The sequence below is a fragment of the Nicotiana tabacum genome, chromosome 22 (assembly GCF_000715075.1).
Source record: "Nicotiana tabacum cultivar K326 chromosome 22, ASM71507v2, whole genome shotgun sequence".
Taxonomy (NCBI): domain Eukaryota; kingdom Viridiplantae; phylum Streptophyta; class Magnoliopsida; order Solanales; family Solanaceae; genus Nicotiana; species Nicotiana tabacum.
In genome coordinates, this window is record NC_134101.1 from 31,328,503 (window position 1) to 31,472,681 (window position 144,179).

The 144,179-nt window shown below is 37.5% G+C and overlaps 9 protein-coding genes, 1 non-coding gene and 1 pseudogene across 11 annotated transcripts; 6 read left to right on the forward strand and 5 right to left on the reverse strand.

The window, feature by feature from the left end:
* Positions 1–11,076: 11,076 nt before the first annotated feature.
* Positions 11,077–12,754, forward strand: LOC107797506 (uncharacterized). The gene is made up of 2 exons (XM_016620405.1): positions 11,077–11,193; positions 11,564–12,754. Exons 1-2 carry the CDS (start codon positions 11,077–11,079, stop codon positions 12,752–12,754), a joined length of 1,308 nt encoding a protein of 435 aa, XP_016475891.1.
* Positions 12,755–30,738: 17,984 nt separating this feature from the next.
* Positions 30,739–30,845, reverse strand: LOC142176821 (small nucleolar RNA R71). Its single transcript, XR_012705628.1, has one exon. It is a non-coding gene; the product is annotated as a small nucleolar RNA R71 (small nucleolar RNA).
* An 890-nt stretch (positions 30,846–31,735) lies between these two features.
* Positions 31,736–35,629, forward strand: LOC107769662 (uncharacterized). The gene is made up of 8 exons (XM_016588899.2): positions 31,736–32,264; positions 32,385–32,756; positions 33,348–33,396; positions 33,637–33,782; positions 33,888–33,999; positions 34,111–34,595; positions 34,766–35,147; positions 35,566–35,629. The coding sequence occupies exons 1-8, from the start codon at positions 31,736–31,738 to the stop codon at positions 35,627–35,629; spliced, it is 2,139 nt and encodes a 712-aa protein (XP_016444385.2).
* An 8,793-nt stretch (positions 35,630–44,422) lies between these two features.
* On the forward strand, positions 44,423–44,893 carry LOC107769661 (uncharacterized). The gene has a single exon (XM_016588898.1). It carries the CDS (start codon positions 44,423–44,425, stop codon positions 44,891–44,893), a length of 471 nt encoding a protein of 156 aa, XP_016444384.1.
* An 8,144-nt stretch (positions 44,894–53,037) lies between these two features.
* Positions 53,038–53,710, forward strand: LOC107817871 (uncharacterized). The gene is made up of 2 exons (XM_016643760.2): positions 53,038–53,370; positions 53,429–53,710. Exons 1-2 carry the CDS (start codon positions 53,038–53,040, stop codon positions 53,708–53,710), a joined length of 615 nt encoding a protein of 204 aa, XP_016499246.2.
* A 13,188-nt stretch (positions 53,711–66,898) lies between these two features.
* On the forward strand, positions 66,899–70,933 carry LOC107831153 (uncharacterized). The gene is made up of 5 exons (XM_016658887.2): positions 66,899–67,202; positions 68,424–68,675; positions 69,850–69,981; positions 70,088–70,204; positions 70,303–70,933. Exons 2-5 carry the CDS (start codon positions 68,424–68,426, stop codon positions 70,630–70,632), a joined length of 831 nt encoding a protein of 276 aa, XP_016514373.1. The 5' UTR covers positions 66,899–67,202; the 3' UTR covers positions 70,633–70,933.
* A 3,369-nt stretch (positions 70,934–74,302) lies between these two features.
* On the reverse strand, positions 74,303–76,962 carry LOC107831154 (omega-amidase, chloroplastic). 2 transcript variants are annotated; one of them, XM_016658888.2, is made up of 10 exons: positions 76,808–76,962; positions 76,478–76,597; positions 75,930–76,151; positions 75,672–75,771; positions 75,492–75,566; positions 75,330–75,408; positions 75,121–75,136; positions 74,959–75,039; positions 74,771–74,853; positions 74,303–74,689 (listed from the first exon to the last, which is right to left on the reverse strand). In XM_016658888.2, the coding sequence occupies exons 1-10, from the start codon at positions 76,886–76,888 to the stop codon at positions 74,614–74,616; spliced, it is 933 nt and encodes a 310-aa protein (XP_016514374.2). In that variant the 5' UTR covers positions 76,889–76,962; the 3' UTR covers positions 74,303–74,613. The 2 variants fall into 2 exon arrangements, with proteins under 2 accessions (XP_016514374.2, XP_016514375.2); XM_016658889.2 differs by having other exon boundaries at positions 76,478–76,594; positions 76,808–76,961.
* Positions 76,963–80,541: 3,579 nt separating this feature from the next.
* LOC107831155 (putative methylesterase 12, chloroplastic) lies at positions 80,542–86,577 on the reverse strand. Its single transcript, XM_016658892.2, has 6 exons — positions 86,265–86,577; positions 85,822–86,150; positions 83,623–83,865; positions 83,376–83,519; positions 82,063–82,197; positions 80,542–81,194 (listed from the first exon to the last, which is right to left on the reverse strand). The coding sequence occupies exons 2-6, from the start codon at positions 86,089–86,091 to the stop codon at positions 80,922–80,924; spliced, it is 1,065 nt and encodes a 354-aa protein (XP_016514378.1). The 5' UTR covers positions 86,092–86,150; positions 86,265–86,577; the 3' UTR covers positions 80,542–80,921.
* A 2,977-nt stretch (positions 86,578–89,554) lies between these two features.
* Positions 89,555–108,762, reverse strand: LOC107831150 (immune-associated nucleotide-binding protein 9-like; annotated as a pseudogene).
* An 11,565-nt stretch (positions 108,763–120,327) lies between these two features.
* On the forward strand, positions 120,328–124,091 carry LOC107831151 (immune-associated nucleotide-binding protein 9-like). The gene is made up of 7 exons (XM_075244653.1): positions 120,328–120,579; positions 121,180–121,451; positions 121,770–121,934; positions 122,044–122,175; positions 122,443–122,584; positions 123,563–123,609; positions 123,734–124,091. Exons 1-7 carry the CDS (start codon positions 120,354–120,356, stop codon positions 123,974–123,976), a joined length of 1,227 nt encoding a protein of 408 aa, XP_075100754.1. The 5' UTR covers positions 120,328–120,353; the 3' UTR covers positions 123,977–124,091.
* Positions 124,092–125,687: 1,596 nt separating this feature from the next.
* LOC107831152 (agamous-like MADS-box protein AGL11) lies at positions 125,688–142,326 on the reverse strand. The gene is made up of 8 exons (XM_075242771.1): positions 142,256–142,326; positions 141,652–141,730; positions 127,927–127,988; positions 127,693–127,792; positions 127,304–127,345; positions 127,049–127,090; positions 126,911–126,956; positions 125,688–125,818 (listed from the first exon to the last, which is right to left on the reverse strand). The coding sequence occupies exons 1-8, from the start codon at positions 142,324–142,326 to the stop codon at positions 125,688–125,690; spliced, it is 573 nt and encodes a 190-aa protein (XP_075098872.1).
* Positions 142,327–144,179: the final 1,853 nt, after the last annotated feature.

Genomic DNA, 144,179 nt, shown 5'->3' on the forward strand with positions numbered 1-144,179 from the left:
AAGTAAAGTAGATGGGGACTTCAGAACTACGGACGCTGTGCAGTTATAGCTCAAGTCTCCTATGTGTAGCTAAAATCCGAGCAAGTCTATGGTACGCCGCTGGGACCAACTCCAAAATCTGCACAAGAAGTGCAGAGTGTAGTATCAGTACAACCGACCCCATGTACTGGTAAGTGCCAAGCCTAACCTCGATGAAGTAGTGACGAGGCTAAGGTCGGTCATTCACATTAACCTGTTTGGCATCACTGTGCCCCACCATATCCTTAAGGACAAGTAAATGAGGATCATTATATTGCCGCCCTCTGATGCACTCATATAAAGAAAACCGAGCGACTGTGCAAGCTAAAACCCGACTGGGCTCTAAAACATCTAACCTCACAAACTGATTAGCCAAAGTCTGAACATCTGCAGCTAACAGCCTCTCACCTACCGGAATATACGCAAGACTGCCCATACTCACAGCCTTTCTACTCAAAGAATCGGCCACCACAATGGCCTTTCCGTGGGGATACAAAATGATGACATCATAGTCTTTCAACATTTCCAACCATCTTCTCTGCCTCAAATTAAGATATACTGAAGGCTACGATGATCAGTAAATACCTCACACGAAAATCAGTAATGCCTCCAAATCTTCAGCGCATGAACAATGGCTGCCAATTCTAAGTCATAAACAGGATAATTTTTCTCGTGAACTTTCAATTTTCGCGACGCATATTCAATCACCCTACCATCTTGCATTAATACTGCACCAAGCCCAATGTGAGATGCATCACAATATTCCGTCTACCTGTGGGTAATACCAACACTGGCATCGTAGTCAAAGAGGTCTTGAGCTTCTAAAAGCTCAACTCACACTCGTCTAACCATCTGAATGGGACACCTTTCTGGGTCAGTCTGGTCAATGGGCTTGCTATAGATGAAAACCCTTCCACAAACCGACAATAGTAACCTGCTAAACCAAGGAAACTCTGGATCTCTGTAACTAAAGTAGGTCTAGGCCAATTCTGAACAGCCTCAATCTTCTTAAGATCCACCTTTATGCCTTCTACCGATACAACATGCCCCAAAAAGGCAACTGAGTCTAACCAAAACTCACATTTTGAAAATTTGGCATATAACTGATTATTCTTCAAAGTATGAAGCACACTCCGAAGATGCTGCTCATGTTCCTCTCGACTGCTGGAGTAAATCAAGATATCATCAATGAATACAACCACAAAAGAATCCAAATAGGGCTTGAACACTCGATTCATCAAATCCATAAATGTTGCTGGAGCATTTTTAAACCCAAATGACATCACTAGGAATTCGTAATGCCCATACCGAGTCCGAAAAGCTGTCTTAGGGACATCAAATGCACTAATCTTCAACTGATAGTAATCAGACCTCATAATTATTTATCCGACTTAACGAGTCACATTTAATCCCACCTGGGCGGGCACCTATATCATAGGTTAAAACTCAATAATTACAATACAAATTTGGCAAGTATGCACAGAGAATTTCATACAAGAATTTTCAATTAGGCCTAACAGGCATGACTCCCTATTATTGCTATAGTACAACTCTAATTTCACAAGGGAGAACTTAAACACAAGAATTTTCCTCACAAGGATCGCGTTCTTATATAACTTCCACTGCAGCTCGTAGCCCGGTTTAAACATATCAATTTATGTTAAAGTGTGAGGATCTCATCCTCAGTTTCGAATCATAAATAATATGCACATCGTGCCAATCAAAAATTTCCATCTTCTTCTTTTAAATAATTTCAGTTACACCAAATCAAAACACATAATGAACCCTATACCGGTAGGGCATATAATTCACAATTTGTAATTGATTATCCAGAAATTACATCAAAACTTACCGAAATGAGTACCAGAAAGCCATATTTAGCCTCACAGCTCTTATTAGAGTCCAACATAGAATGATAGGCATAGTTATCTCCATAGAACCTACCAACACGAGTAAACACATAAGTAGATTATAGAATTACGAAGCTCACTCATAAGTGAAGCCTAATATGAGGATTCGTCTTGATAGTCAGAATCGAACCAAGTTAAGGAAATTATTCCTTTATATTAAATCGAGGTCGTGCCTGTAACGACACCATCTAATGTAACGACCTCCGCCATACCATACAACAATTATATCAACGGCTGGGTCTCCACCTCTAGGACGCCTTCTACCCACTTGTCCTCCATCCCTAACTGGTCATGTGGGTGGTGTAGTAACTACAATGGGGCACGTAGCCTGAGTGCTTTGATGAAATGTCTCACCCAAGTTTGGGACAAATTTCTCATGATGTGCCTAGTATCACCGTATTCATAACAACCCCTTTTGCGGGTTTGGCTGCTCATATTGAGTCTATGCCAGATAACTAGAATAACCATTGCAGTAAACTCATGTCGGTGGTGCATTAAAAGAATTTACTGGAGCACCACGAGTAATCCGATATGCGAACTAGGCTGGCCGACTGCCCGAGCCCCCGCCATAATGATTTATACTCGTAGAGTAGAATCCACTGAATCCCCCAAAACCTCGAGATGTCTTTGTCTCCTTAGTTTCCTTTTTCCTCACCCGAACACGTTCTAATATCTTGGAAATTTCTACCACTAGTGAAAATTAAGTATCAGCCTGTAGCTCCTAAGTCGTACAAAATTTTGCGATCATAATTGAGTCCTTTAATGAGTCTGTGGACTCGCTCCCTGGATATAGGAAGCAAAGTATGAATATGACGGGCTAACTTATTGAACCTGATGGCATATTCTGACACTGTCATGGTGACCTGACGCAACCGTTCGAACCATATGCGCCACGCATTACAGAGAATTCGGGAACAAACTTTTTCAAAAGCATTTCTGAGAATTGAGCCAAGTGGGCGGTGTTTCATTGGCTGGTCTGCCCCTCTTCATAGGCTTGCCACGGACACCAATGGAGAATTATCTCTCCCAAGGCCAATTTCTTCTTTTGTTATGCTGACTCAACACTGTTGAGCTGACCCATTTCTTAACATACTCTTCGATTCTTCTTAGAGGTAACCCTTACCCCTATTTATACACAACGATCACAAAAGTAGAGCTCCATACAGAAAAATCTTGGCACGAACCACATAGTCCAGAATCTCGTCAACCAATGTTCTTCCTCCGAAGCACCCAAAAATCTGCAACTATGACGTCCACGCTGAGTAGACCTTATCTAAATTTAAAGTTGTTTCTCCAACTCCTTTGGTACTAAAGTATAGGATTATTAAAGTAGGTGGACATACCGCAAATCCCAACCTTATCTTCTACAAAATCCCAGGCCTTAAACATGTGTTAAATTATGGGGAACCTTTCAGTACCACAAATATACATTTTAGGCCAAAACTATTATAACACATGACCCCGCAATACATCCATTGATAGTGGACTTCCCCCACTCGGTGCGAAGTCATAGTTCACCACGTCCGATGATCCATAATATTAATCTTCACAGCTCGTATAAAACAACCAGATGCCAAGGTCTATTGCACACCCCCCCCCCACATGATTCACTGGGTGGTCTCTCAATGCGTCCACATCTTCAGTCGGAACCACACGTTGAGGCAATGTTTGAGCATCTCTGGCTCCCTCATAGTCCATCTGCGGCATCACGAACCATCGACGCACAACTGATACCGAGTGCGCAATGTCATACACGAGTGGGTACAAAGGAATACGAGATATATGTTTCAAGCTAAATCAATGCCGCACGATAAGGAATGAAAAAAGTGATATTGTTCCTAAACTTCATAGCCACTGAGAGATAAGTACAGACGTCTCTGTACCGATCCTTCAGACTCAACTAAGCTTGCTCGTGACTCGTGTGACCTATGTAACCTAGTGCTCTGATACCAACTGTCACGACCCGAAATTCCCACCTTCGGACCATGATGGCGCCTAACATTTCACTTGCTAGGCAAGCCAAGGTTAGAATAATATTATCCATTTTAAAATAATTTTTAATTTTATTAATAACAAAGAACCAAATGCGGAAGAAAAGTCCGAAATGTAGTGAATAATCCATAAAAATAACGGTGTCTAAATACCATCTCAGAATTGGTGTCACAAGTGCACGAGCTTCTAGAATAATACAAATAAAGGTCTGAATAAAATAAAGTTGTCTGAAAACAAACACACTACTAAAGTAAAGTAGATGGGGACTTAAGAACTGCGGACGTCGTGCAGTTATATGTCAAGTCTCCTATGGATAGCTGAAATCCGAGCACGTCTATGGTACGTCGCAGGGACCAACTCCAAAATCTGCACATGAAGTGCAGAGTGTAGTATCAGTATAACCGACCCCACATACTGGTAAGTGCCGAGCCTAACCTCGACGAAGTAGCGACGAGGCTAAGGCAGGTCACTTACAATAACCTATACGCAATAATAGTAATAACAACAATAATATAAGTAAATTAGGTAACTCATTTTTAACAGTGGAAGCCAATTCGGAAGTCATAACATATTATTATTTCAATCAATTTTCGTTGCACCGTGCAACCCGTTCCCACAATATATTCATTTTCAACCCTCCAATATATTTATTTTAATCAAGTATATATATATAGACTGTTAAATAGGTCTATTGCAGCGTGCAATCCGATCCCCCAATATGGACTTTTTAATAAGTCTGTTGCGGCGTGCAATCTGATCCCCCAATATAGACTTTTAAATAAGTCTGTTGTGGCGTGCAATCCGATTCCCCAATATGGACTTTTTAAGTCTGTTGCGGCGAGTAACCCGATCCCCCAATATGGACTTTTAAACAAGTCAGTTGCGGTGTGCAACCCGATCCCCCAATATGGACTTTTAATAAGTGTGTTGCGGCGTGCAAACCGATCCCCCAATATGGACTTTTTAATAAGTCTGTTGCGGCGAGCAACCCGACCCCCCAATATGGACTTTTAAACAAGTCTGTTGCGGCGTGCAACCCGATCCCCCAATATGGACTTTTAATAAGTTTGTTGCAGCATGCAACCCGAACCCCTAATATGTTCATTTCAATCAATTCTGTTTGCAGCGTGCAACCCGCTCCTCCAATATATTCATTTACTAATTCTTATAAAAGAAATTGCCCCAATAAATGCAACAATTAATATGAAATTATAAGACAACAAGCATACAATAATTATGATTTATTTATGAAACAAATAATGACAAATAACAATTTATTATGGAAATCAAGGAGAACATATGCAGTTTAGTATTTAATATGCAAAATGTCAAGTAGCAATTAAAACACATAAATCAAATCAACATGTAACAATTATTGCAAGAATTAAAGAATTAATATTTGACAAAGAATAGGAGAGAAACAATTATTATAACAATCAATTCATATCTTAAAACAATTTAAGATGTTTAAATAAATAAGCAACCAATTAAATTGACAAAGTATAGGCACTCGTCACCTTGCTTATACATCGTTGCACATGAAATTCACATAGTCAAATAATTCGGGGGTTCTATTCCCTCAAGTCAAGGTTAGCCACGACACTTACGTCGCTTTGCAATTTCAATAAATTAGTCGACCACAGCTTTTCCTTTTAAATCTGTCTCCAAAAGCTTCAAATCTATTCACAAACAATTTGATATACTCAATACGAATCATAGGAATTAATTCCATATGAATTTATTAATTTTCCGTATAAAATCCGAAATTCACTTTAAAAATTGACAGTGGGGCCCACATCTCGAATTTCAGAAAAACTTATGAAATCTGAACACCCATTCCGATGTCAAATGGATCTTCAAATCATAAATTTTTATTTTTGAAAAGTTTTACAAAAAATCCAATTTCTTCCATCTAAATCCGAAATAAATGATGAATATAGACATAGATTTATGAAATATAATCACTTTTGGTTATAAAACACTTACCCAATTCAAAGTCGTGAAAAATCGCTTTGGAATCGCCAAAATCCGAGACTCAAAAGTCAAAACATTGAGTAAAAATGGCTAAAACCCGATTTTATGTGTTCTGTCTAGCATTTCTGCTTCTGCGGAAAATTGTCCGTAGGTGCGATTACACCAGAAGGCCAAAATTTCAGATTTTTCCTTAAGTCCAAATTTTGATCCTGTAACCATCCGGAATCCACCCGAGCCCCCCGGACCTCAACCAATTATACCAACAAGTTGTAAAACATCATATGAACTTAGTCGAGTCCTCAAATCACAACGCTAAAAATTACAATTCACACCTCGATTCGAACTTTGAGTTTTAAACTTTTTAATTTGCAAATGTCGTGCCGAAACATGTTAAATGAATCCGGAATGACTCCAAATTTGGCACACAAGTCATAAATGACATAATGGAGTTATTCCAATTTCCAGAATCGGATTCCAGCCCCGATATCAAAAAGTCAACTCCGTGGTCAAACCTGGAAATCTTTAGCCTTTAAATTTTTAGTTTCTGTTAAATGGTCATAACTTGAGCTAGGGACCTCCAAATTAAATTTCGGGCATACGCCGAAGTCTCAAATCACAATACGGACCTATCGGAACTGTTAAAACACCAATCCGGGTCTGTTTACTCAAAATGTTGACCAAAGTCAACTCAGTTAAATTTTAAGGCTCTATTTCATATTTTAATCCATTTTTCACATAAACATTTTCCGAAAACTTATACGGACTGCGCATGCATGTCGAGGAATGATAAATAGTGCTTTTCGAGGTCTTAGAATAATCCATTTTTCACATAAACATTTTCCGAAAACTTATACGGACTGCGCATGCATGTCGAGGAATGATAAATAGTGCTTTTCGAGGTCTTAGAACACAGAATTACTTATCAAATTTAAAGATGATCTTTTGGGTCATCACAACAAGTTGAAGTCACAAATAGAGAGATAAAGCAGATCCTGGAGAAGACGGTTAGTCCAAGTAGGAAAGATTGGGCTGCAAAGCTTGATGATGCTTTATGGGCATACCGGACTTCCTACAAAACTCAAATCGAAACCTCCCCTTACAAGCTAGTTATGGGAAGGCATGCCATTTACCGGTGAAACTTGAGCACAAGGCCTATTGGGCGATAAAGAAGCTGAACTTTGATGCATAATTAGTGGGTAGAAAGCGGGTGATGAAATTGAAAGAGCTTGATGAGTTTTGCTTGCATGCGTATGAGAATGGCAAGTTATATAAATAAAATACCAAGCGCTAGCATGATAAGCATATCCACCATCGCGAGTTCGAACTGGGCCAGTTGGTTCTCTTGTTCAATTCGAGGTTAAGACTATTTCCGGGGAAGTTCAAATCGAGATGCTCAGGCCCGTTTGAGGTAGTGAGAGTCACTCCACATGGTGCAACTGAGCTGCGCGTCTTAGGTGGCGAGAGAACATTCTTATTGAACGGACAAAGAGTAAAGCACTATTATGGAGGTGACTTTGATCGTCAGAAGTCGAAGGTGTTACTTGCCAATGATTAGACGAGATTCTGTGTCGTGCCACGACGTTAAATCAGACGCTTGTTGGGAGGCAACCCATCTTTACTGCTTTATTTTATTTTTATTTTTTATCTTATTATTGCTGTAGTATTTGTTTATGTTTTGCAGGATTATAAGCATAGGAGGCTAAGCCATTGGAAGTGTGAAAAATCGAGTTAGATGGTGAGAACTAAGTGTGGGGTGCCCACACAAAGGACCATGCATGGGGGAAGTCTGAGTACCCCGTGAGCCGCTATTGCTTCGGTCTTTGGCCTTTCAAGGAGTTTCTTGTCCACCCTCTTTATTTTTTTGATTTATTTGCGCATTGGGGACACTGCACTCTTTTAAGTGTGGGGTGGGAGAATTCTCTAGATAATTAGTAGTAGGATGTTAGAAAAATGTTAACTTCTTATTTTTGTTTTTGTAGTTGTGTAGTGTTTTAGTTTTTATTAGCTATGAAAAAAATTGAAAAAAAACAAGTAGAAAAATTGGACTTTTCCAGACGATGGATCTCCTAGACAGTTTTCTTGAGGGATTTAAGTCTAAGGAAAAAGGACAAAAAGATTTTCTTTGTATGTAGTGTAGTAATTCCCCCTTGGTTTTTCTTTGTGCCGCGTTTCTTTTCTAAGGATTTTGTTTGAACCGGGTGCAGTTAGTTTTATTTTCTTTAGGAGTATGAGCCATTATGAGATGAATTGAATTGAAGCAATATCTCTTGACTTTGTTATGCCTTGAGAATAGTGAGTACTTTGGTTGTGACGCTTAGGCTCAGTTTTTGACTCTTGTATAAGTACCTTAAATTGTATGATCTAAAATTTGCTTAACTGCTTTGACTAGAGTGTCTTGATGAGTCCGATCCTGAGTGAGTTATGTGTCAGGTGTGTGTGAGGTTTGTGTATTATTCTGTGCATTGCATTTGATGTCTAGAACTTGCCCCGTGTGTTTGCAAAGCGAAATAGTAGTTTTGTTCAGTCTTGGAAGTGATATAGGCATTTCTTTATTGAGCCAGATATATGTAGTTTACTCACCTAATTGTTATGTATCGTAGTTAACCCCTTTGAGCCTGTAATCCTGTTTCTTTGGCAACCACATTACAAGCCTTACCCATTTGTTTGAATTAACCATCTATTTGAACATTTTAACCTCTCATGAGCACTTGAATTGCAGTGAACTTTGTAAAAGTTAAAGTGTGGGGTGGTTGGTTTGGCTTTTGAGTGGAACAAATGAAATAAGGAGAGAGGTGCACTGTTTTGAAAAATTAAGAGCCACGTGAATTGAAAAACAAAGAAAAAAAATATATATAGTTGTATTGATGTGAAAAATATTCCTTGATAGTGGTGACTCTTGATGTAATTGTGCTTAAAAGAAGTATGGAGTAATATACATAGATGTGAAGGTGGAGTTTGGTTTGACATAAGTATGGGGTTTGAATGTTAAAGTATTTGTATTAAAGTGCTTAGGGAGGTGTAGTCACTCTTATAGCCAAATGTATCTTACCCGACCTGCAACCTACATTACAAACAATTAAAGTCATACTTGATCCTAGACTGAATGAGCTCGATTAGTAGAGTGGTACACTACGGGCAAGCCTATGGTGCATCTTTTGTGGCATATGAATGTTATTTCTAAGAGTGAGTGAATTCTTCCTATCTTGAGTTAATAATTGTTCTTAAATTTTAATGTGTGTGGAACTACTCTCTTTTGTTGTGTGAGGGCACTTGATTCATGAAGGAAAGGTAATAATGTCATTTACCTCTATGTTAGAGTAAGTGAGTGAGTAGTGAATAATGAATGGTACTTGTGAGCCAAATCTTGAGGTGAAGATGTTACACCCTTGTGCTTAGTCTATTTTAAAGACTCTTGGTGTGATGAGTTAGGAGAATTGTTTAAAAAGGTCATGTCTATATAAAGGGTAGTTTTATTGCTCGAGGACGAGCAACATTTAAGTGTGGGGTAGTGATGTTTGGCTATAATTCCATATTTTTAGTGCATTACTTACCTTACATTTTGGGGCTTTAATGCTAAACTATACTATATTTGTGCTTAATTGAGTTTATTTTATGTGTAGGTACGTTGAAGACGAAATTGGGAGCAAAGTAGAGATTTTATGTGTATTTTATGCACTACAAGAATGGAGTTATGATTATTTAATTAGTGGATATATTGGTATTAAAGTTTAACATTATAAAGGAAGACAAAAGAGACAAATCAAAAGAAGTCAAAAATAACAATTGAAAAAAGAAAAAAAAACGTGAATTGGAAATGTTAGGCAACAAAATTGAATCGAAGCAGCAGCAGGCGTAGCGAGCTACTTTGCTCGCGTTAGAGCAGGCGAGGCGAGGATTCAAGAGCACGACAGAGCTTGCGTCGCATGGGCTACAGCGAGATGAAGCTCGCGTTTTGCCTCGCGCCGTGAGGCTTGTAGCGAGGGTGTTCCGGGTTTTAAAGCCTACTTTGTATCCTTTTTGGTTTTGGACTTGGTTATTTCGTCTAGTTTTTTTTCCCTACACATATAAATAATCGTTAAACAACATTTTTAGAGGTGTTTTTGCGACCGGAGGCAAGAACATCACGTGGAACAACTTTCGGAGGAGAAAATCAGCGAGTTCTTCATTCATTTATCTTTTCTTTGTAAGTTGTTTATGCAAAATACTTAGAAAATTGTTACTAAGAACATGAGTGGCTAAGCACATCTTCGTTAATTCGGATTATCATATTGTGGTTGTTTCTTTAATTCTAGTTTTAACGTGTGAATTGTTGTAGCTACCAATTCACCCTACTATCTATGCTATGCTTGGGGAAAGCTGTGTTTAGATTAGAATAGAATTAGAGAGAGCTTGTTTCTGAACCCGTGGCTCGGGGGACGATTTCGCGGTTAGGATAAGAATATACCTAACAGTGTTGCTTAATTGAATACCGTATTATATTCGTTCATGATAGACTCAATACCATAGGAATATATGATTGATATTTTGTGAGCAGGCGAGTAGTATTGTTGGAACATGCTATTCATATAAACGATCCGGTTAATTAGCAACCATAGATAATTTGGATTAACGAGTGTGATTATGGAACTTAATAGGATTGATAAACCAACCACAATCCTTGAATTTTCACCTCCTCTGAATTAAAATCTCATCATAAACATTTGCATTCTTGATAAATTAGTTGTTACTTGTTTAATTTCCGCAATTATAGATTAATAGAAAAACATCACTCTTAAATATCTTGGACTTTTAATTATTTTTTGTTTGCTTAGTTGACAATTGATCTAAGTCTCTTTGGGTTCGACATCCGACTTTCGAGTCACTTTATTACTTGACAGCCACGTATACTTGTGTGTACTTGGGGAACCAACAAGTTTTTGGCGCCGTTTCCGGGGACTTAGTTATTGATTGTTTATCTAAGTTAAGCTTTTATTCGTTATTTGTTCAAGGTTTAATTTTTAGTTTGCTTTATTTGTGATAACGCATGCTCTTCTGTTGAATGCGGAGTAGTGGAAGCGAAAACAATATCCTTCCGCTTTATCCTGAGATCGAACGAACACTTCATAAAGTGAGGAGGGAAGTTGAAGCTAGAACTAGAATTGAAAGAGAGTTGGACATCGTAGTTCAACCACAACCAATAGAGATGGCAGGTAATGAAGGGCGTCCGGTGATAAAAGCTGCAAGGCACAATCTTGCTAATATGACACAGGCAATTGTGAAGCCTGAGATAACTGGTCACTTTGAACTCAAACAATACATGGTACATCCGATTCAGTCCACAGGGCAATATGTGGGTCTATCTCATGAAGACTCGTAGAGGCACAATGAGAACTTTCTTGAAATTACAGACACTTACAATTATCCGAACATTTTTAAGGACTATGTCAGGATGACACTGTTTCCCTTTTCACTGCTAAGGGAAGCTAAGGAATGGTTGCAAAAGGAGCCCGCGAACTCAATCCACAATTGGGATGATCTAGCAAGGAAATTCTTAATCAAGTTTTTCCCCTTAGAAGACAGAGTCGCTGAGGAGCCAGATTCTTGGGTTTCAACAACGAGACGGCGAGACTCTTCGTCAAGCTTGGGAAAGATACAAGAAGCTACTCAGACACTGCCCACATCATTGTCAGACTGATGAGGTGTTGTGTCACACTTTAGTTGATAGGTTGGACGAGGAATCAAAGATGAATCTTGACTTAGCATGTGGGGGTAGTTGCATGGGAAGACCGTATAGTGAGATCCAGATCCTGCTAAACAATTTCACTGCTAATGATAATAATTGGCATGAAGATGGGAAACCACGAAGAGCGCTTAAACAAAAGGCAGCAGGTGTGATCGAGCTTGATGATTTCTCAGCCTTGAGGGAAGATATAGCGAGATTAAAAAATCAGATGAATAAGATGACAATGCACCAAGCACAACAGATGCAGCGTGTGCAACAGATGTCTACTTGCTGCGAGTTTTGCGGTGAAGGTCACACAAGTGACATATGCCCCGTGAATCCTGAATCCATCTACTACGTGGGGCAACAAGCTAGAGGGCCGATGAATCAAAATTCTCAATATAGTACCACATACAATCTGAACTGGAGGAATCATCCTAACTTCTCTTGGGGTGGAAATCAAAACATCAGGCCTCAAGCGAATTATAATCATCCACCTCAACCTCTACAGCAATCAGAAGAGAGTTTGACTGACATGATTAAAAAGCTCTTGATAGACAATCAGAAAGTTATGGCTGAGAATCAACAATTGCGCACAGAGTTCAGAAATCTAGAGAGGCAGTTTGGGCAAATAGCTAACAATCAGAATATTAGACCTGTTGGAGCTCCCTCAAGTGATACAGAGAAAAATCCTAAAGTCAATACAGTGACGTTGAGAAATGGGAGAGAGTTAGTAGAAGTGCCTAAGAAGAAAAAGGAGCAGTTTGGGCTCGAAGAAGAAAGAGTGCCAAAAAATATAGAGGTAGATAAGAGAAACAAAATAAAGTCTGAGCAAATATCAGGAAGGGTGCCTCCTCCTTTTCCTCAAAGACTGAGAAAGAAGAATGATGACAATATGTTTCACAAATTTTTAGATATGCTAAAGCAGATACACTTGAGCATCCCTTTGGTGGACATGCTCTGTGAGGTCCCAAAATATGCAAAGTATATTAAGGATATAGTGGCAAATAAGAGGAGGTTAACTGAATTTAAGACCGGCGTACTTACTGAGGAGTGCACTTCCAGGATTAAACATAAGCTTCCACAAAAGCTTAAGGATCCGGGTAGTTTTACCATCCCCGTGAGGATTGGTGAAATTGATGTGGGTAGCCTTGTGTGATTTGGGTGCAAGTATCAATCTGATGTCGTTGTCAGTGTTCAAACAATTGGGATTAGGAGCTCCGAGACCCACCACGGTGCTACTACAGTTAGCTGACAGATCTTATGTTTATCCTAGGAGGGTTATTGAGGACGTCTTGCTGCAGATTGTGAAGTTTGTTTTCCCTGCAGATTTTGTCATCCTGGACTACGAGGCTGATGAGTTAGTTCCTATCATCTTGGGACGACCTCTTTTGACCACTGGAGATGCCATTATCATAGTCCGAGAAGGTAAGATGATCCTGAGGGTGGACAATGAAGAAGCGGTCTTTAATGTATATCGAGCCATTCAGTTGCCTCATCATTACGAGAGGACCTGTCCATGATTTCTGTAATGAAGATAAATGAACCAGCCGGAGCCAAGTGCATTTAAAGAAGATGCACTAGAAAAGACATTGATGTTGTTCAATTACTTGGAACTGGAACAAGAGGTTGTGGAGATATTGCAAATTTTGGATGGATCTTGTGAATGCATAAGAGAAAGATCACAGTTTGAGCCTATGGATAGGCCAATCGGCCTGCCCCCTAGACCCTCAGTTGAGAAGGCTCCAAAACTGGAACTTAAACCCTTGCCATCTCATCTTCATTATGCATATTTGGGTAGTTCTAACACTTTGCCTGTGATTGTTTCTTCTCATTTGTCTAAATTGCAGGAAGAAAAGCTCTTAAGGGTGCGGAGGGAGCACAATCATGCCATTGGTTGGACAATATGTGACATAAAGGGTATTAGCCCTGCATTCTGCATGCACAAAATACTCATAGAGGAGGGGACACAAGCCTAGCGTGGATCATCAACGCCGCCTAATTCCAATCATGAAAGAGGTGGTAAGAAAAGAAGTGATTAAGTGGCTCGACACAGGTATAGTATTTCCCATCTCCGATAGTAAGTGGGTAAGCCATGTTCAATGTGTACCTAAAAAGGGGGTTATGACTGTTGTAGTGAATGAACAAAATAAATTAATCCCAACTAGAACTGTGATTGGTTGGCGAATATGCATAGATTATAGGAGGTTGAATAATGCTACATGAAAAGATTACTTCCCCCTCCCCTTCATTGATCAAATGCTTGACAGGTTAGCCAGACAGGAATACTATTATTTCCTTGATGGCTATTTGGGGTATAATCAGATATCTATTGCCCTGGAAGATCAAGAAAAGACCACTTTTACATGCCCTTATGGCTCTTATGCATTTAAGAGAATGTCATTCGGGTTGTGTAATGCACCTCCGACTTTTCAAAGGTGTATGATGGCTATTTTCACCGATATAGTGGAACGGTTTGTAGAGGTTTTTATGGATGATTTTTCTATGTTTGGTCCTTTTTTTGATGAATGCTTGACCAATCTTGCTAAAGTGCTTGCCAGGTGTGAGGAGACTAATCTGATACTGAATTGGGAAGAGCGCCATTTTATGGCACGTGAAGGTATAGTGTTGGGGAACAAGGTGTCCAAAGATGGATTGAAAGTTGACAAAGCTAAGGTGGAAGCAATTGAAAAGTTGCCACCACCGATTTCCGTGAAAAGAGTTAGGTGTTTTCTGGGACATGCAGGTTTTTATCGCCGATTTATAAAGGATTTCTCAATAATTTCTTCTCATTTGTGCAGGTTGTTAGAGAAGTATGTGCCATTCAAGTTTGACAATGCTTGTCTAAAAGCATTCGAGGAGATGAAAAAGAAGTTAGTGAGTGCACCAATCATAGTGGCTCCTGACTTGAAAGAGCCATTTGAGCTGATGTGTGACGCTAGTGATGGTGCAGTTGGGGCTGTGTTGGGCCAGAGGAGGAGAAAATCTTTTCATTCCATTTACTGCACAAGCAAGACTATTACTCCTGCTCAAATAAAGTATACTGTGACAGAAAAGGGGTTGCTTGTTGTAGTATTGGCGTTCGATAAATTTCGGGCCTATTTGATAGGAACGAAAGTCATCGTCTACACAGACCATGCAATCTTCAAGTATTTGTTCGGAAAAAAGATGCTAAACCAAGGCTAATCAGTTGGGTTTTACTCTTGCAGGAATTTGATTTGGAGATCCGAGATCGTAAAGGAATAGAGAATTATGTGGCTGATCACTTATCTAGGTTAGAAACTCGGAATCATGTAGGTGAGGGAGATTTCGTCAAGAAAACATTCCCGGATGAGCAATTGTTGGCCATTACTGCTGGGGAGGTTCCATGGTATGCAAATTTTGTGAACTATCTGGCAAGTGAGAGATGCTGCCTGATCTTGAACCTTATGCTAAAAAGAAGTTCTTGCGAGATGTGAGGTCATATGTGTGGGATGAGCCATTTCTGTTCAAATCTTGTACCGATTAGTTAATGAGAAGATATGTGCCTGATTCTAAAATAAATACTATCTTACATGATGGTCATGCGTCGTCTTAGTGTGGTCATTATGCGGGTGACAAAACGGCAACTAAGGTGTTGCAATCGGGTTTTTATTGGCCTAGGGTGCTTAAAGATGCCCATGTGTTCGAGTGGAGGTATGATAGGTTCCAGAGAACAGGAACAATCACGAAAAGGCATGAGATGCCATTGCACGGTATTATGGAGGTTGAAATTTATGATGTGTGGGGAATTGATTTTATGGGTCCGTTTCCCTTGTCCAGTGGGTGTAACCACATTTTTGTAGCCCTTGACTATGTGTCGAAGTGGGTGGAGGCCATTGCTCTTCCTACCAATGATGCCAAGGTAGTGGTCAACTTTGTGAAAAAGCATATCTTTAAAAGGTTCGGCACTCCGAGAGTGATGATTAGTGATGGGGGCACCCATTTCTGTAACAAGCTCTTGGACAATGTCTTAGCGCAATATGAGGTCAAACATAAGGTTGCAACCGCTTACCATCCTCAGACAAGTGGGCAAGTTGAAGTCTCAAATAGAGAGATAAAGCAGATCCTGGAGAAGACGGTTAGTGCAAGTAGGAAAGATTGGGCTGCAAAGCTTGAAGATGCTCTATTGGCATACCGGACTGCCTAAAAAGCTCCAATCGGAACCTCCCCTTACAAGTTAGTTTATGGGAAGGCATGCTATTTATCGGTGGAACTTGAGCACAAGGCCTATTGGGTGATAAAGAAGCTGAACTTTGATGTAGAATTAGTGGGTGAAAAGCGGGTGATGCAATTGAACGAGCTTGATGAGTTTTGCTTGCCCCGTGAGCCGCTATTGCTTCGGCCTTTGGCCTTTCAGGGAGTTTTTTGTCCACCCTCATTATTATTTTGCTTTATTTGTGCATTGGGGGCACTGCACTCTTTTAAGTGTGGGGTGGGAGAATTCTATAGATAATTAGTAGTAGGATTTTAGAAAAATGTTAACTTCTTATTTTTGTTTTCGTAGTTGTGTAGTGTTTTAGTATTTTAGTAGCTATGAAAAAAATTGAAAACAAAAAGTAGAAAAATTGGACTTTTCCCAACGATAAATCTCCTAGACAGTTTTCTTGAGAGATTTAAGTCTAAGAAAAAAGGACAAAAACATTTTCTTTGTATGTAGTGTAGTAATTCCCCCTTGGTTTTTCTTTGTGTCGCGGTTCTTTTCCAAGGGTTTTGTTTGAATCAGGTGTTGTAAGTTTTTTTTTTTTAGGAGTAGGAGCCATTGTGAGATGAATTGAATTGAAGCAATATCTCTTAACTTTGTTATGCCTTAAGAATAGTGAGTACTTTGGTTGTGACGCTTAGGCTCAGTTTTTGACTCTTGTATAAGTACCTTCGTTACCATCTCATCTTCATTATGAATATTTGGGTAGTTCTAAATCTTTTCCAGTGATTGTTTCTTCTTATTTGTCTAAATTGCAGGAAGAAAAGCTCTTAAGGGTGCTGAGGAAGCACAACCATGCCATTGGTTGGACAATGTCTGACATAAAGGGTATTAGCCCTGCATTCTGCATGTACAAAATACTCATAGAGGAGGGACACAAGCCTAGAGTGGATCATCAATGCCGCCTAAATCCAATCATGAAAGAGGTGGTAAGAAAAGAAGTGACTTAGTGGCTCGACATAGGTATAGTATTTCCCATCTCCGATAGTAAGTGGGTAAGCCATGTTCAATGTTTACCTAAAAAATGGGGTATGACTGTTGTAGTGAATGAACAAAATGAATTAATCCCAACTAGGACTGTGACTGGTTGGCGAATATGCATAGATTATAGGAATTTGAATAATGCTACACGAAAAGATCACTTCCCCCTCCCCTTCATTGATCAAATGCTAGACAGGTTAGCCGGACAGGAATACTATTGTTTCCTTTACGGCTATTCGGGGTATAATCAGATTGTTATTGCCCTAGAAGATCAAGAAAATACCACTTTTACATGCCCTTATGGCACTTATGCATTTAAGAGAATGCCATTCGGGTTGTGTAATGCACCTGCGATATTTCAAAGGTGTATGATGGCTATTTTCACCGATATGGTGGAATGGTTTGTGGAGGTTTTTATGGATGATTTTTCTTTGTTTGGTCCTTCTTTTGATGAATGCTTGACCGATCTTGCTAAAGTGCTTGCTAGGTGTAAGAAGACTAATCTGGTACTGAATTGGAAAAAGTACCATTTTATGGTACGTGAAGGTATAGTGTTGGGGCACAAGATGTCCAAAGATGGATTGGAAGTTGACAAAGCTAAGGTGGAAGCAATTGAAAAGTTGCCACCACCGATTTCTATGAAAGGAATTAGGAGTTTTCTGGGACATGCAGGTTTTTTTCGCCGATTTATAAAGGATTTCTCAAACATTTCTTCTCCTTTGTGCAAGTTATTAGAAAAGGATGTGCCGTTCAAGTTTGACGATGCTTGTCTGAAAGAATTCGAGGAGCTGAAAAAGATGTTAGTGAGTGCACCAATCATAGTGGCTCGTGACTGGAAAGAGCCATTTGAGCTGATGTGTGATGCTAGTGATGGTGTAATTGGGGCCGTGTTGGGCCAGAGGAGGAGCATAATTTTTCACTCCATTTACTACGCAAGCAAGAATCTTACTCCTGCATAAATAAATTATACTGTGACAGAAAAGAAGTTGCTTGTTGTAGTATGGGCATTCGATAAATTTCGGGCCTATTTGGTTGGCACCAAATTCATCGTCTACACATACCATGCATCCATCAGGTATTTGTTCGAAAAGAATGATGCTAAACCAAGGATAATCTGTTGGGTTTTACTCTTTTGCAGGAATTTGATTTTTGAGATCCGAGACCGTAAAGAAATAGAGAATCAAGTGGCTGATCACTCATCCAGGTTAGAAACTCGGAATCATGTAGCTGGGGGAGATGTCATCAAGGAAACATTCCCGGATGAGCAATTGTTGGCCATTACTGTTGGGGAGGTGCCATGGTATGAAGATTTTGTGAACTATCTGGAAAGTGGAGAGATGCCGCCTAATCTTGAACCTTATGCTAAAAAGAAGTTCTTGGGAGATGTGAGGTCATATGTGTGGGATGAGCCATTTCTGTTCAAATCTTGTACCGATCAGTTAATGAGAAGTTGTGTGCCCGAATCTGAAATAAATGTTATCTTACATGACTGTCATGCGTCACCTTATGGTGATCATTATGCGGGTGAGAAAACGGCAGCTAAGGTGTTGCAATCAGGTTTTTATTGGCCTAGCATTTTTAAAGACTCCCATGAGTTCGTGAGGAGGTGTGATAGTTGCCAGAGAATACGAACAATCACGAAAAGGCATGAGATGCCATTGCACGGTATTATGGAGGTTGAAATTTTTGATGTGTGGGGAATCGATTTTATGGGTCCGTTTCCCTTGTCCAGTGGGTGTAACCATATTTTGGTGGCCATTGACTATGTGTCGAAGTGGGTGGAGGCCATTGCTCTTCTCACCAATGATCCCAATGTTGTGGTCAACTTTGTGAAAAAGCATATCTTTACAAGGTTCGGTACTCCGAGAGTGATGATTAGTGATGGGGGCACCCAATTCTGTAACAAGCTCTTGGACAATGTCTTAGCGCAATATGGGGTCAAACATAAGGTTGCAACCGCTTACCATCCTCAGACTAGTGGGAAAGTTGAAGTCTCAAATAGAGAGATAAAGTAGATCCTAGTGAAGACGGTTAGTGCAAGTAGGAATGATTGGGCTGCAAAGCTTGATGATGATCTATGGGCATACCGGACTGCCTACAAAACTCCAATCGGAACCCCCCCTTACAAGCTAGTTTATGGGAAGGCATGCCATTTACCGGTGGAACTTGAGAACAAGGCGTATTGGGCGATAAGGAAGCTGAACTTTGATGCAGAATTTGTGGGTAGAAAGCGGGTGATGCAATTGAACGAGCTTGATGAGTTTCACTTGCATGCGTATGAGAATGCAAAGTTATATAAAGAAAAGACCAAGGGCTGGCATGATAAGCATATCCACTATTGCGAGTTCGTACCAGGCCAATTGGTTCTCCTGTTCAATTCGAGGTTAAAACTCTTTCCGAGGATGCTCAAAACGAGATAGTCGGGCTCGTTTGAGGTAGTGGGAGTCACTCCACATGGTGCAATTGAGCTGCACATCTTAGGTGGCTAGAGAACGTTCTTAGTGAACGGACATAGAGTAAAGCACTATTATGGAGGTGACTTTCAAATCTTAAATTTTTGTTTTTGGAAGATGTTATAAAAATCTGATTTTTCTTCCATAAATTCACGGATTCATGATATAAACGAGTATGGAATAATGAAATATAATCAATATAGGATAAGGAATACTTACCCCAATGTTTTTCTGTGAAAAGCGCCCAAGAATTGCCTTACCCGAGCTCAAAAATGGAAAAGGGTTGAAAATGGGACGAATCCCATTTTCCAGAACTTAAGTTCTGTTTCTGGAACTTTTACCCTTCGCGAACGCGGTCAGTGCCTCGCGTTCGCAAAGCACATTTTTGTGCTGCCAAACTTTGCTCTTTGCAAACTCGAAGGCAATGTCGTGAACGTGAGGCCTTGCCAAATTTGGCATTCGCGAACGCGATACACCCTACGCGAACGCGAAGCTTTAACGCTTGGTGCCCGGCCAGGCCTTGTTCCCTTCGCGAACGCGGCCCCCTCTTCGCAAACATGAAGAGTAATTTTCACCTGCCTCCAGTTTCTTCTTCGTGAATGCGAGCCCCCTCTCGCGAACGCGAAGAAGGATACCAGAAGCAGATTTCTGCAGTTTTTCCCAAGTCCAAAAATGGTCCGTTAATTACCCGAAACCAACCCGAGCCCTCGGGGCTCCAAACCAAACATGCACCCAAGTCCTAAAATATTGTACAAACTTTCTCGCTCGATCAAATCGCCAAAATAACATCAAGAACTACGAATCGGACACCAAATCAAAGGAAATTTTCAGGAAAACTTTAAAACTTATATTTTTACAACCGGACGTCTGAATCACGTCAAATCAACTTCGATTCTCACCAAATTCGGCAGACAAGTCTTAAATATTATAGTGGACCTATACCGGGCTCCAAAACCAAAATGGGGACTCGGGGTAAATAAATCCAACATCAGTAATTTCTTAAAATCATTAAGCTTTCAAGCTTTTGATTTTTCATCAAAATTCCATATCTCGGGCTAGAGACCTCGGAATTCGATTCCGGGCACATGCCCAAGTCCCAAATCATGATACGGACCTACCGGAATTGTCAAAATACTGATCCGGGTCTGTTTGCTCAAAATGTTGACCAAAGTCAACTCAGTTGAGTTTTAAAGCTCTATTTCACATTTTAATCCATTTTTCACATAAACACTTTCTGAAAAATTATACGGACGGCGCACGTAAGTCGATGAATGATAAATGGTGCTTTTAAAAGTCTTATAATACATAATTACTTATTAAATTTAAAGATGGCATTTTGGGTCATCACAAAGTTGAAAGAAGAACTGGTTGGGAAAACTTGAAAAAATATATGTGAAAGCCTATTGAAGTATAACAAAGAGTATTTGTGCAAAGATTTTTTCTTGAACACTTCAAATGTGATATTGTATAAAATAATATGTGTGAGACCTTTAATTCTTGGATATTGGCACCTAGGCACCAGTTTATTATTAGTATGTTAGAGGACATTAGATATAAAGTAGTTAGGAGACATGTTGATATAATAAAGTTTGCAGAGATTTGGATTACATATATTTCTCCTATGGCAAGGGTGATTCTAGAAGAAAATAAGGAGTTTTCTAGGAAATGCAAAGTTTTGTGGTTTGGAACTGATGGGCTTGAGGTTGATGAGTATGAATACATATATATAGTGAACTTGAGGAGAAGAACATGCACTTGTAGATCCTGGCAGTTAAGAGGGATCTCTTGTGCACATGCAATATGTGAAATCTGTCACCAAGAAGAAGAACCATATAATTATGTGGATAACTGGCATAGAAAGGAGACATTTCTCAAGGCATATCAATACTTTCTTGAATAAATCCCTAACATGAAGATGTGTGTAACGACCCGGCCGGTCGTTTTGAGTATTACAACCCCCGTTTACTACTCAAATTGTACTTCACAGTTGTTGTGTGAATTGCCAGGATAAATAGTTCAGGTCCGGTGAGGTTTTGGAATAAATTGGACCATTTAGTTCCAAGGTTTAAAGCTTAAGTTAAAATAGTGATCGGATGTCGACGTATGCATAAATGACCCCCGAATGGAGTTTTAATGATTCCAATAGCTCTGTACGGTGATTTTGGACTTAGGAACGTTTCCGAAAAATTATTTGGAGGTCCGTAGTGGAATTAGGCTTGAAATGCCGAAAGTTGAATTTTTGGGAAGTTTGACCGGGGGTTGACTTTTTAATATCAGGGTCGGAATCCGATTCTGGAAATTTGAATAGGTCCGTAATGTGAAATGTGACTTGTGAGCAAAATTTGAAGTCAATCGGACGTGATTTGATAGGTTTCGGCGTCGTTTGTAGAATTTGGAAATTTCAAAATTTATTAGGCTTGAATCCGTGGGTAGTTCGTATTTTGAGGTTGTTTAATGTGATTTGGGGCCTTGAGTAGGTCTGTGGTGTGTGTTAGGACTTGTTGGTGTATTTGGACGGGGTCCCGAGTGGCACGGGTGAGTTTCGGATGGTTAACGGATCAAATTCAACTTGAAACACTTTTGGAACTGCTGCCTACTGGTGTGATTGCATCTGCGAAGCTTTTGATCACAGGTGCGAAGCCGCATGTGCGCGAAATCAATCGTAGAAGCAGCCAAGTGTGGAACTGGGCAGTGCTCGCAGGTGCGGGGAATTTGCCGCATCTGCGAGGCCGCAGGTGCGAAGGTGTTGGCGCAGATGCGGACTGGGGCTGGCATGGGGTGAACACATGTGCGAAGGGGAATGCCCATCTGCAAGCCCGCAGATGCGAGATTTGAGAAGGCCGGCTGTTTCCGCAGGCGCGCAATTTTGTCCGCAGATGCGGAAATCGCTGGGACAGAACTTTAAATTCGAGGGTTTGACATTTTCACTCATTTTCGGATTTTGGAGCTCGGGTTGGGCGATTTTGGAGAGAAACTTTTCCACACAACTTGGGGTAAGTGTTCTTAACTCTCTTGTGATTATATTCCATGAATTAATCTTCATTTTTGGTGCAAGATTATTGAATCTTCAAGAGAAATAGAAGGAAATTTCTATAATGTCACAAAACGAATATTTTAAGTTTGAATACCGATTTGGAGTCGGAATTGAGTGAAATTAGTATGTTAAACTTGTAATTGGATGGGTTGTCGTATTTTGTGAGTTTCGTCGGATTTTGATATGTGGGCCCCACGGGTATTTTTGGGGGCGTAATCTCGGATTTTGTGGAAAATATTAGCATTTGGCTATGGAATTAATTCCTATAAATTGTGTGGACTGAATAAAATTAAATGTGGTAGATTCGAGTCGTTCGGGAGATGATACGCGCATAATGGAATTTCTGGAGCATTGTTTAGCTTGCTAGACATTGGATTCGACTTGTTCGAGGTAAGTAACTCTTCTAATCTTGGAGTTGAGGATATGAACCCTGAATATATGTATTTCGTGAATTGTTGGGAGGTGACGCACATGCTAGGTGACGGGCGTGTGGGCGTGCACTATAGAAATTGTGACATAATTGTTTCTGTGGAATTTTGTAGTTAAATGATCTTGGCATTTTCCATGCGGTTTTATGAGTTAAAGAAATTAAGCTGAAAAGTATATTAAAAATCATGTTTAGGCTATGTACCAGTATTATTAGGACCCACACAGGTCATATTGCTGTGAATTATTTGTTTTAAATTAAAAATTCATACTGAGTCATATTCATTTCATTGCATATCATATCTCAGCCTCTGTTATTATTTATTGATACATCATATCATCATTTTTGGGCTATTTTCATGACATTGTAAGCCCGAGAGACTGGAGAGATTGATGACCGAGAGAGGCCGAGGGCCTGATTGTGAGGATTATTATGTGGATCGGGGCTGCCCGCCTGCAGCATGCTTTATATACTTTATATTATAGCATATGAGTTGTCCGTGCAGCACGTGAGTTGTCTGTGCAGATTATAGCGCTTAGGTTGAAGGAGCCCATCCGGAGTCTGTACACACCCCCAATGAGCGCAGGTACCTACTGAGTGCGAGTGCCGAGTGCCGAGTGCTGAGTGACTGGGAGGCATAAGTGACTGTGAGGTATGCCCGAGTGGCATGAGTGATTGTGAGGTATGCCCGAGTGGCATGAGTGAATGTAAGGTATGCCCGAGAGGCATGAGTGACTGTGAGGTTTGCCAGAGGGGTTGTATATGAGTGATGTTCTGCCTGAGGGGCTGTTTATGATTTTATCATTGAGTTGCATTGCATTGGTATGCACACAGGACATACATGCATAGAGATGTATTTTTCTCATGCTGTAGTGCATCACATCATTCATGATTTTCACACATTTTTAACAGATGGGCATAGTGATGCATTTGTTTTTACACGGGTTATCTAGATGGAAAAGGAAACATCTTATTTACTACTGAAAGGATTTTTGGGAAAAATTATTATTTTCAAACTTATTCATATTTTCGGCAACTTCGGTAAACGATTTGGGTTTTCACTGATGTACTTGAAAGGAAGAACTATTATTTTTGAAATCATGATTTAGCTGAGCATCTTGTCACGGAGTTACTTCTGGTATTATTTGCTTTATGTTGTTATGGACTGTTGTGGACTATTGGTTTTGGACCCGACCTTGGTTGAAGCTCGTTACTACTTTCAACCTAAGGCTAGGTTTGTTACTTACTCAGTACATGGGGTCGGTTGTACTGATACTACACTTCTGCACATTGCGTGCAGATATTGGTTGTTGTTGTTGCTGTGCTCGATGGTTGCCGGATTTGAAGATGTACCTGCGTTCCTGTTGTAGTTGCCTCTTGTTCATGGTAGCCTTAGATTTATAAAAGCTCTGTTTATGTACTATTCAAACAGACTATGTATTTATTTCATTTTCGCTTTGTATACTCTATTCTTAGAAGCTCATGATTTGTACTACCAGTTCTTGGGGATTGTATAAGATTAAGATCTTTATTCACTTAAATTGCTTTAATAATTATTATTGGAATTGGATAATTGAAAGTTGGCTTACCTAGCGGGTTGGGTTAGGTGCCATCACGACTAGTTGGATTTTGGGTCATGACAAGGTGGTATCAGAGCCCTAGGTTCATAGGTTCTACAAGTCATGAGCAAGTGTCTAGTAGAGTCTTGCGGATCGGTATGATGACGTCCATACTTATCTTCGAGAGGCTACAGGGCATTTAGGATATATACTTCCCATCTTTCTTTCCTTATCGTGCGAGATTGATTCAGCTTGAGACATAACTCTTTGAATTCCTTTCACATATTCGTATGCGCACATGAGCGCTCAGTATCAGCTGTGCATGGCCGGCTTGTGATTCTATGAATGAGGTTCGAGGCGAGTATCCTGTGTTTTGGTGATGGGCCAGTCTGGAGGACTTGAGGCCACAGTTGAACTTAGCTTGAGCTCGGTAGCTTCAGTTGTAACTAGTACAATTGGACTTATATGTCCGGTAATGACCATACAGTGGAATTTGTGGCTCGATGAGCGGTGGAATGGTTGTGTGATGGGTATGATGTAACCGCGGGATGTGTTAAGACGATTGGAATATGAAGAGAAGTGTTTCCTTGAAATGTAAAGGAAAGGCCATTGGGTGCTTGATTTTCGATTTGATGTGACGAACAGTCTCGAGTAATGAATGTTTTGAAGGATCTTTCACATTGTTAAATTTTGGGATAGACCAAACTCTCATGTTTGGTTAATGAGTTTGGACTCAGATAGACTAAGTGATTGCATAGTAATTGTGACTGCGAAAGGGTATAACAAGATACCAGTTTGAGGCTAAGCAGGCGGGTTATCCCCTGCAGAGTAATCTACGTAGGTAGATTCCTTATGATGTGAGTAGAGAGTTTCTTTTCTGCCGACGGGGTGTATGGGTGGAGATTTGAATCTGAATCTGGTTGAGAAAGTTGACTTGTGTGTTAAGAGGATGAATACGAGCTTAGCGGATGATTGAGGTATTTTTATGGTTGGCATTGTATGAACTTGGGAAGAAGTTTCGTTGGACTGACTGTGGCATTATGGCAGTAAGAGAGTATTGGTATTGTGAGTTAGGGAATATTTTAATCTATGGCTTTGAGCCAAGTGGGGCAGTCTGCTATTGACAATTTGATTTCATGGTTAGGTGTTAAATTTTAATTTTGGTCTGAGGCATACTTGTGGGTTAACTATGACTTGCAGAAGTTGAGATCGAGGATGACTCGAATAAGAAAATTCCTGGTTAAGGATTATATTGCACGTATGAGTATATGAAATTCGTGGGATGAGTGAGTTGTTATTGGTGAAATGTAGTGCGCACGGAGTATGCATTTGATATGTGGTGTTAAAGTAGAGTTACTTCTTTGAGTGTTGTGGTGCTAATGGGGCACGTGTCTTTTGGCCCATTTGGGTGGTGCAATTAGATTTGAGCAAAGTGGGTGACTCCCGAAAAAATTCCAGTGGGTTTGAGAATTATATATAGCAATTGAGAATGTTTCCGGACTTGTGTATGGATAAAATTCGAGATTTGCATTTGATGGTGCCTGGACTTGCGGAAATTCGATATGACTATAGATTCTACATTTTTTTATAAGGAAGGTAAGAAGAACAATTTCAAATTCACATAAGGTATTCTCAGAGTGAGTGTTATAGTTGTGGTATTTTTGAAGGTGCTTAAGAAGAATACAATTACTTATGGGTCGTAGGGCGTTGTGGTTCTATGCTAGTTTTGTAGGGTGAGATGTGGCTATTGTGGCATTTTAGCAAGGAGAAGTATTAATCTGAAGACAGATTCGGAAGAAACTCGGACAAAATAAGACAAACGGGTAGTAGGTCGGATCAGTATGGTAATGGATATGATCAGTTCTTTGGGTGCTTATGATGTGGGGGTTTTTCTACAGGTGCTTTGTGGCAGTATACCTAGGTTTGGTGACCTGCGTGGCTTGGTTGATCTAGAGAGATTCAACTCTGATGGCTTCATTATGTGCAAATGGATTCCAAAGCATTCTCGAGGTTTTCTACCACGGTTTGAGATGGGTATTTTCCTACCGGCCTGAGGAGCATGTTGAGTATTGGGATTTTTGTTTTTACAGGATGGGATCAAATGTAAGGCTTCTGGCTGATCAGATATGTATTTTAATTGTGACTCGGGATGATTATGAGGTTCTCGTATTTTTAAATTGATGGCATGATAGATGTGTTGTGTGGTGTGGGATTAAGGTTGGCGTGTGCAAGGTCATGGTTTATCTTTGAAAGGGAGGTCATAAATTCTTAGAGGGCATGAACAGTTTTCGATGTTTAGCTGAATGCTATAACTATTTGGTATTGCGTGAGTAGAGTGTACATTTCAGAAGGCGCACTATATTTTGAATTATGGATATCTCATAGGTAGTGCGGCATTTTCCTGGTTGATCGACTGCTGATATTCAAATTTTGTCAAGTGGCACGGAAGAACTTTTAAAGTATTTCTCGTGGGATGATCGTGTATGAGAGAGGTGTTAGGTATTCGGGCGGTGGAGATGGAATCAAATATGATGATTCGCGTGTTCTATGGATTTGGAGATTGGGAGTTCTCAGGAGCAGATTGTTTCATGGTTGTGGACTGTGAAGTTGTGGCCGGAGCTAGCCAGATGATAAAATGTGTTATGATTCAGTCATTATGGATTTTCAGAGGGATTTTTATCTATTTGTGGGTAACCCGGGTTGATTTGGGGGTCCATAGGTAGGCCCAATTAAGATGTGTATTCTACACCGAGCCGAAATGGTTGGCTCCATACTGCTATTATTGAGGGATGTGTCATTCAGTTGATGTTGAACTTATTCATGTTCTGAAATGATCTGTGAGTTACTCCTTTATGCTACGAGGAGTTGTGATTCATTGGTTATGTGCACAGATGGTGCGGTTCTATTTGAACTTTATAGCGGAATTTGAGTGTGATGAGTACTTGGGTATTGCATGATCGATTGCGTAATGGTTATGTTCTTTCAGGTTTTGTGTGGCATTTTTGTCATTTGCCTCTCTGTGGTTATTGATTTTGAGTGGGGTGGCTCGAGGTATATATTATGGGCCAGCGTTTGGATGGGGTCACGCACTGCAGCGGAGTTATGTTAAGGTATGAACCTTGTGTTAGGATCGGGTGATGGTTCTACGGCGTGTGATGAATTTTCAGCATTTCGTTGTGGCGGTACTTGTTAATCTGGTGGGGCAGTTCTCTCATCTGAGTCATTTATTTTCTTGACTGAGTACATTTGAATGGTTGCGTATTGATGCACGGGTGGCACGGGTTGTCGCTCCAAGTTATATTGGTGCGGTATGTCTGTGGAACAGTTATATTTAGTAATATAAGGTCATTGGACCTGGAATGGGTACTATCAAGTTTAATTTCGGTATATTTGGGAGTATAATATTGAAAGTCGGCTCAGAAAGTGATTACGATTCTAGTTGGGGCGAGAGAGCTCCGTGACTTGTTTATCTGGTGAGTAGTCATGAAATTTCGCATGTTTCTTTTATTATCAACATTGTACAAAGGTTTTGGGATGCGGTTTGGTTCGATATGGGTTTAATAATAGTATGTGGTTGGTTTTGGAGTAGTCACTGTGATCAGGAATGGTGTGCTACGAGCATGCGAGTTGTGTATTATGTTAGGTGATTATGTCTGTGGTTATAGTCATGGTTATGGCTTGATATAGCTTGTTCAAACTCATACAGTGTGTAAATGTAAGATTCGTGTCTTTAAAGAAATTCTAAAGGTTGGAAATTACACTCCAAAGTTTATGTGCTAAGGTTAAATTAATGATTTTCAGTTGTATTGTGTTGTCAAGCTTACATGGAATAGGGTGACGTGGGTTCACCCCCAGGTACGTGTGTGGTAAGATGGAACAGTGATTTGATGGCTTGGAAACAACTCTTGGCACGTTCGAGGACGAACGTATGTTTAAGTGGGGGAGAATGTAATGACCCGGCCGGTCGTTTTGAGTATTACAACCCCGTTTACTGCTCAAATTGTACTTCACAGTTGTTGTGTGAATTGTCGGGGTAAATGGTTCAGATCCGGTGAAGTTTTGGAATGAATTGGACTATTTAGTTCCAAGGTTTAAAGCTTAAGTTAAAATAGTGACCGAATGTCGACTTATGTGTAAACGACCCCGGAATGGAGTTTTGATGATTCCAAAAGCTCCGTAGGGTGATTTTGGACTTAGGAGCGTGTCCGGAATATTATTTGGAGGTCCGTAGTGGAATTAGGTTTGAAATGCCGAAAGTTGAATTTTTGGGAAGATTGATCGGGGGGTTGACTTTTTGATATCGGGGTCGGAATCCGATTCAAGAAATTTGAATATGTCCATAATGTGAAATGTGATTTGTGTGCAAAATTTGAGGTCAATCGGACGTGATTTGATAGGTTTCGGCATCGTTTGTAGAATTTGGAAATTTCGAAATTTATTAGGCTTGAATCCGTGTGTAGTTTGTATTTTGAGGTTGTTTGATGTGATTTGAGTCCTTGAGTACGTCCGTGGTGTGTTTTAGGACTTGTTGGTGTATTTGGATGGGGTCCCGAGTGGCTCGGGTAAGTTTCGGATGGTTAACGGAACAAATTCAACTTGAAACACTTCTGGAACTGCTGCCTACTGGTGTGATCGCACCTGCGAAGCTTTTGATCACATGTGCGAAGCCGCATGTCCGCAAAATCAGTCGCAGAAGCGTCCAAGTGTGGAACTAGGTAGAGCTCGCAGGTGCGAGGAATTCGACGCATCTACGAGGCCGCATGTGTGAAGGTGTTAGCGCATGCAGACTAGGGCCGGCGTGGGGCGAACGTAGGTACGAAGGGGAATGCTCATCTGCGAGCCCGCAGATGCGAGAAGGCGCCGCAGATGCGAGATTTGAGAAGGCCGGTTGTTTCCGCAGGCGAGCAATTTTGTCCGCAGAAGAGAGAGTTGCAGGTGCGACCCCTTGTCCGCAGATGCGGAAATCGATGGGACAGAACCTTAAATTCGAGAGTTCAACATTTTTACCCATTTTCGGATTTTGGAGCTCGGGTTGGATGATTTTCGAGAGGAACTTTTCCACACAACTTGGGGTAAGTGTTCTTAACTCCCTTGTGATTATATTCCATGAATTAATCTTCATTTTTGGTGTAAGATTATTGAATCTTCAAGAGAAATAGAAGGAAATTTCTATAATGTCACAAAACGAATTTTTCAAGTTTGAATACCGAATTGGAGTTGGATTAGAGTGAAATTAGTATGGTTGAACTTGTAATTGGATGGGTTGCCGTATTTTGTGAGTTTCGTCGGATTTTGAGATGTGGGCCCTACGGGTGATATTTTGGGGCGTAATTTCGGATTTTGTAGAAAATATTAGCATTTGGATATGGAATTAATTCCTATAAATTGTGTGGACTGAATCAAATTAAATGTGGTAGATTTGAGCCGTTCGGGAGTTGATACGAGCATAATGGAATTTCCAGAGCATTGCTTAGCTTGCTCGACATTGGATTTGGCTTGTTCGAGGTAAGTAACTCTTCTAATCTTGGAGTTGAGGGTATGAACCCTGAATATATGTATTTCATGAATTGTTGGGAGGTGACGCACATGCTAGGTGACGGGCGTGTGGGCGTGCACTATAGAAATTGTGACATAATTGTTTCTGTGGAATTTTTTAGTTAAATGATCTTGGCATTTTCCATGCGGTTTTATGAGTTAAAGAAATTGATGTGAAAAGCATATTAAAAATCATGTTGAGGTTATGTGCCAGTATTATTGGGACCCACAGAGGTCATATTGCTGTGAATTATTTGTTTTAAATTAAAAATTCATACTCATTCATATTCATTTCATTGCATATCATATCTCAGTCTCTGTTATTATTTATTGATACATCATATCATCATGTTTGGGCTATTTTCATGACATTGTGAGCCCGAGAGACTGGAGAGATTGATGACCGAGGGAGGCCGAGGGCCTGATTGTGAGGAATATTATGTGGATCGGGGTTGCCCGCCTACAGCATGCTTTATATACTTTATTATTATAGCACGTGAGTTGTCCGTGCAGCATATGAGTTGCCCGTGCAGATTATAGCGCTTGGGCTGAAGGAGCCCCTCCGGAGTCTGTACACACCCCCAGTGAGTGCAGGTACCTACTGAGTGCAAGTGCCGAGTGCTGAGTGACCGGGAGGCATGAGCGATTGTGAGGTATGCTCGAGTGGCATGAGTGATTGTGAGTCCACATGGAAATATGTGGGTCTATCTCATGAAGACCCGTAGAGGCACATTCAGAACTTCCTGGAAATTACAGACACTTACAATTATCCGAACATTTCCAAGGACTATGTCAGGCTGACACTGTTTCCCTTTTCACTGCTAGGTGAAGCTAAGGAATGGTTGCAAAAGGAGCCCGCGAACTCAATCCACAATTGGGATGATCTAGCAAGGAAATTCTTAATCAAGTTTTTTCCTACTAAAAAGACAAAGTCGCTAAGGAGCCAGATTCTTGGGTTCCAACAACGGGATGGTGAAACTCTTCATCAAGCTTGGGAAAGATACAAGAAGCTACTCAGAGACTGCCCACATCATTGTCATACTGATGAGGTATTGGGTCACACTTTCGTTGATGGGTTAGACGAGACATCAAAGATGAATCTTGATTCAGCTTGTGGGGTAGTTGCATGGCAAGGCCGTATAGTGAAATCCAAATCCCGCTGAACAATTTCACTGCTAATGATAATAATTGGCAAGGAGATGGGGAACCACGAAGAGCACTTAAATAAAAGGCAGTATGTGTAATCGAGCTTGATGATTTCTCAGCCATGAGGGCAGATATAGCGAGATTAGCAAATCAGATGAATAAGATGACAATGCACCAAGGACAACAGTTGCAGCATGTGCAATAGATGTCTACTTGCTGTGAGTTATGTGGTGAAGGTCACACAAGTGACATATGCCCCGTGAATCCTGAATCCATCTACTACGTGGGGCAACAAGCTAGAGGGCCGATGAATCAAAATGCTCAATATGGTAACACATACAATCCGGACTGGAGGAATCATCCTAACTTCTCTTGAGGTGGAAATTAGAACATCATGCCTTAAGCGAATTATAATCATCCACCTCAACCTCCACAATAATTAGAAGAGATTTTGACTGACATGATGAAAAAGCTCTTGCTAGACAATCAGAAAGTTATGGCTGAAAATCAACAATTGTGCACAAAGTTCATAAATTTAGAGAGGCAGTTTGGGCAAGTGGCTAACAATCAGAATATTATACATGTTGGAGCTCTCCCAAGTGATACAGAGAAAAATTCTCAAGTCCATGCAGTGACGTTGAGAAATGGGAGAGAGTTAGTAGAAGTGCCAAGAAGGAAAAGAAGAAGTCTGGGCTCGAAGAAGAAAGAGTGCCAAAACCTGTAGAGATAGATAAGAGAAACAAAATAGAGTTTGAGAGGGTGCCACATCCTTTTCCTCAAAGAATGAGAAAGAAGAATGATGACCACATGTTTCACAAATTCTTTTATATGCTGAAGCAGATACACTTGAACATACCTTTGGTGGACATGCTCCGTGAGGTCCCAAAATATGCAAAATATATTGAGGATATAGTGGCAAATAAGAGGAGGTTAACTAAATTTGAGACCGGAGCACTTACCGAGGAGTGCACTTCCAGGATTCAACATAAGCTTCCACAAAAGCTTAAGATTTTGGGTAGTTTTACCATCCCCGTGGGGATTGGTGAAATTGATATGGGTAGAGCCTTGTGTGATTTGGGTGCAAGTATCAATTTGATGACGTTGTCAGTGTTCAAACAATTGGGATTAGGAGCTCCGAGACCCACCACGGTCCTGCTAAAGTTAGCTGATAGATCTTATGTTTATCCTGAGGGGGTAATTGAGGACGTCTTGCTGCACATAGGGAAGTTTATTTTCCCTGCAGATTTTATCATCCTGGACTACGAGGCTGATGAGTTAGTTCCTGGAGATGCCATTATCAAAGTCCGAGAAGGTAAGATGATCCTGAGGGTAGACAATTAAGAAGCGGTCTTCAATGTATATCGATCCATTCAGTTGCCTCGTCATTACAAGGACCTGGCCATGATTTCTTTGGTGAAGATAAATGAACCAGTTGTAGAGCCAAGTGCATTTAAAGAAGATGCACTAGAAAAGGCATTGATGTTGTTCAATCACTTGGAACTGGAAGAAGAGGATGAGGAGATGTTGCAAATTTTGAATGCATCTTGTGAATACATAAGAGAAAGATACCAGTTTGAGCCTCTAGATAGGCCAATCGGCCTTCCCCCTAGACCCTCAGTTGAGGAGGCTCCAAAACTGGAACTTAAACCCTTACAATCTCATCTTCATTATGCATATTTTGGTAGTTCTAACACTTTACCTGTGATTGTTTCTTCTCATTTGTCTAAATTGCAAGAAGAAAAGCTCTTAAGGGTGCTGAGGGAGCACAAACATACCATTGGTTGGACAATGTCTAACATAAAAGGTATTAGCCCTGCATTCTTCATGCACAAAATACTCATGGAGTAAGGACACAAGCCTAGCGTAGAACATCAACGCCGCCTAAATCCAATCATGAAAGAGGTGGTAAGAAAAGAATTGATTAAGTGGCTCGACACAAGTATCGTATTTCCCATCTCCGATAGTAAGTGGGTAAGCCCTGTTCAATGTGTACCTAAAAAGGGGGGTATGACTATTGTAATGAATGAGCAAAATGAATTAATCCCAACTAGGACTGTGACTGGTTGGAGAATATGCATAAATTATAGGAAGTTAAATAATGCTACACGAAAAGATCACGTCCCCCTCCCCTTCATTGATCAAATGCTTGACAGGTTAGCCAGACAGGAATACTATTGTTTCCTTGACAGCTATTCGGGGTATAATAAGATTGCTATTGCCCCGGAAGATTAAGAAAATACCACTTTTACATGCCCTTATGGCACTTATGCATTTAAGAGAATGTCATTCGGGTTGTGTAATGCACCTGCGATTTTTCAAAGGTGTATGATGGCTATTTTCACCGATATGGTGGAATGGTTTGTGGAGGTTTTTATGGATGATTTTTCTGTGTTAGGTCCTTCTTTTGATGAATGCTTGACCAATCTTGCTAAAGTGCTTGCCAGGTGTGAGGAGACTAATATGGTACTGAATTGGGAAAAGTGTCATTTTATGGTACGTGAAGGTATAGTGCTGGGGCACAAGGTGTCCAAAGATGGACTGGAAGTTGAAAAACCTAAGGTGGAAGCAATTGAAAAGTTGCCACCACCGATTTCAGTGAAAGGAGTTAGGAGTTTTCTGGGACATGCAGGTTTTTATCGCCGATTTATAAAGGATTTCTCAAACATTTCTTCTCCTTGGTGTAGGTTATTAGAGAAGGATATGCCATTCAAGTTTGACGATGCTTGTCTGAAAGCATTCGAGGAGCTAAAAAAGAAATTAGTGAGTGCACCAATCATAGTGGTTCCTGACTGGAAAGAGCCATTTGAGCTGATGTGTGACGCTATTGATGGTGCAATTGGGGCCATGTTGGGCCAGAGGAGGAGCAATATTTTTCACTCCATTTACTATGCAATCAAGACTCTTACTCCTGCTTAAATAAATTATACTGTGACAGAAAAGGAGTTGCTTGCTGTAGTGTGGGCGTTCGATAAATTTCGGGGCTATTTGGTTGGCACCAAAGTAATCGTCTACACAGACCATGCAATCATTAGGTATTTGTTCGAAAAGTAAGATGCTAAACCAAGGCTAATCTGTTGGGTTTTACTCATGCAGGAATTTGATTTGGAGATCCGAGACCATTAAGGAACAGAGAATCAAGTGGCTGATCAATTATCCAGGTTAGAAACTCAGAATCATGTAGCTGAGGGAGATGTCATTAAGGAAACATTTCCGGATGAGAAACTGTTGGCCATTAATGCTGGGGAGGTTCCATGGTATGCAGATTTTATGAACTATCTGGCAAGTGGAGAGATGCCGCCTGATCTTGAAACTTATGCTAAAAAGAAGTTCTTGCGAGATGTGAGGTCATATGTGTGGGATGAGTCATTTCTGTTTAAATCTTCTACCGATCAGTTAATGAGAAGATGTGTGCCCGAATCTGAAATAAATGCTATCTTACATGACTGCCATGCGTTGCCTTATGGTGGTCATTATTCTAGGGTGTTTAAAGACGCCCATGAGTTCGTGAGGAGGTGTGATAGGTGCCAGAGAACAGGAACAATCACGAAAAGGCATGAGATGCCATTGCACGGTATTATGGAGGTTGAAATTTTTGATGTGTGGGGAATTGATTTTATGGGTCCATTTCCCTTGTCTAGTGGGTGTAAGTACATTTTAGTGGCCGTTGACTATGTGTAGAAGTGGGTGGAGGCCATTGCTCTTCCTACCAATGATGCCAAGGTTGTGGTCAACTTTGTGAAAAAGCATATCTTTACAAGGTTCGGCACTCCGAGAGTGATGATTAGTGATGGGGGAACCCATTTCTGTAACAAGCTCTTGGACAGTGTCTTAGCGCAATATGGGTCAAACATAAGTTTGCAACTGCTTACCATCCTCAGACTAGTGGGAAAGTTGAAGTCTCAAATAGAGAGATAAAGCAGATCCCGGAGAAGACGGTTAGTGCAAGTAGGAAAGATTGGACTTCAAAGCTTGATGATGCTCTATGGGCATACCGGACTGCCTACAAAACTCCAATTGGATTCTCCCCTTACAAGCTAGATTATGGGAAGGCATGCCATTTACCTGTGGAACTTGAGCACAAGGCCTATTGGGCGATAAAGAAGCTGAACTTTGATGCAGAATTAGTGGGTAGAAAGCGGGTGATGCAATTGAACGAGCTTGATAAGTTTCGCTTGCATGTGTTTGAGAATGCCAAGTTATATAAAGAAAAGACCAAGCGATGGCATGATAAGCATATATACCATCGCGAGTGCAAACCGGGCCAATTGGTTCTCTTGTTCAATTCGAGGTTAAGACTCTTTCCGGGGAAGCTCAAATCGAGATGGTCGGGCCCGTTTGAGGTAGTGAGAGTCACTCCACATGGTGTAATTGAGCTACGTGTCATATGTGGCAAGAGAACATTCTTAGTGAACGGACAAAGAGTAAAGCACTATTATGGAGGTGACTTTGATCGTCAAAAGTCGAAGGTGTTACTTGCCAATGATTAGACGAGGTTATGTCTCGTGCCGCGACGTTAAACCAGGCGCTTGTTGGGAGGCAACCCATCTTTACTGCTTTCTTTTATTTTTATTTTTTATCTTAATATTGCTGTAGTGTTTGTTTTTGTTTTGCAGGATTATAAGCATAGGAGGCAAAGCCATTGGAAGTGTGCAAAAGCGAGTAGATGGTGGGAACTAAGTGTGGGGTGCCCACACAAAGGACCATACCTGGGGGAAGTCTGAGTACCCCGTGAGCCGCTATTGCTTCGGCCTTAGGCCTTTCAGGGAGTTTCTTGTCCACCCTCGTTATTGTTTTGCTTTATTTGTGCATTGGGGACACTGTACTCTTTTAAGTGTAGGGTAGGAGAATTCTCTAGATAATTAGTAGTAGGATGTTAGAAAAATGTTAACTTCTTATTTTTGTTTTTGTAGTTGTGTAGTGTTTTAGTATTTTAGTAGCTATGAAAACAATTGAAAAAAAAGTAGAAAAATTGGACTTTTCCCGACGATGGATCTCCTAGACAGTTTCTTGAGGGATTTAAGTCTAAGGAAAAAGGACAAAAAGATTTTCTTTGTATGTAGTGTAGTAATTCCCCCTTGGTGTTTCTTTGTGCCACGGTTCTTTTTCAAGGGTTTTGTTTGAACCGGGTGTAGTTAGTTTTATTTTTTTAGGAGTAGGAGCCATTGTGAGATGAATTGAATTGAAGCAATATCTCTTGACTTTGTTATGCCTTGAGAATAGTGAATAGTTTGGTTATGACGCTTAGGCTCAGTTTTTGACTCTTGTATAAGTACCTTAAATTGTATGATCTTAAATTTGCTTAACTGCTTTGACTAGAGTGTCTTGATGAGTCCGATCCTGAGTGAGTTATGTGCCATGTGTGTATGAGACTTGTGTGTTATTTTGTCCATTGCATTTGATGTCTAGAACTTGCCCCGTGTGTTTGCAAAGCAAAATAGTATTTTGTTCAGTCTTGGAAGTGATATAGGCGTTTCTTTGTTGAGCCAGATATATATAGTTTACCCGCCTAATTGTTATGTATCGTAGTTAATCCATTTGAGCCTCTAATCATGTTTCTTTGGCAACCACATTACAAGCCTTACCCATTTGTTTGAATTAACCATCTATTTGAACCTTTTAACCTCTCATGAGCACTTGAATTGTAATGAACTTTGTAAAAGTTAAAGTGTGGGGTCGTTGGTTTGACTTTTGAGTGGAACTAATGAAATAAGGAGAAAGGTGCATTGTTTTGAAAAAGTAAGAGCCACGTGAATTGAAAAAGAAAAAAATATATATATATATAGTTGTATTGCTGTGAAAAATATTCCTTGATAGTGGTGACTCTTGATGTAATTGTGCTTAAAAGAAGTATGGAGTAATATACATTGATGTGAAGGTGGAGTTTAGTTTGACATATGTATGGGATTTGAATGTTAAAGTATATGTATTAAAGTGCTTAGGGAGGTGTAGTCACTCTTATATCCAAATGTATCCTAACCGACCCGCAACCTACATTACAACTAATTAAAGTCATACTTGATCCTAGATTGAATGAGCTCAATTAGTAGAGTAGTATACTACGGGCAAGCTTATGATGCATCTTTTGTGGCATATGAATGCTATTTCTGAGAGTGAGTGAATTCTTCCTATCTTGAGTTCCTAATTGTTCTTTAATTTTAATGTGTGTGGAACTACTCTCTTTTGTTGTGTGAGGGCACTTTATTCATGAAGGAAAGGTAATAATATCATTGACCTCTATGTTAGAGTAAGTGAGTGAGTGGTGAATAATGCATGGTACTTGTGAGTCAAATCTTGAGGTGAAGATGTTACATCTTTGTGCTTAGTCTATTTTAAAGATTCTTGGTGTGATGAGTTAGGAGAATTGTTTTAAAAGGTCGTGTCTATATAAAGTGTAGTTTGATTACTCGAGGACGAGCAATGTTTAAGTGTGGGGTAGTGATGTTTGGCTATAATTATATATTTTAGTGCATTATTTACCTTACATTTCGGGGCTTTAATGCTAAACTATACTATATTTGTGCTTAATGGAGTTTATTTTATGTGTAGGTACGTTGAAGACGAAATTGAGAGCAAAGTAAAACTTTTATGTTTATTTTATACACTACAAGAATGGAGTTATGATTATTTAATTAGTGGATATATAAGGATTAAAGTTTAACATTACAAAGGAAGACAAAATCGACAAATCAAAAGAAGACAAAAAGAACAATTGAAAAAAGAAACAAAAATGTGAATTAGAAATGTTAGGCAACAAAATTGAATCAAAGCAGCAGCAGGCGTACTTTGCTCGCGTTAGAGCAGGCGAGGCGAGGATTAAAGCGCGCGATAGAGCTTGCGTCGCATGGGCTACAGCGAGATGAAGCTCGCGTTTTGCCTCGCGCCACGAGGCCTGTAGCGAGGGTGTTCTGGGTTTTAAAGCCTATTTTGTCTCCTTTTTGATTTTGGACTTGGTTATTTCGTTTAGACTTTTTCCCTACACATATAAATAGTCATTAAACATCATTTTTAAAGGAGTTTTTGCGACCGGAGACAAGAACATCACATGGAACAACTTTTGGAGGAGAAAGTCATCGAGTTCTTCATTCATTTATTTTTTCTTTGTAATTTGTTTATGCAAAATACTTGAAACATTGTTACTACGAACATGAGTGGCTAAGCACTCTAGTTCTAGGGTTGTGGTTGATATGATTATTAACATTTATTAATTACATCTTCGTTAATTGGATTATCATCTTGTGTTATTTCTTTAATTCTAGTTTTAACTTATGAATTGTTGTAGCTACCAATTCACCCTACTATCTACGCTATGCTTGAAAAAGCTGTATTTAGATTAGAGTAGAATTAGAGCTTGTTTCTGAACCCGTGGCTCGGCCGACGATTTTGCGGTTAGGATAGGAATATACCTAACAGTCTTGCTTAATTGAATACCGTATTATATTCGTTCATGATAAACTCAATACCAAGGAATATAGGATTGATATATTGTGGGAGGCGAGTAGTATTGTGGGAACATGTTATTCATATAAACGACCCGGTTAATTATCAACCATAGATAATCTGGATTAACGAGTGTGATTATTGAACTTAATAGGAATGATAAACCAACCACAACCCTGAAATTTTCACCTCCTCTGAATTAAAATCTCATCATACACATTTGCATTCTTGATAAATTAGTTGTTACTTGTTTAATTTACGCAATAGTAGATTAATAGAAAAATATCATTCTTAAATATCTTGGACAATTAATTGATTTTAGTTTGCTTAGTTGACAATTGATCTAAGTCTCTGTGGGTTCGACATCCGATTTTCGAGTGACTTTATTACTTGACGGCCATGTATACTTGCGTGTACTTGGGGAACCAACAATTTCTCATTTACGAAGGCAAACTTGATCATTAAAGAAAATGCTGATCTATTGCGACAACTAGAGATCCGTTATCTAGTTTCTTTATATCCCATTGCATGGGATGTGATAGACAATGAGTCAAAAAATCTTGGAGTTGGTTTATATACAACTTAATATCTGATTTGGAGTTAGGAGATGAAGCTGGATTAACAGTTATGTTTGATACGCAAAAGGTATTTTACCAAAACTTTCAGGCTTAAATTTCTACTTCATGTGTTATTATTTTGTTTTATTCAGCTCTATTTTGTAGGGTTTTGTTTGATTCATTTATATTTTGTAGGGATTGGTACCAAGCATTCCTGAATTACTACCAAATTTTGAGCATCGAATGTGTGCTAGGCACATATGGTCTAACTTGTCAAAAACTTGGAGAGGTGAGGAGATGAGAAAGCAATTTTGGAGGTATTCTAAGGCTAGTTTTGAGGTGAAGTTGAAAGAAGAACTGGTTGGGAAAACATGAAAAAATATATGTGAAAGCCCATTGAAGTATAACAAAGAGTATTGATGCAGAGCTTTTTTTCTTGAGCACTTCAAATGTGATATTGTAGAAAATAATATGTGTGAGACCTTTAATTCTTGGATATTGGCACCTAGGCACCAGTCTATTATTAGCATGTTAGATGACATTAGATATAAAGTAGTTAGGAGACATGTTGATATGATAAAGTTTGCAAAGATTTGGATTACAGATATTTCTCCTACGGCAAGGGTGATTCTAGAAGAAAATAAGGAGTTTTCTAGGAAATGCAAAGTTTTGTGGTTTGGAACTGATGGGTTTGAGGTTGATGAGTATGAATACATATATATAGTGAACTTGAGGAGAAGAACATGCACTTGTAAATCCTGGCAGTTAAGAGGGATCTCTTGTGCACATGCAATATGTGCAATCTATCACCAAGCTAAGAAGAAGAACCATATAAATATGTGGATAACTGGCATAGAAAAGAGACATTTCTCAAGGCATATCAATACTTTCTTGAACAAATCCCTAACATGAAGATGTGGCCTGACACTAATAACATGGTAATTGAGCCTCCAGCACCAATGCCAATGTTAGGCAGACCCCCAAAAAAAAGAAGAAAGGCCAAGAATGAGCCTTAAAAAAAGAAGTATGGCAAGCTCTTTAATGCCTGCGATGGATGTTTGTTAAGTACTTATCAGTTGAGTTCAATTACAACTTCAACATGTTAGCACTTCGAATTCCATATTTGAACCAGTACATAAAACAAATGGCAGAAAATTTCTTCAGTTCATTGAAATAAGGCCACAGACTACAATTACATTCACACAAACTACCAGTTAAGACACATTCAAAATATATCAACCACCATTACAAACACAAAATACAAGAGCTAAGACATAGATGACATAATGTCATCAAAACTCTTCTACTCCAACCATGTGTAGAACTACAACAACTTCAACGATCGAAGGCACAATAGCAAACCCAGATAATTAGCACTATTACTATAACAGAAGCCAATTTCTTCCTCCATATTCTTGCTCGATTCCTTTCTTCTTCAAAAGCTTTGACCCTGTTCAATAAACCCCAAATAGCCCTATTCGTTTTTCTAGGAAACTCGTCATTAACCTACCTAAAATAGTTACATCCACCTTTGTCCTTCAAAAAAAAAAAGAAATTGATTCAAACTAAAATCGGGGACAACATAGTAAAAATAATTAATTGTAGTTAATTAACACTTACCTTTTAAATTTTGCATCCATAGAACCTCCTTCAAGGATTAGATGGAGACCATGAAGTTTTTAATTGACATTCATGATCACACCGACATGAATCGATTCTTGGTGTGAGAGACATTATCCACAAAATTGAGAGATTAAGCAAAAATCTGAACACTCGGGCGAGACTACTTTCAATTTGGAGAGAAGACTAGAATTTTTAAACCAAAAAATCAAGAAAAGGGTGAAGAAATATGGCTAGATTTAAGAGACAAAGTAAAAAGGGACAAGGGTTTATATAATAGGGAAGGGGTATATTTTTACTGTTGAAATAGTTTTTGTCAACATATTTTTAATATTCACGTGCTCAACAACAGTGATGCTCACGTTACTTGCCATGTCAGTCGGACGTGTTAAAATGGTACGGTACAGTAAAGATAGAGTTAAAGTGTTCCGTTGGCAATTGCTTCAATGATTTGTCCTTTCACGTTTTGAAGAATTAATTCAATGATTTGTCCTTCCATGGACTAGGCGGAACGTTAATAAAGCGGCTCTCTCTCTTGCTCGTATAGTTTTATCGTATGTAACTCGTGTAACTTGGGATTTCTATACTTCATGTTTAGCTTTTATTTTTTGTTTTGATGCTTCTCATTTAAAGAACAAGGATTTTCCATAATGTAACTCTGATTTGACTTGGTTGTTTAATAAATATTTATTGCTTAAAGAAAAAATCTGCTAAGTTCCCATATATTAACACTTTTCTTTTATTTACTACGAACAATTTCTACATATTAACAATTTCTGTTACGTTTTAAAATGAAATATAAACATTAAATTCTATAAAAATAAAAAAACTCAAGAATACACAAAAATAACATATATTTCACGGTAATATTGACAAAAATATATTAATATTGAAATTCTTTTAACTCTGTTGTTTCTTTGAAAGATTACTACATGCTAAATGAATAAATAGTGTACATTGTTTTTATTATTTAACTCCCATGTTTCCATATATTAACAGTTCCTTTTTTAAAAATATTTTACAACGAACAATTTCGACAAATCATAAGAAGACAAAAAGAACAATTGAAAAAAGAAACAAAAACGTGAATTGGAAATGTTAGGCAACAAAATTGAATCGAAGCAGCAGCAGGCGTACTTTGCTCGCGTTAGAGCAGGCGAGGCGAGCATTAAAGCGAGTGACAAGGCTTGCATCACATGGGCTACAGCGAGATGAAGCTCACGTTTTGCCTCACGCCGCGAGGCCTGTAGCGAGGGTTTTTCGGATTTTAAAGCCTATTTTGTCTCTTTTTTGGTTTTGGACTTGGTTATTTCATCTAGGCTTTTTTCCTACACATATAAATAGTCATTAAACACCATTGTTAGAGGAGTTTTTGCGACCTGAGGCAAGAACAACACGTGGAACAATTTTTGGAGGAGAAAATCATCGAGTTCTTCATTCATTTGTCTTTTCTTTGTAATTTGTTTATGCAAAATACCTGAAAAATTGTTACTACGAACATGAGTGGCTAAGCACTCTAGTTCTAGGATTGTGGTTGACATTATTATTAACGTTTATTAATTACATCTTCGTTAATTCGGATTATCATCTTGTGGTTGTTTCTTTAATTCTAGTTTTAACTTGTGAATTGTTGTAGCTACCAATTCACCCTACTATCTATGCTATGCTTGGGGAAAGTCGTGTTTAGATTAGAGTAGAATTAGAGAGAGCTTGTTTCTGAACCCATGGCTCGGGTGACGATTTCGCGGTTAGGATAGGAATATACCTAACATTCTTGCTTAATTGAATACCGTATTATATTCATTCATGATAGACTCAATACCATAGGAATATAGGATTGATATATTATGAGCAGGCGAGTAGTATTGTAGGAACATGCTATTCATATAAACGATCCGGTTAATTAGCAACCATAGATAATCTAGATTAACGAGTGTGATTATTGAACTTAATAGGATTGATAACCAACCAGAACCCTGGAACTTTCACCTCCTCTGAATTAAAATCTCATCATACACATTTACATTCTTGATAAATTAGTTGTTACTTGTTTAATTTTCGCAATAGTAGATTAATAGAAAAATATCACTCTTAAATATCTTGGACAATTAATTGATTTTAGTTTGCTTAGTTGACAATTGATCTAAGTCTCTATGGGTTCGACATTCGACTTTCGAGTCACTTTATTACTTGATGGCCACGTATACTTGGGTGTACTTGGGGAACCAACAAGTTTTTGGCGTTGTTGTCGGGGACTTAGTTATTGATTGTTTATATAAGTTAAGCTTTTAATCATTATTTGTTCAAGTTTTAAATTTTAGTTTGCTTTATTTGTGATAACGCAGGCTCTTCTCTTGAATGCGGAGGAGTAGAAGCGCAAACAATATCCTTCCTCTTGATCCTGAGATCGAACGAACACTTCATAGAGTGAGGAGGGAAGTTGAAGCTAGAACTAGAATTGAAAGAGAGTTGGACATCATAGTTCAACCACAGCCAATAGAGATGGCAGGTAATGAATGGTGTCCGGTGATAGAAGCTGCAAGGCCCAATCTTGCTAATATGACTCAGGCAATTGTGAAGCCTGAGATCACGGGTCACTTTGAACTCAAACAATACATGGTATAGCTGATTCAGTCCACAGGGCAATATGTGGGTCTATCTCATGAAGACCCGCAGAGGCACATTCAGAACATCCTGGAAATTACAGGCACTTACAATTATCCAAACGTTTCCAAGGACTATGTCAGGCTGACATTATTTCCCTTTTCACTGCTGGGGGAAGCTAAGGAATGGTTGCAAAAGGAGCCCGCAAACTCAATCCACAATTGGGATGATCTAGCAAGGAAATTCTTAATCAAGTTTTTTCCCACTAAGAAGACAAAGTCGCTGAGGAGCCAGATTCTTGGGTTTCAACAACGAGATGGCAAGACTCTTCATCAAGCTTGGGAAAGATACAAGACGCTACTCAGAGACTGCCCACATCATTGTCTGACTGATGAGGTGTTGGGTCACACTTTCGTTGATGGGTTAGACGAGGCATCAAAGATGAATCTTGACTCAGCATGTGGGGGTAGTTGCATGGCAAGACCGTATAGTGAGATCCAGATCCTACTAAATAATTTCACTGCTAATGATAATAATTGGCAAATAGATGAGGGAACCACGAAGAGCACTTAAACAAAAGGCAGCATGTGTGATCGAGCTTGATGATTTCTCAGCCACGAGGGCAGATATAGCGAGATTAGCAAATCAGATGAATAAGATGACAATGCACCAAGCACAACAGATGCGGCATGTGCAACAGATGTCTACTTGCCCCGTGAAACCTGAATCAATCTACTATGTGGGGAAACAAGCTAGAGGGCCGATGAATCAAAATGCTCAATATGATAACACATACAATCCGAAATGGAGGAATCATCCTAACTTCTCTTGGGGTGGAAATCAGAACATCAGGCCTCAAGCGAATTATAATCGTCCACCTCAACCTCCACAGCACTCAGAAGAGAGTTTGACTAACATGATGAAAAATCTCTTCCTAGACAATTAGAAAGTTATGGCTAAGAATCAACAATTGCGCACAGAGTTCAAAAATCTAGAGAGGCAGTTTGGGAAAATGGCTAACAATTAGAATATTAGACCTGTTGGAGCTCTCCCAAGTAATACAGAGAAAAATCCTCAAGTCAATACAGTGATGTTGAAAAATGGGAGAGAGTTAGTCGAAGTGCCTAAGAAGAAAATGGAGCAGTCTGGGCTCGAAGAAGAAAGAGTGCCAAAAAGGTAGATAAGAGAAACAAAACAGAGTTTGAGCAAATATCAGAGTGGGTGCCACCACATGTTACACAAATATTTAGATATGCTAAAGCAGATATACTTGAACATCCCTTTGGTGGACATGATCCGTGAGGTCCCAAAATATGCAAAATATATTAAGGATATATTGGCAAATAAGAGGAGGTTAACTGAATTTGAGACCGGCGCACTTATTCAGGAGTGCACTTCCAGGATTCAACATAAGCTTCCACAAAAGCTTAAGGATCCGGGTAGTTTTACTATCCCCCAGAGGATTGGTAAAATTGATGTGGGAAGAGCCTTGTGTGATTTGGGTGAAAGTATCAATCTGATGGTGTTGTCAGTGTTCAAACAATTGGGATTAGGAGCTCCGAGACCCACCACGGTGCTGCTACAGTTAGCTGACAGATCTTCAATTTATCCTAAGGGGGTAATTGAGGACGTCTTGCTGCAGATTGGGAAGTTTATTTTCCCTGCAGATTTTATCATCCTGGACTACGAGGCTGATGAGTTAGTTCCTATCATCTTGGGATGACCTCTTTTGGCCACTGGAGATGCCATTATCAAAGTCCGAGAAGGTAAGATGATCCTGAGGGTGGACAATAAAGAAGCGGCCTTCAATGTATATCGAGCCATTTAGTTGCCTCATCATTACGAGGACCTGGCCATGATTTCTGTGGTGAAGATAAATGAACCAGTTGTAGATCCAAGTGCATTTGAAGAATATGAACTAGAAAAGGCATTGATGTTGTTCAATCACTTGGAATTGGAAGAAGAGGTTAAAGAGATGTTGCAAATTTTGGATGCATCTTGTGAATACATAAGAGAAAGATCCCAGTTTGAGCCTCTAGATAGGCCAATCGACCTGCCCCTAGACCCTCAGTTGAGGAGGCTCCAAAACTGGAACTTAAACCCTTACCATCTCATCTTCATTATGCATATTTGAGCAGTTCTAACACTTCACATGTGATTGTTTCTTCTCATTTGTCTTAATTGCAGGAAGAAATGCTCTTAAGGGTGCGGAGGGAGCAAAAGCATGCCATTGCTTGGACAATGTCTAACATAAAGGGTATTAGCCCTGCATTTTGCATGCACAAAATACTCATGGAGGAGGGACACCAGCCTAGCGTTGAACATCAACGCCGCCTAAATCCAATCATGAAAGAGGTGGTAAGAAAAGAAGTGATTAAGTGTCTCTATACAGGTATAGTATTCCCCATCTCCAATAATAAGTGGGTAAGCCTTGTTCAATATGTACATAAAAAGGGGGTATGACTGTTGTAGTGAATGAACAAAATGAATTAATCCCTGCTAGGACTGTGACTGGTTGGCGAATATGCATAGATTATAGGAAGTTGAATAACGCTACACGAAAAGATCACTTCCCCTTCCCCTTCATTGATCAAATGCTTGACAGGTTAGCCGGACAGAAATACTATTGGGTCCTTGACGGCTATTCGTGGTATAATTAGATTGTTATTGCCCCGAAAGATCAAGAAAAGACAACTTTTACATGCCCTTATGGCAATTTTGCATTTAAGAGAATGCCACTCAGGTTGTGTAATGCACCTACGACTTTTCAAAGGTGTATGATGCCTATTTTAACCGATATGGTGGAATGGTTTGTGGAGGTTTTTATGGATGATTTTTCTGTGTTTTGTGCTTCTTTTGATGAATTCTTGACCAATCTTGCTAAAGTGCTTGCAAGTTATGAGGAGACTAATCTGGTACTGAATTGGAAAAAGTGCTATTTTATGGTACGTGAAGGTATAGTATTGGGGCACAAGGTATCCAAAGATGGACTGGAAGTAGACAAAGCTAAGGTGGAAGCAATTGAAAAGTTGCCACCACCAATTTCAGTGAAAAGAGTTGGGAGTTTTTTGGGACATTTAGGTTTTTATCGCCGATTTATAAAGGATTTCTCAAAAATTTCTTCTCTTTTGTGCAGGTTGTTATAGAAGGATGTGCCGTTCAAGTTTGACGATGCTTGTCTGAAAGCATTCGAGGAGCTGAAAAAAGAAGTTAGTGAGTGCACCAATCATAGTGGCTCCAGACTGGAAAGAGCCATTTGAGCTGATGTGTTATGCTAGTGATGGTGCAATTGGGGCCGTGTTGGGACAGAGGAGGAGAAAAAAACTTCACTCCATTTACTACGCAAGCAAGACTCTTTCTCCTGCTTAAATAAATTATACTATGACAGAAAAGGAGTTGCTTGCTGTAGTGTGGGCGTTCGATAACTTTCGGGCCTATTTGGTTGGCACCAAAGTCATCGTCTACATAGACCATGCAGCCATCAGGTATTTGTTCGAAAAGAAAGATGCTACACCAAGTCTAATCCGTTGGGTTTTACTTTTTTGCAGGGATTTGATTTGGAGATCTGAGACCGTAAAGGAACAGAGAATCAAGTGGCTGATCACCTATCCAAGTTAGAAACTCAGAATCATGTAGCTGAGGGAGATGTCATCAAGGAAACATTCCCGGATGAGCAATTGTTGGCCATTACTGCTGGGGAGGTGCCATGGAATGCAGATTTTATGAACTATCTGGCAAGTGGATAGAGCCTGATCTTGAACCTTATGCTAAAAAGACGTTCTTACGATATGTGAGGTCATATGTGTGGGATGATCCATTTCTGTTCAAATCTTGTACCGATCAGTTAATGAGAAGATGTGTGCTCGGAATTTGAAATAAATGCTATCTTACATGACTGTCATGCGTCACCCTATGGTGGTCATTATGCGGGTGACAAAACGGCAGCTAAGGTGTTTAAATATGCCCATGAGTTCGTGAGGAGGTGTGATAGGTGCCAGAGAACAGGAACAATCACTAAAAGGCATGAGATGCCATTGCACGATATTATGGAGGTTGAAATTTTTGATGTGTGGGGAATTGATTTTATGGGTCTGTTTCCCTTGTCCAGTGGGTGTAAGTACATTTTGGTGGCCGTTGACTAAGTGTCGAAGTGGGTGGAGGACATTTCTCTTCCTGCCAATGATGCCAAGGTTGTAGTAAATTCCGATAGTGATGATTAGTGATGGGGGCACCCATTTCTGTAACAAGCTCTTGGACAATGCCTTAGTGCAATATGGGGTCAAACATAAGGTTGCAATCGCTTACCATCCTGAGACTAGTGGGTAAGTTAAAGTCTCAAATAGAGAGATAAAGAAGATCCTCGAGAAGACAGTTAGTGCAAGTAGGAAAGATTGGGCTGCAAAGCTTGATGATGCTCTATGGGCATACTGGACTGGCTAAAAAACTCCAATCGGAACCTCCCCTTACAAGCTAGTTTATGGGAAGGCATGCCATTTACCGGTGGAACTTGAGCACAAGGCCTATTGGGCGATAAAGAAGCTGATTTGATGCAGAATTAGTAGGTAGAAAGCGGGTAATGCAATTGAACGAGCTTGATGAGTTTCGCTTGCATGCGTATGAGAATGCCAAGTTATATAAAGAAAAGACCAAGCGCTGGCATGATAAGCATATCCACCATCGCAAGTTCGAACCGGGCCAATTGGTTCTCTTGTTCAATTCAAGGTTAAGACTCTTTCCGGGGAAGCTCAAATCGAGATGGTCGGGCCCGTTTGAGGTAGTGAGAGTCACTCCACATGGTGTTATTGAGTTGCGCATCTTAGGTGGCGAGAGAACGTTCTTAGTGAACGGACAAAGAGTAAAGCACTAATATAGAGGTGACTTTGATCGTTAGAAGTCGAAGGTGTTACTTGTCAATGATTAGACGAGATTTTGTGTCGTGCCGCGATGTTAAATCAGGCGCTTGTTGGGAGGCAACCCATCTCTACTGCTTTTTTTATTTTTATTTTTTATCTTATTATTGTTGTAGTGTTTGTTTTTGTTTTGCAGGATTATAAGCATAGGAGGCAAAGCCATTGGAAGTATGCAAAATCAAGTTAGATGGTGAGAACTAAGTATGGGGTGCTCACACAAAGGACCATGCCTGGGGAAGTCTAAGTACCCCGTAAGCCGCTATTGCTTTGGCCTTTGGCCTTTTCGGGAGTTTCTTGTCCACCCTCGTTAGTGTTTTTCTTTATTTGTGCATTAGGGACACTGCACTCTTTTAAGTGTGGGGTGAGAGAATTATCTAAATAATTAGTAGTAGGATGTTAGAAAAATGTTAACTTCTTATTTTTGTTTTCGTAATTATGTAGTGTTTTAGTATTTTAGTAGCTATGAAAACAATTGAAAAAAAAGTAGAAAATTGGACTTTTCCCGAAGATGGATCTCCTAGACAGTTTTCTTGAGGGATTTAAGTCTAAGAAAAAAGGACAAAAGGATTTTCTTGGTATGTAGTGTCGCAATTCTCCGTTGGTTTTCTTTGTGCCGCGGTTCTTTTCCAAGAATTTTGTTTGAACCGGGTGAAGTTAGTTTTATTTTTTTTAGAAGTAGGAGCCATTGTAAGATGAATTGAATTGAAGCAATATCTCTTGACTTTGTTATGCCTTGAGAATAGTGAGTACTTTGGTTGTGACGCTTAGGCTTAGTTTTTGACTCTTGTATAAGTACCTTAAATTGTATGATCTTAAATTTGCTTAACTGCTTTGACTAGAGTGTCTTGATGAGTCCGATCCTGAGTGAGTTATGTGCCATGTGTGTATGAGACTTGTGTGTTATTTTGTCCATTGCATTTGATGTCTAGAACTTGCCCCGTGTGTTTGCAAAGCAAAATAGTATTTTGTTCAGTCTTGGAAGTGATATAGGCGTTTCTTTGTTGAGCCAGATATATATATAGTTTCCCGCCTAATTGTTATGTATCGTAGTAAACCCCTTTGAGCCTGTAATCTTGTTTATTTGGCAACAACATTACAAGCCTTACCCATTTGTTTGAATTAACCATCTATTTGAACCTTTTAACCTCTCATGAGCACTTGAATTTGTAATGAACTTTGTAAAAGTTAAAGTGTGGGGTGGTTGGTTTGGCTTTTGAGTGAAACTAATGAAATAAGGAGAAAGGTGCATTGTTTGGAAAAAGTAAGAGACACGTGAATTGAAAAAGAAAGAAAAAAAAATATATATATATATATATATATATATATAGTTGTATTGCTGTGAAAACTATTCCTTGATAGTAGTGACTCTTGATGTAATTATGCTTAAAAGAAGTATGGACTAATATACATTGATGCGAAGATGGAGTTTGGTTTGACATGAGTATGGGGTTTAAATGTTAAAGTATATGTAATTAAGTGCTTAGGGAGGTGTAGTCACTCTTATATCCAAATGTATCTTACTCGACCCGCAGTCTACATTACAACCAAATAAAGTCCTACTTGATCCTAGACTGAATGAGCTCGATTAGTAGAGTAGTACACTATGGGCAAGCCTATGGTGCATCTTTTGTGGCATATGAATGTTATTTCTGAGAGTGAGTGAATTCTTCCTATCTTGAGTTCCTAATTATTCTTAAATTTTAAAGTGTGTGAAACTACTCTCTTTTGTTGTGTGAGGGCACTTGATTCATGAAGGAAAGGTAATAATGTCATTGACCTCTATGTTAGAGAAAGTGAGTGAGTGGTGAATAATATATGGTACTTGAGAGTCAAATCTTGAGGTGAAGATGTTACACCCTTGTGCTTAGTCTATTTTAAAGATTCTTGGTGTGATGAATTAGGAGAATTGTTTAAAAAGGTCGTATCTATATAAAGTGTAGTTTGATTGCTCGAGGACGAGCAACGTTCTTGCATGGGGTATTGATGTTTGGCTATAATTCCATATTTTTAGTGTATTACTTACCTTACATTTTGGGGCTTTAATACTAAACTATACTATATTTGTGCTTAATTGAGTTTATTTTATGTGTAGGTACGTTGAAGACGAAATTGGGAGCAAAGTAGAGATTTTATGTGTATTTTATACACTACAAGAATGGAGTTATGATTATTTAATCAGTGGATATATAAGGATTAAAGTTTAACATTAAAAGGAAGACAAAAGAAACAAATCAAAAGAAGACAAAAAGAACAATTGAAAAAAGAAACAAAAACGTGAATTGGAAATGCTAGGCAACAAAATTGAATCGATGCAGCAGCAGGCGTAGCAAACTACTTTGCTCGTGTTAGAGAAGGCGAGGTGAGGAGAGGATTAAAGCACGCGGCAGAGCTTGCATCGTACGGGCTACAGTGAGATGAAGCTCGCGTTTTGCCTCGCGCCACGAGGCCTGTAGCGAGGGTGTTTCGAGTTTTTAAGCCTATTTTGTCTCGTTTTTGGTTTTGGACTTGGTTATTTTGTTTAGAATTTTTCCTACACATATAAATAGTCATTAAACATCATTTTTAGAGGAGTTTTTGCGACCGGAGGCAAGAACATCACGTGGAACAACTTTTTGAGGAGAAAATCATCGAGTTTTCATTCATTTATCTTTTCTTTGTAATTTGTTTATGCAAAATACTTGGAAGATTGTTACTACGAACATGATGGCTAAGCACTCTAGTTCTAGGGTTGTGGTTGACATGATTATCAACATTTATTAATTACATCTTCGTTAATTCGGATTATCATCTTGTGGTTGTTTCTTTAATTCTAGTTTTAACTTGTGAATTGTTGTAGCTACCAATTCACCCTACTATCTATGCTATGCTTGGGGAAAGCCGTGTTTAGATTAGAGTAGAATTAGAGAGAGTTTGTTTCTGAAATCGTGGCTCGGGGGACGATTTCGCGGTTAGGATAGGAATATACCTAACAGTCTTGCTTAATTAAATATCGTATTATATTCGTTCATGATAGACTCAATACCATAGGAATATAGGATTGATATATTATGGGCAGGCGAGTAGTATTGTGGGAACATGCTAATCATATAAACGATCCAGTTAATTAGCAACCATAGATAATTTGGATTAAGGAGTGTGATTATTGAACTTAATAGGATTGATAAACTAACCACGACCCTCAAATTTTCACCTCCTCTGAATTAAAATCTCATCATACACATTTGCATTCTTGATAAATTAGTTGTTACTTGTTTAATTTCCGCAATAGTAGATTAATAGAAAAACATCACTCTTAAATATCTTGGACAATTAATTGATTTTAGTTTTCGTAGTTGACAATTGATCTAAGTCTATGTGGGTTCGACATCCGATTTTCGAGTCACTTTATTACTTGACGGCCATGTATACTTGCGTGTACTTGGGGAACCAACAAGTTTTAGGCGCCATTGCCGGGGACTTAGTTATTGATTGTTTATCTAAGTTAAGCTTTTATTCGTTATTTGTTCAAGTTTTAATTTTTAGTTTGCTTTATTTGTGATAACACAGGCTCTTCTCTTGAATGCAGAGGAGTAGAAGCACAAACAATATCCTTCCTCTTGATCCTGAGATCGAACGAACACTTCATAGAGTGAGGAGGGAAGTTGAAGCTATAACTAGAATTGAAAGAGAGTTGGACATCGTAGTTCAACCACAGCCAATAGAGATGGCAGGTAATGAAGGGCATCCGGTGATAGAAGCTGCAAGACCCAATCTTGCTAATATGACTCAAGCAATTGTGAAGCCTGAGATCACGGGTCACTTTGAACTCAAACAGTACATGGTATAGCTGATTCAGTCCACATGTAAATATGTGGGTCTATCTCATGAAGACCCGCAGAGGCACATTCAGAACTTCCTAGAAATTACAGACACTTACAATTATCCGAATGTTTCCAAGGACTATGTCAGGCTGACACTGTTTCCCTTTTCACTGCTAGGGGAAGCTAAGGAATGGTTGCAAAAGGAGCCCGCGAACTCAATCCATAATTGGGATGATCTAGCAAGGAAATTCTTAATCAAGTATTTTCCCACTAAGAAGACAAAGTTGATGAGGAGACAGAATCTTGGATTTCAACAACGAGATGGCGAGACTCTTCGTCAAGCTTGGGAAAGATACAAGAAGCTATTCAGAGATTGCCCACATCATTGTCAGACTGATGAGGTGTTGGGTCACACTTTCGTTGATGGGTTGGACGAGGCATCAAAGATGAATCTTGACTTAGAATGTGGGGGTAGATTCATGGCAAGACCGTATAGGACAACAGATGCAGCATGTGCAATAGATGTCTACATGCTGCGAGTTATGTAGAGAGGTCACACAAGTGACATATGCCCCGCGAATCCTGAATCCATCTACTAAGTGGGGCAACAAGCTAGAGGGTCGATGAATCAAAATGCTCAATATGGTAACACATACAATCCGAACTGGAGGAATCATCCTAACTTCTCTTGGGGTGGAATTCAGAACATCAGGCCTCAAGCAACTTATAATCATCCACCTCAACCTCCACAGCAATCAGAAGAGAGTTTGACTGACATGATGAAAAATCTCTTGCTAGACAATCAGAAAGTTATGGCTGAGAATCAACAATTACGCACAGAGTTCAGAAATCTAGAGAGGCAGTTTGGGCTAATGGCTAACAATTAGAATATTAGACATGTTGGAGCACTCCCAAGTGATACATAGAAAAATGCTCAACTCAATGCAGTGACGTTGAGAAATGGGAGAGAGTTAGTAGAAGTGCCTAAGAAGCAAAAGGAGCAGTCTGGGCTCGAAGAAGAAAGAGTGCCAAAACCTGTAGAGGTAGATGAGAGAAACAAAATAGAGTCTGAGCAAATATCAGAGAGGGTGCCACCTCCTTTTCTTCAATGACTGAGAAAGAAGAATGATGACTACATGTTTCACAAATTTTTTGATATGCTGAAGCAGATACACTTGAACATCCCTTTGGTGGACATGCTCCATGAGGTCCCAAAATATGCAAAATATATGAAGGATATAGTGGCAAATAAGAGGAGGTTAACTGAATTTGAGACCGGCACACTTACTGAGGAGTGCACTTTCAGTATTCAACATAAGCTTCCACAAAAGCATAAGGATCCGCGTAGTTTTACCATCCCCGTGAGGATTAGTGAAATTGATGTGGGTAGAGCCTTATGTGATTTGGGATGCAAGTATCAATCTGATGCCGTTGTCAATGTTCAAACAATTGGGATTAGGAGCTCCAAGACCCACCACGGTGCTGCTACAGTTAGCTGACAGATCTTATGTTTATCTTGAGGGGGTAATTGAGGACGTCTTGCTGCAGATTGGGAAGTTTATTTTCCCTGCAGATTTTATCATCCTGGACTACGAGGCTGATGAGTTAGTTCCTATCATCTTGGGACGACCTCTTTTGGCCACTGGAGATTCCATTATCAAAGTCCGAGAAGGTAAGATGATCCTGAGGGTGGACAATGAAGAAGCGATCTTCAATGTATATCGAGCCATTCAGTTGCCTCGTCATTATGAGGACCTGGCCATGATTTCTATAGTGAAGTTAAATGAACCAGCCGCAGACCCAAGTGCATTTAAAGAAGATGCACTATAAAAGGCATTGATGTTGTTCAATCACTTGGAATTGGAAGAAGAGGTTAAAGAGATGTTGCAAATTTTGGATGCATCCTGTGAATACATAAGAGAAAGATCCCAGTTTGAGCCTCTGGATAGGCCAATCGGCCTGCCCCCTAGACCCTCAGTTGAGGAGGCTCCAAAACTGAAACTTAAACCCTTACCATATCATCTTCATTATGCATATTTGGATAGTTCTAACACTTTACCTGTGATTGTTTCTTCTCATTTGTCTAAATTGCAGGAAGAAAAGCTCTTAAGGGTGCTGAGGGAGCACAAGCATGCCATTAGTTGGACAATGTCTGACATAAAGGGTATTAACCCTGCATTTTGCATGCACAAAATACTCATGGAGGAGGGACACAAGCCTAGCATGGAACATCAACGCCGCCTAAATCCAATCATGAAAGAGGTGGTAAGAAAAGAAGTGATTAAGTGGCTCGACACATGTATAGTATTTCCCATCTCCGATAGTAAGTGGGTAAGCTTTGTTCAATGTGTACCTAAAAGGGGGGTATGACTGTTGTAGTGAATGAAGAAAATGAATTAATCCCAACTAGGACTGTGACTGGTTGGCGAATATGCATAGATTATAGGAAGTTGAATAATGCTACATGAAAAGATCACTTCCCTCTCCCCTTCATTGATCAAATGCTTGACAGGTTAGCCGGACAGGAATACTATTGTTTCCTTGATGGCTATTCGGGGTATAATCAGATTGTTATTGCCCCGGAAGATCAAGAAAAAACCACTTTTACATGCCCTTATGGCACTTATGCATTTAAGAGAATGCCATTCGGGTTATGTAATGCACCTATGACTTTTCAAAGGTGTATGATGGCTATTTTCACCGATATGGTGGAACGGTTTGTGGAGGTTTTATGGATGATTTTTCTGTGTTTGGTCCTTCTTTTGATGAATGCTTGACCAATCTTGCTAAAGTGCTTGCCAGGTGTGAGGAGACTAATCTAGTACTGAATTGGAAAAAATGCCATTTTATGGTACGTGAAGGTATAGTGTTAGGGCACAAGGTGTCCAAAGATGGACTGGAAGTTGACAAGGCTAAGGTGGAAGCAATTGATAAGTTGCCACCACCGATTTCAGTGAAAGGAGTTAGGAGTTTTCTGGGACATGCAGGTTTTAATCGCCGATTTATAAAGGATTTCCTAAAAATTTCTTCTCCTTTGTGCAGGTTGTTAGAGAAGGATGTGTCGTTCAAGTTTGACGATGCTTGTTTGACAGCATTCGAGGAGCTGAAAAAGACGTTAGTGAGTGCACCAATCATAGTGGCTCCTGACTGGAAAGAGTCATTTGAGCTGATGTGTGACGCTAATGATGGTGCAATTGGGGCTGTGTTGGGCCAGAGGAGGAGCAAAATGTTTCACTCAATTTACTATGCAAGTAAGACTCTCACTCCTGCTCAAATAAATTATATTGTGACAGAAAAGGAGTTGCTTGTTGTAGTGTGGGCGTTCGATAAATTTCGGGCCTATTTGGTTGGCACCAAAGTCATCGTCTACACGGACCATGCAGCCATCAGGTATTTGTTCGAAAAGAAAGATGCTAAACCAAGGCTAATTTGTTGGGTTTTACTCTAGCCAGGAATTTGATTTGGAGATCCGAGATCGTAAAGGAACAGAGAATCAAGTGGCTGATCACTTATCCAGGTTAGAAACTCGGAATCATGTAGCTAAAGGAGATATTATCAAGGAAACATTCCCAGATGAGCAATTGTTGGCCATTACTGCTGGAGAGGTGCCGTGGTATGCAGATTTTTTGAACTATCTGGCAAGTGGCGAGATGTCGCCTGATCTTGAACCTTATGCAAAAAAGTAGTTCTTGCGAGATGTGAGGTCATATGTGTGGGATGATCCATTTCTGTTCAAATCTTGTACCGGTCAGTTAATGAGAAGATGTGTGCCCGAATCTGAAATAAATGCTATCTTACATGACTGACATACGTCGCCCTATGGTGGTCATTATGCGGGTGAAAAAACGGCAGCTAAGGTGTTGCAGTCGGGTTTTTATTGGCCTAGGGTGTTTAAATATGCCCATGAGTTCGTGAGGAGGTGAGATAGGTGCCAGAGAACAGGAACAATCACGAAAAGGCATGAGATGCCATTGCACGGTATTATAGAGGTTAAAATTTTTGATGTGTGAGGAATTGATTTTATGGGTCCATTTCCCTTGTCCAGTGGGTGTAAGTACATTTTGGTGGCCGTTGACTATGTGTCGAACTTGGTGGAGGCCATTTCTCTTCCTACCAATGATGCCAAGGTTGTGGTCGACTTTGTGAAAAAGCATATCTTTGCAAGGTTCGGCACTCCGAGAGTGATGATTAGTGATGGGGGCACCCATTTCTGTAACAAGCTCTTGGACAATTTCTTAGCACAATATGGGGTCAAACATAAGGTTGCAACCGCTTACCATCCTCAGACTAGTGGGCAAGTTGAAGTCTCAAATAGAGAGATAAAGCAGATCCTGGAGAAGACAGTTAGTGCAAGTAGGAAATATTGGGATGCAAAGCTTGATGATGCTCTATGGGCATACCGGACTGCATACAAAACTCCAATCGGAACCTCCCCTGACAAGCTAGTTTATGGTAAGGCATGCCACTTACCGGTGGAACTTGAGCACAAGGCCTATTGGGCGATAAAGAAGCTAAACTTTGATGCAGAATTAGTGGGTAGAAAGCGGGTGATGCAATTGAACGAGCTTGATGAGTTTCGCTTGCAGGCGTATGAGAATGACAAGTTATATAAAGAAACGACCAAGCGCTGGCATGATAAGCATATCCACCATCGCAAGTTCGAACCGGGCCAATTGGTTCTCTTGTTCAATTCGAGGTAAAGACTCTTTTCGGGGAAGCTCAAATCGAGATGGCCGGGCCCGTTTGAGGTAGTGCGAGTCACTCCACATGGTGTAATTGAGATGCGCGTCTTAGGTGGCGATAGAACATTCTTAGTGAACGGACAAAGACTAAAGCACTATTATGTAGGTGACTTTGATCATTAGAAGTCGAAGGTGTTACTTGCCAATGATTAGACGAGATTTTGTGTCGTGCCGCGATGTTAAATCAGGCGCTTGTTGGGAGGCAACCCATCTTTACTGCTTTTTTTATTTTTATTTTTTATCTTATTATTGTTGTAGTGTTTGTTTTTGTTTTGCAGGATTATAAGCATAGGAGGCAAAGCCATTGGAAGTGTGCAAAAGCGAGTAGATAGTGGGAACTAAGTGTGGGGTGCCCACACAAAGGACCATACCTGGGGGAAGTCTGAGTACCCCATGAGCCGCTATTGCTTCGGCCTTTGGCCTTTCAGGGAGTTTCTTGTCCACCCTCGTTATTGTTTTGCTTTATTTGTGCATTGGGGACACTGTACTCTTTTAAGTGTAGGGTAGGAGAATTCTCTAGATAATTAGTAGTAGGATGTTAGAAAATTGTTAACTTCTTATTTTTGTTTTAGTAGTTGTGTAGTGTTTTAGTATTTTAGTAGCTATGAAAACAATTGAAAAAAAAAAGTAGAAAAATTGGACTTTTCCCGACGATGGATCTCCTAGACAGTTTTCTTGAGGGATTTAAGTCTAAGAAAAAAGGACAAAAAGATTTTCTTTGTATGTAGTGTAGTAATTCCCCCTTGGTGTTTCTTTGTGCCGCGGTTCTTTTCCAAGGGTTTTGTTTGAACCGGGTGTAGTTAGTTTTATTTTTTTAGGAGTAGGAGCCATTGTGAGATGAATTGAATTGAAGCAATATCTCTTGACTTTGTTATGCCTTGAGAATAGTGAATAGTTTGATTGTGATGCTTAGGCTCAATTTTTTACTCTTGTATAAGTACCTTAAATTGTATGATCTTAAATTTGCTTAACTGCTTTGACTAGAGTGTCTTGATGAGTCCGATCCTGAGTGAGTTATGTGCCATATGTGTGTGAGGTTTGTGTGTTATTCTGAGCATTGCATTTGATGTCTAGAACTTGCCTCGTGTGTTTGCAAAGCAAAATAGTAGTTTTGTTCAGTCTTGGAAGTGATATAGGCGTTTCTTTGTTGAGCCAGATATATATAGTTTACCCGCCTAATTGTTATGTATCGTAGTTAATCCATTTGAGCCTCTAATCATGTTTCTTTGGCAACCACATTACAAGCCTTACCCATTTGTTCGAATTAACCATCTATTTGAACCTTTTAACCTCCCATGAGCACTTGAATTGTAATGAACTTTGTAAAAGTTAAAGTGTGGGGTGGTTGGTTTGGCTTTTGAGTGGAACTAATGAAATAAGGAGAAAGGTGCACTGTTTTGAAAAAGTAAGAGCCATGTGAATTGAAAAAGAAAAATATATATATATATATATAGTTGTATTGCTGTGAAAAATATTCCTTGATAGTGGTGACTCTTGATGTAATTGTGCTTAAAAGAAGTATGGAGTAATATACATTGATGTGAAGGTGAAGATTGGTTTGACATAAGTATGGGGGTTTGAATGTTAAAGTATATGTACTAAAGTGCTTAGCGAGGTGTAGTCACTCTTATATCCAAATATATCCTACCCGACCCGCAGCCTACATTACAATCAATTAAAGTCATACTTGATCCTAGACTGAATGAGCTCGATTAGTAGAGTAGTACACTACGGGCAAGCCTATGGTGCATCTTTTGTGGCATATGAATGTTATTTTGGAGAGTGAGTGAATTCTTCCTATCTTAAGTTCCTAATTATTTTTAAATGTTAATGTGTGTGGAACTACTCTCTTTTGTTGCGTGAGGGTACTTGATTCATGAAGGAAAGGTAATAATATCATTGACCTCTATGTTAGAGTCAACTCAAGCAACTCAAGAAAACTAAGAAAGTCAAGCAACTCAAGAATCTAGTGCAACTAATACAAGCAGTGGCAGAGGAAGGGGAAGCAATACTAGATTTGGCATGGGTGCATTCTAAATGCACCTCCAGCAACTGCTCCTAGAAAACTTACTGTTGGGGTTAAAAGAGCAATCAAATGGGACTAAGGTTGTGAAGGATACTAGTGCAGTCAATATTGATCTTGATTTTAAATCTTCTGGGCTTAAGTTAAAGGCAGAAATGCTATTACTACTTCCCAGCTACAACAACTAAGTGCAAACAGGAGAAACCAAATTGGATCTTCATCAACTACCTCTTCAGTTGCACGTCCAGCCCCTCCAGCACCATAATGCAAAAGAGCATCCTCAAGAATGTAGTTGTGTTAGGATTATGCTATTTTGAGTTCATGTATTTTGCTAAGTATCCAGACTTGGATTATTTATTCTGTCTTTTTTGGGTCACTAGTTGACACTATTTTAAGAAGTTATATTCAAGCTTTGTTGCATTTCTATTCAACATTTGGAAATATGACTGGCGTTGTATAACACTTTAGTTGTAAATGCAATTTAAATGTTATTGGTAGCCTCAAAAATTGTGTTATTTGTTGCTTTTATAACATCAGTTGGCAGCCTCAACAACCTTTGTAACAGTTGTGAATGCAATTGTTGTGCTTTTTCTTCAAATGAACATAAGATATGGCTCATAAGTTGGACTGTATGTGCTTGGTAAATCTAGAAGATGGTAGGCTGCGATGGATGTTTGTTAAGTACTTATCAGTTGAGTTCAATTACAACTTCAACATGTTATCACTTCGAATTCCATATTTGAACCAGTACATAAAAAAATGGCAGAAAATTTCTTCAATTCATTGAAATAAGGCCACAGACCACAATTACATTGACACAAACTACAAGTTAAGACACATCCAAAATATATCAACCACCATTACAAACGCAAAATACAAGAGCTAAGACATAGATGACATAATTTCATCAAAACGCTTCTACTCCAACCACATGCAGAACCACAACAACTTCAACGATCGAAGGCACAATAGCAAACCCAGATATTTAGCATTATTACTATAACAGAAGCCAATTTCTTCCTCCATATTCTTGCTCGAGCCCTTTCTTCTTCAAAAGCTTTGACCCTGTTCAATAAATCTCAAATAGCCCTATTCATTTTTCTAGGAAACTCGTCATTAACCTACCTAAAATACTTATATCCACCTTTGTCCTTCAAAAAAAAAGAAATTGATTCAAACTAAAATCGGGGACAACATAGTAAAAATAATTAATTGTAGTTAATTAACACTTACCTTTTCAATTTTGCATCCATAGAACCTCCTTCAAGGATTAGATGGAGACCATGAAGTTTTTAATTGACATTCATGATCACACCGACATGAATCGATTCTTGGTGTGAGAGACATTATCCACAAAATTGAGAGATTAAGCCAAAATCTGAACACTCAGGCGAGACTACTTTCAATTTTGAGAGAAGAGTAGAATTTTTAAACCAAAAAATCAAGAAAAGGGTGAAGAAATATGGCTGGATTTAAGAGACAAAGTAAAAAGGGATAAGGGTTTATATAATAGGGAAGGGGTATATTTTTATTTTACCGTTGAAATTATTTTTGTCAGCATATTTTTAATGTTCACGCGCTCAACAGCAGTGATGCTCACGTTATTTGCCATGTCAGTCGGACGTGTTAAAATGGTACAGTAAAGATAGAGTTAAAGTGTTCTGTTGGTAAATGGCTTAGTTGAGGTGTTCAAGTGGAATTTCTGGGATAATTAAAATGTCTGTCTATGTATTCTGCCAATATTATTTTAGTATATGCCTTTTAAAATAAATAAAAATATCAAATTCTATTTTTTTAAAAAGCCAAAGATAATGTCATACGTAAAAATAACATATTTTTGGAAGTTTTAGCATTGGTTTTTTTTAAAGATCGTTTCTATTATCTAACTGAATAAATGAATAAATAGAGTACATCGTTTCTATTATTTAACTCCTAAGTTTCCACGTTCAGACAAATTATTGGGGATTGTTTGTGTTTGAAGAATTAATTCAATGATTTGTCCTTCCATGGACTAGGCGGAATGTTAATAAAGCGACTGTCTCTCTTGCTCGTATAGCTTTATCGTATGTAACTCGTGTAACTTGGGATTTCTATCCTTCATGTTTAGCTTTTATTTTTTGTTTTGATGCTTCTCATTTAAAGAACAATGATTTTCCAGAACGTAACTCTGTTTTGACTTGGTTGTTTAAGTAAATATTTATTGCTTAAAGAAAAAATCTGCTAAGTTCCCACATATTAACACTTTTTTTTTATTTACTACGAACAATTTCTACATATTAACAATTTCTGTTACGTTTTAAAATAAAATATAAACATTAAATTCTATAAAAATAAAAAAAAAACTCAAGAATACACAAAAATAACATATATTTCACGGTAAGATTGACAAAAATATATTAATTTGGAAATTCTTTTAACTCTTTTGTTTCTTTGAAAGATTACTACATGCTAAATGAATAAATAGTGTACATTGTTTTTATTATTTAACTCCCATGTTTCCATATATTAACAGTTCCTTTTTTTAAAATATTTTACAATGAACAATTTCGACCGTTAGAAGAAAGTTTCCTAAATTGTTACACGTTTGGTTTCCTACAAAGGCAGGGATTTCAGGTAAAATTTGTTGAATATACTTGGGCTTCACGTACTTCCCTAAAATCGAACTCATTGCCGTTGATCATAATCAACTTTTTGTTCTATAAATACAAAGTATCTAAACTCCTAAGTCATATATATAGCCCTATTTTATCACTCAAAACTCTCTAGTCTTGGCCGCTGCGTTTTTTTCATCTTCATATTCAAGAAACAATGAATATGATGGAGTTAGATAATCTTGGAGAAGGGTATCGATTTCGACCGACGGATTCAGAGTTAGTGAAATTTCTTTTGAGGTTTGTTGCTAAGCAAGAATTGCATGACAATGGTTTTATTGCAATGTATGATGTTTACAAACAAGAACCTTGGGTAACTTACAGCCATGGCCATTCTACTGGAGGAGTAGAAGATAATTGGGACACAAGTATTTACCGTTACTTTATTACACCAAGGAAGAAGAACAAGGGAAGGTTTAGTAGGATTGTAGGAAAAAGAGGTGGAACTTGGAAACAACAAGATAAGGGAAGAGCTGTTACTATAAAGAGTTGTGATGAGAGGAAAAGAGATTTGATTATTGGACGAATGAAGAGTATGTGTTATACTGAGAAGAATAATACTAAGTGTATTAATTCTGATGATTATAATGATGGTAAGTGGCTAATGAAGGAATATGTGTTGTCTGATCCTATTCTTAATAAGTTCAGTAATTCTGAGCGTAAAGATTATGTTATTTGTGCCATAAAAAAGTTGCCCAAAAGAAGTACTACTTGTAATTTTAGTCAGACTAGTAATGTGACAACTACTATGGAGTCATGTTCTGAACAAGAGAAGGTGGATACTGAGGTGACTTCTGATATAAATAATTATGTTGATCAGCCATTGATGGATCAGGACTATTTTGTTGAGAAAGCAATAGTAGAATCTGTTGAACCATTAATGGTGGAAACTGTTGGGATAAATTCGGTTAAGCCTTTGATGGATCAGGAATATACTGAGATGATCACTCCTATCTATTATGTTGAAGAACCAATGGAGGAATCTAAGGTGCAAAGTCACGAGGCTACTGGTGTAGAGAATGGTTCGTCGTTGGGGCTAACTACTTTTTCTCAATTTCAAGAATCTATGATCGCTGACTTTGAGAACGCGATGCAAGAATTTAATGTGCCTGAAATAATGGTTAGATCGGATGAAAATATGGGTTGTGACACACTATTGGAGAAGATCCAGACACAAGATCAAGAAGAAGAAGGTTGTTCTTTTGCTGTTAATGAGGAGCATAATATTGCATTTATGGAATCTGAAGTCAAGGCTACAAGTTTTCTTGAACTACTAACTGGTTGCAGGGGTTATGGTATAGGGAACAATCAGGTGCAATTGGTTCCTGAATCGACTACTATGCTAAATTCTAATGAAATTGAAACAGGTGAATGTGACACAACACCTTATTCTATTCAACCAGCAACTGATACTACCCTGGATTTTGAGGGACCAACAACTACTACTGAGGTACATTTAGAATCTGAAGGGAATACTATTGTGCAATTGGAGGGACCAGCCTCTGTGGAACCTGAGCTGCACACACAAGAGGGGGGTGAGTTAGTACAACTCAATGAGGGTACGGGTAACGAGGAGGATGGTTTGATGGGGGAAACAATTACTGAAACAGAATCCAGCTTTTTTTCTGATCTTGTGGACGCCATGTTAGATCATGCGCCTATGACGGATAGATTGGCTGCAATGAGGATGGATCAGACAGTAACGTTAAACCAACAATCTTGGGAGTCTAAGATGCATTTACAAGAGATGCTGCTATAAAATATTGGAACGATCTACCTGAAAAGTTTCAGCTAACTTAATGGACAGTATAGCTAGGTTCAATTCTTGATTCTTGACATTGAAAGTTTGTTTATTGTTTCTCATGGATATATCTCTAACAAAATGTAATAATCTTTCCAGCAATTCATTTGAGATTTGAACAATAACTGTACATACTGCACTTATTAATAGAGGTTTACATTATTTTTTCCTTTTTGAAGTAATATCAGTAGTTTCAAGTTGTTTTCTAATTAGTCATTTGGTTTGATGCTTCTGAGATGCTATGTAGATGCTATTAGTCTGAATTTAGTGTTCAATTTTTTACTTAGACAAAGAATCTTCTGCTGATACTGTTAAACTAATAAGCTTGATCATGTGTTACAAACTGTCTAAACTAATTCTACTACTCGAAGAGATGAACAGGTGCTTAGCTTCTACCATTGTTTAGCTCTCTTCCCCCTTTTCTTCTACACATTTCATCACATGAGAATTTGGCTCCTTTTGCCACTTGGACATCCAAATTACAGGGGCAGAGCTAGTATACAAATTACGGGTTCGGTCAAATTTAGTACAAGTTATTTGTCTCAAGAATTTTATTGAATATGTACAAATTATTAATCTAGAACCGAATAACTTAAAAGAATTAGAATCCTGAACTCATGATTTTCGGATACTAAGACCACCTCGGCTAATTGTAGGATCTTCGTATATATTCTTGAACTTCCCTTTTCCAAATGTATTACCATCCTATACTAAAATCTTATTGGAAAGTTATAACGGAAAAGGGCCTAAACTATAACCTATCGTTTGCTAAATGGTTCACAGATACCCTTCGTCCACCTATTCATCCAAAAAAGAACACGGCGTTAATTATATTAACAAAATTGCCTCCGCGTCTAATGGCATAATTTGTGGGAATTCAATTTAGTGACGTGGCAGTTTCTCATTGGGCCACGCGGCAATCTCGGGCTTAAACAAAAAATTCACCTTATTTTCTTACCTAGGTCATAAAATACATTAACCCATCCGACAAAATCCCATTTTTAAATTAGAACGACCCATACTTCACTAAGATATCCATACTCAAGATTGTTTTTTGGGAAATTGATGGAGGGAAAATCTGATTTATAATTCTGATTCCATCTTCACACCAACTGAAATCACAAATTGAGCACTAACACTATTTTCCCTTAAACCAGAATATTCATGCTTTATAAATGCTTGCAATAGTGAGAAGGCTCAAGATCTGAGAGACTAATTGATCAATTTTATGGAGGATTCGAGGGAAAGTGAGTGTTCGAAGCTTGCACAGTCTACCATGCGCTGTATAGTTCACCCGGGCGAGGAGAAATTAAAGGAGTTAGCAAAACGAGAAGGTCAGTAGAATCTGTGGATACGAGTGAGTTTGCAAGGATTTTTTTTTTCTAGCTTAAAAGAGATTCTAGAAGATTTTATTTTTTAGATATCTATGAGATACATTATTTATGCAGTTTGATAGCATTGCACGGACAAGAAAATTGATATTTGGCCGCAGGAGCGACGCTCAAGTCGAAAAAAATTCGATCACTTATTAGGTGTTGGCCTTTCGAATCTTGTGTATGGATATCTTTCTGAAATTATGGGTTAATGTATTATTTTATGACCTAATTAAAAAACCTTGGGTCAGATTAAGTGGATCGAAATAAGGCCCATTTTTTGTTTCAGCCGAGATTGCCACATGGCCCAATAAGAAACTGCCACATCCCTAAAGTGAACGCCCCCAAATTCTGCCGTTAGACGCGGGGGCAATTTCGTTAATATAATTAACGTCGTGTGCTTTTTCGGACGGATAGGTGGATGGAGGGTATCTGCAAACTATTTAACAAACAATAGGGGTAGTTTAGGCCCTTTTCCCAAGTTATAATCATGCCAAACACTTAAGTAGGGATGTCAATGGTTCGGTTCATTCGGTTATTTTATAAAAATTTGTATTACATTAATTTTTCGGTTAATTTATTTTGTACAATCAAAATTAGACTTTTCAAGACCGTCCAGATCATCTCAGTTTTTCTTCCTGCACGATTAATTTAATGTTTTTCGTAAATGTCGTACTTAGACCGCAATAACATATACTTATATAGGACTCTGGCAAAACTCTATAGATATTTTTATTATTTAAAATGCGATAAATCAAGGGAATATGAAAGATGGTCATAATAGAGATCAATCTCACAACGACATAAAAGAAATTGAGCAAATATAAGAGAAATATAAATCACACAAGGGAGAATATATTGATCAAGTTGAGACTCATGAATAGATTATATTAGAAGATTAAGTATCTGATAAGAAAAATCTAAATCATACGAGAGGATAGATATTCAATACCTTGTGGCTTGCTACTCAAGATCATCAAAATGCTTTGTGGCTTTCTACTCAAGATGTTGGAACTAAATTTGGTTTCAATAGGAGTAGGAGAATTAGTTTGAGAGTTAGGATTTTGGATTTTGATTACTTGTTGGATTGTAACTATTTTCATAATCCCAAAGCCTAAGAAAAAAAATTAGTGTTTTTTTTAACTTAATAAAATTATATTTTTTATATATAAAAATTTATTCGATATGGCTCGATATTTTTTCGATTTTTATAAATTTAAAAACCTACTCTAATTATCGTACGGTTATAGATTTATAAAATATCTACGGTTCAATTCGATTCGATCAATTTAATTGGTTTTAAAAGATCCATTAGCACTCAAACACTTAAATGCGCAATTTTGATACTCATATCAGGGTGAACATCAATATTAATGCACATTTGAGCCATTTGAAATTCACTTGGTCTAGTAAAAAGTCACATGAAACTGATAATGAAAAACAAGATCATGTTCGGTTCCTTTAACTTCATTGCGCGCAAGCACACAAATAAAATTGTATAAAGACAATTCTTGTTTGATATGACTATCGTGTAAACATTTTACTATTAAAAATTAATTGTCTCTTATACAGATCGTGTATTAATTTACTATAATTATAGAATACTCCTCTTTCGCAAATGACTATTTACTCGAGTGATTTCTCATTTGCAAATGCAGATTTGGACTCATGGAAGAAAATACTTGAGGAATACAACTAGAGACCCTTTGTCTAGTTGCTGTATATACCTTCATTTCACATGATTATTAACATACGAGTAAAAACAATACTTAATTAAATAATGTACACATTATAATTTGAATATATGAGACTACCATCGAATTTATTTCTTTGCCATCAAACTATCTCCGCCGTTAAATCATGTTTACCAATGGCGGACCCAGGATTTTGCGCAAGCGGGTTCAATCTTAGAAGTATACAAATTTAGTCGTAAAATAGTAGTTGTCAAGTGAGTTCAAATAAAATATTTATGCAAAATTTTTACAGTTTTAATCCTAATTTCTACATATACACAGTATTATTTTTTTGTAAAGCGAGTTCAGTTGAACCCGCTAGCCACCACTTGGGTCCGCCACTGATGTTTACATCAAATAAAATAATTTAATTTTATCAAATATAAAGTATCTGTTACTTAACTATAATTAAGTGATAAAAAATTATATAAAAAACGTACGAATAGCAAAGTATAAATATATTTTTTCCATGATTCAATCTTCTATTGGCCAACGAGTTATTCCTGGGAAAATGTATGTTGAATATTCTTTGACCAAAATGAAGAGGCTATTCCTTTTGTCCCAATTTGTCTGTGTTCTAAGTTCTAACATATTCTAAATATTTGAGTACAAATAATACGTATGATTCAAACTTCGAAGTACCATTTAGGTAGTTCTCTTTACATAAATTTTATTTTCCAACAAATATTAAGGAATCTATGTCCAAATTTACTCACCCGTTATTTTTGAGACGGTGGGAGTACCTCTTTGGCTCTTTCCTAAACATGATGGGTTTAGGTTTCAATATTCCAATTTTTAAGGGATCAAACTGATATTCTATTCTTTCGTGTCAAACTTTAAATCATCTCCCCAGCTAACCCAATTCCCATTCAATAGCTTTTCTGTTCAAAGCCCCATCACCAAATCCTTGCTCTCTTTTTTATTCGCCGCCGTGGTCGATTCCCGCCGGCGTTCCCGGACGTTTTCTCCGGCGAATTCCTCCTCTCTATCGTGTCCAAGGTTAAGCCCGAAATTCTTTTTGTGCTTATTATCTTTTTTGGAAGCTTAATTTCTGTGTTTATTATTGTGATTGGGCCTTAATATAGAGCGTAACGGATGCAGAGGATTCATATAAGCGACCCCAACTAGTTTGAGGTTAAGATGTTGCAGATTGATCGATCGATTCATTATTGTGTTTGGGCCTAAAAAGAAAAGGAATATAAGTCGAGGACTTTACTGATTCAAAGTTTCGTTTTTTATGGAAAGAAAATACTATATATGATTTAGAGGGTGATAATTTACAGTTAATTCCAAGACCCATATAGTATTCTTGCTTATTCATGTCTTTTAGAGTTGAATTTGAAGGAGCCCTAAAGAGGAATAATACATGGTCCTGCTGCTATACTAACTTGTAAGGCTTATAGTGCAAAGACAAATAATGGAACTTTCATTAGCTAACAGGGTTAAAAAGTTTTATATGAGAAAGAGTGATAGATAATTATTATCTTTCAGACACCGTTACAAAAAAAAAAATATCTTGCGAGAACTTAGAAATCCCTCTGTCTCTAATTAAGGTGCCTGCTTATTATGTTGATGAAGCATAAGATTGAGGACAACAATTGAATTCTCATTGTGTTTTAGACAGACCTGAGTGCAAAACAGTGATGAAGTTACTTTTGTTTATGACCGAGAAATTCATCCTTTTGGACCAACCACAACCTTCAAAACTCTGAGATGAAGGGTCCACCTCGTCTCCACTGAAATACCAGACTTAGTTTTCATGTCGCAGGGCTCAAACCTGTGACCCTAAGTCACAAGTCCCATAACCTTTGTACTTGAACTAAGCCATGGGGGAAGATAAAGTTACCTCTCTGTTGCACTATATGTTGGGTCTTAAGTTATCTTTTTCCTAATTTGCAGTTGAAAAGGCAAAGAGTGATTGGATTGTTTGTTCCTTAACTATAAGTTGATGCATCTTTGGATGACCCAAAAAGAAAAGTAGGGAAGGTCCTTGGAAGAGGAATTTTAGAAGTTGACCACTTTCTGACTAAGAAATTCACTTCTATAAATCTGTGTTGAGTTGCGGAAAAAACCTCAAGTTATGAGGGAGAGCTTAATTTTTACTTCTAGAAAAATTTGTATTTATTAGAATGCTTCCATTCACTCAGTTATGCAGTGGTTTTTCAATGTGTTTGCCTCGCAAGCAATTTCTAATAGTTGTTGGGTTCTATTGTTTACCAGATGGCTTCACTTCAAGAAAGTTTGCAAAGGTTCAAGAAGCAACAAGAGAAGTGTCAATCTACCCTTAGTAGTATAGCTTCCAGAGCAGGACCTTCTAACGCAGCTCCTCCAAGACCAATGGTAGCAAATGCAAAATCTCCTGCACCTGCAGTCAAATTTTCAAATGACACGGAAAGGCTTCAGCATATAAATAGTATAAGGAAAGCTCCCGTGGGGGCTCAGATTAAACGTGTCATAGGCTTGCTGCTCGAGGTATATTTCCTCCACTTTCTTCTCATTGTTTTTCAATTTTTCCTTAACCCCGTCCAGCTATTTCTTAACTTCTAAATTAAGTGCTATGATGGACCTGATTTAACTTAATATTTAGCACCAAGAAGCAAGCATAAGAACTGCTGAACCTCTAAATTCATTCCTACAGAGAAATAGCTTAGGATTAAGCGCCTTTCAGATTTAGAAGTAAGGAGCAACATAACTGAGATTACTTGCTGATAGTCAAGACTTATTTAGTGGTTGAGATTTAGAACTGTTAGCCTTGGGGCTAGTGTCTTTAGATTTATGACTAGGTCTACCCCTGAGGATTCATGCAATGTTGGATGGTGCAACTTATTTGGCCCAATGTGCTTTTATTGGGGCTAATCAAAGGAGAAAATGAACAGAAAGTCTAAAAAGGAAAAAAGAAAAAAACAATGCAATTTCAGTGGAGGGCTTTTCTTTTTGAGGAATTATTTTTGTGGGATGTCTACAGTGTTTCTAGAGTGTCAACCATTGATTACTGGTTGCAAGACCTACTTAAGCTACATGTGGATGGTCGCATTGTTAGTTGAAATATCTGTTCCCTTCTTCAAGTAAAGTCTTTTGCATGTTTGCTGAATAACCATAAACATACATGCCTCAAATGAGTTTCTGAAATACCTTTCTACTACATTTATTTGATGATGACGTTATTCTTTTAGCAGGACTGAGTAATTAACAAAATATCATGCGAACCGATTTTAGGATGACGTATTTCCTAGCAGGCATTACTGCACAACCGCATAACACGTCATATCCTGCAGTGTTTCTTCTTATAGCTTCAAGTTGGTAGATTAAATTTACACACTATTGTTTCGTTTTTCCTTGCCTGATGCTACTGGAAGTAACTACCTAGAATTACTGTCAAAATAACACAGACCAAACATCCGTGGAAAAAAAGATATAAAACTTCTTTTTGGTCCATTCAAGGGTAGGAGTTTTTCTGTGGTACTTGAAACTCTCAAATTTGAGAAGGTAATGCCCCAAGAATGTTGCGTAATTCTCCACTTTTGCTGGATTATATGCCCTGAGTAGTATAGTGGCTTGCCTTCTTATCTTATTGGGAAATCTGTGTCTTGTTCTGTTTAGTAGTAATAGTTAGACTTTGATAATTGATTAATTTTCATACATGCAGACAAGGCAAGCTTTCACACCAGAACAGATTAATGAAGCATGTCATGTTGATATAAATGGCAATAAAGCTGTGTTTGACAGTTTGAGGAACAATCTCAAAGTATATTATGATGGCAATCGGTTCTCTTATAAGGTAAAGCAAGGTCTTCTAGGAGACTCTTTTAAGGTTACTCGTCTTTAAGTGATTTGCAACCAACTCTGAATCAATTAACATTAATTCACTTATAATTTGTCAACAGTCGAAACATGCCTTGAAAAATAAAGACCAACTACTTATCTTGATACGAAAATTCCCCGAGGGTATTGCTGTCATCGACCTCAAGGATGCATACCCAACTGTCATGGAGGACCTTCAGGTACATTTGTCATACCAACCTTACTTTTGAGTATTTAAAAAAAAAACTACTTTTGAGTATTTGCTTTCAATGTACTGATATTGGAATTTTTTCTGCAGGCACTCAAAGGTGCTGGTCAAATATGGCTTCTGTCAAATTTTGACTCCCAGGAAGACATTGCCTTCCCAAATGATCCACGAGTACCTATTAAGGTCGATGATGATTTGAAGCAGCTATTCAGAGGTATTGAATTACCACGTGACATGCTTGATATTGAGAAGGATCTCCAGAAGAACGGGATGAAGCCAGCTACAAACACTGCAAAGAGAAGGGCAATGGCCCAAGTTCACGGGATTGTCCAGAAGCCCAAAACCAAGAAGAAGAAGCACGAGATCAGCAAAAGGACTAAGCTTACAAATGCTCACCTTCCAGAACTCTTCAAACTTTAGATTTCCATCAAGGAAAGAAGCTCCAGGGTTTCTGTCTCCTAAAGGCGATAGTCCTCATTTGGCACAGGGTATACTGACCGAGCCTCCAGAGAGGGATAATGTCAAATGCTTGACATGCGTCTAGCATGAGAAGCTCTTATAAGTGACTAGTCTTGGTTTTTGGTTTCTATATTTACAAGGTGGTAGTTTTATTTTTATTTATCCATTTAACCTGGGGTAGGAACGATTGCTATTATTTGTGTGTATTACTGACTTGGTGTTTTTGAACCATCAGATTATAATGTATCACCAATTTCATGAAGATCAACAACTCCATTTTGTATCATATTGTCTGATATCAATCTATTTATATTATTATAAAAGCATGAGTACAATGTCGGTTTACAAAAATAACATTTTAATATTAAGCATAATAATTCATAATAAAAGGACATAACCGAAATTCTAGATATTAGTTAGTATAATTACTTTCCAGCTGTCTAATTCATATAAAATTGAACAGGTAAATATCTTTAGTCATGTAATCCTTTTACTTTTAGGATATACTTTTTAAAAATTATTATTACTAATTTAATTTGAAAACGTATTATAATGTCCTATTACTAATTTAATATGAGAATGTATTATATTGTCTAAATCCATTTAGAAAAAAGAGAGATTATATTATTATAAAAGCATAAATACAATATTAATATACCAAAATAGCCCTAAAATATTAAACGGAAGAACTCATAGGGAAAGGGCATAATTGAAATAACTTATTTTTTGGACTACAATACCTTCTATGCTAATTTTTAATATTTAAGATTTTAAAATTGATAAAATTTGTTTATTACATTCTTATTAAAAATATGTAGGAAGGTTTAATGAAATAAATTATATCAGAATCCTCCGTATTGGCAATACCTTACCACTTCATAATGTCCAATACTAAAAAAATAAAAGTAATATTAAATGGACTGCATAAAGAGTTGACATCGAGAAAAAAAAATACCCTCACGATAATATATTTTTATATTATATTTGAACTATTTTTCTACTCAAATAATATTATTTTATTAATTTTGTATGTAATATTAAAAAATACTCAATTATTAAACAACAATTAAGAAAATATTTAAGAATATAAATGTGTGAGAAAGAGAAAAAAATGATTGGTAAGAGTCAATACCATTAATGATTCTACATACATAAAGATCTAAAAGTGAAATGTCATATCAATCTTTTACTCTTTGAAAATAAAATTTATGATGGATAAAATTATAATTAAGATTAAATATTCAAAATAAGATGAACTAATATTAAGATCTGAATCAACATAGAATAAATTATTTTTTATGTTAAAATCAAATAATTAAATTTTTTAATTAATTATTTAGCAAGAGAATCCAATTCAATTATTTTTTAAATTCATCACATGAGTAAAATTCTTATTCAAGTTAAAAAAAATCTTATGGTACATAAATTTATTCCATAAAAAGAGCGTTAGAACACAAAGTAAAAAGGTTAATATATTATTAAGAATCAAAATGTTATACAAGTGTCTGAGGAAGCACAATCAAAGCTAAATCCTAAATAAGAACAAGTTTTCAAGACTATAATTTAAAGAGTCGACTCTGCTATAACGGGATTATTCTTTGTAGATGCCTCCGGCGGAATCGAAATAATATTTCTATGTCATGTATTACTTGCAAATATCATATCAAGAGGCATGACATTGTTAGCAATAATAGCAAATGGTGTACCAACAACGATTTTATTGTGAGGCTACCCACTTTAGATTTGATATACATATTCAAACAACTTAAATAAATATCACAAATATATCAAAGCAAAGCAATGGTGCTAAATTTATAAGGAAAGCAAAATTCATAAATATGGGATGAAACACTTGTGGCTAAGTGTCAAACGGAGTTCTAGAGATATATTGAATATTGATGAACCGTTTGGTAAAAAATTAATGATTTAGGAGGTAATTTATGTCAAGTACTATCATTAATTCCAAAATTGACAAAAGCAGAGACTGTAAAAGCTAGCTTGACAAAGTTATACTTCTTAGCTCAAATGAAAAAGATTCAACTGACAAGAAATATAAAGTAAGAACAGATCCAATATTCAGTATCTTCTTGGTTCGTGTCGGAAACGAATAAGAGCATCTAATAAAAGATGATTTGGTTCTTCCTGAACAGTTGGTTATCAATCCCAATGGTAATAGTATGCATCCAATAAAAGAAATATTTCTATCATTAGATTAAAATGCAATTTGTGCAAATCGCATAATAGAATCAAAAGGATATTTTAGCAAGCAGAAATGAATATGTTGATCAACTAAATAAAAGGTTGATTGCAAAATTTTATAGCAAAACAAAATATTTTTCTATTTTTGACTAAGCAGAAAATGATACCAATAATTACAACCAAGAAGAATACTTAAATACTTTAATACCAAACGGCCTTCTACCGTACCTGTTTGTTGTCAAGTTTATTATTTCTTACGTATGTTAGTGTCACCGTATATATAATAAACTAAGTTGATCTTCCATTGTATATAGGTTGAATTTGAAGAAAAATATGTCTGTCATGCTACTGAAAAACTTAAATGCGTCGAATAGCTTATATAATAGCACACATATGGTATATAGAAGTTTTGACAACAACGTCATACATGCAAAATTTATGATACTGGTCAATGTGCTTCTAAGTATATTCTTATCTCTGAATTCAACTTTCGTCTTTCGAAACTAAGGAATATCCTTTTAAATTTGTGTGAAAATAATTTTTAGTATGTTTATGTTTTGCAAATATAATAAATAAAGCACAAAAACAAACATTCTAAATATTGGACTATATTTACCGCAATATATTTTCTTGCACGAATAACTATATGTTGCACTTTCAAGAGGGATATCAAGATCGACAACTAGAGTTCTGGTTAAGGCAGAGCAACCAAAGCATTAGGAGGAAATATACACAAAAATATATTGTCCACAAAGAAGTGTTCGTTAAGATACTATCACATTAAATACTTTTAAACTATAATACATAATTATCTAACTAACATGACAAAATTGATCATTTGTGTAAGTTTTGATGATTTTCTTTTATTTTAAATTCATGTATTATGCTAATGTAATAATGTTTTTCGGCATTTAGATGATTGTTGTATTATTATACATAAAATTTCTCTTATTAATTAAATTTTATTGTTCTTTCATATGAATAATTTTTAAATTATCACGTGCTATTATTAACTTGCAACACATGTTCATAGATACTAGTTTTACAATAAATTAACTTGATGAGGCGTGGACTTCAAGGTTTACAAATTTAGTTCTAGCAAACTTTAGATAAGGAAGAAGGGTCAAATTTGCCCGCTATTATTCCAAAAGGTTTAAATTTATCCTCTTTTATACGATCTGGGGAAAAAGCCCCCCGAAAAAAGTTCTCACAAATTTTTCATGTGTAATTGTTGCTAACTCAATTATCTTCTCCCCCTCATTTGGGTAAAATTTACCCCTCTACTATTTGATTTGGAGCAATTTTACCCCTCTACTATTCGATTTGGAGCAATTTTACCATCCGAAATTAGATTAGATTAGATTAGCAGGGTCTTTGTATCACTAGGATTTTTCTCTTCATGCAATGACTCGATTTTGTAAGAGCAATGTTGTATTCCATCAATATGACAAGCCACTATGTTATTGAGATATTGAATATACTGTGCATACACATAAAATTCACCTATCCGAAAACCTGGTAGTCTTTTTTATCAAAATAATCTTTTGATGAAATGCCAAATATTATCAAACTTGTTAACAAATGCCTCTTGGAAGTTGGAATAATCTTTGATACAAGCACTGGTTGCCAACAAAACTAGCAAAGCATTTTCTTGGTGATGAAGAACTCCTGCATAATCTCATTTCAGAATTTCATTTAGCCATGATATGCAATCTGATCAAAATGCCCTACTCTTAAAGCCTCTTAGCACTTGTATCCAAGCAAGTCTACAAATTGATAGATGTCGTCGCGCCTCTGTCTCTTTAAAGGGAGGCTTTCCCTGCACGTACGCGCTTCAAACAAAGTGAAGAAAGGTAAAGATCTTCTACTAAATCAATTTTTACAAGAAATTATGCATCACCTTGTTCGTTGAATCGCAGCATAATCAATATCAGCAATTAGAACTGCTTCCTCATGCCCTGTGGTTGCAATTATTTCACCCATCTGCTCACCAGAAAAACAAAGATAGATCTCTTTGATTGCTCTATACAGACATTTGCAATCCAAAATAACTACTTGCAGATTTACATATACAGTTTTCTTACATACCGGTCCAACCACAGTGGAGTGACCCCATATCATGTAGCTACTGGCTGAATCTCGAGATGGTGAGCAAGATGCCACATAAAGCTACGACAAATGCAGTTACATGTCTTTTCAGTTTGATTACAAGACAAAGAGGTTTATCATTATAAAGTAACATGGTATTACCTGGTTATCAACTGCCCTGCAAAATCAAAGTTGAAAAGCAGTAAGGAAGCAGCAGTTATCAGTTATAACAATACAGCAGACACATTTTGTTACATCGTGGACAGGAAGAGAGAATCAGAGGGAAATATCCAAAGTGAACCACACTATTTCTACAAGAATTCTTTATTGGTCAACGATATTCATAACTAGATGAGGCAGAATCATCTTGCCTTGATCTTTGCTCCAGCTCCCACAGGGCCGCCCCAGTACTCATGTTGAATGCTCCAGCATAACATATTAGATGAGCACCTGATTCTCATATGAAGAAGCTCGATATTTATAGACATCATGGTGCAATTAAGGAGAACAATTAAACATGCAAACCACCATACCTCTGGCACTATACGACATTGCCAGTTCAGGAAATCGAATATCATGACAAATTCCTATTCCAATGCAACCAAAATCTGCAGAAATTCTGAATATATTCAGTTATAAGACTTGTAAAAGTACAGTTTCAAGTAGGAAGCCATTTGCACCTATTCTGCTAATATTTTGAAACAGTTGCCTACCTGTATCAACAACTGTAGGCTTATCTCCTGCTGAAATGCTGTCTGATTCCTTAAATTGAACTTCTCCTGGAAGTGGCTTACCCATGTCAAACAAATGTATCTGCAGAAAGGCATTGCACAATTACATTTCTAGCTAGTCTTGCACTTCTTTTCTTCCAATAACCTCTTTAACTTTTTCTTTGTGCAACCAAAGTTTATCATTATATACATTCTTTGACTTTCGCAAGACCTTTTGGTGAACTATCAAAAGAAGCTTACTTTCCTGTGCTTAGTCTTTAACTCTCCATTAGGTCCAAACACAGTGCAAGTATTGTACAGCTGACCAACATCCTTTTCCGGAATCGATCCACCTATAATGGTGACTCCTAAGGAAGAAGCCACTTCAGATAACATAAGAAATGACGGGGCGCTGTCTAAATCATTGAAGTCCTCAGCAAACTTTGCAAACATGTCAGTTGAATAAGGGCAATTCCACATTTCCTACAACAAATGGTTGAAATGTATTCAATCATCACATCCCACATTGTTATTAAGCTATGTGCATAGCTTAAAAGTACTCTTTGATCTTGTCGTCTTAAACATGTCATAAGCATATGTCTTAAACATGTCATAAGCATATGTCAATTAAGAGTTTTCCAAATATATCTAAATGTCTCGATCTTTGTAAACAGATTAAAAAGAAAAGAGTGTTGTATAAAACCGAACAGAAGGAGTAATAAAGTAAGGTAAGGCTCAGCGTAGCAATGATAAGCATTGATATTTAAAGCTAAAATTTAAAAGGGTGTACTGAAGGGAACGCTACTCACAGGCAAAAGTATAAGACTTGCACCTTGTTCTGCAGCAACTTGAATTAGATTACGAGCATTTAGAATGTTAACACTCTTCTCTGTTGTCACTTTCAGCTGACAAATTCCAATCTTGAACTTCTTTTTCAAAACCCAACAAAAAAAATGAAAAAGAGAAAAGAAGATTCAACGATCATTACCACAGTGTGGACTTTTGTTAGTGATTTGCTTTTTCAGAACAAACTATAAGTATCAAGAAAATGACATGTTTTTGGGTTAGTTGGGGGATGGAGAAACAAAAGGAGACCAAACAAGGGTAGTATGATAAGGAAACAACAAAAACAGACAGACCTGTGTTATTTTGGGCATTTGGAGTACTGGATCAGAGACAAAGGACTGAGCACTTGCTGTCCTTTTAGAAATAGAAGCCATGGCACTGCAGATTTGGTGTTCAACTTCAACTGATTTTCGCTTTGACCTTATGTTGGTATGTGGGAAATGATGAGAGTGGAAAATACAGGAAGGTGGTCCTGCTGTGCTAAACGGGCCGGGCCAGCCCAACAACCGGTTCGACCCAGTTCAGCCCCATCCGCTAAGGGGTGGGATGGGTCGGTTAGGGTTAGGGGTTGAGCCGGACGGGGGCGGGCCATTTTTGCTAACCGGTGCCCCGAAACCCGGCTAGCCCGGTAATCCACTAACGGGTTTTTACCCGGTTTTAACCCGGTCAAATTTTTTTTATCATTGCCAACGGTCAAATTCAAAAATAACCGTTGGGCTACGGTCATTCTTGACCATTTCGGCCTACTCTTTTAATAAAAATAGCCAACCAACCCTAATAATTGATAAATTACATTTTTAACCTTTTAAAAACTATAAATAGCCCCCATCTTCTTCATCTTTTCTCATAATTTACTCTCTTCTTGTACTCTAATTCTCTCTCAATTTTCTCTTGATTATTGAATTTCTTATTGCTCTCAAGATCTCAATTACTTATTATTTCAAATTTTATCAAATATTTACGGTAGCCACTACAAAAATTATAATTATCAAGTGAAGTGTGGTATCAATATCATCAAATATCAATTGAAGTGTGATATCAAATTTAGTGCGGTATCCGGACTCCCGGTACACTCGTTGCATCTCTTTCTCTTCTTTGGTGTTTATTTTTATTTTATTATTTAGAATTATTAATTTAGTTTTTAAATTTAAATTTACATAATGGATATATATAGAACAGCCAAAAAAACATGTGTTACTAAGGGTCGTACTAGTAAGAGTAAAAATCCTAAAAGATCAAGAGGTGGTACTGGTAGCTTTACACATATTTCTGAACGTTCACCTGAAAATTTAAATGTAGATTATGAGCAACTTCAAGAAGATTATGGTATAGATGATAATTTAGAAGATATTCAGTCACCTAATAATCTTGAAACACACCACCTACACATGGTATTGCTAGTCAAAATACTAGGGGTGACAGTCGTGGTAATACAGGTAGGTCTCCCCATTAAGAAGAATCGAAGAATAAGAAGTAAGTTTTGGATTTTTTTTGAAAGACTAGAAGAAGATAAAAATTATGTAAGATGTACTATTTGTAAGGAAGTTTATAAACATGAGACCGGAGATAAGCAAGGGAGAACGGGTCAACTTCGTAGGCACATGGTAGATAACTACCCTATTGCATGTGGTGCTAATGAAGAATCTGGCCAACAAAAACTTAACCCGGGTACTAGCAGTCTAATGGGTAAATACAATATAGTGAAAGATAGGGAAGAATTAGCTAAAATAATTATTTTAGGTTGTTTACCTTTTAGTTTTGCTACTTCACCATATCTTGTTACTTATATTCAAAGAATTTATAACCCTTTGTTTAAAGGTATTCCTAAAAGTACTTGTAGAGCTGATATCTTTAGACTTTTTGGACAATATCAGATATATTTTCGTTATTTGTTCGCTAGTCTTTCTTGTAGAGTTTCTCTTACTTATGATATTGGTCGTGTTGTTAATGAAAATGATTCTTTGATTGTTACATGCCATTGGATAGATGATAATTTTTGTATGCAAAAATGTATTATTATTTTTAAATATGAAGAAGATCAAAGTCATACTAGTGCATTTATAAGTAATAGTATCCTTGAAGTTGCTATAATTTACAATCTTTCAGAAAACGTTTTGTGTATGTCATTTGATAATGCTTCTAACAACAATGTTGCTATTTCACTATTAATATTACATCTACACCCACCACTTCCTGAAATATTTCATTTGAGGTGTGCACGTCATATTTATAATTTAATTGTTAAAAGTGGCCTTGCATTATTTAGAAACGGGATTACTTTAGTTAGAAAAGATGTTGGTGTAATTCAAGAAAATAATAGAAGTGCTAGATTAAATGTATTTAAGGATAAATGTGTACATTATGGACTAAAATCAAGACTCATGCCTGAAGAAATAATTACTAGGTGGAGTTATACTTATTTATTCTTAAGATGTTGTTATAAATATAGAATGCCTATAATTGAAGTTGCTAATTCTCATTGTACGGATCCTAACCGTTTGTTAATATCTAGTACTTGGCATGTCATTAAAGATGTTGTAAAAGTTTTACAAAAAATTTATATAGCTACACTTGAGTTTTCTAGAGCTTATTATCCTACTATTGCAAATGGTTTAGTACATATAGCTGAAATTTCTCTTTTACTCCATAATTTCTTGAAAAAAGAAGGATATAGTTCTGTTGTTGAATCTATGCTAGATAAATTTAAGAAATATTTCTATCATATTTCCCCTATTTACCTAATTGGTGCTATTTTAAACCTTTCTATCAAAATGGCTACTTGTCGTCAATTAATCACTCATTTATATGTTTATATGGATATTTGACCAACTGAAATCCCTGTTATTGAAACTTGTATTTTTTATCTACACAAATATTTACAAGCTCTATATAATTATTATGTTAACATTGTTGATACTTCTTCTGCTGTAAATGCAAATATTCCTTCAAGTTTAGTTTCTACGTCTGCATCCGGTGCTATGTTGTTAATTTCAATTTTTAATTTAAAATACAACTTTCAAATTTAAAACTTTAAACTTTAAAAGTTTAATTTTATGCCTTAAAATATTTATTTTATTATTTAAAAGTTTGCAAACACTTAAGAATCAATTACATTGAATAAGGAAACATAATATACTAAAAAGAATTAACCCGGCCAGCTCCGGACCCGATAAGCCCGAACCCGGACGGTCCTAATTTAACCCGGAAAATCCCAGCCCACTATCAGCCCGGTACCCCAGCCCACTACCCAACCCGCCTCAGTAACCGGACGAGCTATTTTATCATGTCTAGCCCGGACCAGCCCGTCCGATTAACACTTAGTGTAAACGCACTATACATTTTTGTCTCGTCCTAAATGGAATAATTCTCTTAATTAATTATGCTACTACTTGTTTTCAAATCTTGGGAATGAGAGCTAACTCTCATAATAATGGAACATTAATCAATAATAATGACGAAACAAGAAGCTTAGTTGTTGTAGATATAATAACGAGGAATTATTTTTAAACAAATGATCTTAATTGAGGCTAAACTAGTATTTAAGCACTAGCTGTAAACTAGACATCTGAATTTGATGAGATTGAGTTGCTAATGAGATACTGTATTTAGTTATATTAAGATTCTCTAACAAGCTTCTCTGCCCGTTTCAATATTCTAGTTCCCACTCTTAAAAAGAAAAAACATTTGGCACACCAGTACAAAATAATAAAGGTTAAATATATATTCAGCATATATAGTAACATACAACTATAACAACAACAACAATCCAGTATAATCCCACTAGTGGGGTCTGAGGAGGGTAGTGTGTACGCAGACATACCCCTACCCTGGGGTAGAGAGGTTGTTTTCGATAGACCCTCGGCTCCCTCCTTCCCTCCAAGAACTCTCCACCTTGCTCTTGGGGTGACTCGAACTCATAACCTCTTGGTTGGAAGTGAAGGGTGCTCACTACTAGAGCAACCCACTCTTGTCTATATAGTAACATAAAGAAAAAAAACAAAAATAATAATAAAAAAAGATCAAGCTGTAATTTGAAGAAACTTGGAGTACGTACATCGTAGTACAAGATGTGAAATATCAGTATATGTTGCTCTAGTGTTTCTTTAGAAATCAATAATAGAGAGAACAAAGTGCTACCCACAGGCCACAAGTGGATCTACGTTGGGAATAATTCAAATCTAAATGCTACCTCGGGTTTAACTACAAGAAAATATTTCAACTATGAACAAATATCTTTCATGTTAGAAGTGAAAGAAAATATGAATATGGATATAAAACAAGCCAAGCCATTTTTGTCTTCTGTACAACCAACAACCTCATGGATTCTACAGCCTCCACAAGAAACTAGGAAAGCCATTTTCTCTATGAAGAAAACTCCCCCCTGGTTCTTGTTAAAGGAAACTAACACTATAGAATCTGAGCAATTTCGACCAAAATCTTATGCAGCGACTGTGGCTTTGAGAAGAATGGAGAATGGTCACTCCCTTTGATCTTGAAAACTCCTTCAGGAGGGTTTTCCCTCACAAGCTTTTCTTGGACATCTGGTGAAAGAGCATGATCATCCAATGTCTGGATATAAAATCTTCGACTAGCTCCATACTTTTCAGGTGTCAGTGATAGCTTGTCCATCATTGGACCAAGGGGAATAGGTCTCATAGAAACCATTGCCAAAGCAACGTCCTGTAATCATTATATAGTGCGTTAGTGATGTATTTTCGTGAAACCATCGATTTACATTTTTCTCTGAGTTTCAATAAAATAATGTGAAAACGTCTAGATAGACATCACATACACACTAGGACTCTTTGGCAATAATCTAACTTCCTGAATGGGCTTTAGTTAGATGTCAGAATCATAATTTATACCAAGGCGCTGCTGATCAAACTATGTAATGTGACAAATTCTTCCCAATACATTTATAAAAGAGCCCCTTTTCAGTTTTATGTATTTTACTTTGAGCTCTTTGAGGTGCTATGAGTGTATACTCTAGTACAAAAAGGAGAATGTTGGTCGAGCTCCGCACATATCTTTCATGCTTTCTATCTTCCGTACATATGATTAGCTCCACCTGGAGTATGTGGAAGTCTTACCATTCATTTTCTTTTCAGTTGTGGTGTAAATAATCATATCCTGGGAAAGCTTGCCGAATTTCTCGGGAAATTTAAAGCAGGTACAATCCCATATTACTTTCTACTGAAACTTGTTAGCTCAATAAACCTGAACAAATTCATGCATCAGAGCAACAAGAACTGAGATTGATATTGTATGTTCCGTTCTGAAGGTTGCTGTTAACTGTTTCCTTAAGGTGATGTATATGACACAAGAAACATTTATGTCATCTATGTTTTTCATCATACTGCACTCCCACTCCCAGAGAGAGAGAAAGAGAAGCTGCATGTTGATGCCTCTGTATTTTTCTGTAATCTGTATTTTTCTAACAGCATAGAATAATGCATACAAAGCACATTGCCATACACTATGGAAGATTTAAGTTAAGCGATTAGCATAGGTAATGGAAGAATCCTTGCGACTTGTATAAAGGAAGTACCTTTGTAGGAGATTGATTAAAATATAGCCCATGCATTTGCTCCTTCTCAAACATGAGGCCAGTAGCAGGCTTGTCTTTACCATTCCCGTAAATTAAGAACTTAGACTCCTGGGTAAATAGCTCTGCGGACCCAAGCTGCAAACATAACACCCATAGACACGTCAAAGTGGAAAGGAGATAGAAAACAATTATTGACAGTCGAAGTAATCTCAGCAGCAGGTTTACTTCTAGGACAAAGCAAATCCTTTATGAGTTAAAATCGACAGGCTACAGTGAATGACGCTTAATCCGCCAGTAATTTTGCAATACACATCTGCCAGTAATTTTGCAATACACATCTGCTACTTCTTTAAACGTCGTGAATCGTGCATGAAGCACATTATGGCATGGTTGAACTTAGATTTGTCTGTTGAAAACTCATACAAATTCTTATATCAGTCTGCAGTGAGGTCGTCATACCCAGTCCCATCTTCAGCAGATCATGATGCAATAGGATTTTAAATATATATATGCAAGCATATTAACTAGATAGTCAGTAGGACACTGATTTGGGATGTGGACTGAACTGATGAGATAGAGATCAATATCAGACATCACCTCTTATTGTACTTTATTTTTCTTACCTTTTGAGCTCTATTCTATGTACCAGCCCCCTACTTTTGTTTAGTAATATATACAAATTGGGGTCAGATATTCAAAAACTAGCAAAGTTCCTATTTATTATTACAAGGTTTATTAAGTTAAGCTCATAAGAACAAGGACGACATTGAGGGAAAGAGGAAATATCTTTCAGCCAAAAATACAAGGCAAGTTAAAGGAAAGGGAAACACACTATGAATGCATTATATCTAAAGCTGCTAGCTGACCACAAATACCAAAAATTTGCATTCAGTTACTGGCTATGCAGTTTGGTGCTATTTTATCATGTATAAGAACTATAGAAGTTTCAAATACAGTATTTTGACCTCCCTTTTCTGGATCATATGCATGACATATTAGCATATTGTTCTGCAGAAAATCTCATAACTTCAACCACTACATATAACAAAACAAGAATATCATACAAGAAGACATCACAACCAAAACAGTGCTTTCAGAAGGCATGACAATAAACCATGTTCGTGATATGGTATGTGTTGTTGTCCTCAAATACCGGGAGCAACTCTGGTGCTGCACAATGTATTTTTAAACTCTGCAGTTTAAAACGTGCAGATAAGTAGTTCAACAGGTTAGCCAATCGAGCCTTGGACTGAATGGTTTATAGTCATTCTCGGTAATTATTATGTGATGTCCAGAAAGTAAGGCATGCGTACCTCTTCAGCGAACACATCAAAAGGCTTCTGGCCATCAGATATCATTGTGGCACAAAGAAATACAGCTTTTGCAATTTTATCGGGGAAGTGCTCTAAAGCATAGGAAACACAAGCACCTCCAGCACTATGACCGACCAAAATTACCTAAAAAAATATACGCATAATATCTTCAGAATATATGTGAAATCGTCTTTGCCAAAATTCATGGTAGAAAAAGGACTAGAAAGTTCTGCCAAATCTATCTTACCTTTTCATCCTCCGGCAAGTTCTCCAGATAATCAATTAATGGTTTTGAGTAGTCGATTAGAGTTGTAACATTATTTGTATCTGTCAGATCAATGCCAGATCCAGTTAGATCTAAGGCTGTGGGGACCAATCCTGTTTCCTCCAATAGAGCAATGGTTTTGTACCAACACCAAGCTCCAAATCCTTCTCCATGTATCAAAACAAATTTCTTTGTTTTGATGTTCTCCAAAAACTCTGCAGGTAACTTTACAGCATAAATTTTGTAAGGTAATTGCAGTGCCACATGAACATTGTCTAGAGTTTGCCAAAAAGCTATTGATAGTAGTTGGATTTCAGGTGTCTCCTTATCTTCATTAAGTGGCATGTTGTTATGTTTTCTACTTTAATATTTTTCAAAATATTCCCACTGATTATGTGCAATAAACATGATCACTTAGATGAATCTGAAGTTCTTCAACCACTCTGATGTTTAGCTTGAGTTAAATCATATCCGTATTTAACATATAAACTTCCAATCAGTGTTATATCTACATCTATAGCAGGAGAAGTTAAAGCTAGTGAGAAAGCAGAATGCCTAACAGTAAGCTAAGAGCCTTATACAAGGCAGGAATACTTGAACCTGAAAACAAAAACAGCAATTTAAATTAGAAAAAGTGATGGGTCACCTAGTTTGCTGTTGCCTAACATAGATATGCTGCACTATGCAGATAGTCTAGATTGCACACTGATTCTGAAGGTAACTTTGTCCAACCCTATGGATTGAGAATAAACTATATCTGTTGAGTCACAACTGATCTATGCGGATTCAGACACTTTACAAGATGAACCAGAGATAAGATTTACACTTTATGTTGCCGTGTTGCGCTGACTCTCCAAAATGTTGCCGCACCCGTATCGGATCCTCCAAAAATAAACTACTTTTGTAGGATCCCACACGCACCCGGAGACATTTTCGGACAGCCCGAGCAGCATACGGCGTGTACTTGCGGATATGGCTTCCGCAGCGAATTCCAGTACACATCCACATAACCAGACAGCTAAACCTTGAGACTGATCATACATTTTAAACTCTCTATACTTGCTTATAGAAACACCTAAAAGATCTTTCTTTACACAATTCCATAATCTTGAGCAAGTTGCCCCACCCACCAGTCAAGTAAAAATTCTAGAACCAACCCAGACAATCTAATCTGCACAGGGATATCTTATACTACAATTGCTTATCCAAAACAATGAGACTGAGAAGATAGTGAAAGAATTCAGGGAGATTGCACTATTTTTGGGACCTCTTACACCTAACATGGACAAAGAGTAGTACAGATTAGCTATTAATTTGGAAAAAAGACAGAAAAATAAAACAAAAAAAGAAACTTTCCAGCCAGAGAAACATTGATTATAGAATTGTTCTTTCAAAGCTCTGGAAGAAGTTAAACAGTATACTTCCCACAAACATGACTGCAGCCACAAGAAATCGACAAACAAAGGGGAAGAACCTAAAGTTGGGTTTCAAAAATCACTTTGGCAAAATAATATAGCAATAACCAAAAACAAGAAGAAAAACCCAAAGGAGAAGGATGAATCTTTTTGTTTTTCTTCTTTCCTTCTAACATATTTTTTCTATATTTGGTAGAGAAGAAAGTGAACTTCATCCATGTAACTTTAAGTTTAAAATCAATGTTAATTAGTCTAGTGATGGAATGAGCTAATTTGGGAGAAAAAGTGAGGATAAAAGCTTTTCACTTTTAGCAACAAAAAGTGCCTTTGACTTATTTCCTTTTCAGGAGCACTTCCGCTGTTCAGCAATATCACGAATCTTAAAGAAAGCTATCATATCCACCACCAAGATATAAAAAGATTCTACTTTTCAACTTTCTGCAGCTCTACACCACCAATTCATTATAGAATAAAACAAAAACAAAAAGGAAGAAACTTTCCACTCAGACCCACATTATTCACACTCCACAGATCCCAACTTCTAGTATAAAGCATGACCAACCACATCAAAATGTCTACTATATACATATATAACGAAGAAGGGACTCTGAAGAACTGAATAAAAGAGAAACAAGTTTTGAAACAACAGCAATACCTCAATCTCAAACTACTTGAGTCCACTATACAAATTCTACTTCAAAAAAAGCAAGTCTTGACAGTGAATTAACAAGACTGACATATAAAGCAGAAGCTAGTGAGTGAATACCTGTTTTGAATTAGAAGCTAACTGATCAGGCAAATCATTGCGGCGGCGAGAGCTAGTGGATCCAATACGTCTAGACATGGACCCACCATCAAATCTCTGAGACAATTGATGCTGCTGAATTGCCATTGATAAAGCTTGCCTATGAAGCAACTCTTCTTCCATTAATGACCTCCTCTTTGATCTCTCATTCCTCTTACTCCTTGACCCTATTCCATTTTTGCCTGTTTCTTTTATATCCTTCTTCGTCATGCAAATAAATCTATTACCCATTTCTCAAAATTCAATCTTGCACAATACCCAGGATTTCTTTTTGCCTAATTGCCAGAAATCTGCAAAGCAGCCTGAAATTCAGTAATTTGTACAAGACCCAGAAACTATTTTGCCCAAAAGATACTGATTTTTTTTTTTGTCTAAAAGATTAATATTCAACTAAATGCACAAACCCCAGAAATTATTTCCAAAAGATTGAAATTCAATTAAATGGACAAAAACCAGAAATTATTTTGTTCAAAAAGTGACCAAAAACTGCAATTTGGGCACTGTAAATGGAGTTGCAGGTTCTTGGTATGCTAGAAGACGACGACGTTTTTTGAGGTAGCAGTAGATGGAAGTGGAAGCGAGGTGGAGTTTTTAATTTATTTAATTGAGGAGGAAAATCTGGAAAAAACAACTCAAAACCAACTCAATTCAACTAAACAATTCAATGCTTCTTCGTATTTTCTCCCCTTCCACCCCGCCTCCCCCCCCAACCCCCCCTTTTTTTTTTGCCAACGTACTTTACTGACTCTCTCTCTCTTTCTGTCACTTTCGAGTTTCTACTTCTGTTTTGTTTTTTTCTCTGTGATGTTGAAAACTGGTTTGTGAGTTTCTGTGGTAACTTTTAACTGCACAAAACTGGATATTCACCATTTTGCTGTTAAGTTTCTGGTTTTTTTGTCTTATCTTTTTTGGTACTATCTCTAGTAGCCAAAGAGAGCTTTACCATAAGTGAATTTGTTTTTTAACTAGAAGTTTTTACTTCATTTCTAAAATGAGTCGAGCAGTGGTGTTCATAGTTCGATTGAATTCAATTTTTCAACAAACAAAAAAAATTATTCCGATTTTTCGATTTTTTTACCATATGAAACGCTAATGTAGAATGTAATCTATTATTGGTCGTTTGGTAAGGTGTATAAGAATAGTGCGGAATAAGGTGTATTAGTAATGCATGTGTTAGTAATGCAAGCATTAGTTATGAAGATATTATTTCTTATTTACTATTTGGCGTGGTGTATTAAAATTATAATGCATTGTATAATTTTTAATAAAAATAGTTGTTTATAAAAATGCCTTCCATATTCTCAAGTTTTAAGGGACTTTAAGGATAATTTTGTCTTTAACCAACCTAATGCATGCATTAGTAGCCTTGGTATTACTAATGTCATGGCTTTCTATGCATTACTTATATATAAGATAATACCAAGTATGATGTATTAGTTATACACAGGTTGAAAAACTGTACCAAACAAGATATTAGTAATGGATATAGTTAATACTTGCATTATTTTTTCTAATAATTCCTACCAAACCACCCCTTAGAGTTATATGAATAAACCTTTTTCATAAGTCAATATATATTTTGTAAGAATGAAACATATGACCAAAGTTATGATCTATTGAAATAATAAAAAACTCGCAATATATGATACTCTCTCTCTTTGTTTCATTCTCTGTGGCTTATTTTAGTTTGTTTCAAAAGGAGTGATAACTTTTTGTATCTTAGAAAGATGAAAAAAAATATAAAAGAGTATGAAGAGTTTCAAATCTAATTTTACAAAGGAAAAAAGAAAAAGAATGAGCAAAATAATCAAAAATAGAGAATGCTACACATTTTTTGACTATTCCCAAAAGAACATTAAAAAAAAAAGAATTCAAAAAATTTAAATTTTTTTTTTATCATAGCAACGAGATTTTTTATACTATTTGTAAAATTAAAAAAAGGTGATTTGATAACGGGGTTTAATGGAAGGATTTCATTGATGATATTGAATGAGGTGTGAGATCCTTATTCGAATCTCAACTATAACAACGAAAATAAATATCTTGAAAACATGTGCTAATGGGCTGGACAATTATGATTAAGATTTGGGATGTATAAACTTCGTTGAGTAGAGATGAAAAGGACCAAGATTACATTAAATAGATTATTATAACGCAGATTTGTTTGAAAGTTTAGTCAAGAGTCAAGACTCAAAGAGTAAAGTTCTATTCCCTCTTTTCGATTTATGTGTTTATTTTTTACTTATTTAAACCAAATAAGAATGTTATTTTTTATATTTAATAATTCTTTAATTCCAGCATTCCACACTATATGTTTAAAGCCACAAAATTCAATTGTCGTTTTGGTACATTACACATAACTTAATTTAAGGACACAAGATTAAAAGAAATTTTCTTAAACTCCGTGTCGTGCTCAAACTAATAGATATAAATAAAAAGGAGGAAATAATATTTAAAAAGGCAAGGCACTAATAAACAATCCAAGAAGACGTAGGCACAAAACAAACGAAAATATAATGTTTAGACTTGATTGAATGGTGGTTGAATGTTGTAACTTGTGTTTGAATGTTTTAGTTAGTTTATGTTTTCTTTAATTGTTTGTATTTTATGGGTATGATTAGTTGAAATGATGGATTGATTAGCGGATTGATTTGTTGGTTGCTGTATTTTTTAATTGGCAGGTGGTGTGACTTTAAAACAGCTGAAATTTTGCAAACATTTTCCAGTTTGCCGACCACAATAGTCGCCAAATGCTCGAAAATTTTTCAGATTCAGGAACATTTGAGACCGATGTAGTGGGAGTAAATAAATAAATAATATTAAAATTGATTTGCGACTACAGTAGTGGAAAAATTAAATAAATAATTAATATGAATTAAATTTGTGACGACAGTGGTGGGAAGACCAACAACAACAACAACCCAGCATAATTTCACTAGTGGGGTCTGGGGAAGGTACTGTGTACGCAGACCTTACCCCTACCCTAGGGTAGATAGGCTGTTTCCGATAAACCCTTAGCTACCTCCCTCCAAGAACTCCACACCTTGCTCCTGGGTGACTCGAACTCACAAGCTCTTGGTTGGAAGTGGAGGGTGCTCACCACTATAACAATTCATTCTTGTTAGTGGTGGGAAGACCAAAATAAATAAAAAGCATTATAATATTTGCGACCACTGTGGTGGGAATGTTTAAATTAAATTATAATTATTTACAATATTTGCGACTGAAGTAGTGGGAAAGCTTATATAAAAATAAAAAATTAATTTATATTGTTTGCGACCACGTCAGTCGCAAAGCTGATAACATTAATTAGTCGTTTTTATATTTTGACTATGCGACTGTCGTAGTCGCAAATTACAGACGGAATCGGTCGCAAACTATTTCAGACCAACTATTTTGCGACCGTATTATTTCGATTTGAATGTAGTCAGAAACCAGCATTTTCTGACCGCATTCCGACCGTCACCCGTTTTGACGGTCGAAAAATAGCAATTTTCTAGCAGAGGCGCTGTATCATATTGTCAATTTGACAGTACAGAAGAGGATAGAAGCGAGTGCATGCAAACATCCTCAAATAAATCAAGGTGAGGCTACTTCAAAAAACACACACATCCAACCATACATATAACCTCAAAACAATTTAAAGCTATAAATTAAAGTACTTTCAAAACATACACATTCCCCATATCTTAACTTACAAAATGTTACAGCCTGGGGCTGGGGGTGGTATCCGATTTATTAGTCTCTCTTCGAGACCTCTCAACTCGCGATTCTCCTCCTTTGATTTCTTCTGATCATCTTTAGCATTTTTTTCAGCCTTAACTATAGCAGCTCGCTCCTTCTCTAATTTCTTTTCTAGGCTTACCATGGTCTCCTTGAGCTTAGATTCGACATGTCAAATAAATAAACATGAGTTGGTCCATAAATGACGGTCTGGATTTATCTGGTCAAACTCAACTTGTTTGGAATTGAGGCATAAAAGGCCCAAAGACACTATATACCTATATGATCAGGTACCAACTTTGACATATTATGTGTAGTACATCGACAATTAGGATATACATTGAAATTTCATGGGTGATCATTCAACTTTGTGTTCATTACTCAAAAGTCACTTTTCTTCTTTTTGTTACGTAAAAATCATTCAACTTTGTGTTCGTGACCCAAAAGTCACTTTTCTTTCTTTTGTTACGCAAAAGTTATTTTACTTTGCTCTATTTATCACAAAAGTCACCTTGGGCAGATTTTATAATACTTTTACTTGAAAAGTCTATTATGTCTTTGACATTATAAACCCTCTCATTTATGTAATACCTTTTATATTATATACTACTCCCTCCGTTTCAATTTATGTGAACTTATTTCATTTTTAGTCCATGCCAAAAAGAATGGTCACTTTCCATATTGGGAAACAATTTTCCTTTATGCAATGATTTATAGCCACACAAAATAAATATGCCTCATTTTACACCACAAGTTCAAAAGTCTTCTCTCTTTTCTTAAACTTCGTGCCCAATCAAATGGATTCACATAAATCGAAACGGAGGGAGTATATAATATATTTTCACCTAGGTATTTTACTAATAATTAAAAAAAATTAAATTATTTTATTTATTATTTTTGTAATATATCCATACATTTAATTTTTTTCATGGCACTCAATTTATTTAATCATATTCGAACATGAACATATTTTAAATATAAAAATGATAAAAAGAATATTTATTTTTAATATTTATTTAAAATAATAAAAACATATTTGTTTAACAAATGATAATTTTTTTATAGTCAATAAAAATTTTAAAAGAAGTTTCAAAGATATTTGTTTTTAATATTAATTTTTTAAAGCTTTATCTGTTAATATTATTTATTTGAAAGTATTAATGTGATGTATCATTTTGCTAAATATGGGTATTTTATTTATTAAATTAATGGGTAAGAACTTGGCTGAAATTAATGAGCTTTAATTTTTTATTTTTCATTAAACATATTTCATTAAGCATGATTAAGAACGTGGACTTGAGATTTGTTCCTAGTAATGTTACTCACAAATTTAATAATGCTACTTATATATCTTAAAAATTCATATTAAAAAAATTAAATGTATGAATATATTATAAAAATAATAAATAAAATAATATTAAGTTATTTTAATTATAAGTAAAATACATGGGTAAAAGTATATTATATAACATATATTATATAGAAGGTATTACATAAATGAGAGAATTTATAACGTCAAGGGCATAATAGGCTTTCCAGGTGAAAGGTTTGTAAAATCTTGTCAAAGTGATTATTGTGATAACTAGAGCATAGTAAAATGATTTTTGTGTAACAAAAGAAAGAAAAATAACTTTTGGGCAATGAACACAAAGTAGAATAACTTTTACGTAACTGTCACTACCCAACTTTCACTATGGTTCGTGATGGCGCCTAACGCCGCCGTCAGGCAAGCCAACGGTGATTTACCAATTTAGTTACCCGTTTTAGTATTTTTGAAATCAATATTTTTCTTAATTAGACAGTATGAAATAGAATTTATGGAGTAAGTAAAAGTATCTGCACGAACCACAATAATAAGTTGCCTGAAAGACCCCCAAAACCCGGTGTCACAAGTGCATGAGCATCAACTAGGAAATATGATAAATGCAACATCTGTCTGGAATACAAATTAGACAGGAGTATGTAAATAACACTGATGGAGACTCTGTATGCTGCGGATTCGTAACATGGAATGAAGCTCACCGTAAGTCCCCGCAATAGCTGCTCCTTTGCGCCCAAAAGATCACTAGACATACAGGTACCTGCACAAAAATGTGCAGCAAGTGTAGTATGAGTACATAAATCAACACGTACCCAGTAAGTATCAAATCTAACCTCGAATAAGTAGTGATGAGGCGTCGACATCAACACATACTAAAGGTCCAATAAAGTAGCATAATAAAAGCGTGAACATAAATGAAGCATATGGAAATAATGGGGTAAATCAGTAAGTTACCTAGTCTTCCAAATATTTCTTTTAAGGCATAAATTTCTAAATCTTGTAGTCTATCAAAACAGCTCAGAAAATGTCAAGTATAATTATTAAATAAATAACCAATACCAAATAAAATGCCGGGCATCAGTGGGAGGATTTGCTCGTGAATATTCGGGCTACTGACGATATAACGCACGATTCTGCCGAGGTTGTCTGGCCCGAAATAATGTGTACACTGCCGAGGGGCGAGTGACATGAACAATAGATGCATCTATACTGTCGAGGCATTCGGCCCGCTCCACAAGAAAGGAGGACATTTTACGAACCTCCGGAATGAGAAGTTATCACAAGACTAACGCGTAAGGAGGTACAATTTCTATTAACGGTCGAGTAATTCGCACAAAAATTCAAGTACGTGAAATTTTGGTCTTTTACTATTTTCTCTAACAATTTCCAATATGATTCAGATACTTTAATTAACAAAGGATGCAAATATTATAAATAATTCATGATTTGGATCCTAAACTACCCGGACATAAGCATAATTAGTAGCTACGCACGGACTCTCGTCACCTCGTGCGTACGTAGCCCCCTACAATTAACAACATATATTAATTTTAATCACCTATGGGGTAAATTCTCTCTTATAAGGTTAGACAAGAGACTTATCTCGCTCCGAAGTTTCATAGCCGGCTCCAATACCACTCTAACACTTCAAACCGATGCCTGTCGATCCAAAGCTATGCAAACAATGTGCAAATAAATCAATATTTGTTCTAATACCCATAACTAATCAATTTAAACAATTTTCAACTCCGCTCGAAAAGTCGATAAAGTCCACCCTCGGGCCCACGTGCCCGAATTTCGAAATTTTTCTGAAATAAACTTTACCCATAATACCACGAACTCAAATATGTCATTTATTCCAAATTCTATGTCCAAGTTCATGGTCAAAATCCAAAAATACTAATTTTTAGGTTTTCTTCAAAATCCCAAATTCCTACTAATTTCCATGTGTTAAATCCATATGTAAATCAAGTATTTAACTTGCAATAGGTGGGAATCACTTATCTTGCATTAGATGGTGAAAATACTCTCTTGCAGAGCTCCAAAAATCGTCCAAGCCGTGTAGAAAATGGGTGAAATGAATCTAAATCCCGTTTTTAAAACATTCTGCCCAGCACACTTCTTCGCGTTCGCGACCAAGGCCTCGCGTTCGCGAAGGCCAAATGCCACTGCCCAAAAATCCCTCTTCGCGTTAGCGACCTCCTCGTCGCGTTCGCAGCCTCCGACCCCTGCCCCTTTGCATTTGCGATCCACGAGCCGCGTTCGCGAAGGCCAACCTGCTCCAGGCCCCAGCTCCCCCTTTTTCTTCTACGCATTCGCGATCGCCCCCTTCGCATAGGCTTCCCCAGCCTCTGCTTCGCGTTCGCGTAGGCTTCATCGCGTTCGCGTTGGGTAAATCCCAGCAGCCCAAAATCCTTCTTCGCGAACGCGGGACTCTATCGCGTTCGCAAAGGACAAAACCAGAACCAGCAACCAGCAGCATCAAAACACTCAAACTTGGTCCGGAACCACCCTGAATCACACCTGAGGCCCCCGGGACCCCGTTTAATCGTACCAACCAGTCCCAATACATAACACGAACCTGCTCGAGGCCTCAAATCACATCAAACAACATCAAAACCACGAATCGTATCCCAATTCAAGCTTTATGAACTTTAGAACTTCAAACTTCTACATTCGACGTCGAAACCTATCAAATCAAATCCGATTGACCTTGAATTTTACACACAAGTCATAATTCACATTTACTCACCTATTCCCACTTCCGGAATCAGAATCCGATCCCGATATCAAAAAGTCCACTCCCTGTCAAACTTCCCAAAAACCGTCAAATTTCCAACTTTCGCCAAATGACCCCGAAATGACCTACAGACATCCAAATCGACATACGCACACGCACCTAAGACAAGAATCACCATGCGGAGCTATTACCAGGCTCGGAATCTCAAACGGACATCGATAACATTAAAATTTATTTCAAACCAAACTTAGAAAATTCTTAAACTTTAAAAATGCCAACCTTCAGTAATAGGCGCCGAAATACTCCCGGTCTACCCGATACTCGACCCGAACATACGCCCAAGTCTGAAATCATCATACAGACCTATTGGAACCATCAATCCCGATTCTGAGGTCGTTTACTCAAAAGTCAAACTTTGGTCAACTCTTCCAACTTTAAGTTTCTGAATTTAGAATTTTCTTCCCAAATCAACTCCGAACTTCCAGAAATTCAATTTCGACCATACGTACAAGTTATAATACCTGAAGTGAAGCTACTCAAGGTCTTAAATTATCGAACGACATGCTAGAGCTCAAAACGACCGATCGGATCGTTACATTCTCCCCCACTTAAACATATGTTCGTCCTCGAACGTGTCAAAAATTACTCCGGAGTTGTCCAAAATTACTGTTTAACACCTTGTGCACCTACCCGTGCCATCACAATCCCAGCTTGGCACCTCAGCTCGAGCCGGACTAAAGGTCCTCCTTTTTATTCAATCAATAAGCCTTAGAACCAAATCTCAACCTCCAAATTTCTTTACAATACCTGCTTCTAACATACGAACACCGTATTAATCACCACACAGTGTACTAAAACATGATTGTGCACTTGTGCTGAAATCACACCATGCACCCACATAAGTCGGTTACCAATAATGACATCCTCTGACCACAATGGCTGAAATTTCACAAGTTCATTGCCCGCAATACATCTCATGACGTATATAAGTGATGTCCCAATTCTCACAATACCGCCATGACGAAAGGGTCGTGTGGAAACTTATAACCACATGTCGAATCAACAAATCATTGAGTCTCTCCCCGGACAAGAACCATTACCCCATTCTGAACTGAATGATGATATTTGCTCTTTAATATACCTCATATAAGTCTGATTGCACTAATTTCAGGTCCAACAGTCTCGTCTCACCCAGTACAAACTGCTCTGGCAACAAGTCACCCCAGACAATGCCAAGAGTCTCATATGATACCCACAATGCGCCAATAAGCTACGAACTCGAATATGACTCATAAGGAAGAATGATCTCTGACAGGGAATTACCCGGCTCGCGTAACGAATAAAACGGATGAATAGGTGCTATAATCCTACCTCAGGAATGAAAACAAGGTACACAAAATGAGCGTAAGGAACCATGCTCAACATCTCGATGTTGCGGCGTGCAACCCGATTCATCACGACACTGTTGCGGCGTGCAACCCGATCCAAACATTATATACTCGTGGCAACGTGCCACCTAATCCTCACATAATAATCAAGAAGAAAACACACATCAAGTCATAACACTTATACTTATGAAATACCCGAATATCGACCACAAGCATGCCAAGTGCATAATACAAATACCGGGGAGATGGATAGCGCCGCACGCTACGAAACTCAAGAACAACCAAGGTGCGATAATGACCTGCATCTCGAGAGCCATCCTGCTCACATTATTCTACAAGCTACACGGAACCTCACACCGATTTTGATCATATCATACTGGGCCAGTATCCTTCCAAAGATTTTTTTTTCATGACATACAATAACAACCGTTAAATCCGGAACAAACATCATACAGTCCACAACCCAAGGAATAGAATGTCTCTCTGGCTCACACATTAGCGATATCACCAAAATCTCCATACTTGGTTTCAATCTATAACAATCAAGTGACTACCACGCCACCCCAATGCAAATCTCCCTGTGGGGTATGCTCCCACAACTATTCTGCACTAGGTAGCAAAGGTTGCATTCCCATACCACCGACCGTGCTAATCTGTAAGGTAATTCACAATCCGCAAACCAATACACAATACCTCTTCCACCGAACACCATTCTCAGGCGACACTAAGATAACTCCTGCTTACTCTAAACATCTGAATTCTTCCCTACTCATCCGAGCTCGTGACATTCTTATCAATACCGAACCACAACCCTTAACCTCGACTTTCAAATTCCCATGTCGCTCGACGCACCTATCATACTGTTACGCGAGGATGCCCAAATTCATCACAACCCCTGAATCACCAGTAAAATAAACACTTCATTGGCTAGAAGACTTTTTGCTTAGCTCGTTTCAGAAAGACCAACGCAACACGCAACTGAATTCACAAATCACAGAAAATGCAACCTCAAGTCGTGATCTAAACCGCCATGACTCTTCCGGAAGTCCATTTATGCCACAAGGCCATTTAAAGTCACATACCTCCCAAATCAATCAATTTATGGTGGTTGTCGAGCCTGCACGGCACGGACAACCGCAAACCACACGTTATAACTTCACACACCGAATGAACCGACCATTGCCACAATCATGTTGATTCAAACATTACAACCGACCCAACTTCTTTAAATTTACCCTTGACCTACCTTAGAAATAACGTTAGCTCCATTCACAACATAACGAACTCAATCCGTACTCATCCCAAGTGACCCGAATCGCGAGACTACATCGTCTTAATATCCATGAATCACCTTATACCTTTCTCCAGTGCACAATAGCATCTCCAATTGGTATACCCATTATGCAGTACCTCCTGCAAATCCAAAGCCATTTCTTTCTTTCCTCCAATACTGCACCGCTTACCCGGTAATAACATATAACACTCCAAGTCCCATTCGCAATCCACTGCAGAACTCGATCCTTAACCATACAACGGACCCAAAATCCTTAAGTATCGGACTTAAATTCTTGAACCTACTGAACCGTTGTTAAGAGTCACCCACTCTGACCTAGTCTCGAATATAACCAAACTCCATTGCCCTGCTAGTACATGAATACCATCACAAAGAAGCAACCGGCTGAATTTGCACATTACCTCTACAAGAAGCATAACTCTGAGTCTTCCCAAAACCTGCACCCGAATCGATAAGACGAAATATAGCACTTATCAATTTCTCTGCTCGAATTACCCCTGATGTTTCCTTTTTATTAGGCACAAATAATCCACCAATGCGCCGATAACCAAAAGCTGCATAAGCCAACAACCACGCGATCCAATCGTAGACGGTGGGGCTCCTCCACTTAACTTTAAGCTACAATCACATAAATCTAGAACCTACAAAGATTCCTCATTCTCCATCACCATAATTTTTTTTTGCACCGTTAAACCGCCAAGTCTCGCGAAGCATTTTGTTAATCTTTTCATGAACATTCTGAATCATTCGTAAATCTCATATTCGACCTCTTACCGGGTAGCAAATAAAATCCTTCATAGTAGCTTCATCAGCATCACGTAACCGCTAGCCTGTTCACAAGAGATAACCCACCTGTGAAAATTCCATGCCAACGTCTTCCAATGACGTTGTACTGGGTGCAACTACCACGCATTCGGTAACCCTCCCGAGCCCATGCTCGTCCACCAGCTGTGCAAGTCTGCTCCTTCCCTATTGACATCAACTGAAAGTTCAACAATACCTTCCAAACTCAAATCATATTGCCTCAGATCAAATCTCCACACCCCTCTTCATTTCAAGCAACTCCTTTCTGCCATATTCCATCTTCCATTCGTACAATGACCACCACTCCAAATAAAATCCGTAGGCCAAATCACCCTCCATCATGATTCCTAAACCGTTCTACACTTTCTCAAGGCACGCGACTATCCTACTACGGAACCTATATGCTAATTTGCCACTCTTACTTCGGTTAAACCATCTCCTTTAAGTAACTTCCCAATCTCTGTTTTTCATACTTGACTTTCTAATACTTCAACCATCGCGAAACGCTTTCCGCCATGTCCTCCCTCATACTTTGCTGCCCAAATGTTGCATCAAATCAAAATCCATCTCTGTTGCACCTGAACCAATAAATTGCTACCAACTTTAAGCCTCCTGAAAGATCATCTTACTCGAGCCGTCACATTAGAAATACCAATTTGACCTTGAACCACTGCACACTGCTATTCCTCACACCCGCCCCTCAGGAACCATTTTATACCACCCCGCCCCGAGGGAAAAAATCAAAAAGACCATAGCACCAGCAAACCGAAAACGCGTTCAAACAAGGATGACGACACCGCATCACAATGAAAAGTCCACCACGCTAAAAAATACCAAGTCTCGTTACTCCATTAACTCAAACCTGAACATTCATAGTCCAATTGCCTTTCCTTTGTGGGGATTAAATATTGATCCTCTAAATCATGCACTGAGAGATCCTCCTTTCGAGCCGTTCACTAGCTCGGCACGTAGACAGATACCCTACCATACCAACACTAAGCGTAGCCTAAAAACCATACCGATACTGAGCTAAAATGACGGAACCTCCTTCCACAAGAAGACTATAATAACTTGCTTGAATGCGCAGGGAAAAGCATCCTGCACCACGCCTGTAGTACCACTACAACTCCTCGATGCCCGATTGACACGACCGCTCAATATCGTATAAGAATGAGTAGGAAGAAAATAAAGGCATAAGCCTCAAAGGAATCAAATCGCACCATGAGGAATCAAGAAGGGAAGTGCTCCTAACAACCCCTGTAGCCTCTCGAAGATAAGTACAGATGTTTTCATACCGATCTGCAAGACTCTACTAGAATTGCTCATGACTCATGAGATCTACGTGAACCTAGTGCTATGATACCATGTTGTCACGACCCAACTTCCATTATGGGTCGTGATGGCACCTAACGCCGCCGTCAGGCAAGCCAACGGTGATTTATCAATTTAGTTACCCGTTTTAGTATTTTTGGAATCAATATCTTCCTTAATTAGACAGTATGAAATAGAATTTACGGAGTAAGTGAAAGTATCTGCACGTACCACAATAATAAGTAGCTTGAAAGACCCTCAAAACCCGGTGTCATAAGTGCATGAGCATCAACTAGGAGATATGATAAATGTAACATCTGTCTGGAATACAAATTAGATAGGAGTATGTAAATAACACTGATGGAGACTCTGTATGCTGCGAATTTGTAACATGGAATGCAGCTCACCGTAAGTTCCTGCAATAGCTGCTAGGGGTGGGCGTTCGGTAATTTGGTACAATATTTAATAACTATGATTCGGTATATTAATTGTGCATACCAAATACCGTACCAAAATAGTTCGGTACGGTTCGGTATTTTCTTATTTAGTTCGGTACGGTTTCGGTATCATACCAAAGTCTTTCAAATCTCCCAAGATTATGATATGCCTATTGCCTAATGTCTCTTCTGACTTCTGCTGAGAATTCAACCACTCAAAGGCAAACTTAGAAAATAAAATCTCGATAATTACATAGAGTAAAAAAATAATTCATAGAGTGCAATGACCTAGATTTAACAATTACAATATTGGATCCTGAAAAGAAAATGTGAACATTGCAAAAATACAGCAGAAGATTTATACTCTAAGATGATATTGTTCTTTTGTTAGTAGCCTAAGAGAATCTGGCAAAGCTTTTCAAAGGAATGTAATGTTTGAAAAATCTAACGACTCGAGCTAAAACTTTTCACTAGCTAAAAAAAATAATTTTTCTTTAAATGCTCAAAAACTGATTATTGTCAACATAAGAAACTTCATGAAATATTAGAAGTTGAAACTAACATAAAACCTGAAGAATGAAGAATGAAGAAGTTGTGAACCTATTGAAGACTTGAAGATTGAAGAATAAAGGTCAACAATGAGCAAACAAGTAGTCGCCGAGGAGAGGAGTCGTCGTTGCCGAGGTCGTGAAGTTGTCGTTGCCGTCTCTGCTATTGTAATCGTGAATTACAGCAGCAGTTAAGCAATGTTTTTGAGAGAAATTAGGGTTACAAAATAGAAAAGGGAAGGGGTAAGCAGAAGCTAAATTTTGCCATCTGCTCTCTAAGTCTCTAAGGCCTAAGGGATTAGGGGTGTTGGGTTTAGGTTTATTCTTTATTGGGCTGAAAAATAGAAATAGAGGTGGGCTTGGACTTAATATATTTCGGTATACTGAAATATCAAAAAATCAATACCGAGTACCGAACCGAAATACCGAAATACCGAAAAATCTATACTGAATAATACCGAAAAACCAAAAAATCGGATACCGAAAAACCAAATTAATTCGGTTCGGTTCGGAATTCAGTTTTTCGAATTTTATGCCCACCCCTAATAGTTGCACCTCTGCGCCCAAAAGATCACTAGACGTATAGGTACCTGCACAAAAATGTATAGCAAATGTAGTATGAGTACGTAAATCAATGCGTACCCAGTAAGTATCAAGTCTAACCTCGAAGAAGTAGTGACGAGGGGTCGACACCGACACTTACTAAAGGTCCAATAAAGCAACATAATAAAAGCATGAGCAGATATGAAGCATTTGGAAATAATGGGGTAAATCAGTAAGTTACATAGTCTTCCATATATTTCTTTTAAGGCATAAATTTTTAAATCTTGTAGTCTATCAAAATAGCTCAGAAAATGTCAAGTATAATTATCAAATAAATAAGGAATACCAAATAAAATGCCGGGCATTAGTGGGTCGTTCGGTCCGAACCGGAATAATGTATACATTGTCGAGGGTCGAGCGACACGAACCATAGATACATTTATTCTACCTAGGTGTTCAGCCTGCTCCACAAAAAAGGAGGACACTTTACGAACCTCCGGAATGAGAAGCTATCACAAGGCTAACGCGTAAGGACGTACAATTTCTATTAACGATCGAGTAATTCGCACAAAAATTCAAGTACGTGAAATTTTGGTCTTTTACTATTTCCTCTAACAATTTCCAATATGATCAGATACTTTAATTAACAAAGGATGCAAACATTACAAATAATTCATGATTTGGGTCTTAAACTACCCGGATATAAGCATAATTAGTAGCTACGCACGGACTCTCATTACCTCGTGCATACGTAGCCCCCACAATTAACAGCATATATTAATTTTAATCATCTATGGGGTAAATTCTCTCTTACAAGGTTAGATAAGATACTTACCTCGCTCCGAAGTTTCATAGCCGGTTCCAATGCCACACTAACATCTCAAATCGATGCCTGTCGATCCAAAGCTATGCAAATAATGTGCAAATAAATCAATATTTGTTCTAATACTCATAACTAATCAATTTAAGCAATTTTCAACTCCGCTCGAAAAATCGATAAAGTCCACCTTCGGGCCCACGTGCCTGGATTCCAAAAATTTTCGGAGATAAACTTTACCCATAACACCACGAACTCAAATATGTCATTTATTCCAAATTCTATGTCTAATTTCGTTGTCAAAATCCAAAAATATTAATTTCTAGGTTTTTCTTCAAAATCCCAAATTTCTACTAATTTCCATATTTAAATCCATATATAAACCAAGTATTTAACTTGTAATAGGTGGGAATCACTTACCTTGCATTAGATGGTGAAGATACTCTCTTGTAGAGCTCCAAACATTACCCAAGCCGTGTGGAAAATGGGTGAAATGAACTCAAATCCCGTTTTAAAAACATTATGCCCAGCACAGTCACCCCTTCTTCGCGTTCGCGACCAAGGCCTCGCATTCGCAAAGGCCAAATGCCACTGCCCAAAAATCCATCTTCGCGTTCGCGAAACCTCCGACCCCTGCCCCTTTGCGTTCGCGGTCCACGAGCCGCGTTCGCAAAGGCGAGCCTGCTCCAGGCTCCTGCCACCCCTTTTCCTTCTACGCGTTCGCGATCTCCCTCTTCGCATTCGCGTAGGCTTCCCCAGCCTATGCTTCGCATTCGCGTAGGCTGCATCGCGTTCGCGTTGGGTAAATCCCAGCAGCCCAAAATCCTTCTTCGAGAACGCGGGACTCCCTTCGAGTTCGCGAAGGACAAAACCAGAACCAACACAACTGCATCAAAACACCCAAACTTGGTCCGGAACCACCCCAAATCACACCCAAGGCCCCGGGGACCCTGTCCAATCATACCAACCAGTCCCAATACATAACACGAACCTGCTCGAGGCCTCAAATTACATCAAACAACATCAAAATCACGAATCACACCCCAATTCAAGATTTATGAACTTTAGAACTTCAAACTTTTACATTCGATGCCGAAATCTATCAAATCAAATTCGATTGACCTCGAATTTTGCACACAAGTCATAATTGACATTACGAACCTATTCCCACTTCTGAAATCTGAATCCAACCCCGATATCAAAAAGTTTACTCCCGGTCAAACTTTCCAAAAACCTTCAAATTTTTAACTTTCGCCAAATGACCCGGAAATGACCTACAGACCTCCAAATCCACATCCGGACGCGCCCCTAAGACCAGAATCTCCATGCAGAGCTATTCTCAAGCTCGGAATCTCAAACGGATATCGATAACATCAAAATCCACTTCAACCTAAACTTAAGAAATTCTTAAATTTTAAAAATGCCAACCTTTAGTAATAGGTGACGAAATACTCCCGGGCCACCCGATACTCGACCCGAACATATGTCCAAGCCCGAAATCATCATACGACCTAGTCCGAAATTATCATACGGACCTATTGGAACCTTCAAATCCCGATTCCGAGGTCATTTACTCAAAAGTCAAACTTTGGTCAATTCTTCCAACTTTAAGCTTCCGAATTTAGAATTTTCTTCCCAAATCAACTCCTAACTTCCCCGAAATTCGATTCCGACTACACGTACAAGTCATAATACCTGAAATGAAGCTATTCAAGGCCTCAAATCGTCGAACGATGCGTTAGAGCTCAAAACGACCGGTCGGGTCGTTACAGTAACCAAAAAAAAAAAAAAACTTTTGAGTAATAAACACAAAGTTAAATGACTACCCGTAAAATTTACTCTAATTTACCGCTTCAGTAATTCGTCTAATTTGTTCCTTCAGTTCTGCGATCTCTTGCTCGGAACATCCTATAGAGGAATCAACGTCCTGTGTCTTCTGATTCTGAAAAGTCATAGCTCCTTCCTGCAAATAAGTAGAGATGACAACAAAGGTCTTGATTCCACTGACAAGTAAAAACATATACAGATAATGTTGAAAAGCATCAAACCAATTACTAGCTCAAACCTTTAATTCCTTGAACAACTCATTCGTATATGTTTTCCACCATTCTTTTCTACAACCAAATTCACTTGGAAAAGAAGCTCCTTCAATTGCTCAGCTTTCTTAATTGGGTCTTTAGTCCTATTGTCAAAAAGCACTTGTCTATTTTGACACATAGCAAGTGTTTCCTGTAATGGCAATACAAATTAAATTAAATAATTTTATCTGGAGCAGTCTTCACATTCATGAGAAAGTAAGAGAGAAAATAATTAACTAAAATAATGATGTTTTTTCTACAGAATTTCATATACATTTTTTACTAGATTCATATACAAACTGTATCCTTCTTGACCTTATGAAGTGTTACAGTAGAAGAAAAAAAAAAAGATAGGCATCACAATTAGCCGAATGGGAAAAGCGTTAAAACCAATAAACAAAGCTCTTGGACAGAATATAACAACATATATATATTCCCACGGTGTGGGGTCTGGGAAGAGTAATGCGTATGCAGACTTTACTCCTACCTTGTGGAGGTAGAGAGACTATTTCTGATATTGGACAAAAGAATGCTAGAAACAAAAACATTAATAACTTGAAAATTTTACCTTCTATAGCAAAGGTATACATCCTATTTATTATAAATCAAAATTATTTTAAAATATTATTTTCTATAGCTACCTTTTATATTTTATAGCAAAATAAGTATTTATGGTATATACTACAATTGAGGAATGAAATAAGGCATGAAATACGCTATTTATGTTTTTTCCCTCTCTTTCTTTCAATTAACACACGATTCTTTCTCTGAATTTTTCTTCTTTCTCTCTCTCTCTTCGAGCAAAGTAGGCCGAATCATAGATATACGAAAGAGAAACAAATCATAAAAGAAAGCCTAAAAATCTCAAAATCAGAAACATGAAAGTAAACCTATAATAAAAAAAAGGAAGCAGAGTTACCTTGGGCGACGAAGAGATTGAAGAGAAATAGGGATTCTTAGCGCGGTGAGTAAGAGAGAAAATAGGAAGAAGCGGTCGAATTAGAAATGTTGTAAATTGTAATGGAAGAGGTAGCGAAGCAACACAAGAAGTCTTGGCCGGAAAACGCCATTTCCGACGAACTTTCTTCTCTTCTTTGCTATTTAGTCACATACAATGATACAAGTATATTGTATTCTATACAAATTTACTCAAACACATTGTATTTTTGTATAATTTTTTTTTTTGCATGTGTTTATGATAAAACACATGTATTCATGCATACTGTACATACAATGTGCATGAATACAAGATATAAACATTGAAATACATTGAATAGAAACATTAAAATAGAACATAATATAAACAGTGAATATATTTAATTTTAAAATATAGTGAAATATAATTAAATACACTGAATACCAAAAAAATATAGTAAATACAACCAATAAAATATACTGAATACAATAGTAATAACATGTATTAGGAATAACTAAAATACTGTTAATACAAATACATTTGAATACACTGAATATAAAATAGCGAATACAGTAAATACAAACATTGAATCTAATGAATGCAACAGTAACAAAAAAATTATTGAAACACACCAAATACAAAAGTTATATACAACTTAAAAATCATTCTAATGAATTGAGTTGATAATGAGGCATGTTAAAATTGATTTTGTTGAGTTATATTAGGAGTGTATCACGCTAATTGATATTATTTCCGTTATTAGACAGCTGGACATACCTATTTTTAAGGTGATTGCCGTTACTGTATTCATAAATATATGTGAATACATGCGCGTACAACCGGACTGCCCTGATTTTAGGCGTTTTTTGCTGCTGTATTCATGCGCGAATACAAGTGAATACATGAGCGTACAACTGGCTGCCCTGATTTTAGGCGTCTTTTGCTGCTGTATTCATGAATACATAGCGCGAATACATGCGCGTATAGCTGGACTGCCCTAATTTTTAGGCGCTTTTTGTTGCTGTATTCGCGCTGCGCGAATACACTGGTGTATTCACTTTAATACCGGCAGTGAAGACCACAATAATGGCTCAGGGCAGCGAATACAGCGAATCTACATGTAATCTTACCTTTAAAGTCTTAGGGCAGTCAAGACTAAGTAATCATCCAAAGTCAAATCATTTGCTTCAAGATCATCTCCACTAGTGAAGACCACAATATATAATGTAATCATTAATTTTGTTACCAAAGAAATCCTGAGCACATTTGACAGACTGCTTGCTGTTCTCTTGAAAAGCGATTGACTTCTTACAGAAAATACTAAAAGAACAGCATGGATGCCATCTTTAGCGAAATGGATGCATTTAACAATTTCTGGATCACCAGAAAAATCAAACAATGGCCTGCAATTCCCACAATCTTATTAGCAATCAGTAACTCTGGTGATTACCTGAAGTACGATAAAAAGTAAGAGATGCAGTGTGCAGAAAGTTCATAGTATACAAGGGGAAGATTCAAACAGAAAAAGATACAGTGTGATCAGTTACCAAAACTATTTATAAGCTTTAGAGACTTTTACAACAAAAATATGGACTTTAACTTCTGAGAGTTCCACAGGGTAATTTTTTTATATAAGTGTCACGACGCAAAATCTCACATGTCGTGATGACGCCTATCTCAATACTAGGCAAGCCGAAAATCTCAATAAAACACCATATCTTTTAAATTTAAAAACAAAATAATTAAATTCAGCGGAAGAAATCTCACAATTTCAAATATAACACTCCTAAAACTCGGTGTCACTGAGTACATGAGCATCTAAATATATATAAAGTCTCACTGATAAACATCACTGTCTGAAGTATAGAACAGTACAATAACTAAACAGGAAGGGAATCAAGTCTGCGGTCGTCAAGCAGCTACCTTGATACTCTCCAACAGAAATACCTCCGAATTCTAGCAGTCGTCGTATCCGGGAGCACCTGGATCTGCACACGAGGTGCAGAGTGTAGTATGAGTACAACTAACTCAATAAGTAACAAGACTAACCTCTGGGCTGAAAGAAATGATGAGCTCCACAGGTACAGTCCAGTAAAAATAATGGTACAGAAATGTAGGCATGCTTTCAAGTTCAACAGTTAAACTCAATACAAGTGAAATAGATCAATACTGCATAATATGAGGCATATGACATCTCAGTAGAAAGACCTCATGTAAATACTGGTCACAAATTATCCGGTCACTCGGTACTGTTTATGGCCAATCTAGCCCAGGGATATTCTAACCCGTATATAAAAACATATCGACTGACAGTCAGTCACTCAGTACCATATAAGGCCAATCCAGCCCTGGGATAATTTATTCCTAAATATAAATGATACGAACAAGATCCATGTCCAGATAACTCATTACAATACAAATAAGTAAGGCAAGTACATGCCCTGGGAAAATCCATCCCAAATATATATATAAGAAGTAAGTAAGGCAAGTCCATGCCCTGGGAAGTCCATCCCGAATATCGATGATCACCTACGCTCACTGGGGGTGTGTACAGACTCCGGATGGGCTCCTTCAACCTAAGCGTAATACAAAGCCAATATGGCCAACTGCAGGCGGGCAGTCCCGATCTGTATAATAATAAAGCAGATAAGGCCTGCTGCAGGCGGGCAGCCCCGATCCATAAAATAGCAAAGCCTATAAGGCCTGTTACAGGCGGGCAACCCCGATCCATAAAATAGTAAAGCCTATAAGGCATGCTGCAGGCGGGCAACCCCGATCTATAAAATAGTAAAGCCGATAAGGCCTGCTGCAGGCGGGCAACCTCGATCCATAAAATAGTAATGTATAAAGCCATTATGGCATGCTGCGTTGCGCATCTCAATCCTATAAATATCCTCACAATGGACAATTATTACTGAGTGTGAAATGTATATTTTTGAACAATTAATTCAACAACAACACGACCTCATGGGTCCCAAAATATTGGCACGTTTCCTAAACATGATCTTTAATAGGAGGCTCAGCTCAATTTCTCTAACACGTGGAGAATGTTCAGATAATAACATGATTCATTAATCTTACAACTGCACAGGATTTATTCAAGACACAATTTATATGGTGCACGTCCATATGCTCGTCACCTATCGTGTATGTCACCTCCAAACAATTTATATCATACCAAATTTATGGATTCATACCCTCAGAACCAAGTTTAGAAGTGTTACTTACCTCAAACCGTATAATGCTTTACTCCGCTATGCCTTTGCCTCGTGAATTGGCCTCCAAACGCCTCGAATCTAGCCACAATTAATTCGATTCATTCGATAAAATTTATTGAAATTAATTCCATAAGAAAATACTAATTTTCAATAAAAATCCAAAATTTAGCTCAAAATTTGTTCGTGGGTCCCACATCTCGGAACCCGACAAAAGTTACAAAATCCGAAATCCCATTCAACCGCGAGTCTAACCATACTAATTTTACCAAAATTCGACCTCAACTCGACCTCCAAATGTTCAAATCTTATTTTCAAATCCTTAAGTTCAAACCCCCGATTTACACCTCAAAAACTTGTAATCTAGTCGGATTATTCTATGATAATTCAATATTATGAAGTACAAATGATCACAAGTACTTACCTCAAGTTTTCGTTGAATTCTCTCTCAAAATCGCCCAAAAAACCGTGCTTGAAGGTCCAAAAATGGCAAAACTCGGCACCCTTCTGTTTTTAACATTCTGCCCAGGATTTTCGCGCCCGCGATGATATTTTTCGCACCTACGGTCTTCGCACCCGCGGCATAACTCTCGTGCTTGCGGCGTCCGCACCTGCGATGATTTCTTTGCGCCTGCGGCTTCGCACCTGTGATGGATTTCTTCACGCCTGCAGCTTCGCACCCGTGGCAAAATCTTTCGCACCCGCGGTGCCTGGACAGCCCATGCATTTTTCGCTTCCGTGACTAATTTCTCGCATCCGCGAGCTCGCACCTGCGACTCTTTTTCGCACAGGTGCGATTACACCAGATGCCCAGCTACTTCAGCTCCTCCTCCAAATTCAAATTCGATCCGTTAAGCATCCGAAACTCACCCGAGGCCCTCCGGACCCCTTCCGAACATACCAATAAGTTCCATAACATAACACGGACCTACTCGAGGCCTCAAATCATATCAAACAACATCAAAATGATGAATCTCACATCAAATCAAAATCTATGAACTTTGAACTTTTAAATTCTATATCTTGTGCCGAAACATATCAAATCAATCCGGTATCACTTTAATTTTGCACACGAGTCATAAATGACATAATGAAGCTATTCTAATTTCTAGAATCAGATTTCAACCTCGATATCAAAAAGTCAACCCCTCCGGTCAAACTTCCCAAAAATTTAACTTTCGGCATTTCAAGCCTAATTCTACTATGGACCTTTAAATAATTTTCCGGACACACTACTAAGTACAAAATTACCATACGGAGCTATTGGAATTATCAAAACTCTATTCCGGAGTCGTTTACACATAAGTCACCATCCGATCAACTATTTTAACTTAAGCTTCCAACATGAAATTTATTCTTCCAAGCTAACTCCGAAATACCTTAAAACCAAAATCGACAATTTACACAAGTTATAATACCTCGTAGGAAGTTATTCAAGACTTCAAATAGTTGAAAGGAGCATAAATACTCAAAACGACTAGTCGGGTCGTTACAATCTCCCTCACTTAAACATACGTTCGTACTCGAACGTGCCAAGAGTTGTTCCTAAACCTTTAAATCATTGTTCCTCCTTACCATGCACATACCTGGGGTGATCCCACGTCACCCTATTCTATATAGGCCTGACAACATAACACAACTAAAAATCATTAATTTAACCTTAGCCCAAAACTTTGGACTTCAATTTCCAACATTCAGAATTTCTTTTCAAGACCTGAATCTCATATCTACACGCTGTATGAGTTTGAACACGCTGTACCAAGCCATAATCATAACCCCAGATATAATCGCATAACATACGACACAACTCGCTTACTCGTAGCACCATTTCTGATCACAATTACTACTCAAACCAACCAAGTACTAGTATAAAACCCCGCATTCAACAGAACCTCATTCCAAAACCTTCGTATACTGCCAATGATGAAAGAAACAATCAACAATTCATAACCTCTTATTAGATAGAGAAGCCATTGAGCTCTCTCGCCCCAACCAGAACCACAATCCTCTCCTAAGCCTACTTTCATATCCTCCCAATATACAGGAATCAAACCCGATAGTATCCATTCTAGGTCCAATGATCTTATATTATTAAACGCAACTATCCTATTGACATATCACACCAATACAACTCAATCCACAACTGTGCAACCTTGTACCCAAAATGGAAGATGTCTCAAAGTAGAGACCCGTTTTATAAGTTCAACAAGCACCACCACAACTATAATGTTATAAGCTTATTATATATAGTAGAACCAAGACACATAAATTTAATAACAGTAACCAGCTCTTCTAGAGCTCACATTAACATCACTCGCACGGACAACTCACGTGTTATAGTATAATATCTGGACCCGCACGGATAACTCACGTGCCAATACTATCAGTGTATGGATCCGCACGGACAATTCACGTGCCAATAACATAATCCGCCTGGCATGGTCACAGGCCTCCAGTCCAAGCATATCATAGAGGAGCAATCAAATAAGTACACATGTATATGATAAATGAAATAAGATTCACATACTCCTCGACTGGTATAAATGGCATGCCATAATGTAAGCATGTGCAAAGTCTGCTATCACACTTCCAATCGACAATTTTTTTTAAAAACAGAATTAGTAACTGCCCCGTTTATTTAGGGAATCATCTTCTTTGTAACCTTAAGTATAGCCCAGATAGTTCTCAACAAAGGTACGAATACGGAAAACGTTATAACTTTACGCTTAATAGTCAACTCTAGGCATATAATAGCCTAAGCATTCTTTCGAGTATAAATACCTGTCCCAATGCCAGCACATTGGCTCAAACCTCATATATATGCACACTTATAGCACGTAGCTATCACAAATAATTAACGCAACTAGTGCCTCCACCGAGTTTTAAATAAAATAGTCACCTCAAATAGGCCGCAACCCTAAACAATATACTTCTGAGAACTCTCAGTCTCCAAATTCATTGAACACATGAATCACCGTAACTGATCCCAACTCTAGCGCAAACATGACTAACACACCTTCCATTCACGATAATCCCATGAGAAATACTTTCATAATTCTTCCGTGCCACAAAGTAATAATTTGAATATCAGCAGTCTATCAACCATGTGAGTATCGCAATATTAATTAAACATCCGTGAGTCAAATACAATGTGCCTTATGAAATACGCACCCTTCTCATACAATACCAAGTAGTAGTAGTATTCATCTAGTCATTTGGAACCACCCATGTTGTCTAAGAATTCATGACCATTCTGCCAAAACTTTGTTACCTTCCTTCAAGACTGAACTGCCACCTTGTACATGTAAATCTAACTTCCACACAACACATAATATCTATCCTGTCATCATGTGAAAAGTACAAAAATCTCATTATCAACTCTGGGTCACCAACAAATTACATATCCGGTTAGTTAGAAACCTTTATCTTGCTTCCTTCCAGGAGGAAATCACAATAACAACTCGTTTACCACACTAGTAGAAAATATCCGGTTCAAACCATGGTGGAAACCATCAAAAATACTTTGAAATCCATCTGCACATAACCAAGCTATTAGAACTAAATTCCTATAACTCGACCAAACCACGTAGGTCACCAAAACCCAAGAATATTGCCACCAAAACATCTGTAAAGTCTCACCACATCATAAATACCCCTATAAATACCAAAACCAAAACACCCACTCTGAAAATACCTTATTTGAGTCTAAGGCTGTTTCATTCACCTTCCTGATACTGAAATATAAAATCCATAATGATATACAAAAATACCACAAGTCTCGACACTATCCAACTTAAATCTCAGATTTTAGCCATAAACAAATCCGCCAAAAATTCTCAATTGTTACATATTAATCTCGAATCCATTAGAACTTTTTCGAGAGTCACCCCTTTGTTCAAATCCACATTACACCGCCCAAATGGGCCAAAAGACACGTGCCCCATTAGCACAACACTCAAAGAAGTAACTCTACTTTAATACCACCTATCAAATTCATACTCCGTGTGCACTACATCATTCACAAATAATAACTCACTCATCCCATAATTTTCATATACTCATAAAGCATAATATAACCCATATCTAGAAATTTACTTACTCGAGTCATTCTCGAACTCCACCTCTGCAAGTCATCACTGATTCTCAAGTATACTTCAGACCAAAATAAAATATTTGACACATGACCATGAATTGAATTGTCAATAGCAGGCTCCCCCACTTGGCTCAAAGCCATAGATTAAAATACTTGATAACTCACAATATCCATACTTTATTACTGCCTTAATACCACAGTCAGTTCAACAAAAATTCTTCTCAAGCTCAAGGCACACCAACCATAAAATACCTCAATCATCCGCTAATCTCGCATTCATTCTCTTAACACTCAAGTCAACTTTTTTAACCAGATTCAAATTCAAGTCTCAACACATACACCCCGCTGGCAGAAAAGGAACTCTCTATTCACATCATAAGGAACACACTTACATAAATTACTCCGCAGGAGATAACCCACCTGCTTAGTCTCAAATTGGCATCTTGTTATACCCTTTCGCAACCACAATTACTATGAAATCACTTAATCTTTCTGAGTACAAACTCATTAACCACACACGAGAATTTAATTTGTCCCAAAATTTAACAACGTGAAAGATCTTTCAAAATATTCATACTCGAGATTGTACGTCACATCAAAACGAAACTAAAGCACCCAATGGCCTTCCTTTACATTTCAAGGAAACACTTCTTGCCACATTCAAATCATCTTAACACATCCCGCAGTTACATCATACTCATCACAAAGCTATTCCACCGCTCATCGAGCCACAAATTCCACTCGTAGGGACATTACTGGACATATGAGTCAAAATGTACAGGTTACAACTGAAGCTACCGAGTCTAAGCTACGGTCTAAACCTGGCCTCAAGTCCTCTAGACTGGCCCATTACCAAAATACAGAATACATATCACGAATCTCGTTCATGAAATCACAAGCCGGTGATGCACAACTAATACCGAGCGCTCATGTGCGCATACGAATGTGTGGAAGGAATTCAAAGAGTTATGTTTCAAGCCGGATCAATTCCGCACGATAGAATACAAGAAAGTAAAATTTTTCTAAGGGTTCGAGAGCCTCTCGAAGATAAGTACAGACGTCTCCGTACCGATCCGTAAGACTCTATTAAATCTGCTCATGACTCATGAGACCTATGTCACCTAAAGCTCTGATACCAACTTGTCACGACCCAAAATCTCATCACATATCGTGATGGAGCCTATCTCAATATTAGGCAAGCCAAAAATCTTAATAAAATACTATATATTTTAAATTTGAAAACAAAATAATTAAATTCAGCGGAAAAAATCTCACAATTTCAAATATAACACTCCCAAAATTCTATGTCACTGAGTACATGAGCATCTAAAAGAATACAAAGTCTAACTGATAAACATCACTATCTGAAGTATAGAACAGTACAATAACTAAACAGGAAGGGAATCAAGTCTGCGGTTGTCAAGCAACTACCTTGATACTCTCCAACAGAAATAACTCTGAATTCTAGCAGTCGTCGTATCCGGGAGCACCTGGATCTGCACATGAGGTGCACAGTGTAGTATGAGTACAACTAACTCAATAAGTAACAATACTAACCTCTGGGCTGAAAGAAATGATTAGCTCCGCAAGTACAGTCCAGTAAAGATAATGGTACAGAAATGTAGGCATGCTTTCAAGTTCAACAGTTAAACTCATTACAAGTGAAATAGATCAATACTGCATGATATGAGGCATATGATATCTTAGTAGAAAGACCTTATGTAAATACTGGTCACAAATTATCCGGTCACTCGGTACTGTTTATGGCCAATCCAGCCCAAGGATGTTCCAACCCGTATATAAATACACATCGACTGATAGTCAGTCACTCAGTACCGTATAAGGCCAATCCAGCTCTGGAATAATTTATCCCTAAATATAAATGATACGGAAAAGATCCATGTCCAGATAACTCATTATAATACAAATAAGTAAGGCAAGTCCATTCCCTGGGAAAATCCATCCCAAATATATATATAAGAAGTAAAATAAGTCCATGCCCTGGGAAGTCGATCCCGAATATTGATGATCATCTATGCTCACTAGGGGTGTGTATAGACTCCGGATGGGCTCCTTCAACCCAAGCGTAATACAAAGCCAATATGGCCAACTGCAGGCGGGCAGTCCCGATCCGTATAATAATAAAGCCTATAAGGCCTGCTGCAGGCGGGAAGCCCCGATCCATAAAATAGTAAAGCTTATAAGGCCTGCTGCAGGCGGGCAACCTTGACCCATAAAATAGTAAAGTCTATAAGGCGTGCTGCAGGCGAACAACCCCGATCCATAAAATAGTAAAGCCGATAAGGCCTGCTGCAGGCGGGCAGCCCCGATCCATAAAATAGTAATGTATAAAGCCATTATGGCCTGCTGCGTTGCGCAGCTCAATCCCATAAATATCCTCACAATGGACAATTATTACTGGGTATGAAATGTATATTTTTGAATAATTAATTCAACAACAACACGACCTCATGGGTCCCAAAATATTGGCACGTTGCCTAAACATGATCTTTAATAGGAGGCTTAGCTCAATTTCTCTAACACGTGGAGAATGTTCAGATAATAACATGATTCATTAATCTTACAACTGCACAGGATTTATTCAAGACACAATTTATATGGTGCATGTCCATATGCTCCTCACCTATCGTGTATGTCACCTCCAAACAATTTATATCATACCAAATTCATGGATTCATACCCTCAGAACCAAGTTTAGAAGTGTTACTTACCTCAAACCGTGTAATGCTTTACTCCGCTATGCCTTTGCCTCATGAATTGGCCTCCAAACGCCTCGAATCTAGTCACAATTAATTCGATTCAGTCGATAAAATTTATTGGAATTAATTCCATAAGAAAATACTAATTTTTCATAAAAATCCGAAATTTAGCTCAAAATTTGCCCCTGGGGTCCACGTCTCGGAACCCGATAAAAGTTATAAAATCCGGAAGCCCATTCAACCGCGAGTCTCACCATACTAATTTTACCAAATTCCGACCTCAACTCGGCCTCCAAATTTTCAAATCTTATTTTCAAATTCCTAAGTTCAAACCCCCGATTTACACCTCAAAAATATGTAATCTAGTGAGATTATTCGATGATAATTCAATATTATGGAGTAGAAATGATCACAAGTAACTTACCTCAAGTTTCCCTTGAATTCTCTCTCAAAATCGCCCCAAAAACCGTGCTTGAAGATCCAAAAATGGCAGAACTCGGAACCCATCTATTTTTAACATTCTGCCCAGGATTTTCGCACCCACGATGATATTTTTCGCACCTGCGATTTTCGCACCCGCGACATAACTCTCGCGCCTGCGATGTCCGCACCTGCGATGATTTCTTCGCGCCTGCGATGGACTTCTTCGCGCTTGCAGCTTCACACCCGCGGTGCCTGGCCAGCCCATGCATTTTCCGCTTTTGCGACTAATTCCTCGCATCCGCGAGCTCGCACCTGCGGCCCTTTTTCGCGCAGGTGCGATCATACCAGATGCCCAGCTGCTTCAGCTCCTCTAAATCCAAATTCGATCCGTTAAGCATCCGAAACTCACCCGAGGCCCTCGGGACCCCCGTCCGAACATACCAACAAGTTCCATAACATAACACGGACCTACTAATGGCCTCAAATCATATCAAATAATATCAAAACGACAAATCACATCTCATATCAAAATCTATAAACTTCGAACTTTCAAATTCTATATCTTGTGCCGAAACTTATCAAATCAATCCAGAATGACTTCAAATTTTGCACACAAGTCATAAATGACATAACAAAGCTATTCCAATTTCTAGAATCAGTTTTCGACTTCGATATCAAAAAGTCAACCCCCGGTCAAACTTCCCAAAAATTTAACTTTCGGCATTTCAAGCCTAATTCCACTATGGACCTTCAAATAATTTTTCGGATATGCTCCTATGTACAAAATTACCATACGGAGTAATTGAAATCATCAAAACTCTATTTCGGGGTCGTTTACACATAAGTCACCATCCGATCAACTATTTCAACTTAAGCTTCCAACATGAAATTTATTCTTCCAAGCTAACTCCGAAATATCTTAAAACCAAAACCGACAATTTACACAAGTCATAATACCTCGTAGGAAGTTATTCAAGACTTCAAATAGTTGAAAGGAGCGTAAATGCTCAAAATGACCAGTCGAGTCGTTACAATAAGCACCTTGAAACAGTATATATAATACAGTTCTGCCTTGTACATGTTGCTCGATCTATTTTTTAAGTGTGTGGGGCGGGGGTTAGGCGTTGACCCCTATCTGTATATTAACGTATGTTGCTGAAGTTTGGGATAAGTACGATTTTAAAGAACAAGTTACAGAAATTGATGTGTTATTAAACGTCATACAAAATTCTTCAATAAACAAAACATGCACATATAATTTAGCAAATTAAAGCAATTATCAACCTCTTTTCATAAAGAAATTGACTATAGGATAATGAGTTGTTATTGATATACAATGATGCATGTTGCTAGCCGTTGTACAATGAGAAATACAACATTGACAGAAATGCAATAAAAGCAGAATCAACCAAAAAAAAAAAAAAGAATCTTCCATTTTTAATATAAAATCTATAGAATGAAGCATCTTGATAATATATGGATTCACACCATGCAACTAGTAAGTAATAAGCTGCATCTTCAAGTACTGGTATATATTAAGATGACAAAGTATATATATATATATACATACACACACTATGGAACTAGAAGAATAACGCAATTTGTGGTATATATGGTGTTAAAAAACACAAATTTGTTTAAGATGCAGAGTACAGAATTTTCCACAATCTATATATGATTTTGAAAGAAAAAAAAATAATCCGATCATCATCCTGAAACCATGCATGTTAAACATAATCAAGAAGAAATACCTTTTTGCTGATCTTGAGAAAAGAATCTGCAGTTCAAGAGATTGAGAGACTGAACACTCTGAAGAAGATATAGTGAAATGTAATACTAATAAACTTTTCTTGTGAAACGAGCAGCGTGCCGGCCCTTTGCCGAAAAGGCAATTGGACCCTTGTCTTTATCTAAGAATTTCAAGTACGTAATACTACTCCTCTCAATATGAAAGGGTAGCTTTGTCATTTATAACGCCTTCCCCGCCTTTTCATTTCACTTGATATCTTTCTGCCTTCCTTTGGCCACTTGAAAGTCTCACTTACACTCTATTTGGAACATTGTTACTCTGTTTGGATTGTTACCCGTCGTTTTATAATGTATCATATTGTACTGTATCGTATCGTTTTATGAATATAATGTTTGGATAGACTGTATTGTTTATTGTTGTTAAATAACATTTTGTTGTTTGGTTTGACTGTATCGTACTGTACAGTAACTGATAAGTTTACTAAAATACCCTTAATTATTTTAAATATCTAATTTATCAAGAATTACACATAAAAATTATTTAAGAAAACTACTTTCTACTAATTTATCACCAATTATGTCTTATATATAAGTTAAGCAATTAAATTCATGCAAATCCTATCGAAATTAGTGGAACAAGTTAATAATATTAAAAAAAATAATAAGTACACTATGTTCATAATTAGATCATAATAATAATAAAATAAAATAAAATATTAAGTAGATTCCATTTAGAATTTAGATCATAAGTAATATTTCCTAACAACCAATATCATAAAGCTAATTGGAGATAAAGTAATTAGAATTGGAATTACAAATCAAAGTAGAAGAAAGAATAAAACAAAAGTTAGGGAAAACCTATACCTGAAGAGTTTGGAAGCGGCACAAGCAACGGGATTTTCACGTTATTAGACCTCACGTATATAGCTTATATTTGGGATGTTATCTTTGAGAATTTATATAGGTTATTAGACTTTACGTAGAATTCTATTATAAAATTATATGAGAAAGAGACTTTGCTATTATTTAAAATAAAAAAAAGATAAAGGGTAAAATAGAATTATAAAGTAATAAGTTAGGGCATAATTAGAAAGAAAAATAGGAAACAATCCCATCAGACCAAATCGGTTGTTTCAAAAAATTAGACTTTTCATTGTTCCGGAACAATGAATTTACCAATACAATACAACCAATTTTAACTAAACAATCAAAACAAATATTATTTTGAGAAAACAATACAATACGATACAATGCAACTATCCGAACAAGCTGTTAAGGCTTTTTGTTTAATCCACATAGTAGCTTTTTATTTTAAAAAACGAGGAGACGCATTTTTAAAATCGGCTAAGTGATTTCCGTTATAGCAAAAAGGGCAGATTTAATCCAAGTGTGTATTTCAATTTTCAAGTGGAATTCCAATTTCAATTTCTACTCACATAGCTACAACTATCATAAACTTTTTTTCCCCTCAAAACCCCCCAACTATCTAAACACAGTTTCCTTCAAACTTCTTTCCCAATAAATTTATTTGTCAACTTCAACTTCAAATATTAGGAGTATCTAACAATGATAATTAAATATTTATAATCTTTTCATTGATGGATTTCACTGAGGCAAGTAAATACTGAACTTCAACATACTTTCTAAGCTCCTAGTGACTTGTTTTCCTTGATGAGACTATGAGCTAACAAGCCTAACAGGCTCTAAAACGACTCTTTTTTTAAAAAATATATATTTTAATTTGTACATAGGGGAAGGGGATAATGCCAGTGGGAAATTGAACCTTCATAAACAAAATAGAAATTCAGATAGCCAACCAGGTGGAACCCCATTAATTTTTCTGTTTCACACTTTGTGTTGGATTTATTGTAAAGAAGTTTACTTTAAATAAATTTATTTAAATAAAGCTAAAGAATCTGACGAGACAATGCGTATTTTGGAATGTGCATTTTGAAAGTATAATTATTGCTTTCGTTATGTCATCATACAAGAAAATAACGAAGTTTTTTTTAATTAAAATTAAAAAGCTAGTTTATAACTAACGTTACCAAATGAAGTTCTGTCATCAATTAAAAAGGACATACAATGAATACGATGAGAAAATTAAATTTCTAAAAATTATTTGTAATTACAATTTTTTCCGACATAACATGTAACTCCAATTTTCAAGAAGGAATTAGATTTTGTTAAAAAAAGTTATTCCTTAAATTCCTAATGTAAATAAAAATAAGTAAAAGAAAATATTTGTAAGATTCCTAACGAAAATAAAAGGGTAAATACATTTTCAAGAAGGAATCAAATTCCTTTAAATTCTTTATTCACATAAATAAAAGAAAAAGTGTACTCCCTCCGTTTCAATTTATGTGAACTCATTTGACTGGGCACAGAGTTTAAGAAAAGAGATAATACTTTTGAACTTGTGGTGTAAATGAGACACATATATTTTGCGTGGTTATAAATCATTTCATAAAGGTAAATTGTTTCCAAATAAAGAAAGAGGTCATTTTTTTTGGCATGGACTAAAAAGAAAATAGATTCACCTAAATTGAAACGGAGGGAGTATTTTCTATCTTAAATGTGTTTTTTTTTCTTTTGGCTGAATCTGACAATAGTACTTGGAGTTTTCAATAAGACCATGTTTCTTAAATATTTGAGTTCAAATGGATAAACATCTTTCCATAACAATTCGGATTCTTTTTCTTATTTTTAGCTCTTCCGTTTCCTTAAATTTAGCTCCATCAGTTCTTTTCCAATCTTTCCTTAAGTATTATAATCATTATCCTTTTAAGTCCTTCTATTCTGAAGCTCTCATTCTTACATTTAGCCTTTTCATATCTTTTCAAAATCCAAGTTTTTATTAAAAGTTAATTGATCAACAAGTTTGTCTAATATCAAATGCACTCATGAAATTTAAAAAGGGCGATCAAGATCTCGTAATGGACATCCATGCTTTTATAATACTAAGATAAGATAAAATACAATAAATATAAATATAGATAAATATAAAGTATAATAATAAGATATAGAGCAGCAAAATAGAAGGAGATTTAAGGAAGAATTAATATTTGAATTAAATAAAGAAAATGACACTATTTTTGCCATGAAAAAAAGAAGGAAGATTATTCACAAATAGCCGGTCAGATTCACTGTTAAATTTTTAGCTTGTATACATATATTATATATTGAGTATACACAGTTATATATATTATACTTTAGTTTAAAATTATTTAGGTTAATTTTTCTTCTTTTTAAAAATTCCAAAAAAAAAAAATTAATCTAATGGCCCAATACTCGTTTCTCAAGAAAGGGATTATTAGCCGTCATAAGTCAATCTCCCCTGTACTCCTAACTGCAGTCTCTCTCTCAAGGTCAGCAAAAATTTACTCCATTTCTTAGCTTTGTGCTTAATTAGTTCATTTCGTGATTATATATATGAAATATAATATGATCTGAGTTTATGTTTTTTTCTTCTTATCTTGTATAGGAATTTCTACTATCATCCTGCAGATATTTTGGAATATAACATAGTAGCGTCAGGATTTCCTTATGTCACTTCTTTTTTGATCAAATAATTAACTTGTAATAAAGACACTATGAGTGATCATAATGTTGGGTTGTCAAAAGATTCTGTTGCATGCATGTTAGTTTTGGTATCCTTATTTTACAGCTATCAATTGGAATTGCATTAAGTTTTCCAGAAGCTTTTGTTGGTAATCTTGTTTTCCAGCATTAACATCAGGGTTCTCACGTTTAATCCATAAAAGAGCTCCTTCTCTTATGTTGCATTGTCCTTTTGTTTCAACCTTCCAATATACTGATTATAAATGAAAACCTGCCTCCAGTTACCTGATCATTTCTTTTAGACTTGATAGTACTTGAAATCCACCAAAGAAAAATTTTCGACCTTTAAATTTCTTAGCATAAACTTATTGTACTTTTAAAATTATGGTTCAAATGTAATATCCGTTGGAATTGTAGTGGGTTTTCACACACGAACATTCCACGCTAGAAATATTGGGTTCAGATGACCCCGCAGCCGAAGAGCTGCATCTGCCACTGTCATCATGCATGTGAAATTTCTTCTTAGTAAGTGGCTATTTGCGCTGCTCCCACTCTTGGATCCGCTTCTGTGCTCTCATAGTAGAGGCACGTGAACTTCGGCCTGAAGCCTTTCTTGTTTCCTCTTATCTTCCATGGTTTGAGTCCTTCATGTAAAGGGGTTACCATTCTAAAGATTTACATAAGAGTCAGAAATATTTTGTTTATTGTTGATTTTATTTTATTGATTCCCCATTGATGTTGTATTCCTTCAAAAGAAGAATCTTTAACTCTGTTGTTTTGTCACTTAAGGTGATTTGATCAGATAAGATAAGATGGTTGGAAGTTCAGTCAGTGATGATTGGGAATTTATTGGAAATGGAGCTCGGACACTAATTCTGGTTGGGCGTACAGGTGACGGGAGAAGTGCCACGGGCAATAGCATTCTTGGAAGAAAGGCATTCAGGTCGATGCCTAGCTTTAGTGGTGTTACAAGAACTTGTGAAATTCAGAGGACTGAATTAGAAGATGGACAGATTCTTGATGTGATTGATACCCCTGGTACACTCAATTATTTCCTAAGAGAAATGTACAATCAATTGTTAAAGAAAAGCTTAAGATAATCTTTTCTTTGATGTTAGTATGATTGACACTTCCCATTATATGAGAAGTACCATAAAACAAGATAGCGATTACCTACCAAAGTAATGATAAATATTATTATGCGTTGATTAATTTCTTTTAACATACCTTAAGGATCCATTCCCCAAGATTAAGAAACATAAGGCACAGAATGTTACACCGTTTTAGGCCGTTCACAAATTTTTCCTTGTAAGAGTCTCTGAAGCTAAAGTACCTCGCTTGGTTGCAAAAATTCGTAAGCTTGTTAATAGATTTGGTAGCTAATAAATTTCCCCTTTCTCAAACAGTGATTTCTAGCGGGCCACTGTATATGGTCTCTGCATCGAAAAGGAATAAGTAGAGTAATTTGATGACACATGGTGCATAACATTTAAAGAAAGAATGTCTTAGGATAGGGGAAAAGAACATACAACCATAGGAAACTTGAATTTGCTGAGTCTTGCTTCTCTATTTCTTATATTCTTCAGGTAATCTGTAAAGTTGGAAAGTTACTGATAGCTTAGTTTGTGGGAATTGCAGGATTTGATTTAACAGCTAAGTCTGAATCAGTTGGAAATGAAATTGTTAGAGGCATTGATTTGGCCAATGATGGCATCCATGCTGTTCTTTTGGTTTTGTCTGTACGAACTCGCTTTTCAAAAGAAGAACAAGCTGCTATCCAGTACTTTAGGGAGTTCTTTGGGGACAAAATTAGTGATTATATGATTGTCGTCTTCACTGGAGGGGATGAGGTTGAAGACAATGAGACTTTGAATGATCACTTAGATCGTTCGTGCCCTGAGCCTTTAAAGGTAAAAATGATGTGCAGAGATGTATAGTCGGATGTATTTGCACAATAGCGCGCCTTGGAATAAGCTGACTGATTCTACTAGCTAATATACGGGCATTTTAGCTTTCATCTATTTAAGAGGTTTCTTCATTTTGTTCCAATTTTGGATGAGAAGAAGAATTTTCATTGGATTGTCGTGCCTATGTTTTTTCTGCATTAACTATGACAAAAGCGAGAAAAGTTTTCAATTTGTGGGATGGATTTAGAATGTTCATAATTTATATGGCATGCTCAAGATTGTCCAGATTGTTCCTTAAATTAGTTTGTCCGACCATTACAGGAAGTTTTTAAGCTGTGTGGAAACAGACATGTGCTATTCGACAATAAGACTAAAGATCCAATGAAGAAAGCTGATCAATTGAGGATACTTCTTTTCCATGTGAATACCGTTGCACAAAAGACTGGTGGTAAACCATATACAAAGGACTTGTTCAAGGAAGTAAATGTATGTATATGGCGTTCAGTAATTGATTGGATTTCGTTTCACATTATTCGTTAGTTCTTGTGAAGGGAGGGAGGTAACAACCTATCTAGTAAATCTCTATCATTTATAGAAGATGGAACTTCATAATGACAAGTTGGAGGCAAATTCTTCGCCGGGAAATATAAAGCAAGAGATAACTGAGTTGAAGGAACAACTGCAGAGGTGGTCTTGCGAGGAGCAACATTTGCTAATAGCTGAAATGGTAGGTATCGCTGTTGATGAACTTTTCCTTCCATTATCATTTGAAAATATCAGTGTTCATAAATTGCATTAAAACAAAAATATTGTCAAGCACGAATATAGTTATATTTTCTTATTTGTAAATGCTAAAAGCTAAATATTAAACTTTTTAATAATAACTAATTCTAGATCCCCGCGAGTACAATATGGTCTGTGAATTAGGTACCTGATCATGTTCGTGATGGTGCCCCTTGAGCATTTTATCGACCTATCTTTACCTATTTGATAGGTCGAATCTATGTTGATAGAGATCATGCATAGTGTTGAAAAGCATTTGGGGGCAGAAAAAAATGCGGAGATCAACAATCAATTATTTAGAGATATCTTGGAGAAGAAAGCTCAAAGGGAGAGTAAGGCGCTCAGCCTCAAAGGTTGGTGTCTATTTTATAAGTTATTGTCTTCTTTTTTTCTTTTTCTTTTGTCAACTTCAACTTCAAGTATTATTCAAACATATAATTGCATATTTGTAATATCATTCAAGGCATTATTTTCTTTCACTACTATTTTTAATTTAAACTCGTACATATTTCTAATTCATTGACGTAATTGGTCTTTGCAAAGTAGCTTAATTTTTCCAGTCTTTTACAAAGTTTTGTGTTGCTGCCCTGTAAGTTATAACTATCCGTCAGTTAGGACAGGGGCGAAGCTATGTGTGGCCAAGGGTGGTCAACTGAATACCCTTCGCCGCAATATATTATACTGTGTATAGGGAATTTTTTTTACTTGTTATTGATAAAATATAGACGTTGAACACTCTTTGCAGAGCCCACTTGCAAAGGGTGTTTAAATTTGAACACCCTTATTGAATTTTCTGGCTTCGCCACTGAGTTAGGGCTGCCTATCGGTCGGATCGGGCGTATATTTATGCTTAACGGTTCGGCTTATCAGTTATCGGCTTTTAAATGTACTAATCCGCTGGCCAACCAATAAGATATCGGGCGGTTCGGTATCGAATTAGACAGGCGGTTATCGGGCGGTTTATCGGGCCAAATTAATGAGACAATGAAAATAAAATCAGTACACTCTACTCATAATCAAAGAAGTGGCAATGCAATTACTTCCTTCGCAAATGTAAGACGACAACATTGAAATACTTCTGGCCGTCGCTTAGTGTGGAGGTCTGGAGAAAACGGCTGCAAGAAATGTGAAGAAATTGGCCAACCGCAAAATTGGCTTATTGGTATCGGATTATCGGATTAATATTTAGTACAGAATTCTGAGTCATTCTCATTTCCTTTGAAGCTATAAAAATTTATGGTTCTTCCACTGTTTGTCTCATGCTTTGTTCTTGTCAGCATATTGTAAAGTTCTGACTTTTGTCTTCTGGTTTTGTTTGATGGATAAGTTAGGGAGACGTCGTTCATACAGCTGCTGCAAATGTTCTAAGATGTTTCAGGTGAACGATTTCATCTGTCCATTTATAGTTACTTGATCACTATTATCGTGCACTTTATCTGCGATCATCTGGTTTATGAGCATTAACTATAGAAATTAGAAAAGATATAATTGTTTTTTTACAGGCAAGTAGTGGCAAAGCTTTCCTTTTTTCTCTCGTGAAGAATATTGTTCTAGGAACCAAAGAAGATAGACATCTTATTACTGGTCTTCACACAGTTGCTGACATACACTGTGAGAAATGCAATGAGGTATTGGGTTGGAAGTATGAACGAGCTTTTGAGCCAGTGCAGAAGTACAAGGAAGGGAAATTCGTACTCGAACGGTCCAAAATTGTTGAAGTTATATATAAAAATGAAAGCCCATAACCAAAGTCATCTTTGATTTTATATCTCAGTACTTTATGTAAGTTATTTTATCCTGTCTATCAGCTTTCACTCTCGACTTTCCTACAGAACTATAACAATGTCTGGTCACTTTCGTTTAGCGTAATAACATCCATTGTTTCTTATAATTAACTTTGTTTCTTATAATTAACTGAGTAATTGGTTACTTTGGTTTCTCGAGTTCTTCTGCATATTCACAATTATCTTCAGACGTACTAGTTGGAGGTTATGTTTGCGGTATCTTCTATTGTATACGGTTGAAATCGGTTTTGCCCTTCATGTGGTTAGTCAAGATTGAAACATGATGGACCGAGGGTCATTTTCATAATACCGGGATAAGATCCGAAGCCAGGTTACCAAGCTTAAGATTCAGGGACCGATCAATACCGAGCTCGAAGTCATTATCGAGCTCGAGTCCAAATCGAACTATGATGGGAAGTAGCGTCATCGAACTCAAGACCCGAGCCCGAGTCAACACCGAGCTCGAGTCAACATCGAGCTCGAGTCAGTATCGAGCTCGAAATCTGGAGATCGACCAATATCAAGTCCGACCAAGATCGAGCTAAGAGACAAGAGCCGTTGTAGCAGCACTTGGAGAAAGAATCTCGGTAGGATTAAGAAAAAGCTAAATTAACTAATATATCATGGATCCCCGCTATGCATTTTTTATTATATCCAAAATAGGATCCCTCCACTATAAAAGAGGAGCTATCATGGAACATGAGGGGATCCAGAGACTCCCTTATTGAAAAGATTATTGATATTCACATATAGATACAGGAGAAATCATACTTTTGTGAGCCTTGTACATCGATTCATCTTGCTTATCCGTAAATCGTTTTCTACTTAGTTTGGTTTATATTTCATCTCTTTTTTTACGGTCAATATTCGATATTTTTCTACGTACTTTTCCGATTTGTACCAAGTTATACCACGTATCCTTAAAACTACGTATAAATTTAATTCTATCCGTTTTTCGGGTAAACATCTATCTTCATAATGTTAAAGAGAATTTTCGGTTACTATGTGATAGTTTCTCCCCTAGTTTCTCGTATTGTTTATCAGTGCCTGTTTGTATTGATTTGGGATCTAAGATAACTCAAATGCTGGTAAATACTGGAGTTCAACACTAGACTTTCTAATCTCTTTGCGACTTGTTTATGTTCTTGAGTCAAAGATAATATAGTCCATCACATCTTCACATAGATTGTACTAATTGTATCTAGTTTGAAATTCAAGAATGAACAGGATATATATTCATGATTTTGGTAGTGAGGGCGTCCAATGCTTTGAATTGATTTGCTAAACTTTGTAGACCATTGCTAAACTAGAATTGAATCTTGCATTCTAAATATAGACTTTTTTATTTTATTTTTTATTTTTAAAAGTTAATTTATCTACAAAGAAGCCCCCAGCGATTCTAAATACAGACATACATCAAGATTCAAGAGGGACATTGCCTAAAAAGTTTAGCCAAAACTGTATTAATTAAGGCAGAATACATAGGCGGCCTCCTAAACTTGACAACATTTCTCACTTGGACACCTAAACCAAGAATAGTACCTATTGAACACTTAAAGTGAAAACAAATTGTGTCACTTAGACACATACCGCTGTCTATAGTGGTAAATGTGTATGTTTGAGGAATTCTGAAGACATACTTGGGAAGCCAAAAGATGGTCGTTCGGTCGGTCTACTGAAGCTCTAGGGACTTGTCAGTTGGCAATTGATGATGATAGGAATTAGGGACTCCTCCTTCCATCATATTAAGTTGAAGCATATTTCTTGCTAAATATTGTTGAATTGCACTGTATTCTTGCCCCCAGCTCAGTGGCGGATCCACCCTTTAAGTTGAAGGTGGTATGACACCCGCTAAATTGGTAAAATTTATATATACATATGTTGAATTTCTTTTAAATAAGGTTAAATATTTAATCTTGCTACCCGCAATCTCAAACTAGACAAATGTGTTATGGCTGGAAATGCGTTTTGCAAGATTTTCTTGCGTGTAAGGCTCATATTCCGAGGTAAATACTTACTCGCAGACCAGTAAATACATGACACATGTATTCACAAATATGATTAACACTAAACTATAGTTAATTAATATACATTCTCACATTAATTTATCACTTAACCATGATATATTGACATGATTTGGTGTAAACATTCGACGTGTAAATATAATTATTGTTCTTAATCTCATATATGTGAGTTTTCTTCTTCCAAAACATAAAAACTTGGGTCCCGATAAGAATTTTGGGATTGAGATCAAATATATTTTTTATAAATTTCTTTTGTTTATTATATCATAAATTTTTGAACTTTTCTGTGGTTGTATCTGAGTTTAAATCTTTTTTACTTCTAAATTATAATGAAAATTTGGTACGCATTGCATAGAGAAAAATATGAAATTTATGGATTTAATTTTTGGAACTTATAGTTTATCTAGTTCTACATTTACTTATGTAGCGTTTAATAGCTATTAGAGATGCTTTTTCTATTATTCTTATTCTAAATTGGTGTAATTCCCGTATCGAAGATGTTATTTTACTTGTGCAACTTTAATAGAGAGGGCGTGATTCTCTAAATAAAAAATATTAATATTAACTTACTTGTGAATATTTATTTTTGATATATAGGAAAGGATTCCCCTAGTGAAATATTATTTTAACTTGTGTTGTTAATAATAGAGATGTGATTGTTTGTTGAAAATGTTGATTCTATTTGTTTCTTTATATAAAAGAAGTAATTTTCATATTTGCATATCAAAAACCTATTAAGTTGACTTAATAAATTCGAAAAAGACCAAATCGAACAGAATATATGTTTCTAAAAAACTCCATAGTCAAAATAAGGTGTACATTAAAGAAAATGTGGCACCCGTCACCTTTAATTCTGGATCCGCCTCTGCCCCAGCTGGCATCATGCTTAGTTCCCGAAGCCTCTCATTTTCAGCTATCTAGAAAGAAGAAAAAAGACATGATTATTTGTTTGAAAATAACTGAAGGAAAAATTTAGGTTTGGTCTCTTCACTATTAATGCTAAACGTACCTTTGATCTGAGGGATGCATTCTCTTGTTCAAGTTGGATTTCCTATTAGAACAGCATGTTCAAGATTAAAGAAACAAGAATAATTAATAAGATCTGTTAAGAACCAGCCTCAAGGAATTATGGTAGAACAACTACAACAACAACGACCCGGTGAAATCTCACTAGTGAGATCTGGGAAGGGTAGTGTGTACGCAAACCTTACACCTACCCAAGGGAGTATAATTATGATAGAACAAGTTTCAAGAAATTAATTACCCTCTTATGCAAATTCTCAGTTTCAGCTAGTATCATCTCATGCTGTTCAACCACATATAAGAAACATCAAAGCCATTTATTAAGAGGATATTACGGACATTAAAAATATTACTCCCTCCGTTCCAGTTTATGTGAATCTATTTTCTTTTTGGTTTTTTTAAAAAAGAATGACCCCTTTCTAAATTTGGAAATAATTTTGCTTAAACTTACAATTTTACCCTTAATGAGAAGCTTTCATAACCACACAAATATTCTGGGCCACTTTTTGAATTGTTTAGGACCACAAATTCCAAAAGTCTTTATTTTTTCTTAAACTCTGTATCCAGTCAAACAAGTTCACATAAATTGGAACGGAGGGAGTACCAGTATTCTTAACAATTTTAGTGTACCTTTTTTGACCTAATTCTAGTAATGCCTCGTTCAAGTTTGTTCTCCAACTGCTTCAGCTCCCTAACGTTCAAAGAGCTTAAGCCTTCACCAACCAGATGCCTGTGGATATAAAATTGTTATAACTTTTAGAAAACAATGGAATGCCTATGGATATAAAATTGTTATAACTTTTAGAAAACAATGGAATTAGTTTTAAGTTCATCTTATTTTTATGCAATTTTGACATTAATTACATGTTTGAATTTTGGATCATCTGTATCTGTTGGCGCTGCTTTTTCGTTTCTTGTTGGTAAAACTACGTCCATGATACCCAAAAGAATTAATTTTAGTCGTGCAACAATTGATTAAATAATATTTCTGATGTTTCTGTATGTGTGGAAATACTAAAAGTGTTATTTTGTGGCTTGAATTATTTCCTTGTATTTTTAGAAAACCCATAATTCCTATAGGTTTAGGAAAACCCATTGTCCTAATAGATTTGGAAAAGGAAAACCTATAGTCCTTGTTGAATTGGAAAATCTTTCTCTTATAGGTTTGAGACTATTTGGGATCTATATATAGGGATTGTAGTTGGGGATTCTATAGATGGAATTGTGCTTTTTCTTCTCATCCTTAGTGGAAAACTCTCTCTGCTTCTGCCTCGAGGATTAGGCTTAGCCGAACCTCGTTAAATCCTTGTGTTGATTATTCTTCTCTATTTACTTTGTGTGTGATTATGTGCTAGTTAACCCACGATCTTCCGCAACAATTGGTATCAGAGCAAGGTTCGGGTTTCTACATATAATCTAGGGTTAATATGTCTTCATCATCTTCAACAAAGTACGAAATAGAGAAATTTGATGGGGGTTCTAGTTTTAGTCTATGGAAGATTAGGATGAAATCGACCCTGGTGTTACAAGGGTTATGAAAGGCAATTGATGAGGATTTTCCTGAAGAGATGACAGAGACAAAGAAGGCAGATTTGAAGGAGAGGGCTTTGAGTGCGATTTTCATGAGCGTTACATATAGCGTTCTTCGAGAAATTGCTGAAGAAACTTCTGGAACAACACATGGAAGAAGCTGGAAGATCTGTATTCTAAGAAATCGCTAACAAACTGGCTCTACTTGAAAAAAAAGGTTATACAATCTATGTATGAACGAAGGTACACATGTTAAAACTCACCTTGATGAGTTTAATTCAATTATAATGGACCTGAAGAACGTGGATATCAAAATTGAGAGTGAGGATCATGCCTTGATTGTGTTATATTCTTTACCACCGTCTTATGATACTTTTGCCGATACGCTGCTATATGAGAAAGACAACATTTCACTGGAAGATGTTAGTAATGCACTAAAATGTAAAGAGTTGAAAAAGTATTTTCCAGACAGCAGAATTGAGGGCGAGGGTCTTGTGATTAGAGGAAGAACACAATAAAAACAAAATGACTTTAACAGGAAAAACGTCAACCGCCAAATCAAATTCTAGAGAAAGGAAGTAAAACTGTTATGAGTACGGGGAGCAATGTCACTCCAAGAGAGATTGTCCTAAGATGAAGGAGAAAAGAGGGAAGCAGAAAATAGATAATTCGGCAAACATTGTTGACACTCACAATAATTATGATGATAGTGTCACGACCTAAAAACCCACTAGTCGTGATGGCACCTAACCCAACCCATTAGGTTAGCCAATTTTCAACTATCCAATTCCAATGAAATTAATTAAAAGAAAATATCTAAAACCGATACATCTCCCCAAGAACTAGTAGTACAAATCATGAGCTTCTAAGAATAGAGTATACAAGGCGGAAATGAAATAAATACATAGTCTGTTTGAATAATACATAAACAGAGCTTTTATAAATCTAAGGCTACCCTGAACAAGAGGCAGCTACAACAGGAACGCAGGTACATCTTCAAATCCCGCAACCATCGAGCATAGCAACAACAACAGCCAACATCTGCACGCAATGTGCAGAAGTGTAGTATCAGTACAACCGACCCCATGTACTGAATAAGTAACAAACCTAGCCGTAGGTTGAAAGTAGTGACGATCTTCTACCAAGGTCGGGTCCACAACCAATAGTACACAACAATCCATAACGACATAAAGCAAATAATACCAGAAATAACTCAGGGATAAAATACTCAGCCAAATAATGATTTCAAAAATTATAGTTCTTCCTTCCAAATATCTCAGTGAAAACCCAAATCGTTTGCCGAAGTTTCCAATAATATAAATAGTTTGAAAACAATAAATTTCTCCCAAAATCTTGTTAATAATAAATAAGATGTTTTATTTTCCTTCCGGATAACCCGTGTAAAACAAATGCATCACTATGCCTATCTGTCAAAAATGTGTGAGAAATCATGAATGATGTAATGTTGTATAGCATGAGGAAAAATAAATCTCTATGCTTGTATGTCATGTGTGCATGCCAATGCGATGCAATTCAGTGATAAAATCATAAACAACCCCTCAGGCAGAACATCACTCATATACAGCCCCTCGGGCAAACCTCACAGTCACTCGTGCCATTCGGGCATACCTCACAATCACTCATGCCTCCTAGTCACTCATCACTCAGCACTAGCACTCAGTAGGTACCTGCGCTCACTGGGGGTGTGTACAGACTCCGGAGGGGATCCTTCATCCCAAGCGCTATAATCTGCACGGACAACTCACGTGCCATCATATCAATACCTGGATCCGCACGGTCAACTCACGTGCTACGCGGACAACTCACGCGCTATGGTATAAATACCTGGACCCGCAAGGTCAACTCACGTGCTACGCGGACAGCTCACGTGCTATGGTATTAATATCCTCACAACCAGGCCCTCGGCCGATATCAACATGCTGCGGCGTGCAGCTCGATCCCATAAGTATGCAACATAAATCAGGCCCTCAGCCTCACTCAGTCATAAACCTCTCAAGCCACTCGGGCATCTCAGTAAAACAGGGCATTCGGCCCAAAATATTTTTTATGCATCAAAATAAAGTCATAAAACTGAGTTATGATATGCAATGAAATGAATATGACTGAGTATCACTTTTCAATTTAACACAATAATTCACAGTAATATGACCTCTGTGGGTCCCAATAATTCTGGCACATAGCCTCAACATGATTTGTAATATGCTTTTCAGCTCAATTTCTTTAACACATAAAACCGCATGGAAAATACCAAGGTTATTTAACTATAAAATTTTACATAAACAATTATGTCACAATTTCTATAGTGCACGCCCAAATGCCCGTCACCTAGCATGTGCGTCACCTCCCAACAATTCACAAAATACATATATTCAGGGTTCATACCCTCAACTCCAAGATTAGAAGAGTTACTTACCTCAATACAAGCAAATTCTTTATTCCAATAAACCTTTTCCTCTTGATTCGGCCTCCGAACGCCTCGAATCTTAGTCAAAATAATTTGATACAATCAACACGAGGTATAGGAATCAATTCCATATGAAAATGCTAATTTTCCATAAAAATTCGAAATTTAGCTCAAAAATCGCCCATGGGGCCCACATCTCAGAACCCGACAAAAGTTATAACATCCGAACACCCGTTCCGATACGAGTCCAACCATACAAAAATTATCAAATTCCGACATCGGATTGACCTTAAAATCTTCATTATACATTTTTGGAAGATTTTATAAAAATCTGATTTTTCTTCCATAAATTCATGGATTCATGATGTAAATGAGTATGGAATCATGAAATATAATCAATATAGGATAAGGAACACTTACCCCAATGTTTTTCCGTGAAAATCGCCCAAAAATCGTCTAAACCGAGCTCCATAAACTCAAAAATGAGTAAAAATGGTAAGAACCCCGTTTTATAGACCCTCAGCTGTTTCGGGCGTCACAAGTAGCGTGGGGCGCTGCCTGTGGCGCAGTTTCCAGCATCCCAAAATTTCCAGCGCTAGGGCTAGCGCCCCACGCTACCCTGGGCGCTCGCGGCGATGGAAAATTATTCCCGACACGGAAATAGGCATAACTCTCAAATACGATGTCTGAATTCAATGATTCTTTTTGCTATGGCTCCATAATTTCAATACGGATCTAATACTTCAATAAAAACTGAATTTGGAGCTCATTTGCTTAATGTGATACCACATATTCTTGAAGAATCGACATCCGGTCACTATTTTAACTTAAGCTTTAAACCTTGGAACTAAATGTTCCAATTCATTCCAAAATCTCACTGGACCCGAACCAATTGCCTCGGCAAGTCACACAACAACTGTAAAGCCCAATTTGAGAAGTAAATGGGGAAATGGGATTGTAATACTCAAAACGACCGGCCGGATCATTACATTCTCCCCCACTTAAACATACGTTCATCCTCGAACGTGCTAAGAGTTGTTTCCAAGCCATCAAATCACTGTTCCATCTTACCATACACGTACCCGGGGGTGAACCCACGTCACCCTATTCCATATAGGGTTGACAACACAATCCAACTGAATTCATTAATTTAACTCTAGCCCATCAACCTTGGAATTTAATTTCCAACCTTTAGAATTTCTTTCAAGACATAAGTCTTACATTTACACACCGTATAAATCCGAACAAGTTGCATCGAGCTTTAACTATCACCACGGATATAATCAACCAAATGACACATCCCTCAATAATAGCAGTATGGAGCCAACTATTCCGGCTCGGTGTAGAATGCACATCTTAATTGGGCCTACCTATGGACCCCCAAATTAACTTGAGTTACCCACAATAGATAAAAATTCTTCCGTCAACTGACAAAATTTGAATATTAGTAGTCTATAAACTATGTGAGTACCGCAATACTAATTTATACATATGTAAGTATAAATACAATGCGCCTTCTGAAGTCCGCCCCTTTCTCATACAACACCAAGTAGTAATAGTATTCATCTAGTTATTTGAAACCGTCCATGTTGTCCAACATTCGTTACCTTTTCTTCAAGACTGTACTGCCACCTTGTACATGAAAATCTAGCTTTCGTACAACACATAACATCTATATTGCCATCATATGAAAAGCACAAGAATCTTATTATCAACTTTGAGTCACCAATAATTTACATACCCTTTTAGTTATAAACCTTTCTCTTGCTTCTTTCCAGGAGGAAATCACAATACATAACACGTTCTCCACACCGGTAGAAACCATCAAGAATTCTTTGGAATCCATTTGCACAACCAAGACACCAGGACCGAATCTCTCCAAGTCATCCAAGCCACGCAGGTCATCAAGTCCACGTGTATTGCCACAAAGCACCTGTAGAAAAACCCCACATCATAAGCACCCAAAGAACCGATCATATCCATTACCATACTGATCCAACCTACTACCCAGTTGTCCTATTTTCTCCGAGTCCCTTCCGAATTTGTCTTCAGATTGATACTTCTTCTTACTAAAATACCATGATCTTTAACCACAACTCACCCTACAAACCTTAGCAAAGAACCACAACGCCCTACGGCCCATAAGCAACTGTATTCTTCTTAAGCACCTTCAAAACTACCACAACTATAACACTCACTTTGAGAATACCTTATGTGAATTTTAAAATTGTTCTTCTTACCTTCCTTATACAAAAATGTAGAATCCTTAGTCATATAGAATTTCTGCAAGTCCAGGCACCATCAAACGCAAATCTCGGATTTACATAAGTCCGGAAACATTCTCAATTGCTATATATAATTCTCAAACCCACTGGAATTTTCTCGGGAGTCACCCACTTTGCTCACATCTAATTGCACCTCCCAAATGGGCCAAAAGACAAGTTCCCCATTAGCACCACAACACTCAAAGAAGTAACTCTACTTTAACACTACGTATCAAATTCATACTCTGTGTGCACTACACTATTCACCAATAACAACTCACTCATCCCGCGAATTTCATTTGCTCATACGTGCAATATAATCCTTAATCAGGAATTTCCTTATTCGAGTCATCCTCGATCTCAACTTTTGCAAGTCATAGCTATCCCACAAGTATGCCTTAGACCAAAATTAAAAATTAACACCTAACCATGAAATCAAATTGTCAATAGCAGACTCCCCCACTTGGCTCAAAGCCATAGATTAAAATATTCCATAAATCACAATACCAATACTCTCTTACTACCATAATGCCACAGTCAGTCCAATGAAACTTCTTCCTATGTTCATACAACGCCAATCATAAACATATCTCAATTATCCGCTAAGCTCGTATTCATCCTCTTAACACACAAGTCAACTTTCTCAACCAGATTCAGATTCAAATCTCCTCCCATACATCATGTCGGCAGAAAAGAAACTCTCTACTCACATCATAAGGAATACTCCTACGTAGATTACTCCGCAGGGGATAATCCACCTGCTTAGCCTCAATCTGGTATCTTGTTATACCCTTTCGCATTCACAATTACTATGCAATCACTTAGTCTATCTGAGTCCAAACTCATTAACCAGACGTGAGAATTTAGTTTTACCCCAAAATTTAACAATGTGAAAGATCCTTCAAAACATTCACACTCGGGACTGTATGCCACATAGAAATGAAAAACCAATCACCCAATGACCTTTCCTTTACATTTCAAGGAAACACTTCTCGTCATATTCAATTCGTCTTAACACATCCCGCATTTACATCATACCCATCACAAAGCCATTCCACCGCTCATCGAGCCACAACTTCTACTCATAGGGATATTACCGGACATATGAGTCCAAATGTACAGGTTACAACTGAAGCTACTGAGCCTAAGCTGCAGTCTAAACTTGGCCTCAAGTCCTCCAGACTGGCCCATCACCAAAACATAGAATACACATTTTGAACCTCGTTCATAGAATCACAAGCCGGCGATGCACAACTGATACCGAGCGCTCATGTGCGCATACGAATACGTGGAAGGAATTCAAAGAGTTATGTCTCAAGCTGAATCAATCTCGTACGATAAGGAAAGAAAGATGGAAAGTATATATCCTAAATGCCCTGTAGCCTCTCGAAGATAAGTATGGACATCATCATACCGATCCGCAAGACTCTACTAGACACTTGCTCATGACTTGTAGAACCTATGAACCTAGAGCTCTGATACCAACTTGTCACGACCCAAAAACCCACTAGTCGTGATGGCACCTAACCCAACCCGTTAGGTAAGCCAATTTCCAACTATCCAATTCCAATGAAATTAATTAAAAGAAAATATCTAAAACCGATACATCTCCCCAAGAACTAGTAGTACAAATTATGAGCTTCTAAGAATAGAGTATACAAGGCGGAAATGAAATAAATACATAGTCTGTTTGAATAATACATAAACAGAGCTTTTATAAATCTAAGGCTACCCTGAACAAGAGGCAGCTACAACAGGAACACAGGTACATCTTCAAATCCCGCAACCATCGAGCATAGCAACAACAACAGCCAATATCTGCACGCAATGTGCAGAAGTGTAGTATCAGTACAACCGACCCCATGTACTGAATAAGTAACAAACTTAGCCGTAGGTTGAAAGTAGTGACGAGCTTCTACCAAGGTCGGGTCCACAACCAATAGTACACAATAATCCATAACAACATAAAGCAAATAATACTAGAAATAAATCAGGGATAAAATACTCAGCCAAATAATGATTTCAAAAATTATAGTTCTTCATTCCAAATATCTCAGTGAAAACCCAAATCGTTTGCCGAAGTTTCCAATAATATAAATAGTTTGAAAACAATAAATTTCTCCCAAAATCTTGTCAATAATAAATAAGATATTTCATTTTCCTTCCGGCTAACCCGTGTAAAATAAATGCATCACTATGCCCATCTGTCAAAAATGTGTGAGAATCATGAATGATGTGATGTTGTACATCATGAGGAAAAATACATCTCTATGCTTGTATGTCATGTGTGCATGCCAATGCGATGCAATTCAGTGATAAAATCATAAACAGCCCCTCGGGCAGAACATCACTCATATACAGCCCCTCGGGCAAACCTCACAGTCACTCATGCCACTCGGGCATACCTCACAATCACTCATGCTTCCCAGTCACTCATCACTCGACACTCGGCACTCGCACTCAGTAGGTACCTGCGCTCACTGGGGGTGTGTACAGACTCCGGAGGGGATCCTTCATCCCAAGCACTATAATCTGCATGGACAACTCACGTGCTATCATATCAATACCTGGATCCGCACGGTCAACTTACGTGCTACGCGGACAACTCACGCGCTATGGTATAAATACCTGGACCCGCACGTTCAACTCATGTGCTACGCGGACAGCTCACGCGCTATGGTATTAATATCCTCACAACCAGGCCCTCGGCCGATATTAACATGCAGCGGCGTGCAGCCCGATCCCATAAATATGCAACATGCTGCGACGTGCAGCCCGATCCCATAAATATGCAACATAAATTAGACCCTCGGCCTCACTCAGTCATAAACCTCTCAAGCCACTCGGGCATCTCAGTAAAACAGGGCATTCGGCCCAAAACATTTTTTATGCATCAAAATAGAGTCATAAAACTGAGTTATGATATGCAATGAAATGAATATGACTGAGTATGACTTTTCAATTTAACACAATAATTCACAGTAATATGACTCTGTAGGTCCCAATAATTCTGGCACATAGCCTCAACATGATTTGTAATATGCTTTTCAGCTCAATTTCTTTAACACATAAAACCGCATGGAAAATACCAAGGTTATTTAACTATAAAATTCCACATAAACAATTATGTAACAATTTCTATAGTGCACGCCCAAACGCCCGTCACCTAGCATGTGCGTCACCTCCCAACAATTCACAAAATACATATATTCAGGGTTCATACCCTCAACTCCAAGATTAGAAGAGTTACTTACCTCAATCCAAGCAAATTCTTTATTCCAATAAACCTTTTCCTCTTGATTCGGCCTCCGAACGCCTTGAATCTTAGTCAAAATAATTTGATACAATCAACACGAGGTATAGGAATCAATTCCATATGAAAATGCTAATTTTTCATAAAAATCCGAAATTTAGCTCAAAAATTGCCCATGGGGTCCACATCTCAGAACCCGACAAATGTTACAAAATCCTAACATCCGTTCCGATACGAGTCCAACCATACAAAAATTATCAAATTCCGACATCGGATTGACCTTAAAATCTTCATTATACATTTTTTGAAGATTTTATTAAATTCTGATTTTTCTTCCATAAATTCATGGATTCATGATGTAAATGAGTATGAAATCATGAAATATAATCAATATAGGATAAGGAACACTTACCCCAATGTTTTTCCGTGAAAATCGCCCAAAAATCGTCTAAACCGAGCTCCATAAACTCAAAAATGAGTAAAAATGGCAAGAACCCCGTTTTATAGACCCTCAGCTGTTTCGGGCATCACAGGTAGCGTGGGGCGCTGCCTGTGGCGCAGTTTCCAGCATCCCAAAATTTCCAGCGCCAGGGCTAGCGCCCCACGCTACCCTGGGCGCTCGCGGCGATGGAAAATTATTCCTGACACAGAAATAGGCATAACTGTCACATACGATGTCTGAATTCAATGATTCTTTTTGCTATGGCTCTATAATTTTAATACGGATCTAATACTTTAATAAAATTGAATTTGGAGCTCGTTTTCTTAATGTGATATCACATATTCTTGAAGAATCGATATCCGGTCACTGTTTTAATTTAAGCTTTAAACCTTGAAACTAGATGTTCCAATTCATTTCAAAATCTCACTGGACCCAAACTAATTGCCCCGGCAAGTCACACAACAACTGTAAAGCCCAATTTGAGAAGTAAATGAGGAAACGAGGTTGTAATACTCAAAACGACTGGCCGGGTCGTTACAGATAGTGACTATGTAGGGGAAGTATGTGCCGTGAGTTCTAGTCATGGGCAGAATTCCTAGGTTCTTGATTCTGGTGCTGCTCTCCACATATGTCCACACAAGAATTGGTTTGCAACTTACAAGGAAATGAGTGGGACTGTCTACATAGGAGATGGTAATCCATTACCAGTAGAGGGGATTGGTAACATCAAATTAAGAATGTTTGATGGAATTATCAGAAATATTGAGTGTTGGCATGTTCCTCGTATAAAGAAAAATTTGATTTCTCTTTCGACTTTGGATGATCAAGGGTATAAATTTCACTCCGGGAATGAAATACTTAAAGTATGTAAAGGCTCCATGGTACTCATGAAGGGTAAACTGCATTCTAAATTTATTGTGATGACCCAAAAGGTCATTTTAAGTTTTAGAACTCGAATCTACGCTTTTAAGCCTTACAAATCTCATTTTTACCCTTCTCAATTTGCGTGCACAGTCCGGACAGGTTTTCGAAAAGTTTTTATGTTGAAAATTGATGAAAATAAGAATTTATGCCTTAAAAGTTAATTTTTGTTGACTTCGGTCAACTGTTTTGGTAAACGGTCCCAGATCCGTGCTTTGACGGTCCCGATAGGTCTGTATCGAATTATGGGACCTAGGCGTATGCCCGAAATCGAATTTGGAGGTTCCTAACTTGAGTTATGAATCTTTGATAAAAATTAAAAGTTTGAAAATTTTTGTTTTTAAGAATTGATTGATATTTGGTATTGTTAGTATCGGGTTCCGTATTTTTCTAATAAGTAGTGACGAGGAGTTGACTTCGACACTTACTATGGGCTAATAATATAAATATAAATATTCTAAATAATTATGGGTTATGTAAATAATAACAATAACTTACTAACAAGCAGGAACAATTAATTCTTTCACAAATTTATAAACTCCAAGTAAATTTCTCTCATTAAATAATTTTAAATTCACAAGACACAAAATAATATCAAGTAAGATTAGGCTCCAAGTATTTATAAGCACAATTTATGCCGAGGTCGTTCGACCCGATTCAGAATAACGTGTACACTACCGATGGACGTGTGGCACGATCTATATATGCATCTATTCTACTACCGAGGCGTTCGGCCCGCTCCACAAGAAGAGAGGATACCCTATAAGCATTTGACTTAACTTTATTACCAGGCTAATACACAATGTCATACCATTTCCATTAACGGTCAAGTGATCCACTCAAGATTTAAGAAAGTGCAATTCAGCCTCTTTACAATTTATCTAACAAGTTTTAATATAATTTAAGCACTTTAAATTAGCAAGTAGGTGCAAATATTACAAGAAATTCATGATTTGGGTCATAAACTACCCGGACATAAGCATAAATAGTAGCTACGTACGGACTCTCGTCACCTCGTGCGTACGTAGCTCCCACAATTAGAAGCAAAGATTAATTTAAATCACCCATGGGGTAAATTCCCTCTTACAAGGTTAAACAAGAGACTTACCTCGTCTCAAAGCTCACTTTCCGGCCTCAAATTCACTCCTAAGCCTCAACTCAGTACCGAACAAATCCGAAACTAGTCAAATATTATATTAATTAATCAATATATGCTCAAAGGTTCATATTCTAACTATTAGAGTGATTACCAAACCCCAATTGAAAGATTCCTAAAATTCACCCCGGGACCACGTGCCCATATTTCGGATATTTTCAAAGAAAAATGATACCCATAACCTCACGAACTCAAATATATAATTTTTACTCAATTCCATAACCATTTTCGTGATTAAATATCTTTTTCATCAAAACCTAGGTTTTTCAACTAAACCCATAATTTTTACAAATTTACATGTTAAAATCTACCCATAATCCATGTATTAAACTCACGTTTGGTAGGAATTACTTACCTTCAAAAGCTAGGTGGAAATACCCCTCTTTAAAGCTCCAAAATCACCTAAGAGTGTAATAAATGAACTCAAAAATGGCCTAAGTCCCGATTTAAAACAACAGTGCCCACCTGCCCCCTCTTCGCGAACGCGGAAAGGTCCTTACTTTCGCGAAGGCAAAGCTCCCCAGGCCCAGAAGGATACCCATCGCGAACGTGGCAGGGGCCTCGCGAACACGGTGGCTTGCTTGGCCTACCCTATGCGAACACGAAGGGTAATGGGAACAGACCCTCCCAGGCCCCTTACTTATACGTGAATGCATTATGGCCTTCACGAACACGTAGGCCTGGGGTCTCAACGCTCCGCGAATGCGACCTCCTGATCGTGAACACGAAGAACAAATCGCCCCACTGCCCTTATGGCCTTCACGAACACGTAGGCCTGGGATCTCAAAGCTCCGCGAATGCGACCTCCTGATCGTGAACGCGAAGAACAAATCGCCCACTGCCTATATCCTTCATCACGAACGCGAGTGCCCTTCCGCTTTCGCGAAGAAGGAAACCAGAACTGGAAAATCTGGTTTCTCCAACTTAGCTCCGGGTGATCCGAAATACTCTTGAGCCCCTCGATACACCGTCCAAATGCACAAACAAGTCTATAAACATAGAACAAACCTGCTCGAACTCTCAAAATGCGTAAAGCAACAACAAAACCTAGAATCGCACCCCAAAACCAAATTGAATCAAGTTATGAACTTCAAGTTTTCAAATCGCTCCGAACGCGTCGAATCGTACTTAGACTACTCGGAATGACACCAAATTTTGCGTGCAAGTCTTAAACCACTATACAGAACTATTTCCAGGCTCGTAATTCTAAACGGACCTGAATAACACCAAAATCTACTCCAAACTAAATTTAAAGAACTCTAAATCCTTCAATGAGTATATTTTCACTATTAAGCGCCGAAACGCTCCTGAGTCATCCAAAATCCGATCCGAACCTACGCCCATATCCAAAATCATCATACAAACTTATTGGAATAGTTAAATCCTAATTCCGAGGTCGTCTGCTCAAAACGTTGACTCAAGTCAAATTTAGCCTTTTAAAATTAAGGAACCAAGTGTTCTGATATTAACCCGAACCCTTCCAAACCCCGAACTAACCATCCCCGCAAGTCACAAAATAGTAAAAACACAAACGAGGAGTCTCATTTAGGGGAACGGGGTTATAGAAAGAAAAATGACCGATTGGGTTGTTACATGTGAGGTCCAAACAGAGTTCTCTCCAAGAGTGGTGTCAGGTATTTAATGACTTTGATTGATGATTACTCAAGGATGATGTGGGTATATTTTTTGAAAACAAAATATGAGGCATTTTTGTCATTTGTTAAATGGAAGACGATGGTTGAGAGGCAGACGAAAAGAAAAGTTAAGTGTCTTCGAACTGACAATGGGTTGGAATTTTACAATTCTGAGTTCGATAATTTCTGCAGCAGAGAGGGCATAGTGAGACACCGTAGTTGTGTTGGAACACCACAAAAAAATAGTATTGCAGAACGTACGAACATAACGCTTTCTGATAGGGCACGAAGCATGATTTCACACTCATGTGTTAGCAAAGATTTTTGCGCTGAAGCAATCAATACAACTTGTTATTTGGTCAACAGATTTCCATCCACAACTATTGAATCCTTTTGAGGTATGGTCCGGTTCGTCTGCTGATTATTCAAATTTAAGGATATTTGGTTGTACTGCTTATGCTCATGTGAGGGATGTAAAACTTTAGCCGAGGGCAAAGATGTGCATATTTCTAGGGTATGCAACTGGAGTGAAAGGTTATATGCTGTGGTGCACAGATCGAAAGACTCCAGGGCTAATTATCAGTAGGGATGTAACATTTAATGAATCTGCCTCACTAGACAGTCAGAGGGAGAAGGCAATAGTAGAAACAGATCGTGGTGTCATTGACCGCATAGAGCTAGAAATTAGATCTCCACTAGCTCAGTCTAGTAGTTTTAAAGTAGATGAAGTGGATGAGGTGCAACATATTGATTAAGATGATAATGTTGATGCACCTGTGCAACAACAACCATATAGTATTGTGGAAAACTCTCTCTGCTTCTACCCTGAGGATTAGGCTTAGCCGAACCTCGTTATATCCTTGTGTTGATTTTTCTTCTCTATTTGCTTTGTGTGTGATTGTGTGCTAGTTAACCCGCGATCTTCCGCAACAAAAAGAATAAAATATTTTGCTTAATTAATTACCTGACCATTGAGCTCTTGAGTGGTGCAAGCATTAGAGGTTTCTGAAGTTGCCTTCTTGTAATCAATAGTTGCCTTAATGCTGTGTATAGCAAAAAGGTTTCAACAGGTTTATAATAATAAACTATAAGGATATTTAGAAAATAAAGTGAGGAGATTAAACTCGTTAACAAGGAGTAAGATAAATGCATATAATGCAATAAATTCTTTTTCAGCAGATATAATTTATCTCATAAAATAAATGAACCAGGAACGTAAGCATTTTAATCTCTATATATCCACACTGAAACAAGTGAATAATTTGATGGTGTAAATTTATATCTTGCTAGATGGGAAAAAGAATCTGGGAAGCAATTGGTTTTCAGGTACTTTTTTTGTGCATAAAAAGATTTTAATAAAACCAAATGCTAAAAATAGAAACACGATAAGTGAAAGAGAGGGATTTATCAAAGAGCAGAAAAAATCATTAAAAAGGAAATGAAATTTAAATGGTGGATTTCTGGTCGATGTAAAGCATAAGATTTCGTCTTGAAAAGAGAGGAAAATAAGTTGTTTCATTTTTTAATGACTACAATGTATGACAAAAGGAATGAAGGACTGCCAAGACTTGTTCTCTTCCCTCCTTTTCTCCTTCTTTTTTAATTCACTATCTTTGATATTTTCATCTTTCTTTTTCATTTTTCACGGAAAGGTGTTATTACGTATTTATTTGGCAAAATACATAGTTTACCCATCAAACTTGTATCAAAATCCCTGTTAAACATATTTCTTTTACAAAAAACCTTTTATACATTTAATCTTTTTAAAGTGTATATAAGACACACCTATTCGGTGTTTGACCATTTTTTTTTCCAGCAAGCACCAATAATAATTTAACACGTGTTATTGACTTTAAAAAATAAAAAATAAATTTACAATTATATCCATCTTCCCCAAGCTATACCACCATGGCTGCCCCCTCCCAAGTGAGTACTTCTGCACCAACATCAACCAAGAAACATTCTTTTTTAGTTTCAATTTTTAAAATATTAGGATGACATTGAATTTCTATCATCATTGCCAATTAAATATTTCCCTAAAGTTATTTGTATCATCCTTCTTTCAATTTTTTCCCCCTCATCCTTTCAAATTGACCTAACTAATACTAAAGTTGAGTACCAAAATTACTTGCACCAACAACAATAAGACCAGAAAAGATCAATGGCTGAAATGGAAGAAACTCCACAAATTCAATTAGAACCCACAAATTCTCTCGACATATACGAAGAACTCCATGAAATATTCCTTCAGATTTGGCCACCCACAAAGCGCACCCGTGACGCAGTCATTCAGCGATTCCCTATATTTAATGTAAAACTCCTCCTTTAACTCTTGGCAAAAATATTTGGTGGTATGGTGATAGAAGAAGGTGATGGTACAATAATTGGAAGAAGATGAAAAAGACTTGGTACAATGTTTTCTAAAAAATAAAGAAAATAATTTTAAAAAATGAAAAAATGAAAAGGCTGGACAAGTAGCGTCAAAAAGAGACTTTAGACATAAAATTTTAATTGTCCACTCGCCACTTATGTGTGTAAAATACGCGAGTGACACGTAATAAAAATTGTGTGTCTTAGACACACTTTTGAAAGATTGAGTGTGTAAAAGGTTTCCCGTGAAGAAAAGGTGTGTAACAGAAATTTCAGTGTAAGTTCGATGAGTAAACTATTTATTTTGCCTACTTATTTTATAGAAAAGGCATTACCCACGTAGCAGTATTTGCCATATCCATGCAAAAGGGAAATCTTGGAGAATTACCATGCATGAACTTGATCTTTTAATTTCAATACATGTGTTAAACGTAAAAGTGAACAGAGATACTCCAGAGAATATTCAACATTAGTAGTATAAATTTACTTTCACTAGGAAGATACAGGCCAAAGCAGGAGAACTTTACAGTGTACAAGCTAGGAGTGGAAAGTAAGAAACACCTGAAAATCTCTAAGTACAACTATTCTAGAATAGAATCAAACAGTGCAAAAAAAATATCAGAAGGTGATTCTGAGGCCTGCGAATGCGACAACAAGTGTACCTTGATTCTCCACAGAGATGCACGATCAGATAACAAGAATATCAATAACTCTGAGGTACCTGAATCTGCACAAAAATGCAAAGAAGAGTAGTATGAGTACACCATAGCGGTACCCAATAAGTATCAAGCCTAACCTCGGTAGAGTAGTGACGAGACTAGGTCAAGATACCTACCGGACATATAAACCTGTACAAAATGTTACATAAAACTAACAAGGAAAGAATATTAATGTAAGGCCAATACCAGAAGAATTTCTAATTCAAATCAACAATGAGAACATGGATGGCAACGAGAAAACAATCAAGTAATCAAGCAACAACATAATCAGAGTACAAATGACACATGAATGGGTTCAAGTAAGGAATCATATGACAAATCAATCAATTAAATTATTTATAATGCATGTATTTCAACATAAATTATCCTAGGTATCACTCCTTGAAATCTCAATTCATGATTC

Excerpts from the sequence above, each read along its gene's own strand:
- LOC107831151 (XM_075244653.1), top strand. The coding sequence starts at position 120,354 with ATGGTTGGAAGTTCAGTCAGTGATGATTGGGAATTTATTGGAAATGGA. Across the intron at positions 120,580-121,179 it reads TGATGTGATTGATACCCCTG|GATTTGATTTAACAGCTAAG; the intron begins GTACACTCAATT and ends TGGGAATTGCAG. Across the intron at positions 121,452-121,769 it reads CGTGCCCTGAGCCTTTAAAG|GAAGTTTTTAAGCTGTGTGG; the intron begins GTAAAAATGATG and ends CGACCATTACAG.
- LOC107797506 (XM_016620405.1), top strand. The coding sequence starts at position 11,077 with ATGGCAGGTAATGAAGGGCGTCCGGTGATAAAAGCTGCAAGGCACAAT. Across the intron at positions 11,194-11,563 it reads TTGAACTCAAACAATACATG|ACTGATGAGGTGTTGTGTCA; the intron begins GTACATCCGATT and ends CATCATTGTCAG.
- LOC107769661 (XM_016588898.1), top strand. The coding sequence starts at position 44,423 with ATGCTAAAGCAGATATACTTGAACATCCCTTTGGTGGACATGATCCGT.
- LOC107831152 (XM_075242771.1), bottom strand. The coding sequence starts at position 142,326 with ATGAAAAAGAAAGATGAAAATATCAAAGATAGTGAATTAAAAAAGAAG. Across the intron at positions 127,091-127,303 it reads CTGAGAATTTGCATAAGAGG|GAAATCCAACTTGAACAAGA; the intron begins GTAATTAATTTC and ends CTGTTCTAATAG. Across the intron at positions 125,819-126,910 it reads ACTAAGCATGATGCCAGCTG|GGGGGCAAGAATACAGTGCA; the intron begins GGGCAGAGGCGG and ends CGCCACTGAGCT.
- LOC107831155 (XM_016658892.2), bottom strand. The coding sequence starts at position 86,091 with ATGGGTAATAGATTTATTTGCATGACGAAGAAGGATATAAAAGAAACA. Across the intron at positions 83,520-83,622 it reads ACTTGCCGGAGGATGAAAAG|GTAATTTTGGTCGGTCATAG; the intron begins GTAAGATAGATT and ends ATATTTTTTTAG. Across the intron at positions 82,198-83,375 it reads TTGATGTGTTCGCTGAAGAG|CTTGGGTCCGCAGAGCTATT; the intron begins GTACGCATGCCT and ends TTATGTTTGCAG.
- LOC107769662 (XM_016588899.2), top strand. The coding sequence starts at position 31,736 with ATGAGAAAGAAGAATGATGACCACATGTTTCACAAATTCTTTTATATG. Across the intron at positions 32,757-33,347 it reads GACAATGTCTAACATAAAAG|GTCCTTCTTTTGATGAATGC; the intron begins GTATTAGCCCTG and ends TTTCTGTGTTAG. Across the intron at positions 33,783-33,887 it reads GATGTGTGACGCTATTGATG|AAAAGGAGTTGCTTGCTGTA; the intron begins GTGCAATTGGGG and ends ATACTGTGACAG.
- LOC107831154 (XM_016658888.2), bottom strand. The coding sequence starts at position 76,888 with ATGGCTTCTATTTCTAAAAGGACAGCAAGTGCTCAGTCCTTTGTCTCT. Across the intron at positions 76,598-76,807 it reads AAATGCCCAAAATAACACAG|AAGTTCAAGATTGGAATTTG; the intron begins GTCTGTCTGTTT and ends GTTTTGAAAAAG. Across the intron at positions 74,854-74,958 it reads ACTCCACTGTGGTTGGACCG|ATGGGTGAAATAATTGCAAC; the intron begins GTATGTAAGAAA and ends TCTGGTGAGCAG.
- LOC107831153 (XM_016658887.2), top strand. The coding sequence starts at position 68,424 with ATGGCTTCACTTCAAGAAAGTTTGCAAAGGTTCAAGAAGCAACAAGAG. Across the intron at positions 68,676-69,849 it reads TCATAGGCTTGCTGCTCGAG|ACAAGGCAAGCTTTCACACC; the intron begins GTATATTTCCTC and ends TCATACATGCAG. Across the intron at positions 69,982-70,087 it reads GCAATCGGTTCTCTTATAAG|TCGAAACATGCCTTGAAAAA; the intron begins GTAAAGCAAGGT and ends ATTTGTCAACAG.
- LOC107817871 (XM_016643760.2), top strand. The coding sequence starts at position 53,038 with ATGCTGAAGCAGATACACTTGAACATCCCTTTGGTGGACATGCTCCAT. Across the intron at positions 53,371-53,428 it reads CCCACCACGGTGCTGCTACA|ATTGGGAAGTTTATTTTCCC; the intron begins GTTAGCTGACAG and ends GTCTTGCTGCAG.